Here is a 144,179-nt window from a genome sequence, read left to right as displayed (position 1 = left end):
AACCCGAAGAGCCACATCAAAAGTAGTATGGGCTGCTTCAAAAAGATGAGGGGGACAAGTGCGCATAACAAAGTAGAGTTTGGAAACCCCAATACACGCACGAAGAAGTAACAACTCACATTGGGGATCATCGAGCTTAGTAACAGCATCCATTAGCACAATGGTCTTTGACACACTCTGTGAAACAAGCTCACCACAAAAAGAGGTATCCGCACTGATAGGACCACCAAGCAACTTAACACCATGCACAGGACGAGCAATATCTGGAGGAAAGACACCTACGAGACGGCTACGAGGGTCCTCCAAGGGCTAGAAAACTTCCGTTTTCTCAACGTTGACATGGAGGCCGAGACGAGGTCCCTTCGTCAAAATCAACTCCATAACCTTACCTACTACTAAGGTGTCACCAATAATAGTGTCGTCATCCAAATACCAAGCCAGCAAACATCAGTCAAAAGTATCCCTGATGTGGCACACTAGCGGCTGAAGAACCAAAACAAAAAGCAAAGGGCCAAGAGGATTATGCTGCTGCACTCCTTTACATGACCATAAGGTATGCTCCCCATAAAACAACCTGACAGGAGAAAAGTAACAAAATTCAACCCAACGCGAGATAGCTGGACAACAGAGACGAACCTCACGCAACATAGCTGAACGGTCAACCAAATTAAAGGCATTCTGAAAATCCACCAGCAACATAGAAAGGCCAACATCACCACCACGAGCCTCAACCAAACGATTAACAGCATGAAGAATAGCCTCACCACCCGCCGGCACCCCAACACCAAACTGAAGGCCTTCTAAATAGCTTCCCAAATGTGGACCAATTAAAGCAGCGCCAACCTTTGAAACTAGACGCCTCCAAACAGTACCTACAGCAATAGGCCGAATACCACCACCAGGCTTAACTAGTGGCGTGAGAGGAGCACTAGCAATATATTCTCCCAACTCAGCAGGACATTTTCCAGCGAGAAAGAGATTAACCACCTGCGTAATAGAATCCACCAACTCATCAGAAATAGCAACTGCAGCACCACTCAAGCAATCCATAAGGTGTTGAGCACGCAAGTCGTCTCTACCGCATGACGTACCACGTAGAAAGATGATGATCAACAGGGATATTCGGTAATATAGGAGCCAGAAAGGAAGGATGCTTAGCTTGTAAATCTGGAAGAGTAGCATCATTGTACGGGGCAAGACTAGAAGACAAAAGAACCCTAACTGCAGCAGTGTAATGTCTGTCATGAATCTTTCTCTTACACTGCTTAATATTACGCTCAGACAAATCAAGATCCTCATCAGCATCCATTAAAGGTGGAGACACGTTAGCCAACGTATCCCGCATAAGCAGCACAGAACCACCAGGCTCACACCAAGAACGAATAGCAGCGGAGATACTCTCTTCCTGCCGTTGACGCCTGACACCGGAAGACCACTCACGATTACTCCGCGGAGAAAAGGTTTTAAGCACACAAAGAGGCAACACAAGCAATTGAATCCAGCAAGAGATGTCATCTGGCTTACATATCACCTTATCAAGCACTCCTTTGAGAACCCGAGAAAAACCCAAGCGACACTTTGGAGAGGTATAGATTTCACCGAACGAAACTTCTTAGATAGCAACCTATCAAGGAGAGCAACATCGAAAGCAAAATGAGGCACACAAGGCACACTAGGAACAAGTCCAGAAACCTCCGAAGAAAGACCATGTGGTTTAGGAAACCCATAAAGAACAAACCGAACAACACCATCCCCCGAATCAAGTGGGTCCACAATATCATCCGAACCACGACCATGTCGACACTTCGTACGAAAAGTATGAGTATTGAAACAATCCCCACAAAGCCAAATGCCCATACGACGAAAAGTTGACTCCGCCTCTAAGAAAATTGCCAAATTAGAAGTAAGAGTGCTTCGGGTCATATCCCGCGCATCCGCACAACAATGGCGGTCACAGAGATGAGTGATCAAGGAAGTTTTAGTGAGCCCATTACCCCTGCCATCTTGACACCCATTTAGACTCACTAATGGGCAATGAAAGAGAACACTAGGAGGCATAAAATCCACCGCAACTTGCCACAAGAGAACCGCAATACAACACACCGCAAACTACACCAAAAATGTCCCAAAAAATACCAAAACTACACACCTACACTGCACCAAAAACAGCACCAAACTCACACAGAAACTGCACCCAAAATAGCACCAAATTCACCCCAAAACTGCACCAAAACCACCTCAAAATTGCCCACAAAACTGACCCAATAACTACCAAAGGCTGCCTGAAAACAGACCCCCTTAAAACTAAAAACTGCAGCCTGAGAAAGCCGCCTGAATTCAACCCAAAAGTAGCTTGATAGACGACTAAAAACACGAGTAGAAACTCCCTGAAAACACGAGCAGAATCTCCCTGAAAATGGAAGCCTAAAACACGAGCAAAAAATCGACCAAAAACGCCTAAAAGCCGCCTGAAAATGCACCAAAACAGCCTAGAAACAACCGATCAAGAAGACGCCCTGAAACTGCACCAAATTATCGAGCAAATCCGCTTAAATTTAGCTTGAAAGTCGTCTGACCTCCTGAAAAATCGCCACGAAATAGCTGCTTGAGACCGCCTGATTCTGCCAGGAACCGCCGCTGCCGCCGTGGAAGTCGCCTGATCGTGGAAGTCGCCGGAACTTGGACGTGGAAGCAGCCCTAATCACCCATAAAGATCGCCGTTATTTGAGAGAATATTATTATTATTATTATTATTATTATTATTTATTTTTTTCGAAAAAAAATTAAAAAATTAGCAATGAGCACTGGTTCAAAGTGAACCGTTGCCCATAACAATATATGGGCAGCGGTTCAGACTTTGCCCGGTGCCCATTGCTGTTTTTTTTTTCTTTTTCTTTTTTGAAAAAAAATGTTAAAAACATGTAATGGACACTAGTTCAAAGACTCAACCACTACCCATAACAGCATATGGCCACCGGTTCAAGGTTAGAACCACTGCCCATAAGAGCTATTTTGGGTTGCGGTTCTAACCTTGAACCGTTGCCCAAAATCTAGGGAATGGGCAACCCCTTGACCACAAGCGGTTTAAAACCGCTGCCCGTTAGGGGTTTTGAACCGCTTCCCATTTGTAAATTTCTACAAGTGTATGATTGAGCATGCTAGGTTTAGTACGTAGTAGATTCTATGTACCACTAGCAGAAAAAAGCAATTGGGCTGCCCCAAATAGGAAGCGGTTATTGAATTTCGCTTCCAAAAACCCACAAAACCCACCCAAAAAATAAAAAAATTTGAAACAAGCAAATAGGGAACGGTTTTCGGATGAACCGCTCCCAAAATTGTAATGGGAAGCAGTTTGAACATTGATCTGCTTCCCGTTCTTAAAAAAAACCTAACAATTATTAAACCCCTCATCTCACGCCTCTTTCCTTTACTTCATTTCCCTTTCTCTCTCCTCCCGTCGTTCTCCCTCTTCATCTCTTTTCTCTCGCCACTCTAACTCTCTACTCTCTCGCTGCTCTATCTCTCTACTCTCTCGCTGCTCTATCTCTCTACTCTCTCGCTGCTCTTACATCTTCTCTTACTTCTTCTCTTCTTCTTCTTGTTGATCTCTCTCTTTTTCTCTTACTTCATCCCGACGTTTTTTTTTGTTTTATCTAATTAATGGTTTTAAGGTCAAGTTCGACCATAAAAACTCTAGATCTAGAGTTTTTATGGTCGAATATGGCCTTATATAACCAAATTTGAGGCTAAATGCGTGGATTTTGTTGAAATTTTAGGTATGTTATTGTTTTTGAATTTTTTCTTTTAATTTTGTTTTTGCATTTGTTGTTTTTTTTTTTAAAAAAAATTGGGTTCTTGTTAATCTAAAGGATATGGTTATAGTGTAGTAGATTTTTTTCTTTGTTTTCAATTTAGTTTTTTTTTTATATATTTATTTTATTTTTTGGTTTTCTGGTGGTGAATTTAGGTGGTTGTTAGTGGTTTTAGGGTTGTGGTGGTGGGCCGGTTTGGGTATTCGGTGATTAGGATGGGTTTGGATTGTGGGTTAGGGTGGGTGGGGATGGTGGGTTCAGGGTCTAGTTATGGGTGGGGGTGGCGTAGTGGTGGACAGGAGTGGAGGTGGGAAAGGGCATGTGCAGACATCTTCACGGACGTGCAACACTCTGCATGGACGTGCATGCTCAGGAAGAAAGTTCTGACTTGCTAAAGCACTCCTGCACGGACGTGCAAGGTCTGGCACGGACGTGCAAGGTCTTCTAAGCCCTTTTTTCACCCTTTCTTCGGTTTTGCTCATTTCCTTGGCTTCTTTCCATCATCTTATTAATTGCTTCTAACCTTGGTTTAATATCCATAGGCTTCATTTGGTCGTCTTTGGACCAGAAATCTCAACAAAAACACTAACAACCTGTGAAGCATAGGATACACAAAAATTGCATAATAATAGAGTAAAAGTGAACTCAAAACACAAATTTTTCAAGTAAACTAGGTTCAAAAACACCCTAAAATCATGTCAAATAGCAAGTTATCAGTGTGGATGCAGGCTGGGGGTGGCGTAGTGGTGGAGGTGGTTAGATCTGTAACACCATTGTTAATTGATGAATTTCCCTCCGTAGCTGATTGTTGGGTTGAACTTTTTTTTTAATTGCTCAAAATGAGCTAATATGATAATTGATAACTGGTTGTATATTCTAAAGCTAATAGGCTATATAATTAACAAAAAAATCATTTGATATAAAATCTATAGAATTTTTCATTTTAATTTTTTTTATATATTTTCATGATCGATTTATCAAGTATAACTAAATTAATTATGTGTGTAAATGCAGGCTACAAATTACATAGATATCAAGAGTTTGCTGGATTTAAGTTGCCAATGTGTTGCTGATATGATCAAGGGAAAAACATATGTTATTAATTGTAGTATTAATTTTTGGATAAAAATGTAATATTATAACAATTTATTAATAAAAATAGCGATGTTTATACATTTTTTTGATGTTTCTGTATAATTTTAGTGAAAAAAGCAAAAATAAAAAAATTATTATTTGTAGGCATAATGGGAAGCGGTTAGGCGCCAAAATCGCTTGTCATTCACTACAAATGGGAAGTGGTTTGAACCGCTTCCATTTAAATGGGCAATGGGAAGCCCCCCAAGTGGAAGCGGTTCAAAACCACTTCCCAATAGGGGGTTTGAACCGCTTTCCATTTACTTTTTTCTACTAGTGTACTCAGCTTTGCTGATTACGTGCTTTGTGTGTGTGTTTTCGTTTGGTCATGGCCTTCACCTTCAATGACCCAATGATGATAAAATTATAACACTTGTAATGTTGGGGAGTATTATTGCACAAATTAGCTTGATTATATGAAGTTCGGGGTTTGTCATACGCATTGTCAAGAGATTGGTGTGATTGAGAGTACTCGATTCTTGTGTTGAACTTATTTGTGTTTTGTTATTTCACTTATGTTTCGAATTTTAAATGTTGGTGTATTTTAATAAAGGCCTTATATGGTTCGAGTTTGTAAGATTAACTTATTGGTTTTATTTAATACATTATTCTAATTAAAGTTTGGTTATGTTGCTTAATTATTCTAATACAACCCTAATGTTTTAATACGTGGGGGTAACATGTCAATAGTTCTCCTCTATTTTATGAAAGGTGGGTGGTTTGGAAACAGGAGAATTATTGTGGTGTTATAGTTGGAACTTGATACTTAATACAATGTTGTTTGGTTCAATTCTAAAATGGAATCTCATCCCCTAACCTATTTTTTGGTTAGAAAATTATAGGAATCATGAATCAACTTCAATTTTTTCACTAATCTATATTTAAGTTAATAAAAGATTCAATTTTAAGGACGTACCATGTTTTATTTTAACTCTATCATAATATTTATATAGATTATGGTTGAAAATGTCAAACCATGTCTCAACAAAAACTACAACACCATAGTAAAATTTTAAACAAAAATATTCAAATTTATCACATTATTTGAAATAATTATTTAATATTAAAACTAACACTCAAAAACCCTATTAAAATTTCAAGTGAACATTGACTATTGTTATCAAGGTGAACAACCTCTTTTTCAAGGTTGTGAATAGAGTCCTTGGGCAACTCAGACGCAAGACCGTTAGCCCTGTCAACACCAAATATATCATTTGACTTGCTTAGATAAAGGAAAGGAGTATTCCATAATCCTTCAGCCTTAGGAGGAGTTTAAGAAAAATTTAGTTATATATTAGATTAAGTAAAATACAATATTGTTTTTAAAAAAAATTGAAATTGGTTACCTTGCAAAAATCATCATAAGCTTGTCTCTTACATTGTATTGTACTAGTTTGCTTATCCCACTAAAACCAGATGTCTTGGTCACTATTTTAGAAACTATTGCATACTTATCTTTGAACCCTTTGAACTTTGATTCAATATGAGGAATGACTTTTAAACTACATCCAGGAAACTTAGTGTTCAACATATAAGTTTCAACTAATTCAAGTATCCATTCTTAAACCCTCCTCCTTTCCATTGTTGGTCATAACTCAACTCCATCAAACAATCAATCAAAGCTTCTTTGAACCCTTTGAACTTTGATTCAATATGAGGAATGACTTTTAAACTACATCCAGGAAACTTAGTGTTCAACATAAGTTCCAACTAATTAAATTATCCATTCTTAAACCCTCCTCCTTTCCATTGTTGGCCACAACTCAACTCCATCAAACAATCAATCAAAGCTTCTTCCTCCTCTTTCTTCTAGAAGCGCTTATCTTTTCCTTTGCTACTATACCTTGAGAACATTGACTAATTACATCCATTCTAATTAACCAATTAAGTAAGAATGCATAACGAAATCGTTTATTTATTATATATAGGAAGCAATATTGTTTCACATAAAGAAAACAATTCAAAGTAAATATAAATACCATACTTAACATTAAACACAAAGACGAGAACACAAAAAAAAATCATAAAATACAAAGATCGTGTCACATAGCACCAAACACAAGGACAAGACTAAGAGTGCCATTCGTAACAAAGATTGATCATAGCTTAAATAATGTTTGCGCTAAATAATTCCTAAAATCGATCCAAACATCAGATGGTTGAACTTAAGTAATGTAATCAACATCATCACAAATATCCTCATTTTCATCCGCACTCTCATCTGATGACTCGTCAACCTCAAAATTTGTGGGCATGTGCTTTCAAATTAGATTGTGCAATATAGAAAATGCTATAACAATACAACCTTGAGTAAAAATTGAAAAAAAAAAAAAAAAAAAAAAAAAAAGAAGGGCTCCTATGAAATTCCCTCCTTCCCATCAACAAACCAAAAGTTCTCTCAATTACATACCTAGCTTTAGAGTGTTTCATGTTGAAGCACTCCTCAGCACTTACTGGTACTCGATCCCCCCATTCTTTCAAGAGATAGTGATGCCCTTTATATGGTGCAAGAAACCCCTCACAATTAGTGTAGCCAACACCTATCAAAAATTAACAAATTTGAAAATCATAGAATGGTACATAAAAAGTCATTACTAATTGTAATAAAGGAAGTCATTATATTTGGTTATTTTTAATCCCTTAATTTACCTTGAGGCACCTTTAAACCATTAGGCCTCAAAATTGCCTCATAATACACGACAATCATGTGTAGAGCCCTCCCATCCAGATAAGACAAAAACAAGTTCCATGTTAGGTGTACAAACACCTAAAACATTCATTTCAGGGTTTCCTTTTCTTGTTCAATACTTTCCTCTCTCCTCACTTGGAACATGAGCTCTAATAAATGTCTCATCTAGGGCTCCCAAGAAATTCTACAATTAGAAAAAAGAATACACAAGTGTATTTACATAGAATGTATGTGGAAAATTGCTTTTAATCAATTAAAGAATAAACGTTTTTTTAAATTTAATATTGTTAAATATACCTTGAAACATTTCCATCTACTATCGATCCTCACAATCTTCTGAAACAAGTGTAGGTTAGTTGTTTTTCTTCCTCCTTAATAGGGGTAATGTACATGACTCCATTTCTGTACAAAGCACAACACAGAAAGGATTACCTTACAAATTGATTATGAGTAATTCACTAGTACAAAAATGCTCATGTACAGAAAAGTCAATGCAAATAATGTAATTTGTGTTGGGTTTTTATTAGGTCTGACGCAAATGAGGGGATGCAAGTGAAATAGGCTATTTGCATCGGGTCAATTGCGTCGACAATTTAAAAAAAACCGATGCAAAAGGGTCAATTGCGTCAGTTTTTTAAAAGGCCGACGCATTTGGGTGAAGTATTTACGTCAGTTTTTTAAAACATCCGACGCAATTGGCTAAAAAAAATCAGCTCAGCAGATTCTTATCTTATCCTTTAGCATTTTCCTACGTTAGGGATATTTCCATAGCTACTCTCTCACTACGTACTACTCTCTCACTACTCTCATTGTCACTAAACCCATACTATTCCTAAGCTTTTTCCATCCATGTCGAGCAATTTCCGGCAAAAAAAACCCAGATTTCGAGCAATTTCCGACAAAAAAAAACCCAGATTTCGAGCAAGTTCAAGCTCTTTCCATCCATTTCAAGCAATTTTCCAGCAAAAAACCCCAGATTTCGAGCAATTTCCGGCAAAAAACCCAGATTTCGAGCAAATTCAGGCTCTTTCCATCCATTTCAAGCAAATTCGAAACACAAAACCCAGATTTCGAGCAAGTTCAAGCTCTTTCCATCCATTTCAAGCAAATTCGAAACACAAAACCCAGATTTCGAGTTTTAAAAACCTAAAAATTTTGAACATTCGAGCTTTAAAAACCCAGAAAATTTGAAACCCACAAAACCGAAACCCAGAAATTTCGAGTTTTCGAGCAGATTTAGAGAAGATTCGAGCTGTTTTTCAAGTTTCCAGCAAATTACATTATATTTTCGAGCATATTCGAGCGGTTTTTGAAGATAACATTATTTTTTCGAGCAGATGCTGAGGTACATTCTCTCTCCTATCTTGATTTTTGAAGATTATTTGGTTTTGCGCCTTTTTGATGTTGTTTTGGGTAAATTTAGGGTTTTGATTCGCTGAAATTGTTTTTGAAGTTGAAGTTATTTTGCATATTAGTTAAAGGTTTCAGATGCTACTTCTATGATTAGGATGCTACCTGAGCTCCTGTTGTTACCTGCTGATGCATATCTTCTGTTCTGCCTGCTCGCTGGTGCTGCATCTGCTGAGCTGAAGACCTGCTGCCACCTGCTGACCTCTGCTCGTGCCTGCTGTTTTTGTTGCTGTTTTGGTGCTGCTGGCTCCCCTGCTTGATCTTTTTTGCTCGTTGCTTGCTGCCTGCTGTGCTGCTGCGGCCCTCTGTTTATGCTGCTGCTGCCCTCTGCTTGTGCTGCTGCTGCCATTTGCTCTGCCTGCTGCTTTGTTGTGCTCCTGCTGCATGGTCTTTGATGACTAGCTGTTTTGCTTTTGGTGCTGCCCCTTTGTTCTTTTACTTGCTTTACTTGGTTAGTTACAGGGTCAATTTTATTAATGTTTGTGGTAGTTTCTTTACATCTTTAGTCACTCACAAGCTCCAACTCAAATCTCAGGTCATGCTGCACAAAGAACACTACTTCATCAACAACAATAGAGCTTGCTGTACTTGTAAACAAGTCAGCACCATGAAGCCTGATGTACCTATAAAAAAAACAAAAATTTGTTAATGAACATTCTTTTTCAATAAAAATAAAATCTATTTTTTAAAAGTTACATTTCTGAAAATAGAATGTTCATTCATTAGTTCATCTGTTGATTATTAAATCTATTTGTTCATTTTTTTAGCTGTGAAAGAGAATCAACTATTTGTTCATTTTTTTTTTTTTGCGTCGGACATTAACAAAAATCCGACGCAAATCGGCCTTTTTTCCAATTTTTTTGTTTTTTTGTTTTTTTTTTTTTATTTTTGGTTATTTGCGTCGGTGTTCAAGTAAACTCCGACGCAAATGACCCTTATTTGCGTCGAACAATTTGTTCGATGCAAATAAGTTTTTCTCATTTGCGTCTCCGCCGGTTGCGTCGGCTGGAAGTTCGACGCAAATGAGCATTTCTCTACTAGTGATTGTTGATATTATATGGCATGATTTATGTGTTTACAATGTCTATGTACCCGTCAAATAAGATGATTGTCTAATGGTCCTTGTGATATATGACGTATAAGGGTTTTAATTAGTTAATATTTTGGGCGCAGGGAACAGTACTTTACATGTAAAAATGACATTAAAAAACTTCTACAAAGGGCTTAATTTGTCTTTCATATCGCTTTATAAAATATGTTAGACGAAGAAAGTATATACCCAACAATTCCAACCAAACTACTAGCAACATCCACACTCCCATAAAACTCAATTTAATTATATACCCATGATTTTGGAATCACAAATTTATTGGAAATAGAACCCTATTTTCAAGAAATACACTACAACAACTTAAGCTTGCCCATTTAGTTTCAATCTAAACTTCAATATAACATTCAATGACTATATACTATTAATAAAACATGATGCGATTCCGGTGGGCTAGGACCGTGAGTCACGTTGGTAATGCGATAAGGATCGAAGTGGTTAAGCCTAAAAGTGAAAGTGCGCACTTTTTTTTTTTTTTATATGTTTTTATGCAAGTGACGTGACTTGCTTGTATGCGTGTATGATGGACGTGTGTTTGGTTGGAGTGATTGGTGCGTGAGATTGATGTGAAGAAATGGAAAGAGTGCATGGGAAAGTGGAATGTTTAAGAAAGATATTCCTCAATGATAAGGACTCCACCAACTATCGATTAAAGGATGGATGAACTAGACCGAGCACGAATCCATGCAACTCGGCCTAAGCTCAGTGATTTGAATCCACAAGTCAGAACAACTCGAATCCACGAGCCAACAATCTTGAATCCACAAGATCAAAATTTCACAAGGAAATCAATTTTATATCATTCAACAACGATTTTCAAATGATTACAACTTGCCAATTTTTAGTGATTAGAAGTCAAGTTCATTACTAAATGAACTCTACTTAATCACCTTGATTTATTCTAATTACACCTCACTTAAAACACTACTTAAACTCTAATTAATCTAATCATCAAAACCGTGCAAGATCAAGGTAAGTGGCGGTGTGTTGTAACGGTTCATAAAGAACCGCTACAAATGCTCATGTAATGGCTGCATTAATCAGTCGTTACATGGTGCCATTGCTGCCCCATTTGCTGCCCCTTATTTGCAGCGCTTATTGAAGAAACGAAGAAAATAAGCAAGGGATCCTAGGCAGCTGTTTAGTGCATCAAATAAAGCATCCAACAATGATCACTTGTAACGGTTCCTTTAGGGATCAAATGTCCTCGTGATTATCAGTTATTACAAGCCTTCTAGTGCTACTTATTACATCAATAATCTAGCTTTAAACAAGATCTTTAATACTACTAAATAATGCTCCAAAGTGACGGGTTCTATTTGCTTGATTCCCTCTCCAATGTGTCTTCAATGTATCGTTGTCTTGGGAGGAATCTTTCTCCCTTAGAACTCTCTTCATTGTCGTGTTTTAAGAGCATTAAATACATGAGTTACACCACAATTATTCTTTTCTTAAACATGATTAAAGAGATTAGTCTTAAAATCTTCAAATGACGGCTTGAACTATGATGAAGTCTTGATGTATTAGCTTCATTCTTCACCCACGAGTATGACGTGCATTTAGACATATTTTACTTGCTTGATCTCCTTATGAACTTGGACCAACTTGGGTGGCACAAAGTACTTCAAAGCACAAAGCTTGGACATTGCTTGAATCATGGACCAAATGTCTTTTTATCATGTGCATATAGATACACATCTTCATACGTGCTATTTTCCTCTTTTCTAAAGTATTGCATTCACTTGGACCATAAGACTGATGCACCTAATGAAGCTTGATGCAAACTCCCTTATTCGTACTTGACTTAGACACGTACCATTACTTGGACTAGTTGGACTCTTAACTTTATTTGAGATACTAGTTGTACGCCCGCACGCTACGCGAGCGACTTGCTTGATTTTTACTTCGGTAAATTCGGCTTTGGCAAAATAATATCCGTGAAGTTCCCTATAACCACCCGACTTGCTCATTTATTGTTTTGACGAAGCTTACATCTTGTTTGAGGAATATTGTATAAGTGCTGGATTAGATGGTCTGAGAAAACCAGAAGCTGAACAAATATTAGTGACTTGTTACAATATAAGGTTGGAGAAAAGTTGTTATTCATCACTAATTTCAATGATTAGAACATCTCATTCTTTAAAATTTTAATTCAACCATAGTTAAACAGTAATCCAAAAATAGTTGTAGCTTACACATGCACCTGTTCAATTTTCCCCTGTTTAAAAATGTATGGTAAATTACATGATTCAATAAGGAAACTAATGAGAATAAATTAAACAGATCTCCTCCGTTAATGAGAATAATGAGAATAAATGTATGCTCATTTTAGTTTAAGCAGACTTTCCGTTACATGCATGGTAGCCATTTAAGGAGAGAGTAACATGCAATTATAGTATTATTATACCAATCAAAATAATTTTGAGCCGTAAACTATGGGGGATATCTAAATACTTGTATATATCTTCAACAATGACTTTGTAGCTGTATGAAAGTGCACATTAATTTTTTAGAAACTTCATATAAGTGCTTAATTGAAATTGTTCCAGATATCTGCTCAGTATTTTCTTGTTTATAGTTTTGAGGAAGTTTACATTTTGTTCTAGGAATTTTGTTGAACTGTTGAATTGGAAGGTCTTAGACAACTTAGAAGCTAAAAAAGAAAGTGAACAAATATCAATAAGTTGTTTCAAAAAATCTAATAGAAAGCTTCCGAATTAAATTTAATAGCAATCTCACGTAGGAAAAGTTGATCCAAGAATTAATAAAGTTATCCAAAAAGTTAATTGGCTATTGGTCTTTATTGCTTATAGTTATTTGCCAAATTTATTTCTGTATGAAAAGTTTTTTTGGGAAATTTTTGGAAATAATAACAATATCCTTCTCTTAAAAAAATATCCTTCATCCTTAACTATTTAATCCACTAATTAAAATATTGAAACAACATGCATTACTGCATAAAATACATCTATTTCTCTAATACATCTGCAAGTTTCACAAACTACATTATCTTCACCATTTTCGTGATAATAATAAGTCCAAGTAGATATGCTTTTTTCGTGTTGTAGTTTTTACTGCAAAACATCTTTGGCTTATTCTTAGCAATGAACTTATTTCCGATGCAAGTCAATTTTGCCATCTCGCGTAAATTTTTTCTACATTGAACGATCCCTTATGCTCCGATCACCTTTTTGGTGTTCACCAATAGCTCAACACCTTTTTTTCATGTTTTCTACCTGTCCAATATATATATATATATATATATATATATATATATATATATATATATATATATATATATATATATATATATATATATAGGGGAAGGATCCGGTAAGAACCCCTCCTTATATAAGAACCCTAGTTATATAGGAACCAATCTCAGCCGTAGGATTAAGGTACATTGGACGGTTAAGATTAAAACACGTATCCTTCCTCAAACCCTCTACCAACCGTCTAAAATTTTCTCTCCTCTCTAACTTTCTCTCTCTTCGTGTTCATCACATTCTCTCTCCTTAAACCCCCAAAAATCTACATAAAAATTGCAATTTGAAGGATTTTCAAATCAAGTATGTTTAGGGTAAAAATTACCCTAAACATGTGGCCCAATGGCCTTGCGACACGTGGCAGCCAGCCATAGGTCAACAGGGCACCAATCCCCTGTTGACATGTGTCCTTTGAACCCTAGAAGGGGTACTGGTCTCCCCACTATAAATAGTGGGTCAGACCTCATTTATTGGGCATTCACAAACAACCATAAATACGAACACGAATCCCGAGCAATATTAATTGCAGAATCCTCCTGTATTAGCGAGGAGTATTTACTATTTCCGCACTTATTACCTCCTGTACGTTATTGACTTGATCGTCGGAGGCGGAGCTCCCACCAACCGGAGTCTTCGTGGTTTTGCAGGTACAGGCGTCGGTTACACATACTAGGGATTGTAACTCTCTTGCATGAAACATCAAAAACCCCCGAAACATTTGGCGCCGTCTGTGGGGAGAGTACTTCCTAGATGGATTCTGAAACTGTACTAACGAATGAAGGCAAACGGCCTACGGTCGAGCCTAAGGTCCATACAGACCAAGAAAGTGGTGACGATTACGAAATCGACACCTATGTGGCCCCAGACGGGTCCTTCTGGATAAAGCACATTCCCTCCAAAGAAATAAAGGAGCGGGGAAAAAGTCAGGCTGCTCCAGGCAGCCCAAACGACAGACCGACTGGGACAACCCAAGTGGCAGAAGGTGCTGCTCCCGTCACGAAGGACGAACTCATGAAATTCATGACAAGTTTCAAGGGCGAGATCAAGAGCCTTCTAAACAAGTCCAACGGCCCTCACAAGGGTCAGACGGCAAAGAAGCCTTCTCCCTCCAGGAAGAAGCAACTCAAAGACCGTGTGCCTACCCCTCACCCGAAACCAAAGGTGGCGGGTGGGTCCACGATCGACGTCTCAAAGCTTCGTTTCCCTGAGACAGGACAAAGGAAGCCCATCCGGCAAGTACAGCCGGATGGATCAAAGAAGACTTACTCTGATGCCCGGATGCTCATCCAGGAAAAGAGAGGTCTACAGCTGTCCGTGTCGGCTTCAACGTCGACCTACCCAGACAGCTTTCGAAATTCTTCCATAAAGCATTCGGAATCAAACGCAGGAACTCAGTCGTGCGGTCCGTCAACACGTTCTGGTCCCAAAATTATCCAGCCGGTACAGTACGGGTCACCGTACATACCATATGGATCTCCATACATGTAGCCGACCCTCTTCGGGGGTCAGGCGGCTCAACCGGTCCAGCCTATGGACTGGCAGCTCCGGCTGCTTAACCTTGGGGAACAACCAACGGCATTCTCCAGGGAAATTACCGAGGCGGCACAGTCGGCTAAGGTGAAAAACGTGTTGGTCGGTGGTCCGTGCCTATGACGCTACCGCCAACCCAGAAGATCACCTAATGGCCTATACCAACCTCATGTACTTACAGGGGTTGGACGATGTCGTCTGGTGTCGATGCTTCCCGGCCACATTAAAGGGCATAGCTCAATGATGGTTTGGCAACCTGCCAGCCGGATGCATCAACAACTTTAGAACTTTAGCGTACTTGTTTACGTCAAACTTCTCAATGAACATCCCTGCCAAGAAAACAAGCCTCGATCTTGGGGCCATACAGTAGGGAGAGAAGGAAGGACTTAGGTACTACTTTAGGCGGTTCAATCTGATGAGAATTCAGATTCAAGGGCTGTCTGACAACGTTGCCTACATAGACTTCTTCAAGGGTCTGAAGGACGGGTCGACCTTCAAGTTCGACTTAGTCAGAAAGAGGGTTGCCACCCTCCAAGAGGCATTAATGGAAGCTGAAGCCTATATACAAGCGACGGAGCTTTGTGCCGTGAGGCACCCGTCGAACTCCAAAAAGTCCGAACGGAGAGAGAGCCGGCCATCCCAGCCGACAAAGAAAGAAGAAAAGAAAAGAAAAGAAGTCTGGGCGGCAGACCGATCTGGCAGTCGGCCCAGAAGAACAAAAGAAAATCATAACCGTACGTCCCAAAGTACGAGTTCACCAAGGATTGCTCCTCCATTCTCATGGAGATCAAAGACCGGTTGTCTCATGAAAAACCGGCAACAATGAAAAGTCCCGTCAGCAGCCGGGACAAGAGCAAATACTGCCAATTCCATGAGGATGTTGGCCATGACACCAACGATTGCTATAGCCTCAGGCGGTTGTTGGACCGTCTGGCTGAGGAGGGGGCTCTGAAGTCCTACTTACCCAAGTCCAAGGGTACCCCCAAGACAAATAAGGGACACCCGTCCAAACCAACAGCTGCTAACTCTGAGACAGACGAAGAAACAGTCTTCACTATAGCAGGCGGTTTTGCGGGTGGAGGTCCTACTATCCGGGGTGCCAAGGACAATATTAGGAAGTTGGTCAACTCGGTAGATGAGGGCCAGGCGTCGAAAAACACCTTTCGTGAGGTCCTTATTGCTGAAAGGGACCGAGGCCAGGTCAGACGGCCTCACGATGACCCCATCGTCATCGAATGCAAGGTTGCCAACTAACGAGTTGGCCAGATCTTAATTGATACCGGGAGCTTGTTTGACCTGATAAGCTATCAGTGCTTGACAAAGCTCAAGCACAAGCCCAGTAACCTGCATGAGGCTCCTCACCCCTCAGTCGATTTTGGGGAGGGGTGGTGCATCCGGTGGGAAGGATTGACCTACCCATCCGGCTGGGAGAAAAGGGGCAAGGGCGGCACATGGTCGTCAAGTTCCTTGTTGTTTAGGAGCTGACCACCTACAATATAATTTTTGGTCGCCCCACCCTCAACAAGTCCAAGGCTATCATCATCCCGTCTCTCATGATGATTAAGTTTTAGAAGGGTGATAGGGCAGTCGGTGCCCTGAATGGGGACCAAAAGACGGCTGGAGAGTGTTACCTCTCAGACGTCAAACCAACTATGGATTCAGCCGGTCATGGCGAAGAGCCCATAGAATTGGATAACTGCGATCACGCGGCGCCGGCTCCAAGGGCAGCTGGTAAAAAGAGAAAGGCGGACCAACTGGCACCCGTCAAAAAAGAAAAACAATAGCAATCACTGACCGGCGAACAGTCGGATGACCTTTGACCTCAGCCGGCTGGTGAGAACGTTGATGTCGTCCTAGACGACAGCCGGCTCGACAGAACCGTGAAGGTTAGGACGATCGCCTTTGAGAAATTGGGAGCAGACTTGCTCCAACTGCTGAGAGAGTTCAAAGACATTTTTTCCTTTGACGTGGAAGAGATGCCAGGCGTCATCCTGGATCTTGCTGTCCACAAAATCGCCGTTGATCCCAAATAGAAGCCGATTAGGCAAAAGAAGAGGAATCACGAAGAGGAAAGATCTCAGGCGGCAGCCACCGAGGTCAAAAAGTTATTAGATGTTGGGTTCATCCGGCAATGCTACTACCCGGATTGGGTAGCAAACGTTGTCCTTGTTAAAAAGTCGAATGGCACCTGGCGGATGTGTGTAGACTACACAGATCTGAACAGGGCATGTCCGAAGGATAGCTATCCACTTCCAAAGATCGACAACCTAGTCGACTCTACAGCCGGTCATGCTCTGATGAGTTTCATGGATGCCTACTCAGGTTTCCATCAAATACCCCTGCAGAAAAAAGATCAAGAGAAGACGGTATTTGTCACTGATCAGGGGTTATATTGTTACACGGTGATGCCGTTTGGGTTGAAGAATGCGCCTGCTACTTTCCAACGAATGATAAAACACAATTTTCATCAATCAAATCGAAAGGAATGTAGAGGCGTATATTGATGACATGATAGTCAAATCCAAGCTACAGATGGGTCACCTGGCTGACCTCCGAGAAACCTTCACCAACCTCAGGCGGCACAAGGTCATGCTTAACCCCAAGAAGTGTGTCTTTGGTGTTGAGTCTGGGAAGTTTCTCGGATTTCTGATTGATCAAAGAGGCATAGAGGCTAATCCGGAAAAAGTACAGGCGGTTATTGACATGCAGTCACCCCGCACTGTCAGAGAATTCCAGAAACTTACCGGTTGCCTGGCGGCATTGGGGAGGTTCCTCAGCCGGTCAAGCGACAAATGCCTCTATTTCTTCCAAGCAATCAGGAAGAGGTCAAGATTCGAGTGGGGTGAAGAGGCTGAGGCGGCATTTCAGAGGCTAAAACAACATCTGCACTCTTTGCCAAGGCTAGTGAGCCCCTTGCCCCAGGAGGTTCTCTACATGTACCTAGCCATCTCAGATCACTCCCTTAGTGTTGTTCTCCTTGCTGAGAGAGATGGCAATCAGCTCCCGGTGTATTTCATCAGCCACGTTCTCAGAAATGCTGAACTTCGGTACCCAATGATTGAAAAATTTAGGCTGGCTCTTTACAAAGCAGTCAAGCGGTTCAAGCCCTACTTTTTGGCACATCCGGTGATTGTGTATACTGATCAGCCACTCAAGCGGCCAATGACTACAATAGAGTCATCCGGCAGAATGATCAAATGGGCTATTGAAATACAAAGCCTGGAAATAACTTTCAAACCCAGGCGGGCAGTGAAAGGTCAGACGTTTGCCGACTTCATAGTCGAAATGACTAGGCCGGTACAGCCGGCAAATCCGGATCAGGTTTGGAAGTTATTTGTAGACGGAAGCTCTACTATGAACGGTTGTGGTGCAGGCGTAATCTGTCATTCTACAAAAGGGGAAAAATATGAATATGCACTACGGTTTAAGTTCCAAGCCTCAAACAATGAGGTGGAGTACGAGGCATTGCTGGCTGGTATACGCATGTGTAAGGTGGCAGGGGCAAGAAAAGTTGATACCTGCTCTGATTCTCAATTGATCGTCAACCAATTCCATGGGGACTATGAAGCCACCCATCCGGCTATGATCAAATATCTACAAGCGGTCAAAGAAGAGGCTGCGGCACTTGACGAATTTAATCTACGTCAAGTGCCACGGTCCGAGAAAAATCAGGCGGATGCACTCTCCAAGTTGGCATCATCCGCCTCCTGTTATGCGCCTAGGTCAGTCTTTTAGGAGGTCATGAAAAAAAGAAGTATTGAAAATGACCCCATTGGAATTCTTGACCGAAGCTCTACTTGGATGGACCCCATCCGGGCTTATCTGACAAACGACACTCTACCGGATGTCCCTTCAGAAGCGATTTCTCTTAAGAAACGAGCTCTGAGCCTTGTAATGCATCAAGGGGAACTCCTCCAAAAGGGGTACCTACAACCGTTTTTGAAATGTGTTACCCCAGAGAAGGGGAGAGAAGTTCTAGAGGATCTGCATGCGGGTTTTTGTGCATCACATATAGGCGGCAGATCCCTAGCTAAGAGAGCCAGGCGGCAAGGCTACTTTTAGCCCACTCTTGAGGCAGATGCCATGAATTTGGTTAAGAGATGTGACAAATGTCAACGTTTTGGCCGGCTGATACACCGACCGGCCACAGACCTAAAAGCCATTCACAGTCCTGTTCCTTTTGCAAAGTGGGGCATGGAAATTCTTGGACCATACACGCCTGCTTCAGGCGGTCGTCGTTACATCTTGGTTGCTGTGGATTACTTCACCAAATGGGTTGAAGCAGAGGCGGTCAAAGGCATAAAGACTAAGGATGTGATTTCCTTCATCTGGAGAAACATAGTCACCCGGTTTGGGGTTCCTATGTCCATGGTCTTTGACAATGGTCCTCAGTTTGAAACGCCTGCCCTTAAGAGTTGGTTGGGGGATCAAGGGATCCCACACTGTTTTGCGTCCGTTGGCCGGCCCCAGGCAAACGGCCAAGTTGAAGCCTTCAACAAACTCATCTCAGATGGCATAAAAAAAAAAGTTGAGAGAGTTGGCGGTCTTTGGGCGGATGAGTTACCTCATGTCCTTTGGGCCATCAGAACAACTGAAAAGGGGGCAAACGGCGAAACTCCGTTTCTCATGACATACGGCACTGAAGCCGTCCTGCCCATTGAACTTTATGAGCCAACACTTCGAGTCATGCTCTATGATGAAGAGGCTAATTAGGAGGTCATGCGTCTAGCATTGGATTCACTCCCGGAGCGCAGGGGCGACGTCGCCTTGCGTCATAAGATATACCGTCTGAGAATGACGAGGGCCTACAACAAAAGAGTACACAAACGGCCCCACAAAGTGGGGGACTTTGTGTTGCGAAAAATGGAGGCAATCGATAGGGCAAATGAGCAAGGTAAGCTAACTCCTAATTGGGAGGGCCCCTACCGGATTTTTAAAGAAGTCAGAGGCGGCATCTACCGCCTGGAAACCCCAGACGGTAGGAAGCCAGCCAGAAATTGAAATGTAGACAACTTGAAAAAGTACTACTTCTGATAATTTGTAAATTTTTGTAAATAGAGTGTATTAATGAGAATGCTTTATTTTCAAATTTTCCCTTTTTGTATACATTCACCATGTCCTGTGCAATACGCAGGCGGCAGCTAGAAAATTAAGGGCCAACCGGCCAGCTAAAATACAACCGTCTGCTCCAACAGAGCAGACATCCGGCGACGCCCATTTGGGGTGAACTCGTCGGAGAGAACATCTCCCTTCCGGGTGGTACATTGTTCTAGCGATCACGAATCAAACGGCTCTAACCAGCTGTTTGCGTGATCCTTTGTATCCAAGATGCAACCGATCTTCACTACAAATAGTACAATCGGTCATTTCTGCAATGTGGTACCCGAGGGCTTTACTTCAAAGTAATACAGCTGGTACCCCAGTAGGAAAATACGGCCGCCCGTACTACCAAACAGTACAGACGGTATACGAAATCTTGGTCATGCCATAACCAGCTTATACAAAGGCACCTCAAACGGTTATGCCACTGAACCTAGCAAGGTCCAAACCTTGGCATTTAACAAATGACTGACCTACAGCCGGCCAAATAACCGGCTGCATACAAACATGGCAAAATAGGGTGCTTTACGAGCACACCCTAGCCGGTTAGTAATGCGCTGAGTTTCCTTCAAACAATCAAGCACCGTTCTCCTGTCTAACCGGGTGCACATGTGGACGTCTACCTATTAACCTTTTGAAGTTAACAACCAGCCAACCAGGGGCAAAATCAGTAACCCCACCCGGTATATATGGGAAGTCAGGCGTCATTATACTTAGCAAAAATTTGCGAAAAATAGAAAAATAGAAATTTGCGAAATAAACTAAGAATCGAATCAAGGCAAAGCCAACACAGTCGGTGAAATATATTCAAAAAAAATAAAATTGAAAATATTAAACATGTTAACCGGACCCCCGTCCGGTGAAAATAGATACAAATACAAAGATACACGGCACGCAGGCCAAAAATTACGCTTATTCTAGTTCGACAGTCAGCCGTGTTGTTGTGTTTGAGCACTGGGCACTTGAGTCTGCTACGGCTGGGCCTGGTTGGCATCAGCTACAGGGCCAGGGAGGTTGGCGGTTTCTTCAACTTCCGCATGATCCTCCTCCTCCTCTTCGGCCGCCTCAGCCCGCAGCTTCTCAATCTCTTTTTTGGCCCATTGCTCATAGGGCTCTGGTGCCGGCTGACCTTCCTCTTGTACCAGAATAGCAAGATCTGCGTATCGATAAGCGAGCTCCCAGGCGGTATAGTCTGCATCCGAATGAATAAGGGAGAACGCCATCCTCATGCGGTTCTCGCAGTCTTGCTCATTCTCCTCAATGAGTCGGCTCTACTCCTTCTTCAGGGAGGAGTTCTCCGTCTGTACCTTATTCAAGGTCTCGAGAGAATCCTCGTGGCTCTTCAGCTCCGTCTCAGCATTGTCCAGTGCCACCTGAAGGTTGTCAGCTTTGACCTTCGACTCATTGAGGGCCTTTTGAAGGGTCTTAATCTGGTCCGCCTTTTGCAGGATTATAGATTTAGTTTCTAAGTCATGCACAATCATTGAATACTGAGCTACATTATGGGCGTCATTGGCGTCCCGTTTAGCTCTCCTTACCTCCTCTTGTTTACGTCCATAGGCTCTCTTCAGCCCCTCCACACGAAGCAAGGACTGCGAAGACACAGCCGGTGTTAGAAAATACCGGATGAGTATGAGATTATAGTGTAAAGAAGAGACGGATGTATAAGAATACCTCAGCCAGGCTGACCATCACACAGTCAGCATTGAAGGCGTTGATCCCAGGGATCGCTTCCTTCTCGTCCTTAGGGACGGTTTTCAGCATATCCCGGGCGTATTGTGTCACGTCCGGCCAGCGAGGAGATTTATCTGCACCAGAAACAGACGGTGAGAAAGGAGCAAACGCCCCTCCAATAGAGTGCTGGCTAGATGACGAGTCCTCCGGCTGGAGTTGGGAGTAAGACTTGACCCGCATGGGCAAGCCAAGTAGAGTGAGATTGAAGGGTTCATCCGTACCTTGGGTCTCCTGTGTGCCGCGTGGGCCTTTTTCGGTGGATGTACCGCCTGTAGTTTGTAGGGAAGGATGGACATCTGTCTTTCCATGGGAAAGGTCGAACCCTATCCCGGTGTTCTTCACCGATTTGCCGTCGACAGTCAGTCGGTCGGCGTGAGAGGTCTTTTGGACCTTAGGAGCAGGCTCCTCCCCAACCGACTTTGGCCGGTGTTGTTGGAAAGAGAGCAAGGAACCTTGCTCTCATCCTGAATCAAGGCAAAAAGCGATCAGACAGATAGATCTGAAACAACTGGGAATAGAAGAGAAAGCAAGCAAGCAATAAGCAAAGAGGTCAGGCGGACTTACTTTCTTGGCCGCCTGGGTAGCCTTCTTCTCGGCATTCTCCTTTCGGATATCCAAGGTCTTCTTAGCAAGCGTCTTGTATGTTGGAAACATACCTTGGGCTTCAGCTACAAAATAACAAGAGACGCCTGGTTAGAAAAGGTTCAAAAACACATCTAAGCAAAGCAAAATTATACATCTGGCACAAGTTGGCCGGCTGAGGTTCCCAACCTACATTTATTTTTGAACATGGTGCTTAACCCGTAGGTGGACAAGAACGCCTCGTCCCTTAGGAACTCATGTTTAGGTACCCAATTCTTAGGTACACTAATAACTTCACCGGTTGAGATAGTGGAAGTGGTGAGCTCGAAGAATCCGGACTCTATGATTGCTTCGTAATCCCCATCCGGTATCGGGGGAATTTTACATTTTTGCCCAAGTAGCTCAGGATTCCGGTTATACCTCCAGAGCTCCCGATTTTCTTCATTAGCTGGAGCTTTGACCAAGTAGAAGAGGTTTTTCCAATCTGACCACTTCACTAGTAGAAAAAATGAAACAGGCACCCCCCTTTAGCACCAGTTCTTGAAAACCGGTGCCAAAAAAAATGGGCGGGATTAAAAAATTTGATTTTGGCACCAATTCGCCTTAAACCGGTGCCAACTATGGTAATTAGCACCGGTTCAAACCGGTGCCAATTAAAAAAGACATAAAAAAAATTAAAAAAATCGGGGTATGCGTTACTCTGCTTCTTCATTCTCTTTCCTGTTCTTTTTCCATTTCCATTCTCTCTCTTCTCTCTCCTCATATGCTCTCCTCTCTCACCTCAACTAAACCTTCAGCCGCAGCTGCAACCACCATGCACCGCTCACAGATTCTCTCTCCCCTTTTCTTTTCGTGCTCTCTCCTCTAGCCTCCTTTTACCCTATCAATCGTTTTCTAGGGTTTATCGCCCTTGTCATACCTCTAAATCTCAATCTCATATCCAATCACCTCTCTTGAATTTCGAGGGTTTCGAATTACACTGATGCTGCAATAATTGGAGGCTGGAGTTGGTGGTGATTAAATTGATGTTGTTGAACACAAAGAGGCGAACTAATATCAGCAGGCTACACTTCTTCTTTCTCGAGGTTTCTTCATCTTGCTCGATCTTTCACTCTATGTTACTCTCCTAATTAAAGTACTTATCGGTTTTTTAATTTCTGTAATTTCGATCAATTTCTGTCGTTTTCTAAGATATTAGGGTTTAGTACTCTTTTCTGGGTTTTCATTTCATTTTTTATCGGCCAATTTCTGAAGCATGCATATCATTTTATTTGTTATTCATATCATTTTTGATAATCTTGAAGCTGATTGATGGAAATGATTGATCTGGGTGTTTGTAATTCTTGTTAATTTTGTGTTTTTCTAGTGTTACTTTGATAATTATGAAGATCTGTCATGATCAGTTTTATGGGTTTTTTTTTATTGAATTAGTTTTGTGACTGATTTGAATTAGAGATCTATTCAATTAGTTATTTTATTTAAGTTCGGTGATTATTGGGGTTCTTTGTTTGTGCTTATGAATTAGAGAATTACTGAATTAATTTTGTGGGGTTGTTGAATTTGATAATTTACTGATAAATTTAGGTGTATTAATTTGATGCTTTATCAGGTTAAAGTTAGAATTTAATTTGCTGAAATTATTACAGTTGAGGCAGTGTTTTTATGCTTATTGTGTTACCTTGAATTTACAGATTAAAAGTTGTTGCTGCATTTTAGTTAGATTTGTAGATTTGAGGGATTGAAGTGGGTTATCAAAGAGGTTGAGCATTGGATGAATGGGTTGGAAGATACGTATTGATGAACTGCCCAGGTGTAAAGATCTGGGCTGAAGTTTCCTTTGTTTTCATGTTCGTTTTTCTGCTGCATTTTGCCTATGGGTCAACAAATCCCAGTGATGGTAAGTGTTATCCTAGCAATTTAGTTCATCTATCAATTTCAATGGTTTTCTTAAAGTTGATAGAGGATGTGCAAAATACTTCTAAACAATATGTCTTGTGGATGGCTTACTAGGGGATAAGTTGCAGCTTTGTGTTATTGTTTTTGCATTCAGGTTGCTTAAAGGCTTAAGTTCTATCTGTTGTTAGGTGACTAATTGGTGCTTTATACTTCTAGAGTATACTTAATGTGTACTCAAGTGATGCATCCCTGACTTGTTGCTGTTTTACTTATGGTTAATTTGTAACACAATTCCTTATTTGGATTTATTTAATTGATGGCTTAGATTGGTCTGTGTTGTTTAGTTAATCCGATTGATTAGCTTTGTAGTTTTCGAATCTTTTTGATACACACATAACATATTAGCTCCATGATGTCTGCTTAGATCAAACTGGAGCTTTAGAATTGGATAGTTTTACCTCTCTTACCCATGTCAATATTTATTGTGAATTATGACGAGTTTCACTAGCTGATTAATTTGTGTCTGTAGGACATTTGATGAGTCATGTGTAGTAAGCTTGTTGAATTTTGATGCTTGTAGTTCTCTTACCCGATTATGGAAGATGGATCGATTATTCTAACTGGATTTACTTAGTATTTTTATAGTTTTTGCTTTTTCCTTCTATCTTCAGGGTTAGGATGAAGTTAGCCTGCAACATCTTATATTAATTTACTTGGTAGGCCAGAGTTGTAGCCTTGTAGGTGTTGGATCTGTTTTATAATAGTGTCATTGCTGGACAATTGGACATTGTTCATTGTTCTCTTTTTTCCTTGGAGCCTAGAGAAATTACATGTCGTCATTTGATGCATCTCTTGGTGCATTTAGTGACGGAATCTGTCTATATAAAATTATTACTTTTCTTTTTCTTCCAAAACAGCAAATATTGGTTTAAACGTGAAAAAAATTGTGAATCTCTTAAATTACTCTTTTCTTTTCTTTGAAAGTCTATAGCAGTTCATCATTAGTTAACTAAACTAAGGAGCCATTTCCAGTCTAACCGATTAAAACAAACTATAAACCATAACCTCTCTCTTTCCTTAATTTCCATTTTTTAGCATCTTTAAAAATCAAACAAGATGTTAGTTATCAGAATAAGTCATCTCTTAATTTGTTTCATAGTTGCTGTGTAGCAGTTTTGTATTATTTTCTTCATATTATATTTCCTAACATTTTTTTAATCATTTTACTTTGGAAGAAATAACAAGATTATATGTTTTGTTTAATCCATTGTCCGTCTCATATCCATTAAATTTGTTTTGGAAAATAGTTTGGGAATTCGGTTTAATGGAAGGCTGTTATTTTGGAAATGATTTGCAGTTCAACAGATCCTGTAATCACTCTGTTCTTCCTAATTGTTCTTCCTGATTGCCTGCAACCTTAATATCTATTTTACATTTTGCTTCTAGTGTAGCTGCTGTTTCATTTAATCTGATTTTATAATTAGTTTTTAATTAGTTTAAAATTCTTTTTTCCTTGATGCGCTTTACTGAGTTCTCAAAGATAATATACATCTTAGAACTTCTATTTGATCATATTTATCGTCTTACAAAATATTTGTTTCAACAACAAGGAGATCATGTGGCCCTTTTGTCTGCATTTTCAGAAATGGGACTCAAGTTGCGCATGGACTTACCTGAGCAGGCAATGGAAGTGACAACAGTATTCTATACTAATTTGAAGGTCACTGTTTTTAATTAGTGAAGCTGCTGTGAGTGCCCAGTTTGGTTTCAAGGTCACTGTTTTTTAATATAATCTATACTAATTTCATGTTCTCTGTCCTAGAAACATTGAAGAATTTCTCAGAAGAAAGAGCAAAAAAAATGAAAGCCTTACAAGAAAAAATGAAGCTTGATGACAAAGAAGCTAAACGATTTAGTCCTGTAAGTACACTTGGTTTCAATGAATGATGCTACGATTGCTACACTATTTCTCCTGTCATATATGTTTGTAAACATGGTAATGGTTGCTTTTAGGTTGATGCCTTTCCTGGGGATATAGTGATTTTTGCACGGGTGCTAAATCTTTTAAGAGGTTAGGGCGTTAATGCTTTATAGATAATCTTTTTTTTTAATTCACCTTCATTAAACAATGTCTTGACTTTTGAGGTTAATATACATGGCTTGATATCAATTAAACGTCTGACTTTGAAATAGGTCTTTCTGCCACAATGGAAGTCCGCATAGTCTACTTTGATATCATGAGACCATTTGCCAAGTCTGTTTTGGGCGGGTGTGTTAATTTTCTACCATATGTGGATGTTTTAAATTGATTACCTGTCAGAATCATTAATATGGGGCCTATAACAAATACACAATGGCTCTGTGATACTCCTGTGCATTCAGATGTGGAAGGCAAGCTGCGGAAGCTCTTGATTGATCTGGGAAATGCTGGAAAGATACTTGGTATTCAGGTATGTTATTTATGTATATTATACTGTATGAGTCATGACTCTTTTCACGTTCCTTATAGTACTGAATCTAAGTTGCGACTTGTGTAAGCCCCCCCCCCCCCCCCCCCCCCCCCGCTTACCAGATGAAGCATGCTCACAAGTAAATAAGATATATGTATCTTAACTAAGTAAATTATTAGTTGTTTTATTCTGCTTTTTCACATCTTTCATCTGTATATTGTTTGTCTGCTCATCTTTCATCTTTTTCTCATTTTATCCTAATGAGGTGGGAAGGGTGTCTTTGAGGATTTAGAAGTTTAAAGACTGGACAAATCTCTATGTTTTATTTTATTGAAATATCTACTCAGCCTTCATAATATTAAATTTTACTGTCCTAATCTAGAACTTTTAGTTGAACTGTTTAATTGCTGATTTTAATCAAAAGTTCAATGGAATCTGAACAAGATAGTTACAGGTCTGTGGGCGGGGTGTTGTTGGATGTGGATGGGAGACAAAGGGCAGTTTTAGACCAATCATTAGGAACTGGGGTTGCTTTTGATCATCTACTTGGCCAATTTGAATGTATCACAGTTTCCTTTAATCTTTTTATGCATATGCAGTCAGCATTGATAAGCAATCATCACTTGTGCATATCACCAAGTTCACTCTGATTGTGTCGAGTTAATTAGCTACTTCATTCATTCAGTCTATGTATGTCCTTATTTGGAGCATAAAGGATGACCACTATCCTGCACAATCCTCTATGATTGCTTGCATGTAAATCAGGAGTGTTGTTTGTCCATGATTTTGTCAAAGATTTACTCTGTAATTGTTATACAAGTGACTGTTATCTTTTCCTTGCTTCTTTTGTGGCATTAAAACTTCAATACCTTTTTATTTAATTTAATAGACACTAAAGCCAATCGGTAGAACATTGAGGAGGTTCGGTACCCCATATACTGTAGGTTGTTAGTAATTTTCAGTGTGCTGTACTTGGATTAGGAGCAGAATTTGAGGACTTAAAATATTTATTCTCATCTACAATCCTGCTAGAATAGTTTTTTCTCCCCCTCTATACACTTGACCTTCATGCCAAATTGCAGAAACTTCCATCATATCCAGATGATTTAAAGTAATTAATTTTACTAGGTTGCCAGATTGCTGAACTACAAGTTTCACAAGTCTATGTTGCTGGCTTGCTGCTGATGAGGCTATGCTTTTGGTGCAGAACTGTCAAATGTGTTCAGAATGTTTCTGGAAACTGAATTTGTACGTTAAGAATGTCAATCTTGTGCATCAAATAGCTAGTTGTTAAAGCAGGCGACAAGACCATCCTAGTGTACAGCATCTACCTTCTTTCAAGTATGTACAAAAACCTGCAGCAGCAATGGCCACCCGTGCAAAGAAAGGCTGAATAAGAACAGTACTGAGGCTCCCCAAGATTGATCTTTTGCATTGTATGCAGAAACTCAGCCAGTGTATTCAAAGATTTTAATCTACTGTTACAAGGATATACAGATAGTCAGATACTGTGGGTATCAGGGTATGGTCAGTTCTGGAAAGTTTTTTTTTTGGACGAAAATTGTAATATTACGGCCTTTTTTTAATGAAAATATGTAACTTTATATAAATGTTAATGTTTCTATATCAATTTAAGTGAAAAAATGCAAAAAACAAAAAATTTATTTTTTATTTTTTTGGGGTATTTTTGGCACCGGTTTGGACCAGAACCGGTGCCAAAAGTTTTTTCAAAAAAAAATTTTGAGACTTTTGGCACCGGTTCAAAGCAAGAAACGGTGCCTAAAGTGGGGTTTTTGGCACCGGTTTTCACCCAGAACTGGTGCCAATAGTATTGAAATAAATAAAAAAAAAAAATCGCGCCATGGTAGTTGGCACCGGTTAACCGGTGCCAAAGCATGTAGTTGGCACCGGTTAACCGGTGCCAAAGCATGTAGTTGGCACCGGTTAACCGGTGCTAAATGCTTTAGTTGGCACCGGTTTTGAACTGGTGCCAAATTTTCATGGATTTGGCATCCCTTAAATCCCCAACGGTTCAAAACCAGTTCCAAAGGGGAGGTTTCAACCGGTGCCTTTTTACCTTTTTCGTCTAGTGCTTTGATGGCTTGTCAAGCGTCATTAAGTACTTGGGATATGTTGTTAACGTGTACCAGGCCCTCCAACCGCCTGGACTCTGGCTCAGATAGTGCATGTTGGCGAAAGCCTCCCAGCCGAGGTTTAGGTTCTGCATTTCGCAGGCGGCAATATACCCCAGAATATTTACCCAAGAATTGGGGGTAAGTTGCCAGACGCCTAGGCCATAACCCCTGAGTATGGCCTTTATTGTGTTATGAAGGGGGAAGCGGAGCCCCGCTAAAAAAGCCGCCTCATAGCAGCCAAAGAAGCCGTCTACATTGCGCTGGTTGTCTTCCCAGGCAATGGTCCCCATCTCAGGCAGGACGACTAACTTGTACCCCCCCTCCTAAGGGTCGTTTGAGTATGAAATCGGCTAAGTTTCTCTGCATATTAGCCTTGTCTTTTGCAGAGACGGAGATCATGAGAGGGTCGCCTTTACTGTTCCATGTAGGCCTTTCCTCCTCCTCGCTATCCACAGACGTCGTGAGATAGCTGCTGCTGTTGTCGCCCCCATTAGAGCCGGAACTGGAAGCGGGGTTCTCGTTTCTTGCTGAGGTTTCTTGATCCTTAGCTTTAGAAGCAGAGGTGGCTTCCTCACTGCCTCCACTGTAAGACCCTAGAATTCCATCGCTAGGGGTACTTGGGGTGCCTCTAGGAGATCCCCTTGTCATCTCATCCGGGATCCTCTCCTCAGGCGGCAACTCTTCTGAACCTCCGCCTCTATAATTGGGATACACAACCGTCTTCCTGGTTCTAGCCATTGTGTCCTGCACAGACACGGAGACGGTCGGATTGGGAGATGAACAAGAAAGATTCCAATGCCCAGAGGCGGCATCCCCAGTCCTAGACTCAACCGTACTGAAGGACCGGTTGGTCTCAAAGCTATGTTCCGGGTGTGGGTATAAAGGGTCCATCTACTTATGGAACTAATAAAGAAAGAAGCAAGAAAGAAGCACAAACGTAAATACATGGAAGAGCTAAAAAGAGCAGAGGCGGTACCTAAGTTAATTAAGAAGGAGAGAAAACCGCTTGACCACGCTGAAAAAACTTCAAATGGCTTGCAAAGACTCAGGCGTCCTCGTAGCCGGATGTGTTCTCTGAGTAGCAGCTGCAAATTTGCGATGCTGTTCACAACACCCTCAGACGGCAGAAAATTCTTTGAAGGAGGCGGAAAAATCCAGATGTACACTCGGAAGATTTCTGGAGAAGTTTGCTCTCAAAACCGGCTGCTCTCAAAATCTTTGAAAATTGCTCAAGGTTGTAAATGTGAACATGAGGGAGGAGTTTTGCTATTTATAGGAAATCCTCAAAAGGTGAACCCTCGCGCCTTTTCACCTTCTGCCCTTTGCACTTTCGAAATTCGAATTAAAAAGAAAAAAAAAAAACTTTCTCAGGCGCCACGTGGCACCGCCACATCAGCACCTGAGAGGGGCATATATTTAGGGTAAAAATTACCCTATAAACGTGGCCCAATGGCCTCGCAACACGTGGCAGCCAGCCATAGGTCAACATGGCACCAATCCCCTGTTGACACGTGTCCTTTGAACCCTAGAAGGGGTACTGGTCTCCCCACTATAAATAGTGGGTCAGACCTCATTTATTGGGCATTCACAAACATCCATAAATACGAACACGAATCCCGAACAATATTAATTGCAGAATCCTCCTGTATTAGCGAGGAGTATTTACTATTTCCGCACTTATTACCTCTTGTACGTTACTGACTTGATCATCGGAGGCGGAACTCCCACCAACCAGAGTATTCGTGGTTTTGCAGGTACAGGCGTTGGTTGCACATACTAGGGATTGTAACTCTCCCGCAGGACACATCAAAAACCCCCAAAAAAAAGTATGTTTTTGTTTTTCGATTTTGTTCAAATTTTCATGGAATTAGCATAATGTTCAATTAGATTTTGCGATTTTTCATTTGATTTTTGCGATTTTATGTTTTGCGATTTTTGTGATTTGATATTTGCGTTTTTTCTGTTTTGATTTTAATGAATTTCGCATGGAGTTTGATTTTTTTGAGTTCGATTTTTGCAAATTTAGTGTTCGAATTTAGGGTTCTTTTATTGCGGATTTAGGATTCGAATTTAGGGTTCGATTTTTTCTTATTTGTGCGGATCTATAGTTCGATTTTAGATTTTGAATTTCAGAGATTTAGTGTTCGAATTTAGGGTTCGAGTTTTACTGATTTTTGCGGATTTCGATTTCGAATTAATGGCTAGTAGAGGCCAGCACTGCTATCGGTGATGGTTGTGAAGCTGTTTTGCCGACTGACGGTGTAGCTACGGTTGTTGTGCCGTTGTAGTGCCGGTGAGGGGTTTTGGACTGGTGCGAGGTGGAGGTTATGGGCTGAAATTGGTGATGTTGGTGCGATTGCCCCTGTTTGTAAGGGTTGTGGTGCGGTGGTTGATTTATGCGGCAGCAACTAATTGGTTAGGGGTTGTTGGTTGTAATTGCAGGGCTGAAAAAAAACTTTAGACCACACGTAGAAAAAATTTAGAACGTAGGAAAAAAAATTAGAACATAGGTTGAAAAAATTTAGAACATGATGTTGATCTTTCCACGTTGTTCTTGTCGATATGTTTATAGAATGCCAATGTTATGATCTAAAATACACTTTTAAGATATGAGCAACTGACATAGCTTAGCATGTTCTAAACTCTTTTTAAGCATGTTCTAAACTCTTTTTAAGCATGTTCTAAACTCTTTTTCAGCATATTCTAAATTATTCCTATGTACAAAAATGTATTACTAATGTTGGAATGTTACTAATGTTTTTTATTTCTTAAAATTGCAGCAAAATGTAAGGCCAAAATGAAGAAAAATCAGAAGGAGTTACTAATATACAAGAAGAAGGAATTACTTATTTAAGAAAAAGGTAACTAAACTAATGTTCTAAAGTTTACCTATTATGTTTTAAAGTTTGTTCTAAAGTTTTCCATTATGTTCTAAAGTTTTCCCTTATATTCTAAAGATTTGTATTATGTTCTAAAGATTATCATATATGTTTGAAAGCTTATTTTGTAGTCTAATGTTTGTCCATTATATTTAAATTTCATCTTAACCCTTTATATTTGCACTACATGTAAGTTTTGATCAAAGCATAGATGAGTATTAAGTTTTCCTTTAGTGGTTTTATTTTATTATGTTTGAAATTGGTTAAGGTTCTGATGTTGAGGTTTGAATTGGTTAATTTTTTATTTATTTATTATTTTTTTTTATCATGTTCCAAATTTAATATTCTGTATTTTACTGAAGATCTCCTATGTTCTAAAATTTTCCCTTTATGTTCTAAAGTTTTTCCTTATGTTCTAAAGTTTACCCTATATGTTTGAAAGTTTATGCTATATATATGTTCAAAAGTTAATGCTAGATATTCTAATGAGTATCCATTATAGTTTATGTTCATCTTATCCTTTTATATTTGCACTATATTCAATATTAGTTATATTCTAATTATTTATGATTTTTTTAAAAAGGAAAGTTGAAAACGTTGAAGCGGAATCGACAAATCGGAATTCGAGAAGCACATTGCAAGTAAAAGTGTTGCAAAAAAACATAGCAAACTTCCAACAAGGCTTCAACCACCTCGAAAATTGCAAAAAAAATGAAGAAGGAGAAAAAGATCAAAAAGAAGAAGAGGATCATAATGTTGAGGATGATGATGAAAATAATGATGTTGAGGATGATAATAAGGGTGATGTAAAGAAGAAAGAGAAAGATGAAAAAGAGGAGGATATGGAAGATGATAGTGAGGAGGATAAAAAAACCAATTAAAAAAACAAACTCAAGTAATAGTACTCTTTAATCTATACAATCTTTCATTTATTCAGTCTCCTATTACTATCTTTGTTGTTAGGATCTTTCATTAGACCTTATGATCGTTCCGTGCAAATCAAAACAAATAAACCAACCGAATGCTAGCTCTTGACTTTGTATTGAAATAGTGAGGTTGGCTACTTGGCTATACAACTTTTCTGGTGTCATCAATCTAACCGATAGAGTTACTAGCAATGTCATCAGTTGAACTATTGTTGGTGATATTATGCAAATATCAATGTTAGGAACCGGCAATACTCTCTATTCCATTGCCTCTCCTTGATTCTTTCCTCTCACTGACTTTTAAAGTCTTAACTCGTGTGCTGCCCTACATAATAAAAAGATAAACTTGTTTAGATGTGGCTCATTATGAACTAATCTTTTTGCATGATGTACATATTCATGGAAACTGAAAATCTGAAGAAGAAGAAGAAGAAAAGAAAGATTGAAAAGGAAGAAGATGATGAGGATGTCCAAGTACTAGAAGCTAATGAGCAAGATAAACTAGTTAAGAGGCAACCTTATCAAAGAGTACCTCCTACCCAATTCATGAAGGATGTGTTGATAGATCTTTCGGAGAAACATAAGCAAGCTATTCGGAACATTGGTTTTGGAGGTTTTTTGGAATTGGATTTACCAATCCATATTAATTCTATGTAAGTAGTAGATCTTTCATATTCTACAATCATACGTATTATCAATGTTATGTTCTAGATTATTATCTCTCATGTTTTAATCGCTATAACTAATGCTCTAAATTAATTTTTGGTTATGTTCTAATGATTATTATGTTCTAATGTATGATTATTATGTTCTAAAATAGAACTTTTTTTATTCTATAATGTTCTAAATTATGTTCTAAAGTTTAAATATTATGCTAAATGTTTTAATCTTCTATGTTCTAAAGATTGACTATTATGTTCTAAATCTAGGTGTATTATGCTCTAAATCTTACATTTTTCATCATAATTTTAGGTTGACTGAAAACTTGGTTACAAATTTTGACACGGAGAGATGTTGTATGATGCTGCCTAAGAGAAAACAAGAAATCTTTTTAGAAGCAATTGATGTTCATTTGGCTTATGGGTTGCCATTGGGAGGCAAAAGGATTGAGCAATCAAATGATATGATGAATCAAATCTGAAATGGAGCAAGTTTCTAAAAGATTGGAGAAGCAAGTTTTCCCTTAAAAAGGTATGATGATATAATGTGGTTATATTTTAAATTTTATGTTCTAAAGTATGAATATTATGTTCTAAAATGCAGATCTTATATGTAGTTATTTGACTTGTAATGTTCTAAAGTATGAATATTATGATAATATATTGGTATAAGATGGTTATGTTCACTACAAGAAATAGGTCAGATTTCGACGAAAACGTTCCAACGGACTTAAATTCCGTCGAAAATTTCGAAATTTCCGATGGAATTTGGGTCTGTCAGAAAATTCCGTCGAAAAAGGTAAGTTACGATGGAAAATCCCTCGAAAATATTCCGACGGATTTTTTTTTCCGTCAGAATCTGTAAATTCCGAGCGAAAAAAATCCGTCGGAACAAATAAAACAAAAAAAAATAAACTAAACCCTAACTCTAACCCTTTTCTCTTCCGCCCTTTTCTTTTTTTCCCTCTCTTCTCTTCTCTTTCTCTCTCCTGCGCCTCTTCTTTCATCTCTTTCTCTTGCTCTCTCCTCCTGGTCGCCTTTTTTCAACTCCTTCTTCCTCAGCTTTCTTCTCCTTCTTTCCTCTCTTCTCTGTCCGCCTCTTTATTCTCCTTCTTTCCTCTATTTTCTTCTCCTTCTTTCCTCTCTTCTCTTTCTCGCTGTTCTTCTTCTCTTTCTCTCTCTCGCACCGTCAACAACAACGAATTACATCAACCGCAACCGTCAACAACAACTCTGACAATGAAACGTTTGTGATGGTTAAAACAAAGGTTTTCGGGTCAAATTCGACCATGAAAACCCTAGATCTAAAGTTTTCATGGTCGAATTTGGCCTTGTAAACCCAATTTTGAGGTTTTGTGCGGTGGAATCAAAGTATGAATCTTCTTTTATATTATATTAATTTGTTGGTTGTTTTTCGGATTTTTTTTTGCTAAATTCTTTGTTTTCAGATTTTCTGGATATTTATGGGTTGTTTTTTCGATTTTTTTCCGGATATTTTTGCATTTGTGGGTTGGTTTGGTGGTGAATGGGATTAGGGTAAGGGTTTGACGTGGTGGGTGGTGTGGGAAAAGTGGTTGGACGTGGTGGTGGTGGGTGGTGTAGGAAAAGTGGTTGGACTTGGTTGCGTGGGGGTTGTGGGTGCTTAGGATGGGTGGTAGATCTAGATTGGGTGGGTTTGGGTTGGTGGGGAATCTGGTGGGTTGGGGTGGTTGGTTACGGTGGTGGGGTGGGTTAGGGGGTGGTCGGGGTTACGGTGGTACGTTCTGGTGGGTGGGGGTGGTTAGTTAGGGGGTGGTGGTGGGGTGGGTTGGGGTGGTGAGCAGTAGTACGTACTGGTGGTTTAAGCTGTAGGCAGTGGGTTAGGGGTGGGGCTTTTTTTTTTATTATTAAATTTTTCGACGGAAATTCCGTCGGAAGTATGTAACAACGACGGAATTCAGTCCGTCGGAATGTTGCGACGGATTTCCCATTTAAGTCAATCTTGAGTCCGACAACAATAATTCCGTCGGAAAATCCGACGGAATGGACCTTTCCGATGGAAATTCCGTCGGAATATAGCGAAATTCCTACAAAATGTAATACGATGGTGTGTTCTGACGGAATTCCGTCAGAAACCGGCATTTCTGACGGAATTTCAGGCTATTCCGAGGGATTATTTCCGTCGTTGATTAGTTGTTTTCTAGTAGTGGTTATAAATTGTATGTTCTAAAGTATTTTGCTTATGATCTAAAGTGTTTTCTGCTTATAATCTAAAGTACAATAATTATATTCTAAAATAGATCTATTATATTCTAGATTATAAATATAATGCTTATTATGTTCTAAATTAAAATCTCCTATGTTATAGATATTGACTATTATCTCCATATATGTTCTAATTTATATGTTTTTATTTTTATTTTTTTTATTTTACCTCTAAAAGGGTAGTCCAACCAACAAAAGATTGTTCGACAGAATTCAAGAATTGAAGAAGGAAAAACAGTTTATTATGAATTCCTTTTAAACTTTGTGGTATGTGTTGTCAATTGTTGCATCTGATCAACAAACAACACACAACTATACATTAAATTCTTGTATAGTTGTATGGATGTAAAGAAAATTGTTGAATTGGATTGGTGCACATTTGTGATTAAGCACTTAAAAGATTCTGTTACTATATGGAAGAAGGAAAATTCTTACTTTACAGGTCCTTTACCTTTTCTAATAGTTTTAATTTCTTACCATTATGTATATATGTTATTCTTGTTATGTTGAATATGTGTGAAAAATATTCTAACTAATTCTTAACATGTACTAAATAGGTATTCTATTTTGATCGTCTACAAAGAGGAGGGTTAGAAAAACCAAGAAAAAATCCACTAATATCGGTGTGGACAAAGGAAAGGATTCAAGTGAGATATAAGTTTGATAAAGATCATGGATTTGGATATGGAAAAATCTTGGAAAGAATGGAATCAAATGTGGTAAGATATTTGTATATGCTTATGTTTAAACACTACACTTTATATTCTATCTATATTTGCTTACGTTCTGAATTTTACCCTTTATTTTCAAACTATATATATACTTTATGTTATAAACTGTTTTAGTATTTACCCCTATATATTCTAAACTTTATATTCAACTTACTTTTGCCTATGTTCTAAAGTTTACCCTGTATGTTCTAAAGTTTATTCTTTATGTTGTAAAGTTTATCCTTTATGTTCTAAGCATTCAATTTACTTTTGCCTATGTTCTAAATTTTACCCTGTATGTTCTATTTACCCTATATATTCTAAAGTTTACTCTTTACGCTCTAAAATTTATCCTTTATATTCTAAATTTTGTAATTTATATATTATAATGTGTAGGAAGAAAACAAGAAACAATCAAGACAAGAGAACAAGGAGAAGAGAAAGGAAGAGTCATCAATGGTAACTATACCTTTTAAATTATTACTACATATGCTTATCTTTTAAAAATTGTAGACACTTTATTCTAACCTTTATATTCTAATCTTTAAAATTTATGTTGTTGTTTTCTAAATTTTATAATTTATATACTAGAAGGCACCAAAAGAAAAAAAGAAACAACCAAAACAAAAGGAGAAGGAGAAGAGAATGGAAAAATCATCAATGGTATCTATACCTTTTTAATTATAACTACATATGCTTAATTAACATCTTAATATTGTAGATACTTTATACTTTATACTTTATGCCCTTATAATTTTCTAACTTTTTATGCATATGTTCTAAGATTTGTATTTTATATTTTGGAAGGCACACAAAGAAAAGCAAACAAAAAACAAAGGCAAGGAGGGAAGAATAGAACAGCGATCAATGGGTTCTAGTTCTACAACTTCTCGAAATGACATGATGGTATGATGTTTAAATGTTTTATTTATTTATTTACTTATTTCTATTCTCTTCTTATTATGTTCTAAATTATCATCTATGTTCTAAATAATTCTTCAAGTTCTAAATAATCATTTACTTTATGTTCTAAATTATATTTTATGCTCCATTTAATCCTTTATGTTATAAGTTTTCCTTTATGTTCTAAATATTTTTGTGTTCTAATGAAGGGCTTTTTGAACAAATTCGGAGATTTGGCAAAAACACTTGCCTCGAATGTTAAAGAGATGTATGGCATGTTAGAACAAGCAAAAGATCTTTTTGTTGAGGAAGAAACAACGAGAAAAATGCAACATCTCATAGACAACATATGGTGCAAGTACACAACAAAGGTATTATAATTATGTTCTAAAGTATTTTCTGGTTGTGTTTTAAAGTATTTTCAGCTTATGTTCTAAAGTATAATAAATTTTTTAAATAGTTCTATTAAATTCATATAAATATTATGCTTATTATGTTCTAAATTATAATTTCTTATTTTATAGACATTCGTGAACCAAGAAGAAGAGAAAGAAACAAATAAGAGCCCTTCTATACTTAGTCAAGATCAACATTTCTTCGATGAACCGACATTTATTGAAGAATTGGATGTGGTTATGGATAAGGCATGGAAGAAATTCGAGGAAAAAAGGTCACCAAAGACACCGACAGTTGGTAATTTCACATGTTCAAACTACATGCTTAATTTCCAAATTATATTTATGTTCTAAATCAGATGCTTATGTTTTAAACTACTTTCTATGTTCTAAAAGATGCGCTTAAATCAGATGCTTATGTTCTAAATTATATGATTATGTTCTAAAGTAGTTGTTCTAAAGTAACTTCTTATTTTCTAATTATTTTTTGTTATGCTATAATACTTAATTTTTATGATCTAATTGTTATGAAGATTTGAGATCAAAGGAAGAGGAAAAAGATAAGAACAAAGAAGAGAGAAATGAGCAGAAAAACAAGGAGAAAAAAAATGATCAAAACAGTGTGCAAAATGAGGAGAATAAAGACAAAAACTTGTTGATCCCCTCACCAGTAGTTGGTAATTTCCCATTATTTTCAAATTCATTTTTTATGTACTAATATTTACTAGATATGTTCTAATGTTACTTCTTATGTTCTAAATTTTTTCTGGTTATATTCTAAAGTTAATTCTTAATTCTTATATTATAACTATTTCTAGGTTGTCTCCTAATTGTTTCTACTTATGGTCTAATATTTATGTTCTAACTATTTCTAGGTTGTCTAATAATTGTTTATATTTCTTATGTTCTAAAGTTAGTTTTTATTTTCTAATTATATCTTGTTATATGCTATAATACTTAATTTTTATGCTCTAATTGCTATGAAGATATGGGAGCAAAAGAAGAAGAAAAAGAAAAGGACAAAAAAAAAGAGAAACGAGGAGTGAAAAATTGAGAAGAAAGATGATCAAAACTGTGTGCAAAATGTGGAAAAGAAAGAGAAAAGGAATGAGGAGACACCAAAAACCCCAATTCCTCCAAAAAGAAGCAACCTTTTGATATAACTCCTCCAAGCTTCAACTTGTTGACCCCCTCACCAGCAGTTGGTGATTTTACATTATTTTCAAACTCATTTCTTATAAACTAATATTACTAGATTTGATCTAAAGTTACTTCTTATGTTATAAATTTTTTTCTGGATATGTTCTAAAGTTATTTCTGATGTTCTAAATTTTTTCTAAATCAGATGCTTATGTTTTAAACTACTTTCTTATGTTCTAAAAGATGTGCTTAATCGATGCTTATGTTCTAAATTATGTGCATATGCTCTAAATTATATGATTATGTTCTAAATTATGTGCATATGTTCTAAATAATATGATTATGTTCTAAATTAGTTATGTTCTAAATTATGTGCATATGCTCTAAATTATATGATTATGTTCAAAATTATGTGCATATGTTCTAAATAATATGATTATATTCTAAATTAGTTATGTTCTAAAGTTACTTCTTATGTTCTAAATTTTTTCTGGTTGTGTTCTAAAGTTACTTTTTATATTTTAACTATTTCTAGGTTGTGTCCTAATTGTTTCCACTTATGCTTTTATTGTTACTTCTTATATTTTAATAATTACATTTTATGGTCTAATTGTTACTTATGTTCTAAATTTTTTTGTTTATGATCTAAAAGTTACTTCTTATGTCCCCTTAAATTATAGATATCCCAAAAAATCAAGAAGATAATGAAGCAAAACTCACTTACGAAGAAGTGACAACATGTGTTCTTAATTGTTCTTTTTAGAATCCAGATCATCCACCTACATTAGATGAAGAGAAGAAGGAAAAAGAGGAGAAGCAAGAAGAGAAAAAAGAGGAGAAGAAAGAAGAGGAAAAAGAGAAGCAAAAGGAGAAAAAAGAGGAGAAGAAAGAAGAGAAAAAAGAGGAGAAGAAAGAAGAGGAAAAAGAGAAGCAAAAGGAGAAAAAAGAGGAGAAGAAAGAAGAAAAGGAGAAGAAGAAAGAAGAGCAAAAAGAGGAGAAGAAAGAAGATGAAGAAAGCAAGAATGAAGAGAAGAACAAAGAGGAAAAAAAAATAACAAGAAACGGTAATAATTTTGTAAACATTAGACCAAATGAAAAAATTAAGAGTGGAGTATTGTGGGAAGATAATAATAGCTAAAGTAAATGAAGAACGGAATAGAGTGATCGGGAGATAAAAAAAGTGGTCAAAGGAGAACAAAATTGATATATGATTGTTAAGATCTTAATTTTATATTTGTAGACAGATATTTGCAAAGAATATAATAGCACATTTGTTTATTGTTTTATAGAAGTTACTTTGATAGAAATTTGTTAATATAACAAGTTAAAATTTACCCTAATACTAATTTTATCTTCTTATGTTCTAATTCTTATAAAAAAAAAATTATGTTCTATGTATTTACCTATGTTACAAGAAATATATTGTTGATTCATATTAAATGAAAAAATTTAATATAAATATATTATACAATTGTTGTAAAATTTGTATTTACTTATTTTATAATATCCTTTCATATCATATATTATAAATAAAAATATGTCATGGTTATGCTTATTTTGTAATATCATTACAATGCCATATATATTAGTTTAGAACACAAGAGATTATGGTTTTTATTAATAATAAAAACAAATAGACTCATTAGAATATAAAGTGGAGTTAGGTGGTAGTACAAGTCATGTTTAAATGTAATTAGTTTAGAACACAAGACATATGGTGTTGATAAGTAATCATACAAATAACAAATTATAAATATAAGCAACTTAGAACATAGAGGTTAAAATTTAGAACATAAAGGAATACTATAGAACCTATTAATTAGATTAGAACATACAATAAACTTTAGAATATATAGAATAATTGGACAAAAAGTAATATGATATTAAATTTACACGAATTTTTTTCCATATGCAAGTAAATGAGATTATTTCTAATAATAAAACGTCTCATGCGATTATACTAATTGCATATCCATCAAACCTGGAAAAAAAAAATTATTAGAACATAAACACATAAAAATATTAATAGAATATATATATGATAAACTTTAGAATATATTAGATGCATTTTGGAACATATACAAAATTACATTAGAACATAATAAAATGATATGAAAAGACATTTATTAAATTAAAACTCAAAGTAAAAACTTAAGACATTATTGATAACCTTTAACACATTATTATATAATAATTAAGTTATAACTAATTAGAAAATAAGAAAATTAAAAAATGTTTACTTACAATATTATTTGACTTTCCCGGGACAATTGTGACTATCATGATGGCCAAGCTTTCCACATGCTCTACATAAAATTTTCTTCTTTTGACTTTGTTTAACAGTTTTTTCTCTGTCACTCTTCATTCTCTTATCAGTATTTGGAATATGGATATCATTTGGAACATAAACCTAATTTGGAACATGGACATCATTTGGAACATTGACCTGATTTGGAACATGAACCCCCATGCCTTTATTCTTTGAAATTTTAGGAGGTTTGATTAAAACTTTAGAAGGTAGACTAGCTCCAATAAGCATTTCAATATCTTTTTCTTTGGTAGAAAGAGTGTTGCTTGCATTAGTGGTTTTCTTATGTTCCAAATCCATCCTCAAAGCTTGAAGTTTGTTGACAAGATCACTGAGGTCATCTCATTGTTTTGCACTAAACTCACACAAGCATGAATTTCGGACCACAAATCATTGAATAACATCTTCTTATCTACTGCATTGATACATTCCTCCAACACATTACCTTCTACATCAAAAATTGGCTTCTTACAAGCAATTGTAGTCCATCTGTTTAGAACATAGGCCTTGGGAATTTTTTCTAACATCCTTGTCTTCCATACCCAAATCATATGCCTACAAGGAATGCCTTCACGTTCAAACATTTTAAAAAACACTTGGTTTCTAATGTAGTTTGATAAAATACAACATCAAAAGTCCTCCTCCTAGATCCTTCCCTCAATTTGAAAATGTAAAGCTCATTGTTCTTCTTTATCTCCTCAACACCACAATTAAAACATTCAATTTCAAGCTCATATTGAAATTCATAGAAAATTGTTATTGTAAACAACTCGGAAGCATCTTTCTCTAAAGGAATTGGAGTCTTACACTCCGGACGCTTATTCTTCAAATCATTATCCATTTTATTTTGAGTGTGCCTTTGAGCATCCAATGCACATTCAAACCTATAGAAAATAGAAATTAACTTTAAAACATAGAAGATAACTTTAGAACATAGAGTGAATTACATTAGAACATATAAAAATAATATACATGACATGCTTATTATGATCTAAATACTATTAAAACATAAAGAAAATACTTTTCAACTTGTAAGACAAAATTTAGAACATAAAAAAGAGAACATAAAAGAGAATTATAAAATAAATAGTAAAACTATAAAACATAAAAAGAAAACTTTAGAACATAGAGAGTAACTTTAAAACATAGAGAGTAACTTTAGAACATATTTAGACAATTACATATTACCTCATGTAGAACTCAATCAAAGTCAGATGAGGATTTGTGAACATAGTGAAAAAATTATTTTCAATTTATGATCTAGATGTGGTCCTCATGACGCCACCCAAAAATAAATCTCTGAAATACGCTGGAATCCACATATCACGTATATTGTACATATGTGCCAACCATTCATGATCGTTCAAATGGAATTCAGAAATAACTTTGTTCCACTTTTCTTCAAATTCTGCCGGCTCAATCTCTAAATACCACACACATGTACAAAGTTTTTTCAAAAAATCAGTGTCTTGGGCAATTGCCCGACCTACTTTTTCAGGCATCTTTTTCATAATATGCCACATACAAAACCTATGTTCTGCAGTTTGAAAAACATTACGAACATCAACTTTCATTGCAGGGTCTTGATCGGTAATCAAACACACAGGCTCGTGATTTCCCATTGCTTTAAGAAAAGTTTTGAAAACCCATTCAAAAGATGATATATCCTCATGAGCTACAAAAGAAGCTGCAAAAGTAACACATTTCTTATGATGATCAACTCCAGTAAATGGACCAAAGATCATATTATATCTATAACATACACAAATTATATATGCAGAAATTATTAGAACATAGAGGTAAACTTTAGAACATAAAGGTAAATTGTAGAACATAGAGGTATACTTTAGATCATTAAGGATAAAAAATAAACTCGTTGTGAATATAAACTGAGCCAATGAACTCCCACTGAGCTAAGAACCCTAGACATATACTTGAAAAGACGCTTAGAAACTATTTCTATCCATAACTTAATATGGTGTCCTTTCTTAGCTTTGACAATTTTGTTTAGTGTAACACTAGTCATTTGTGCAAATCTTTAAGAACTTTATAGGAAGGGATGTGATTCATCATCATTAGAGTCATTTCCAAATGGTATCGAGGTCTCCGTCAAGACATACTATATTCTTTGTAGAGCTCATTATGAAATTTCAATTTCATAACTTTGATATGATCACTCTTGGCTCAAGCAAACATCGCTCGATCTAATCTAGATGTTTTGATATCTTGCCAAGTTGATTCTATACTTCACTGAACTTTTGAGCTACTCAAGGTCCAATTTATTCACATTTGATGAATATAGCCATATTCTTTCAAATTCTTGTGAGACGTTGAAGTAATGGAATCCTCTTTAGCTTTCGGAGTCAATTGTCTACACCAAGCACAATAGCTCCTTTCTTTTTCGATTTCAACAAGTAAGACTTGCTTGTCTTAGAACGATTCAGAATCGATCAACTATCAAGAGCCTATCTAATAGAGCCTTGAGTATGTTCTTGTTGATGTGACATTGCTAAAGATGTTTGGAACACAAATTACATCCATGACTTGAACCTTGTGATTTTTCATGTTAGGGAAATGTTTGTTTATAATCAAGCATCCTTGACTCATGGCTTAGACAACCACGCCATTCAAATAAAACCCACAACTATTGCTCTTTTACTTTGAATGTGAGTCTTTCCGTGTGTAAACAGATCGTTTGCTTATTATGGAACATAGTAACCATTATTTGTTCCAGCCTTGGATTAGAAGGACTTTAAACAAAACAAATGACCTTACAACTGATGTAGCACTACTTGCTTCATTCTAAGCATGTAAGTCAATAACTTAGCTTGACTTCAATGGTATGAGGTCACTTTCAAAGTGGAACACTCAAGCAGTATCCGATACTTATTAAGGTTACGAGTTGCTAAGTTAACTACAATAATATGAACTCGTGGGTAAAAAAAGGAATCTTATTCCTTTCCTTTTTTCCTTGTTTCCTATATTTCTTATCATACATTTTCTCATAAATTTAAGAACCATTTCTTTAAGTGCCTTGACTTTTACACTTTGTTAGGCATAATTAAGCATCTAATTCGTCGTTAAACAAAGTTCCATCTTTTCCTTCAATTCGTACTTGAATTACTACATCAATGAGTCCTACTCATTAGTGTATGAAGCGAAAAGATATGTTGGTTGTCAACTATTGACAATTTGAGTTTTTCAACTCACTATTTTGAATACATGATATCCAACCGTCCTTTCAGACTTAAGTCATAAAAGTCTATGAGAAGTTGTATTATAGAAATGCCTTTCTTTTCTTTGAGAACCATCCTCAAAGATTTCCTTTACCAATCATTGAAAACAATATAATTTGATTTAGAATTCAACAAATATAAGGGCAAAGTGTAACCATTTATCAAGATACATAATAAGTTTGAAATTTAAAGCGTTCATGCAAATTTTCAATCTTATTAAGCGTCTTATCCACGCATTAAAAATTGTCCCTTTTAGGCGAGAATAAAACGATTCCAAGATCCCAAAAATCAGAAAGTGATTAAGCATGCTTTGGCTTGTCTTAACACTTAATATTTTAGGGTAAGAAATCCAATTGCTTATAGCTCTAAGCTACTCTTGGTTCGATAAAACGTCGCATCTAATGCTTCCATTATATTTTATCTACATTTCCACGACATCTAAGGATTCGTTACTGATATCGTTGGGCTTAACCAAGACCAACTTGTATACCTAGTATACCTTACGCTCCTAGGGAAGTAGTGATGCCTCGCTTTAGCGTAGCCCATCACTACGCGCATTAGTTCGGTAAGTGTTGTTCTTGGAATGGAAAATTTTAGCTCAATTTTATAGGGACCTAGGGTTTCTATGTTGGTTGATTTAAGTGAACTTAATTAATCATCGCAAAATTTGAAATCCTAAACATGCATCTATCATACCATTCATTCATATATAAACAAAATTATATGAAACAGTAAAAGATGCATTTGGCAACTAGCATGACCCCTTGATTCTTCAAGTCTCCAAGGGTCTCCGATGCAACTTCTTGGCTTGTCTTCTTAGAAACGCCGTCTTCGAGACATCTCCACCAAATATGAAACTACTAGTTACTATGACTAGGATTAATATAAATATTAAGGTAGAAAAATACGCAACGGTACGCAGACCATATTTAGATTTACAAAAATACATAACGGATCGCAGTCCGAATTTACTATCCTAGTCGGGCCCCACTAGTTGTCATTTTTACAAAACCTATGATACAATAAACATTCCATTCATCCATTCACTATGTGTAAATGGCCCATGCATTTTACAACGAAAAACAAGTAACAATGCATAACACGCATAAACTAGTAACTAGCTTAGGTGGTTAATCCAATTAACACACCTAATTAAAACTAGTCAAATTTGTTAACCGATTATGTGATTAAGCCCAATAAATTAGCTCAAGTAATTAACGAAGCTCCCACTAAATTCCGCATCCAACTTAATTAATCCAATTAATTAAGCTGGTTCACCCAAATTTTGCCAAAAATATTTTGCAAATGCCGGCAAAATCGAGGCCTAGCCTCGTTAAAATAATGAAATGATTAAAACGACAAAATAGCAAACACATAGCCTAATGATGCATTACGATCCCCAAGTGCTTAGCACTAAGGCTTGAGGTGCCTTGCGTCGTCGCACCCGCACAACCGCTTGTGGCCCAAGCACGTCGAGTGATCTCAATGTCGCATACACGTTACACCGACCACATTAGCGCACTTGCACACAAACAAGACATGGCCTCAAAGGTTCTAAATCATGCGAGCTTATGTTGCCTAGCAACACATTGCTGCATCAAGGCACCCTTATCGTAGCACCTTGTGCGCATCACCCTTGCATCCTCGATGCACCAAACATGCACACACCGCACTATGTGTGTAGCAACATGCGTGCACCAAGCCCAAAACCGCCACACATTAGCATCACTATGAGGCATAAGCAGCCCCATGCACACCACAGCAGCCACATGTGGGTTGCGAGAGCAGCCCGGCTAGCCATGTGGTGTGCTTTGGCGGTCGTTGCCTCGATTTGTGTACTTTTATCTCAGGATTTTAATCCCGATATGTGTGTGACATAAAATCGATTCTAAATTTATTTTAGATCCAACATTTGAGCAAGAATGAAAATATAACAAGCCTAACTTAAATAAATTCAACTTTTATAGTGCACAAACCAAAATTATTCAAGAACCATTCTTTAATTAATTTTCGGTTCATCATGATGCTACAAAATTGAAGGGCTATACTCACAATTAATTTAACCATACATAAATTAATAATGAGATTTGACAAAATAAAAGAGGTTGGAAAAATAAACCCATTCATCTAATGAAAAATTTCCAACACTAACTTGTGTATGATTGAAAAATTACATCTTCCAATATGAAGATTAATTGAATTTCAATCACAAGCTTTGAACTTTTAGGACTTTAATCAACTCAAAAATGATTAAATCCAAAAATTAGTTCAACATGGAATTTAGAAATCAAAGTTCCAACCAAATAAACAATTAAAGATTGGATCTTTAACATATTAGGGACTTCAAATTACACATTCACCATAAACATTCACACTTGAAGCAATTAATTTGCAAAATTGTGAAATTTCAAGTTTATGTGAAAAATGAACTCACCAAATTAAGCACCCATTATGACTTCATAAACATGCTTAATAAGGTTAATTATTGCAATAGATTAGTGATGCAATTAACCATACATTTAATCTACTTTTAACATGCCATAATCAATCAAGGTTTAAAGATTTAAAAATTTTCATCAAAAACGAAAAACCCCTCGAAAAACATGTTTTCGGGTGGATTTTGGCTTCTAGACAGTCCTCAGTAAGGGTCAAAAACGACTTAGCACATCGATTCCACCCAAAATTCACTACTTTTGGGTCGAAATCTGGGTTCGGGAGCCAAAATTAGTATAAATACGAGATTAAAACTAATTAAAATGAGTTTCTAATCTAATTAGAAAACAAAACCAGACATTTAAATCCATTTTAAATCACCTCAATTAATTATTGGTTACAATAATTAAAGTGAGCGCGGCTCCGATACCACTGTTGGGTTTCGTAGTGTCCTAAACTATGCGGAATGAAACCTACCCAAGACCCGCACACTAATTAATATAACTAAACATGCAATCACATAATTAAACAACAAAAAAGAGAAAAAGTGAAAAGACAATTTTACCCTCGACGCGTGCTTCGCTCTTACTTCAAAGCCTTAGCTCAGCAAACGCGTGAGCCTCCGACGGAGTCCACCCTCGAGACCCGACCCGAACGGTCCCTACCCCAAAGTTTAGTCGGGGCTAGACCAAGAAAATACTAGAGTATTACGAACTTAAAGGTTTTCTCACTTTCAAGGAGATGCCTTATTGAGTTCAACTCAAGTGCTTTTTCCCAAACCCAAAACTTGGGTATTTATAGGGAAGGAAGCCTTGAATTCCCATTTCCCATCAATTTGGGAGAATAGCATTTTCCCCAATTTATTTTAATCTAAAAACAAATTAAAATTCAAAATGAATCAACAAGCGCCAAGTGGCAAATGGTGAGCAAGGGTAGGTGAGGACCATTAGAGGGGGGACAAAAATCCCCTTGCTCCTCAAGCAACCTTCAAGAATCAGTCCCCACCCAAAACCGCATAGTTGTACCTTTTTGCATGGCTGGCTGGCAGCCCTCCTTGGCTGCCAAGGCTGCCCAACTGGCGCTTAGCACCAAGGCCGGGCTTGCTGACCAGCCTGACTTCGCATGCATTCCGGGCTGCTAGTTGGTGCTATGTTGCGTGTGCTAGCGTAGCCCAGCTACTGCTGCGTGTGGTTGGTGCTGCTGTGCTAGCAAGCACGCAAAGCCATAGCACGCGCAGAGCATGATGCTTGCGATGCTCGCATGCCAAGCGCAACCTAGTTGCGGCTATGCGTGTGGTTGGGTGCGATGCCCACCACGCTAGCACACATGCGGTTTGTGACCTCTCCTAGCCTAGCACTCGCATGGCTAGGCCAATGCGATGCTACGGCTTGGCTAGTACTTGTCGCTTGCTTGATTCCACTTCTCGTCAAATTCTAAATTCGACTTGACTTGTGACGCTCGGTTTCGACGCTCCAAGCTCGATATCCGACGTCTTTGTTCGTAATACTCTAATGCCTCATCTAGTCCTTCGGATTGATTCGTCGTCTCGGATCGGTTACTCGATTGGGGTGTGCCCCGAAGGGTTTAGTTAAGATTAAGCCGTAATATTAATTATACATTAATATTACTGATCGGAAGCGGCCTCCACCTAGGCATCCCGACCACTTAATCTCACTGAAGAATTAGCTTTCTAATAATTCTGAACCCTCTATCGGAATAATATACTTGTTGGAAGGACACCATTTTGACCGGCGGTGTCGTACCCGTTTGTTAAAATGTCGCGCAATGCGTTGTTGGTAGACTTGCACATGATGAAAAGCTTTTGACCGTCGTTCATCGAGGAATAAAATTTCTTCATACCTAGCTCGCACCCATTCAGCTTCCGGTAGCTTACTTTCGAGTACGATGCGTAGGGATGGTATTTCCAGCTCAATTGGTTGAACTGCGTCCATGCCGAAAACTAAGGAGTATGGGGTTACCCCTATTAATGTTCGTATGGACATTCTATAACCCCAAAGAGAAAAGTGTAGTTTATTCGACCAGTCTTTATAATGTTCTGCCATTTTCTTAATGATGATTGTTATGTTCTTGTTTGCCAATTCTACTACTCCATTAATTTGAGGTCGGTATGGGGAAGAATGGTGATGTTTTACTTTGTAACGAGCCAAGAGGGATTCAACTTCTGCTTTGAATTGAGATCCCTGGCCACTAATTAGTTCGTATGGAACTCCATATCTACAAAATATGTTTCGTTCGAGAAACTTTGCGACATGTTTAGAAATGATATTAACATATGAGGCGGCCTCAATCCACTTAGTGAAGTAGTCGATGGCTACTAATACGTACTCGTGTCCTCCCATTCATGTTGGAGAAATTTTTACCAATAATGTCAATTCCCCAAGTTGAGAATGGCCAAGGGGAAGTGAGATTATGTAGTTCGGATGGTGGAAGGTGTTGTAAGTTAGCAAACATTTGGCACTCTGGACATTTCATGACATATTGGATACAATCATGTTCCATTGTGGACCAAAAGTACCCTAAACGTGATATTATTTTGGTGAGCATTTTTCCATTCATGTGAGGTCCACAAACACCTTTGTGAGTATCCTCCATAAGGCGTATGGTCTCAGGTTGGTCTATACATAATAATCATCCCATAATGGGTTGCGAGCGTTCTTAAGGCGCGCTGGTCTTTAGATGAAGTATTTTCAGGATATGTGCCATGCGTAATATATTGGAGGATATGATCATACCAGGGGATTTCCCCTTCGATGTCATTTAATTACTCTATTGCGTTGCAATAAGCTGGTTCATATCTTCTTTCAACGCATAATGGCATCATATTTAAATGATCAGGAATCTTGATCATTAAGGCTAATTTTGCTAGCGCATCGGCAAATTAATTTTCGTCCCTTGGGTAATTAAAATCGATATGCTTCGTATAATATCTTTATGGAGTTTTTGATTTTCCATTTTTTGAGTATATGATTTATTATTAAACTAAAATCTCCATATACCTCTAATTTTTGCACACCTATGCTAGCTGCTGCTTCTAATCCAACAATGCACGCTTCACATTCCGCGGCATTATTAGTAGCCTCAAAGTCTAATTTGGCAGAGATTGGAGTATGTGCTCCCCTTGGACTTATGAGTAACACTCCTACGCCACCCCCTTTTTGGTTGGATGCGCCATCAAAGTACATTACCCACTTGTTGTCTTGTGTCATGAGAATTTCTTCATCCAGAACATGAGTGGTTTCTTCACGACTTGTTTGAATGGGATGTTGGGCCAGAAAATCGGATATTACCTTTCCTTTTACTGATTTTTCAAGAATATATTTGAGGTCGAATTCGGCCAACATCACCAACCACTTGGATATTCTTCCTTGTATGGGTGGTTGTTCAAACAAATACTTTATTGGATTGTGTTGAGAAATCACATGAGTGACGTAATTTTTTAGTTGCCCACACTAATGCTAAACACGTTTTTTCTAAAGTGCTATATCTTATTTCATATTGAATACTTTTTACTTATATAGTATATTGCACGTTCTATTTTATCTACTTCTTGTGCGAGCATGGCTCCTGTGGTCGTGTCCGTGACAGTGATATAAAGTCTAAGAGGTAGTTTGGGTACTGGTGGTGCTAAAACAGGAGGACTTTTGAGATAGTTTTTTACTTTCTCAAAGGCCTCTTAGCATTGGTCGTCCCATTCATGTTTTTCTTCTTTTTTCAATTTTTAAATATTGCCTCACAAGTCATTGTCAACTTACTAATGAATCGACTAATGTACTGTAATTTGCCAAGAGACCCCATAATTTGTTTTTTTGTTTGTGTGGGAGGCATGTCAATAATTGCCTTTATTTTTGAGAGATCGATCTCAATGCCACATGTGCTTACTACGTATTCGAGTAACTTGTCATAAGTTACTCTGAAAGCGCATTGTTGTGGGTTCAATCTCATCTTTTACTCTATTATTCGAGTAAAGAATTTGCGTAAAGCTCTTACATGACCCATTCTATCTTTGGATTTTACGATTATATCATCCACATATACCTCTATTTCTTTGTGCATCATATCATGTAAGAGAGCCATAGCCGTTCTTTGATACGTAGCTCCAGCGTTTTTAAGACCAAATGGCATGACTGTGTAGCAATAAGTACCCCAAGGGGTAATAAATCATGTCTTTTCTTCATCTTCTTTTGCCATTAGAATTTGGTTGTAACCTGCGTATCCATCAATGAAGGATAACATCGCATGTTCAGCCGTATTATCCACCAATATATCAATATGTGGTAGAGGGAAATCGTCTTTGAAACTAGCTTTGTTAAGGGGGAGAACTAGTGATTCTGGAAAGTCATAGCATGGGTAGTTCTCCCCCTCCCTAATAAATTGCCCATTAAGGGTTTGATTGTAAGATGGAAGTAAGGAAATTATCCCTTTCTTATTGGTGCTCCTACGTGCCCTTACTTTGGCATCGTGAGCTTCGAGTTCTTCCTTGGTTGGTTTATATCCCAATCCAAAGGAGAAGCTTTTGTTTGGGATAGGAAGTAAAATAGATTTCTTTATTCTTATTCCCAAAGACATCCCAGGAAAGTAACTACTCTTGCATAAGATGTTGTTTACTATTGGGGTGGAATATAGATTAAATTTGAAAAATACTTCAAGATCTTCATCCATTTCTAGTGTGCAGATAGCCTCTACGGCGAATCCCCACATATCTTCTTCATCATTGTCATGATTTATCTCTAAAGAGATTGATCGTTTATTACGACTTTTAGAGGAGAAGCATGTATAGTCATAGGAAGACCTTGATAGTTCAACCTAATCATTTGATGGAGCGAAGACGGTATTTCTCCAAGTTCAAGTATCCAAGGACATCCAAGAAGAAGGTTTAATGTAGGATTTATGTCCATGACATGAAATTCAACCATCATTTGTATTGGGCATGTGGTAATCGGTAGCTTAACAGCTCCACACACCGATCTCCTTGAATTATCGTAGGCCCTAATGCTTTGTGTTGTTGCATGAAAATCGTTTTCTGGGTCTAGGCCTAGATATTTTGCGGTTCGTAATGGGAACACATTGACAACGGACCAAGTGTCAACTAAAGTAAGAGGGATGTTATATACCTTTCACCCCACAGTTAGATATAATGCATTATTGTGAGGGGTGTCTTTTGATGACAAATCATCACTAGTAAAGATGATTGATTTGTCGGATTTTTTGCTAGTAAGCAGGCTAATGAGATACTAGGGAGTTGTGTCCGTACTTACAGACAAAGAAGTTAGAGCATTCATTAGAGAATTCCTATGTTCCTTAGAGGTACTTAAGAGTTCCCAAATGCTAACATTCGCCTTAGATTGACAAAGTTGTTTGACCAATGGATCATCTACCTCAGGTGGAGGCGATATTGGATTTTGAGTTTGACCTTGATTGGTTGAAGATCCATTTGGTTGTGTTTGATAGACTCGCACAGAACGAGTTAGGTGATCAATCTCATTTGGATTAGTCTTAGTACTCGTGAACCAATTTTCTTCTAGAGGCTTTGAATGTGCCTCCATTTCTGAATTTCCATGAGTTGTGCTTGATGTCATTGTTCATCTAGGGAAAGAATGGACAAATCTTGCGATTTTCCCAAAAAATGAACCCAATCAAGCGCTCCACTTGTTTCAATTTGGAGAAAAGGTGGAGGTGGGACGGCGGCATATTTGAGACATATAGGTCTTTAAAGTCGTCGTCCCATAATCCACACACTTCATTAGTTTTCCCTATGAGTGTTGTGGTTAGAGGTTTCCCCATGGGAGTGATGTAATCCAAAGGATTGAACTCATCACTCCTCACGTGGTCCTCATCGATATGAAATATTCCCAATGGGGAAACATTATTATTAGGCTTAGGCTTGGGAATTTTCCCATCGTTTACTATATCTTGAATCTTGTGTTTCAAAACAAAGCAGCGTTCAGTATCATTTCCAACACCCCTATGATAAGTACAATAAGCATTGCTATCCCATTGAGGATTTCTTCTTTCTATGGGAGGAGGAGGCGTTGGCCCAGTTGGTGAGAGTAATCCTTTTTCATTTATTTTTTCTAACAATTCATTATAAGCTAAAGGGAATTGCGTGAATTTTCTTTCTCTTGTCCATCTTTTTCGAGGATCGTTATTATTATATTGTGTGGACGTTGCAAACATCAATAGAGGATGAAGTGTTATCATTCCCCTTCCTGTAGTTGTTCTTAGGTTGATGATGATGAGGCTTGCTAGCCTTTTCTTTGGCAAGATCATCTTTAATCCTAGTGGCCACAGAATAGACTTTTTGAAAAGTGTCTAGACCAAGGTAGCGTAGATGCTTGTTGTACTTTTCATGACAATTGTGAATGAATTTTTGTACTAACTCGAGTTCGGGCGGCCTTTGGGCAAGGTGAGCCGCTTTTTCTCGCCATATACCATAGAAAACAAGGAAACCTTCATCATCGCCTTGCTTAAGCATTTCAAGTTCACGCAAAGTTGATTTGAACTCTACGTTACTCTCATATTGGGTGATGAAAGCCGAAAACTACATCTTCCCATGTGTTTTTGAATTTGGCATCTAGCCTATAGTACCACTCTCTTGCGGCTGGGTCTAGAGATAAAGGGAATGTCAAAGCATAGAGCTTAGGATCAACTCCATTTAGAGCCATGGTGCCAGTAAGACTCATTAAATGATTTTTTGGGTTATTGGTCACCTTAAATATTGGTAAGTCTGTAGCTACAAACTTTTCAGGTAAAGTAAGTCCCACAGGAGGAGCAAACTTTTCTGCGTCAAAGTACTTGTTCCCCATAGTAGAGCGAAGGACAAGTTTCTCTAATGTCTTCTCTTGTTCGGCTAAAGCATCCATTTTTTGTTTTATGGCTAAAGCCTCGACCTCTTTCCTTTCATCCATTTTCAATTTTCTTGATTCTTATAGCCTTGGCTTCTTGAGCCTTTTCCTCTCTCATGCGAATAATCTCTTCGTGGAGTTGTTCGATGGTTGACATTATTGGACTAGGATGAGTTGACAAAGGGAGATGGTTCGAAAGGGGTGGATTGTTTGATGGTAAACGTAGAATAAGAGTGCCCGGGTGTCTCCGTTCCCAAGCTTGGTAACCAGCCCTAAAGGAAGTAGGAGAAGTTAAGAAAACTGACACGCTTGCTTTGAGAAAAGAAAAGAAAAGAAAGTGAAAGGAACAAAAAGACGCAAATTACGTTCAAATAGACATCATCGCCTTTCAACAATTCATAAATCACGATATTGTTTGGACTATCCAATAGTTCACGAAGAATCAAAATGGTATTACAGCAGAAGGCGCGCGCAAGCTACTGGGTTGCGCGGTAAGCGCGGCGCAGCCCCAGAACTTGCACTGGACGTGGTCGCGCAACTCGATGAGTTGCGCACGCCACCTGTTCGAGCAGGATTTTTTTTCGAACGATGGTTTGGTTTTTTTTATTATGTTTTTTTTTAAACATATGATATCTCTTGAACGTGACTCAAAACTACGAAGGGACAACGTCCCTTCGTAGTTGGGAACCTAAGTTAAGACTAAAAATGAAGAAAAACAATCCTATACACGTCGCAAATAGTCATGTAATCACATAAGCATACGAGAAAACCATTAAATCACATAATGTCATTCTAAGGTCAAGGTTTCGGGTGTCCAAGGGTACCATATCTTAAGAAACGATGCACGAATCAATCACTCAACGTGTTGACCCATGACATAGCTCTCCCAACATTTTGTTAGCGATATGGGTGGGATGATTGTTATTGATTTTGGGATAGAAGCCTGGTGTTGGCGACCCCTAGTCAATGAGCCAATCCCCAATGGTTAAAAGGTGCTTATGATTATGCATGATGCAATGTTGCTTGTTTGGCTTTTACTTTCGTGAAGAAGGAAGATATTATGCGTTCAAGTCACGCTCTTTAACTAGAGATTATCCAAATTAGCCCTCGTTGCAACTCATAGGTAACCTAAGTTGGAAACCTTGAACCATAACTAAGAACTAATCTTGTAACCTCTAATTCCCCAATGGAGTCGCCACTGTGAGGAGGGTGTGCCCATCGTAGGGGATCCTTCTCCTCTATGCCCATGGCCCTTTAAAAGCGCATGACTTTACACTTTTTAAGGTGTGTAGGATTTGAATTCCTAACTGTTTGGGAGACCTTGACTTAGAGTTGATCCTATCATTTCGGTTTTTTGTAAGAAACTAATAGGGAGTCGTCAATAAGTTTAGAAAAACTCATAAACCTCATTTATGTCTTTCTCCCAATCAGTAGGGTTCAAAGGATATTTAGCATGAATCATAAGTTTACCCATGCCCAAATTGGTCTACTTGTACCAGAAATGAGTTCGGGAGCGAGGGTACTAAAATAACGTTCCTTTTAAGGAGGAATCACTTATCTAGCCCAAGTGCAGCCTCTACTAGCTCTTCCTTTTTCACAATTTCATTACCAAACAATATATGCAACATGATACCTAAAACTAAGTTAGTTGATTTTATTTACACGCGTCAAATACATAAAGATTACATTACAACGAATGTCGTTATTCTTTGTTATTCAAATTCGTGAAAACAACAAAATAAACAAGATTCGCCTTGACTTAAGTGATAAAGAAACAATTAATTATTTCAATTATAGTCTTTAATTAACGCAAGATACTATGTGAAATTTATTAATTAAAGTTTATTTTAGGTGATCAAGCAACACTAATTAGTTGATCAAAAGTTGTTTAAGCAAGAAAAGAAAGGTGGTTTATCTAAGTGCTCAGGATTTTACCACTTTTCCTTGCTAGATCTTCGTTTAAAACACTTATGGATTCCTTCTTGTTCGGGAACCTCCACCGTAAGAACAAATAATAAAAAGGGTGAGTGTTTGGGACAAGGGGATGATTAATGCATAAGCTCACAAGTTTCTGCTGACTTCTTAGGTTAATTTTTGTGTCTTTCAAAGCTTGTATTGAACCCCAATTTTTAGGAAATGGGTGAGTTTAGGGTTTTGAACTCAACAGGTTGCACGCGACTGCTGCGCACAAGTGATTAAGCTACGTTGATCAAGGCAGGGCAACCTATGGTCTTGCACGCAGCTTTATGTTAAGATTCGATTCAGTATATTTATGAAATTTTTAATCTTCCGCAAGCGCACCACTAAAGGTTGCGTTGGGTGTCACGCCAACTCCTTGAGTTGCACGTGGTTTTTCCTGCGGCAGCCCTAGCTTTTAACCTAGGCACTTCTAAATCCGTCAAAATTAGGTTTAATCTCGGGATTAGGCCTAATTGCTAATCGGGCTTAGTATTAACAAGCTTTAGTTCATTTAGTTTTGGGTCAAGCTAGTTGGGTTATGTGTTTAGCTTTTAATAAGTGGTCAATAAGTATTCTTCACTCCAATCCAACACAAAGATGGAATTATTTATCGTCAAAGCACTTCCGGTCGGGACAGGGGACCAAAAGTAGATGTCTACACTCATTACCTTATTGCTTATATAAACTATAGTCAATATATATCTATGAACACATCTCAAACACAAAATCAAAATATACAAGCAGCTCAGACTGTATAATTCCAACTCAAACTTACACTTACCAACTATTTTGCAACAACAAACTTCTTCAAAGGCTCAATTGAATACCAGCTAAGTTAACAACTGAAGCAATTCCCTGGGAAAATCAAAATGGCAACAACAATAAAAAAAAACACAGAATAAACACTCTGGAACATAATTCAAATTATGTAAAGCACAACAAATACAGAAGCAAAACGTGACAAAGAACATCGATACATGCACAGTATAACTATAAACAAAGGAGGAGTAAACACAGAGCTAACCTTATGAAATGCAGAGGACAAGAAGAGCGCACAATCTTCCGTAAAGCTAAGAAAATTGTTCTCCTTCTCTATATGTATAAATCCTTTCCTTTTGTAGCTCCCTTAATTTCTGTGACAAGTAAGATAAATAATATATTGTAATAATAAATGATGAAATCAGTAAGATTGCGAACCATATAGAGCAAACAATCACAAGGGTAAGGAAAACCAACTTTAAAGTACAACCTCCACCAACTCTACCTAATCACCCATACCCTACTCTACATGTTATAGCATATTGTACCAGAATGTGGAGCTCTTTGAATAAGTGAAATATCCAAGCAATCTAATTAGACCGTAGAGCAGGGGCAAAGCAGTAAACACATTGTGCTTATGAATAGTAGCAACAATTACTGTTCATTTGAATAGTGCCCAACTTCTCATATTTATAGAAAGGGTTTTAGATTATGCATAGCCTAGCGGAGCAGTATTCCATTGAAGATTTTTTCTTGCTATTACCATATAAGTGGGAAAAATGATAATATCTAGCATATCTTTTGATTTTATATTATGTAATTTAGGGGAACCTTTGTACTCTATATATGATGGTATGAATGAGAAGAAGGACTCAAGCTTTGAGCCTTTATCAATTTCTACATGGTATCAGTCGCTCAGGTTAATTACAAACTCTAACAATGGCCGATGATAAAAAAAATCGTCACCACCTAAAATTGTTTTAGCTACCACAGATCGTGGAGCAAGGGCTGTAAGCACCCATATTGACAATTATTCTCACGTTTTTTCTGCCGATCAATGGCAGGCTATTGAAAATCTCATTGACAACAACAAATATCAAGATGATCGATCGATTGATAATTTTGATACAAAGAAGTGGATTGTTGACACCGGGGCATCTAGACATGTCACTTGTCATGATTCATGCTGGCCACAGGGGGGGTGCGGAGCTCACTGCCCAGCCGTAGGTTACTCCCGCAGCAACATTAGTAGAACCCGCAGCAAATACAGCAGAACCCGCAGCAAATGTTGAGCCCCAAACAGCCTTCAATCAGTGTCTTGATGAGTCTCAAACCACAGAAATGGGTCGTGGCATGCGAGAAAAGTATAGGTCAGTCAAGCTTAGGGATTATGTCACTCACACGATTATCACAAATAGTCCATCTTCCTCATCTCCTAACACATCGTCTCCAAAGCATCCCTCAGGTACTCCTTATCCTATAGCACATTACATAAATTGTGATAATTTTTCTTTGCATAACCAAAAGTTTATTGCTGCTTTAACTTCGGGCAAAGAACCCAGGTCTTTTAAGGAAGCCATGAAAGATGCAGGTTGGCGAGAATCCATGAAAAAGGAAATTCAAGCATTGGAAAATTATGGCACGTAGACTATGGAAGATCTTCCTCCCGAAAAACGAGCTATTGGTAGTCAATGGGTTTATCGGATCAAATACAACTCCGATGGGAGTATTGAACGTCTAAAATCCAAATTAGTAATGTTTGGCAATCATCAAAAGGAAGGCATTGACTACACTGAAACATTTGCTCCCGTGGCTAAAATGGTCACAGTTCGGGCTTTTCTTGCAATTGCGGCTTCTAAAAATTGGGAGTTACATCAAATGGATATCCACAATGCTTTTCTCCATGGAGATCTTGATGAGGAGGTGTACATGAAACTTCCTTCGGGTTTTGAGTCCTCCAATCCTAATAAGGTATGCCGTCTTCACAAATTCTATACAGCCTCAAACAAGCATCAAGATGTTGGTTTGCTATACTTGTATCAGCTTTGAAAAATTATGGTTTCTTGCAATCTTATTCTGATTACTCATTATTTACATACACCAGAGGCAATATTCAAATAAATGTTCTTGTGTATGTTGATGACCTCATAATATCTGGGAATGATTCCGCTTCTTTAAGGGTTTTCAAAGCTTATCTTAGTGATTGTTTTCATATGAAAGATCTTGGCCCTTTGAAATATTTTTTGGGCATTGAGGTTGCTCGCAGCTCTGCAGGTTTGTTCCTTTGTTAAAGGAAGTATACTCTTGAGATCATCTCTGAAACTGGTTTGTTAGGTTCTAAACCTGTTGGATTTCTAATTGAACAAAACCACAAGCTTGGTTTAGCTAGTGGTGAAGTACTTTTCAATCCTGAAACCTATCCAAGACTAGTAGGTAGGTTGATTTATCTAGCCGTTACACGGCCTGATTTGGCATACTCGGTTCACATCTTATCTCAGTTTATGCAAGAACCAAGAGCCGAGCATTGGGAAGCAGCCTTAAGGGTTGTGCGTTATTTGAAGGGTACTCCATGTCAAGGTATTCTGTTACGATCTGACAGTGATCTAATCTTGCAAGGCTGGTGTGATTTAGATTGGGCCGCGTGTCCCATGACACGTAGATCTCTGACAGGGTGGCTTGTTTTTCTTGGTCACTCTCCTATCTCTTGGAATACCAAAAAGCAACCTACAGTCTCTACAAGTTCTGTAGAAGTGGAATAACGTTCTATGGCCGCTATTACATGTGAGTTGAAGTGGTTAAAAGGACTCCTTTTGAGCTTGGGAGTGCAACATCCTAAAGTTATCAGGCTATTTTGTGATAGTCAGTCTTGCACATTGCAAAGAATCCGGTTTTCCATGAACGAACGAAACATATTGAAGTTGACTGGCATTTTATTCGTGATGCTATTTCAGAAGGTTTGATTGATCCGGCCTATGTTTCTACCTATGAACAATTAGCCGATTTCTTTACCAAAGCCCTTGGTAAATCGCAATTTGGTATATTGCTTAGCAAGTTGGGCATCTTCAATCCATTAGCTCCAACTTGGGGGGGGGGGGGTGTTAGGAATATTAGGAGGATCATTAGCATAATTATCATATATTATCATATATTTTGGTTAGAGTAGTTTCCTCGATTATAGGCTGCGATTGATAGAAGATAATATCTAGCATATCTTTTGATTTTATCATATGTAATTTAGGGAAACTTTTGTACTCTATATATATGATGGTATGAATGAGAAGAAAGACTCAAGCTTTGAGCCTTTATCAATTTCTACAATGAGGCTACCATTGAGAATTTCCCAATAAAAAAACTAACTTAAAAATTTTAATTAAAATTTATCATTAATGTCATGGCTAAAAGAATTTTTTTTTTTTTTTTTTTTTTTTTTTTGCATTTCACCAAAAATTAAAGTGTCGTTTGGTTGACAAATAAAAACATGGAAACTTCAAATTCCTAGGAATCGAAATTATTTGGAGTTGTTTGGTTGACAAATTCATGGGATGTATGATTAACCAAATTCAATCTAGCATTTCGAATTCTTATTGCATGGGAATATAAATTTTCAAGGAATTTGCATTTCCAACCTCCTAAAAAATACAAGAGTACCAAACAGAATTACAAAAAAAAAAAAAAAATTAAAATACTAAACTATATTCTTTCTCCATTGAAAGCTGCTTCTAAGCTTTCTCTCCTCCATTGCAGCAGTTTCTGAGGTAACTTTTTTTTTTTTAACTCATCGAATATCAATTTCAAAATCTAGGGTTTATCGTTAATTTAATTGACAATGTAATCCAATTTAGGTTTCTTCTAAGGTAGATTATTCAACTATTACTTATAATCACTCAAGCTCTGAAAGTTTATTCGTTGCTAGAATTTTGCTATTCATGTTCTAAAGGCAAAAAGAATTTGAATAGATAATTGACTCAAATTTGATTGCTAAAGTTGCAGGCTTTTTGTTTACATAACTCTTGAATGTTAGAACGGAACTATGAAAATGAACAATTTAGGAGTGTTGCTAGTTGTTTTGAATGTTATGTTATTCGCCCAAATAATCCTAACTTTTGATTATTTTTTAATTTTCTCAACTTTATATCCTATTAATTTTAAACGGTCCCTAGTGACTTGAAATCGGCTAAACAGGTTAACATTTGTAAATTAGAATTATTTGCACATGTGTCACCGCGTGATTGGTAAACAAATTTTAAAAAAAAATTAAAGAAAAATTATATCAATAAATAAAAAAAATTGAAATAAATTGGCAGCCCCTGCCAGTTAGCCACCCCCTCCCCTCCCCTCCTCACCTGCTTACCCCAACCCCGCCAGCTCCCGGCGAACCTCACTCCGCTCGTCGATTTTTGAATTTGAGTAGTATACAAATTAGATAGATGTTCCAGCTTGCAATGATGATTGAAGAAATTAAAAAACTTCAGAATTACAATTGTAGAACATCCTGTGAAAGTTAATCAATTTGTGTACTTGTCAAATGTATTTACTCGCTTTCATAAACCCCCTAAAAAAATTCAATTAGAGGGAAAAAAATAATACCCCAAGGAGCAAAGAGAGGGAAAACTATGTTTCCTAATGGAAAGCTGAAGACATGTTTGATGGAAAAAATTATGTTTACATCTTGAGATCTCGGCAAATACAAGTAGATTGTGATTTTGATTATGGTGTAGGCTGACTGAATATGGAGGGGGTGGTCGGAATCGGGGAAGGGAAGGGTGGGAGTGGCCGAATTCCGGGATGGAAGGGTATAGGTGGCAGGGCCTGATAGGATGGGTTTGGGTTTTGGTATTTTTATTTTTGGTTTGATTTTCTTTTTTTTTAATTTTTTTTTAAGACCAATCATAGGCTGACACGTGTTTAGTAACTTGTTATAACAAGATGGATGACCGATTGGGACCATTGGAAGCAAATTCATATCAAAGTTCGGTTTATTAAAAAATAATCCAAAATTGGGATTATTTTAAGCGAATGAGGCAAAGTTAAGATTATTTTAGTCAATTTATCCTAATAATAATAATAATAGTATACAAGGTAGACATTACTCAAATTACTGCTGAATAACCCTTATCACTCCTAAGAACAAGGTTTCCTTGAACAATTGACAAATAGCATTCGGGGTGTAACTGAGCCAATCAAGCATTGTAAGCCCTCAATTTGATTCAAGCTAAGCCAGGCAGCCTAACCTATTGGGGGTAGGCCCGTAGGCTTAATTCAGTTATCAAAAATCATGCAAAGTTCATAAAATCAACAGCGTTAATAAAATTTTCTCCATAATAATGCTTTTTTTTTTTTTGGCAATACATAATAATGCTTTATATCTGGTTTAAGTGCCTCCCTAGAAACATGTTTTCACAGAAAGAAGCTCATTATTTTTACTATTGCTGGCATACAATCAGAACTGTATAACAAGCTATAATGCACCGTCATACAACCCGTATAAGGAACACAAAGAAGCTCAGCTACAACAGCTTGGCCCGGTTCGACAAGGCTAAACTCCAGCTTCGATCTGCTGCACCAATATTTAGCTAACTTGATCACATAACAACCATTACACCTATCAAGACCGACAAGTAAATGAACAGAACACAATCTTTGAGAAGATGGCCCATCCTTAAATATGACAAAATCTAATTGAACAAAAATTACCAGAAAGTAGCTTTTTAAAATTACCAACCTTAGTGCACAATACTAGTTTAAAGCCCTTGCACTTGAAAACATGTCTAACAAGGTTCATATACTATCATAAATCTTTGTCTAATTATTGCTCGGATAATCGGGACTTGGTCCAAAAATTTTCCTGAATTTGGTCACTTTATTCTAATTTGGAGACATTTGTATCAATATCAAAAATGAATGCCTGTGGTTTCACTACTTACTTTCTAGCAAAAATCTTCTTAATTCTGCACTGCTTCTTTCTCTCTCTCCATAGCAAGAGACTTAGCAGCCTCATATCTTGCATTGACAGCATCCCAGGAAACAAGATTTTCCATGAAAATTGAGATGTAATCAGGCCTTCGATTCTGCAAAACAGAGATATATGAGGTCGGCTTGTGTTTAACATATTCTGAGAAGGAAAACAGAAAAAAGAGGCTTTCCTATTCAATCAAATCCATTTGCAGTTTTATCTTTTTCATAGGGGGTGAAAAAAAGGGGGAGGGGGAGGTTGAAGCATTTGCAAGTATTCTGAGACTTTTGGAAGTTAGCCTAACCTGGAAGTCCAAGTAATATGCATGCTCCCAAACATCGATAGTAAGAAGCGGCTGCAACATAAGACATGCCATACATCAAAATTGGGACTTAAGTAAACAAGGTCTTAGCAAAGCATTATGTCACTTTATCAGCTCACTACAACATTGCTAGTCATGAGCCTAAAGATATATTACTCACATAATAATCCCAAACAAGAGGGTTCACAGCATTTGGGCTCTTAACAACCACAAGCTTCTTGTCATCTTCAGATGGTTTTGGGTTTACTGCATTTCCGACATCCAATTTATTTGCTTTGTCTGCGTTCAAAGGGAAATTAGTAGATTAGCATACATCAAATACCAGAAGCTGATTATTATTTTTTCCTTTTTCTTTATCAAGGTGAAAATGGGTAGGGTCATCCTGTAAAATTTATCTATAAAACCAAAGATGTTAGTAATCTGGGATACTCACAAACAAGCCAAGCCCAGCCAGAACCAAATTGTGTGGCAGCAGCAGTCTTGAATTCATTAGTAAATGCTTCAAATGAACCAAAATCCTTTTCAATCTGTGCCAAAAGCTCGCCAGAAGGCTTTCCCCCACCACCAGGCTTCATGGACTCCCAAAAGAACTCATGGTTCCAGGCCTAAATTAAAAGTGCAACTGTGAAGACATTGAGATTCTAACAATGGTAGTCTGCACTTGAAGAAAGTTACAAACGCATACCTGTGCTGCATTATTAAAAGAAGGAAGCATGTCCCCTTTGTTATATGTGATTCGTACGACTTCTTCAAGTGGCAATCCATCTAATTCTGTTCCAACTATTTGCTTGTTTAAGTTATCCACATATGCTCTATGATGCTTCCCCCAATGATACTCAAACGTCTGTTTGCTCATATGCGGCTCCAAGGCATCCTATCAACAATTAACATAGAGGTGCTAAGAGATTAGCAAACTTGAGATTCATAGGATACTGCTTTCCAGCCATACATCACGTAGCTTAAGTAACGACAAGTAGAATAATTTTAAGCAAGAATTATCATATAAAGAGCTTTCAAGTAATGTGAATCTTACAAATGGATAAGGTGGGGGCTTCAAGTCAAACTTGGCTGTAACAACACCAGCACCGGCTCTTCTTACTCTTGTCTGCAGCATAATATTGTCAGAGAAAAAAAAATGTAAGTATTCTTCACGAAATAAAATCAAATTAGAGGGGTTCAAAATCAATTACTAGACCTTTGGTATTTAAAAAAGATTGAGCTTCATGATGACAATTTACTTAAAGCTCTTAAAAGTTTCAAATACAATAAATGAAAAGAAGAGGTACATCATAAGTCATAACCGACAAACTAGTCTTCGTGTTTAGCAATGCTACTTCACCTAGCGAGGCAAGCTCACATTTGAAACTTACATGATTTAAGACAAGCTTATCCCTCCCCTTACGAAGATTTTGTACATGTAGCCTCATATAACAACTAAATAAAATACCTTGAAGTTATACATTAATTCATTTTCATGAATCATTGCTAGCTTCTGTTACTCATAATGGTTGGTTACTTTATAGAACTAATGTAAGTCATACACATATAACTTTAGCATAACTTGACCTTTTATTTGTAAGCTTCATCTAGGAATCTGCTGCTTAGAGACTATCTACTGCAGAAAGCCTTATTAAGTCACTCGATTAAACCAAGTCCGCTAATTTCATATCTTAAACAATGTACAACGCAAGATATTACACCAAATATCCCATCCACATTTTTTAAAAAAAATTTCAAGCTCTATAACTAGCCAGCTAGCCTCTTGATTCATATGGCTTATCGCCAGCTTATATCCGGCTTCTTGCTTATCCATGTCGTTAATCTCGTCATACAGCCAAAAAAATATGTTTGGTTATTTGACTTTCCAAGTTGAGAATCCTCCTTTAATTGTTCGGCCTCACAACTAATCTTACCAAACATCTCTATAAGCTAATTGTCGAATAAAAAAATTGATGTTATCTGTAATTAGTTTTTGTTTTTGTGCAAATGTTATCTGTAATTAGTAAATTACACATAAATTTTTTTTATGACAACATGAATTTCAATTCTAGCAATTACACATAAATTTCAATCCTAGAAATTACAATAAAAACATGAAAGTTCCACTTTCAACAATTCCAAAAGTGTACACTTGAAAACTTTAAACCCACATATAAATTAATCAAGCAGCTTAAAACCCATTATCAATAAACATATCCACAATCAATTTCCCCAATTATATAATAACATAAAATTTAGACAAAATAGTATTAAGAATTTTTTAAAAAAAATAAAAAATTAAGAATACCCACTTCCTTAAGCTTCCAAGGTGAGAAGCGAAAAGTGTTTAGGCCCCCTTTAAACCCTGTAAAAATCATCAAGTATATTTAATTAAACAAAATTCAATCTAATTTTATCCAAAAAACAAAGAAATGATTTAATGAAGAGGGTGAAACAAACCTTCATGAGTGAAAATTGAGGAAGATGGTGAAATTGAGGAAGTTGCAGCAATTGCGGACATTGTTTTTCCTGAGCTAGAAATGTTCCAAATTGTTCTAGAAATGTGCCAGACACACTCTTGTATAGCAACGTGGTATATAGATATAGATACTTGGGTGTTTAGTTACTAAAGGACAAAGAGTAATTTCACAATTTGATGAATACTATTGGAGAGAACATAAAAGTTGAAATTAATTATTTAAATTGATTAATTTCTCTGTTTATATAAATTAAGTATTGAAAATAAAAAGTGTACTACTAATATATCAATACTCCCGATACATGGTGTGAAAAATCTTCAAAATCCTAAATTTTTTTTAATACCTTCATGGTACGTTGGATTTCATCGGTTGGTAAATTTTTTGCTTGATCTGTGTTAAGTGGGACTCATAGACTGCCGTTTTTATGGAGCTTTACTAGGGAAAAATAATTTTTGAACCCAAGTAAAGGAAATGATTTTCATTTTAATACTCGTAGTATTCATGGAATCACATAGTTTTATTACGAGTGTATACATAATAGTTGGTCAAGATGTAGTTTGTTACGAGTGCATACATAATAGTTGGTCAAGATGTAATTTGAACTAAGATTTATGAAAAACTAAGATTATTATACTTGTGAGCATATATACTTGAACACTTCATAAGTAAACGTTTTTTATTTTTCTGTAAATTTTATATGGAGAAGGATAAGCCTAGACCTCATTCCCTCACTTATGATTGACACATTTATTTATTTTGGTGGAAATTTTTTGTGACAAGGATAATATGATAATCAATCGATAAAGCCAGAAGGAAAAAGCCAGAAAGATGGTGACATGATGAGCACATAGGAGGTGTTATATCTAGTACAGATGTAGAATGGAGATGTGTTTTTTCTAGTACATTGTCTACTACTGTACTACATATGAGCCAAGGATGACATCTTTTTTATCAAAAATATTGGTTCATTTTAACCTAGAAATAGTTAAGAGGATTGGATTAATCAAATTTGGATTTTGTACTTTGTCCTAGATTTATCTTTAAATATAACCATTACTCCATCCGTTTTTTAAAAGTATTCCAGCCTTCACATACAATTTAACAAGAGACATATGAATTGATAGCGTTAAAGTAGAGAGATTGTAGGGACCATGTTAACTAATAAGAAATTGATGCAAACTCAAAAAAAACAAACCATATAGAAATTCAGACAATAGCTATGCAATTGAGGAAGTAATTATAGATCACTGCACATGAAATACAGAGTATTAATTAAGTGGACAGGAGAGTTGTACACTTGTACCAAGCAAATTTAATGGAGTTCCTTTAACTTTAAGGTCATAAGTTCGAGCCCCACCAACTACAAATGTTTGGGAGTAGGGGGTTTCGCTCACCTTTCTCCTCTACTCTCAAGCGTTGATTTACATAGTTGAATGTCTTAGTCTATGAGAGGTACTTATATTCTACGTAGATTGATTTCCTTGATAGTACTCGGGTCGGAAATATCAGGTTTGATAAATGAATATGACTGCGGTTCCTCAGTCTACAATGAGAAATAGCTTTTCATACCAATTATAGGACTTGAAAAAATCAAAATGGCTACATGTATTCTCCATAGTAGTAAAAAATTAATACTATATCTCAAGTTTTCCATCCCATCTCATCTACTACGTATTATTAAAAAAAAAAATTGTAAAGCAGAATCTTTCTCATCCAACATGCATACATGAACCTTCTATGAATTTTATGATAATTGAAAAATAATGTGTAAAACTCAAGAAAATCTTTCAATAAAAGAATAAAAATTAAAAAAAAAAAAAAAAAATTACTAATTAGGGCAAAATGGCCTCTCTGACCCATCCCTATGACTTGGTATATTGAAGTGCCTCAACCTTCCCTCTTGCTTCTTCATATACCCTTCACATAAAAATGCCTTAGAAAATTTATCCTCAACTTCTCTATTCACATCATGAACAAATACATCAGTATCTCCATCCTCCCTATTCCTAGCAATCATCCCGGCTGTGTAAATCGCGGTCATCCTACCGGGAGCCTCATCGTAGTACCCGGTAGGTGCATCCACCATGATCACATCCCACTTAGTTTCATACACTTCCTTAGGTAAACCTTTCAATGCAAGTTGACACATTGAGTGCCTAGCATCACCTATTGAAGTACACTCTTCTCCCTTGGCCATTTCCATCAAAGTATCTGCTTGATTAACCTTACTATCATAGACAACATGATAAGAGTCTAACATAGGAAATCGACGTTTAATTTGTTGAATCCATGATTCGTCTTCTTCTAAGAAAACAGTTCGTCCTCCATAGTTTAACGCGCTCCACATTAGACTATCATGGCCTAGGCCGAAAACTAGGAAGTTACAAGGGGACTTCTGTTGTAGCACTTTGGCACTAACTGAGATTTCTTTTTGTGTTTGTTGTGGTGTGATGCTTGAGGTTGTGTAGTGAATGAGGGCATGAGATAGCGAGGATGGGAGTTTCGTGCAAGATGATGAACAATCCGAATCTCTACTTCTTACGGTTTGTGAAGTACTTTGATCAGAAGATGATGACAAATTTGATCTCAAGATAAAGAGGAGGAGAAAAGCAAGGGTAACTCCTAAAATGAGGAGCTTAATATTAAGAGGGCCTTGAGGTTTAGGCCTCATGGTAATTTTTCAATGAAAGTAGAGATCAAATGACTGGTGTTTTTCGCTCTCTAAATTCGAGGATATGATGTTTGTAAGAAGCTAATGTTGGTTTTGCATAGACAAGGAAACGGGTTTTTATGAGATGAGCATATTGGTTATGTGATGAAGACTACCGAGCAACTATTGAGTTAAGATGAAGCAAAACTACACATAATATTTGGTAGATCTGCATGTTTGGTATGTGATCTTCATTAACATATCTTAGTTTATAATAATAATATTAGTTTAGAGATTAAGTAATTGATTTGATTGTTAATAACCTAGGAAATGAAAGAGAGAGTTGTGTTTCTGTCAAGTAGTAGCTTGAAAGGAACCTAACAAGAAATCTTCACAAAGGAGCAAATCAAGGGGTCATGATTTATATGAGTCAACTTTTTAGTGGTAGTTCAGTAGTTGTTGAGCTTGTATTTTATTGGTCATCATGCTTTTCGTACAGTTTTAAATTTCTACTTACATAAACAACCAACAAGCTTAATAATAAAAAAATGATAAGGAAGTACAGCAGATTTTTTAAAAAATGTCATGTAATGCCTTTAAATTATTGTGGACAAACCTATCCCATTTTAGTAAATTTCCCCCAACCTGGCATTCTATGTAAAACCACCAACAGACAAAAAATACGACTCCATGCTTTCAGATGAACCAACTCTTAAAATTGAGCGAAAAGGTACGGAAAATCTTAGTGGAGTGAAGGAAATACATACTATCTAATCAAGAAAAAGTGATGAAAAAAAAAACAAAGACCAAGAAACAGGTAACATCAGAAGATTCAGCACATTAGATGAACAGAACTTTAACCAAATTATCTACATGAGAGGTAAGATGAGATTTTTTACTGTACAACAGCAAAGTCAGGGCACTGAATGCACCAACAGAACAAATTATTATATATCAGCCTATCAGCTTTCTAAACATAGAAACATGATCCAAAAAAGGAGACAGCAGCATTATGCTTCTCAATGTGATTAATCAGACTCGAGATACAGAATATAACATAAGTGTGTTTAGCGTCCTAAATAGATACGACATTTTCTCCTTTCGCCAGCTTCTTTGCACTCCCATTTTCACAGCTTGTTCATACCGAAGAAAACTAATAAACATATCATATCCGAATTGAGTATATATCGGTTTTCATCACTTCTCTTCAAATTCAACGTCTATAATGTCAGGGTTAGAATTTGACCGGGTTACCTTGTCACCCCCCTTTGAGAAAAAATCACTCTTTGGCTGCCAGACGATGTTACCACAACCTTGACAGCGTATTACGCTGTTCTTGACACCTATAAATTGTCTTTTGCATGCTGGGCAAGCACCCTGTGATATAATTTGGTTTAAAACACATAAAAAGTGCATGAGAACATTTGATGCACGAAGAAGATTGATAGCTATATTACACTTGAGCATAACTTTTGCAAGGTATGTCAGCAACAAGATCTGGATTTTCCCAACATATTACAGCAGCTGTCAATAACTCAATATTTTACATTGTTATTTATTCTGCCAGCATATTTGCAGCAACTGACTACATTTTCCATTCTAATTTATAAGTAGGCAGCTGAAAGGCATGTTTCCTTTCTCCGTTTCTATTTTACCGGCAATGTTTTGACTTTTACATCAACCACATACTCTACTTTGACTATCCTTGATGATTAATAATTACGGTAAAACATAGTCATGTGTGATCATCTTAGATTATTCCCATTATACTTTGTATATTTTCAAAATATCAACTTTTTACAATTTTACTTATTGACAATTGAAGATATTAATAATTGAAATCATGTTAGCAAGCATTGCAAGTGAAATAAAAAATCCGAGGCAGTATTATCCAATATACTTGGCATTACAGCAACAGACAAGATAACCAAACCCCATTCAGAAGGAGAACAGAAATATTTCAGTAACATACGATATAGTATCTGGGATTATAACAGCCTGCTGTTCATGGAGTTATAACTGAGATCAATTATGCCTCCAATATATATATATATATATATATATATATATATATATATATATATATATATATATGGTTACTACATCTGCCTTTTCAAATCATTTATCACCAAAGACATTTCTCAACTGGCCTCACCAAGTCACCAGAGAACAACGATCCACCAGAAAAAAAACCTCTCACCCCAACAATAAATTTCTGATATTTCTTTTACCACACCACAGAGATCACCCAGTAACTCAGACTTCACATGCCTCAGTATATAAGGTGATAAAGGATCAAGAAGGGGAAATAGAGTTGTATTCATTTTTTTGCAATACTTCTCCCTACGGTTATTTTATCCCCGGCTTCTAAAACCCTTGAGATCAAGCCATCTTATCATCTCCCTTATACATAGTTTTTAAAGGATAAGATCATATACCACACTACCCACCAAAAGAATGAAGTTCAGTGACATATCTATATTACTTCTGTTGTCGACTGTAAACTGCAAGTTCAAATCTAACACACACCAAAAGAAAAGCATTTTTCAACTAGATTACTCAGTCATATAAAGTTCAAAGCACCCTTTCCTTCCACCTATCACCAGACTCACACTAACTCCAAGCTAAACAAAATCGGAAAGCACTGAGACCCCAATACCATGTTTACCATCAATACTTTTTGGACAAACCATTGGATTCTAACCCAGGTGCAGCTGTGTGTATATAAAACCATTACATATGGTCTCTTCACAGACATACTCATGGACTTTAATGTTATAATTAATGGAAAGAACTAGCCAGCCATCAATAAAGGGGACTAAATTCAATATGCTAGACTATTATCAGAATAAGGTGTCTCTTTACTCGCAGACAATGTTGAAGAAAATATTGATGTTTTGATCACAAAAAAATTAGGAAAACAACTAATACAAGCAGATGCAATTACCTTTACGGTCATGTTATTAGCAACAGCAGTGATCAGAAGAGGACCAGCAATTGGCAGTACCCAAGTGGCAATTATTAAACACCGAAATAGCCATCCAGACAAAGCAAACCATAAGAAGAAGATTGTCTGAAATGGAAATGAACATATAAAGTAAGCACAACCAAAACCTAGCATTGACCCAACTATTGAACTATGTCAATATGGACATGAAATTTATTTTTAAAAAATTCTGGAGTGAATAGAACTAAAGATCACTAACACAGAAATCGCATAGATATATTTCCATTTTCAGTCTTCATGGTGAAATGGTGGATAACAACGGATCCACCGCAAGAAAATGAAGATGAAAGGAAGATGGCTTCACATACAGATAAAGGAGACAATAAGAACATGGCAAGACAAGAACAAGATAAAAGTCAAAATGCAGACACAGAGTAGGGGAACAATACAGACATTAGAAGAATTCTCCTGCAGTAAAGATCCATTGATACTGATGGCTTCTTGCCAACAGTCACAAAGTTTGAAAGCATCTACGGATCTTCCATCACTTTAATTAAAATGGCAAAAAACAAAAAAAGGCACCTGAATGTAAGTTATGGTAGAGTAGCCTTTAGATCTAATGAATTACTTTTTGGTCCTACAAGAATATCTTCGTTCTCTTTGTGCAAAGTTTAAGGTGAATTAATTGGCTTAGCTCTTTCGATATGTTATACTAATAATGCCACTCACTTCAATTTTGGAAATTACGTTATTGAATGAATTTAGAAACCTGTGGTAAACTCCTTGTGTAGTATAATATAAAGGGTATGGGAAGTTTAACAAAAAGAAGTTCTCATTTCAGTTTGCAGACGTCAGTCAAGAAGATCTCCTTTAACGAAACAACGGATATCCTTACGGGGCTGAGGGGTACTTCTTTAGACATACAAAATAATGTCATCTGGTGATATGCTTAAAAATATAACCTCCCATTCACATTCAAAATGAAAGTTCAGCTAAGGAGGGCTATTAAAAGAGAAAAACGCAATTTTACCACACTCATGTCTTCCATGTTTATCTATAAAGCTATGTGAATCCCAAATTCCCAAGTATTAACCAACAAGAGCCTACTGAGCTAGTCAATTCACCAAATCAGTCTTATTTCTTCACCTTGAGGCTCCATTGACTTGTTATCAACAACTTCAAAATGATAAGGTCTGATACCAATAAATAAGATTAGTTTGTATGAATAGTGGACTAGTGGTAGCCCACCCACTAAAAAGTTGACAAAGCTCAAATTTCAGTTCGAAAAATTGAAGGCAGGCACATTGAAATTATAACCTTCATAGAGAAGAACAGATGCAAAAAGGTGCATAAACTTATACATACCGCAGAACTCCTTCCAAGGGGAGTATCCATAAAACTATTGAACTGCTTCCTGTACTGCAAGAAGCAATTAATAAACAGCATTAACCATTATGTCAACTTCCACAAAAAAGAATGAAGAAGTACAATAGAAATTACACAACACACGATAAAGTCATAAAACTACATCATTATTATCATCACATACTTCCAACTAAAATTATCATCTATACTTGCACTGGATCATGTTATGATTTTCCAAACAGCACGACATAGCAACTTTAAAAGGCAAACAACACCCACATGTTCCAATGATTATCACAATTTTCATGAACAAGAATTTCAAGTAAAAGGGCTGTGTTTGCATTCGTTCTCATCATCATGAGTCTTAAAACCCAAATTAAGTCAGCAACTTACTCAAATGCAATGAATAAAATGTTCCCAATTTGATAAATTGAAATTGCAAATTTTAACTTCTAAAGGCAAACAATATCCATATCTTCCAAAGTTCCAATGATTACACCCATTCACGAACTGGAATTTTGAGTAAACGGACCGTGTTAGTATTTGTTCTCGACATTAAGGGCCTTAAACCCTAATTTAGTCAGCAACTCACTCATGCAATGGATAAAAAATTCCCAAATTTTACAAATCGAAATCACAACACCACCCTACTCCCCAAATTCCATGATTTTAACCAAATTGCAAACAATAATCAAACAACAAAACTCCTACCATTCAATCAAATTGCAGAAATAACAAAACAAAAGCCGAAATAGATAACGCGGGAAATACAAACCCTAGGCAAATTACGAGAGAAATCAAGAGAAAAACTCCGCCATTTTTGCGTAACTTCAAACTCACGGTCCAATTCACGAACACGAACAGAAGCAGCTTCAGCGGCAGAAGAAAGACGACGGGAGACAGAGTAGCGACGGTCGAACCGCTCAGCGGCCTTCCTAGCGTCGAAAACAAGCTGCTCAAAGCCGTCGTTAGCGGAGTGCCAAACCTCCTTCCAAGCTTCGCCGGATAATACGCGCCTTTTTAGGGACTCGAAGTCTCCGCGCTGAAACGCCGCCACGTGCAGCGGAAGACGGCGAGAAGGCGGCTGAGGAGGGAGAAAATAGGGGTGTTGATGATGGTGGTTGAGCTTGAGTTTTCCGTTGATGGAAGTTGAAGGAAGGAAAGAAATCGCCATTGATGAAAATATCAAGCTTTTTGGAGTTGAGTTTGAGTCTCTCTTCTGTTCTGTCTCTTCTCTTCTCTTCTATGAGTTGAGCTGTTTCTGTGTTCGAATAGATTTTTGCTGTTGCTAAGCCTCTAGCTTTGCACGTGAATATCACGTGGATTTGATTTTTCATTTTCCTATTTTTTATTTAAGTTTTTTTTATGGCTAGTAAATGGAGTTACACTGTTACAGTATATATTTATACAGTGCGAAAGTGCAGAATTTTTATTTTTTTTTATGATAAAATGCAAAATAGAAAAAAAATAATAATTCAAATGTATGTAGGAGTTTTATATATAAGAAATTTAGAAAGATTAATGAGATGATACACTCGTGAATAACTTGTTAATAAGTACAATCAAATGTCATTCACAAAAGTAAATAAACAAGCTTGAACAAAATATTTAGGGATCAATTGATAAACAAGTTTAACTTGAACAACAATGTGTTCAACTTGTTTAGGCTCGAAAACAAATGGTTTAAAGTTGTTCATCTTGGGTTTTCTTTTTTTTGGGTGCAAATGAGGGTCAAGTCCAGAAAACAACAAAGAAACTAAGCAATAAAACGTGGCGTAGCCACACCTATGATATGCTCACAAAAAAGGTTCTTTATTTCGATAGGTGGAACCTCGAAATGGATAACCTTCTCCGCTTGAATGACACCTAAATTAACTAACTTATCCACTACGGAGGACTCTATTACCTTCACGACAACAATGAAAAATACACAAACTATTACCAAAAGATCAAATCATCCTACAACACTCATTCAACACATGCACACATTCACCTCCATGAATCTTTGATCATTTTGAAGAGCCTCAATACATGCTTTGTTAACCATCTGAACTACCAGCTTGTCAATGGCCATGTTAACTACCATTTGAAGACCCAACTCCACAGCCAATAGTTCTGCTTTGTTAGCATGGCAAGTACCAAAATTAGCTACAAAAGCTCTAATAAAATTTGTTTAAAGATGTTCTTGTTTGTTAACAAGTTTATATAAATCCCATTCAATCTATGATTTGTTAAAGTGCTTAGTTGAGTAGATTTAAACTGCTGTATCGATTAAACTTTTCAAAAGCACTACATATGCTTCATAGAAATTCCTCTTGTATATATAGATAAATTGTATGGCATATAGCTCAGTGAGTGCTTTTAAAGGATATTGAACTCACCGAGCTAAATCTGAAGAATACCCTCCATTTCACTAACTTGGTTGTTGTGTATACTCTCATTTTGCTCGTATAAAGTCTGCTAGCTGGTGGATCATATGTAGATTCAGTAGGCTTTGGCCGCACAGGCTTGTCGTCGGCTTCTCAGTTCACAGTTTTAGTCTGATATGATATGATATGCTCTAAATTGGTTCTTGCTTGTTCGGGTGTATGTTATGCTATTTCATACTCCGTATGTCGAAAACCATGTCCACAAATCTTGTGTTCTTACGAGTAGCATCCGGTGACCCGTGCCAAGAAGACCAAATTTACCAAAACTTGGGGTTTTCCTCAAGGATCACTCATTTAGTCATATTGAAGAAAGTGGTCATAACATTCATAAGCAGGACTGTTGGCAGTTAGATTATTTCCATCAACATGTTCCTGTTGTTACCATTGATGTTGTGAAGATTAAATTTTATCATTTTAAGCGTACATTATAGTATTAAGAATATTCACAGTAGTAATAACAATGGAGATCTGATCTATTCTAATATGATACGAGCATATGGCTTGAATAGATCTAATCAACCACCACCATCAAAAATGAGGAATAACGGTGCAACAGACTACAAGGAGATTTCGTTTAATATGCTTGTCCTTCCATTCCAGCTTCAGAAGTCACTAGTCAGCTCTAAATCATCTCAAGGACTAACCGAACAATTCCATAAAAATGCAATTGCAAAAAACGATCACAATTGATGAAGTAGACATGAATATAACATATCATCTTCGCACTTATCCACTGAATCGATTCTATTTGATACATCTAAATGGTCATATGGGTTGAATAGGTGAGCTCGTACGCTTGAACTGTAGACTTGATCGTTCCAAATTTTCGTTTTATGCTGAAGAGTCCAAGGAGACTAACAGTTAAATATATGTACACAAATCAAAGGGCAGTCAATTGACCTGCATGTCCCAAAGATTTCCAGGATGACTCTAGACGCATAAGGTGAAGTCTCTCGACAAATGGTTCCAAGAGAGCTGCCTCTTCCTCTGGTGCAAAGGCCATACAAATACTCAACTCTTGGACTGCTTCTCCATATTGCCTGCCAATTGAAGTCAGTATTATGAATCTTGCATGATAAGCGACAAATTTAACACAACAAAATAAAATATAAGAAGTACCTATTATAGTACAACATCAGCCCATGGTCTCTCCTTAAAGACCAGTTATGAGGTTGTAAGATTAATAGCCTTTCTGAAGCCGCAATTGCCAACCTGCCGAAAAAGATGGTGTTAGTAATGGAGAAAAAAGGTGGGATCGGGAAGAAAAAGAACAATTTTGGAAAAGGTTAAACTGCTGAATCAATAAAAACAGAACCATATAACAAGAACGAAAAACGAGATAAAAGTTTAAAATATCACACTAGTCACATTTTCCAGTAAGAATATACGACACAAATAAGTCTTGCACAATATTGCAACAATCTTCTTGACAAAGACCTCACCACAGCCAAGTAATGAATGTGAGATGATCGGTATTCATCATCCAAGATTATGTGAATGCGTATTGCAATTTCAAAAAAAGGATATAGATAAAACGATAGCTGGCATGAGACTTTTTCAAGCCTTATTAAACCAATTTCAAGCAACTCTAAGTTGCCCAACAGGCGGAGAAAGATTCCAGTTTTCAGAGATATAGACTAAACTGGTCAGAAACAACTGCATCAGCAGATCAAGTCCATAGAGGAACGGCACCACCAGCAAAAGTTACATAGTTAAAGTCAAGTTAGGAGTAACTATTCAGAAGGGTTAATGCCTGAATGGTGCCAAAAACCTCTATGGCATTATCCAGAAGTCTAATTCTAATTGAGCACAGTAATGCCAAGGATAGAATATCCCGAACACATAAATTGGTATTGCAAGCTGTGCAACATGGGAAGGACCAAGGCATCCAGAGGTCAGCATTTTATGATGCTTATCTATTATCAACAACAAACTAACAGCTAATAATATTAAGAATTCAAGATGATATAAAACCTCAAATCTCGAGGACGCAACAACGGATGATTTGATCCATCTATCTTCGCAAACCTCCTGTCAGCATCATGAACAAGCCTTAAAGCTGATGTTAGCATCAACCCATGACTTGATCTTGAAGCACGTTTCCAATGCAGCCTCTACACCCAACAATGTTTCCAGATTAAACATCATGGACAAGTGTATGTCAAATAAGAAATGTTCCCTTAGAAAAGACTTCTATAAGAATGGAATTTTCCGATTGTAACATTACAAATCAGATGTTTTGGAAATTTTGCTTACAATCAAATTTGCCAAAGCAATCCCAATAACATCACGGTTCGTAACAACATCAAGACTTAGAAGTGAATTGCTGTTTAGGTCTGAGGCCATTGATCTTGGATCTTCCACACACCTCCCATTAACTATGGCAAACAAACTATGCCCCGAAGTTACTTTGAAGAGCTCCTATTCAGAAAATATATCAAGACAACTTGACCAATTGGCCTAAAGATAAACAAAAAAGGAGTAGATGAGGCACAACATTAATATACCTCTGGGTTTTCGGTTTGGGGCCATATTAAAAAGTCCTCTCCAACACGAGATCCCAACATGGTCAAACCAAGTCTCTTACAGACTTCTATGTATATAATGCTCAGCAATATAGCTGTTCATAGAAGAATTCATATCCTAAGCATCACTGAACATCAGCTCAAAATATATGGGATAAAGAGATATATCCTGAGACTCCAGGATGAATGCAGGGAAAAAATGACATCTCAGCATCTCACTTTAAGGGAAAAAGTATTGCAAAAACTAAAGAGCAGAGGACAGATTTGGATAGGGAAATGAAATGAAAAGCTATACCACTGCCATTTCCAGAACTCAGAACCCCATGCAAGTAAGAACACTTCGGCTCCACAGCTATTGATACCCTCTTGAAGCATCTAGATTCAAACAGGACTACATTTACAGCCTCTATAACTTCAACCAAATGGCAGCCTATATCTCTTGAAACTAACTCGGCCTCAACTTCTCTAGCAATAGCATCCAATTCATTCAGCCACTCTGTTAAACTCTTTCCAGCAAGAGGCATAAGCTCCAAACAATCCCCTTCATGGTCATTGGCTGCTATTGGAACATCTTTCCTTTCATTCAAAACAGAACGAGCATCCATCTCTCTGTTAAATGCCATAAATGCTTCATCTTCAGCAGCAACATACAGAAGAGCCTGAACATTGTTGACAAACACAAAGACGCACGTCAAAATTATTTCCGATACTAGACATGATGGGGAAAAAGGCATAAAATAGAGAATAACTAGAATTTTGAAATTGCTTATCCAAGGAAAAAACATGAGTATATAGCTTCCAATTGGATAAACTATTATAGGCATTGGTTTATATAGCAACCCCATTCAGCAAAGAAAGGTAGAAATTACTCTACTTGGGAAAATATCTATGGCAGAGACTATATATACCATCAGCTTCTCACCTCAAAGGATGAGCAGCGAGTAAGCCAAATTGCTCATCAGAATTTACCTTTGCAAGGGAGATATCTTTGTCCTTTGACTGAAAAGATATCTCCTCAGTAAACTTCTCTCTTGCAGCCTTGAGAGCCTGGAAATTACAATAGCAGTTAAACCATGCGCTCAAAAAGCTGAGATAAGTAAACCTTCTACTACCTACTACTAGATCGAAATGCATGTTCATCAGAATCACCTAGTTTCCAGAAGTTCACATAACCACACAAATCATAAGAGTAAGGTCAGACACAACAGTATCAAGCACAAGCACAGTAGGAAAGAAATATAATGCTTCACACAATCATCTTCAGACTTGTTCAATTATCAGCACCATTTTTCCAATAAAGATTTATGATAAATAAAATAAATAGTTACTACCTCTGTTTCATATTAGGTGCAACAAATGAGTTTGCATGGACTCCTAGGAAAAATTTGTTTGCGAGTGTTGAATGAAGAGAGAAAGATAGAGATACATGTGACGAGGAGAGAGATAGATATAAATGACAACTTAAAAAGGAAAGAAAACATTTGTTGCACATAATGTGTAGAATCGTTTGTAGTGAATGTTGCACGTAATATGAAACAGAGGTAGTATATAGAAAAATAAATAAATCAAAATTACCCTTCATGGAAAATGATGCTAACTTAAGACAATAATTAAGAAATGTGATCAGACTAGCACATCAATGCAGGAATAAAGTGCAGGAAGGTTATGATTCACCGTAATTAGATCAGAACTTATAAAGATTGGCAATATGACTGTATTGCAGCATGGAAGTTGGATTCCATAAAGTCATACTACCGAAAGAGAGAATTACATACATCCTTATAAAAATTAGGTCCATAAGAATCGCTCGTCACTTGACCATTGAAAAGTGGAGAAGCCGAAGCAGCTGCTATGGTATTAGGACAATTGGTGCTAAACCTCCTGTTTCTTGGGTGCCGGGCTGTTGCCATCATCAGTGATGTCAAGAATGATATCTTCATCCCATTTACATTCGAAAGATAGCCAGCCTTATCATCAGAGCACCTAATCATAATTTTGAGTACTTAAAACAAGGATCCTAAACAGGTATGTTATTATATAAACTACCAGCTACCACGTCAGTATAGCTACAACTAAAATTATGCCTCTCAAATAGTTTCAAAAAACAAGTATGTCCCTCCTATCTAGAACATCTTTAACAGTGTAAAACTTTATTCCTATATGGTACCATATCTTATCGACGCATTGTTCCTCTGATTTTTCTGATGCAAGGAACTCAGAAAAATCAAGCAATCACTGAACTTCATGTCACAATTTAATGCACTCATTCTCAAATCCTCAACAGTCAGCACCCATCCTTAACCGAACGTTTAGGACTTAATCGTGTTATCTAGTCCATATTTTTACATGAAAAACTATCTATGATAATTAACACAAGTAATAGAATCAAATGGACTAACAAACAAAATTTTTTACTTCTATCTCATAATATAGGCTCCAATTAGACCACTTCAACAAATTTGTTGGGGTCAATTATAATACAAATAGTGATAGAAATTCATTGTCAATTTTTAATCCAAAAGTCAGCTGTAAACCTTAAATAAATAATTATCCTTTCCAGCAAGCAAACAATCTTTTGTAATTTCCTTAAGTCATTCCCAATAATCCCATTCCAAGTGTAATATTTCATCCTTTCCATATACTTGTATAATTTTTTAAGCATATACCTTTAAAGGTCTAATCAAATGTATTTTTATAACGTGTTACAGCTTACAAGGATTGTTATTCTTCATTTTCCGTTCAGTGCATCACACGGGTTTAAAGGCTAGTACAACTAATACTCGTAAAACTTAGCTAGACGTGACAAACTAAGAAGATCTCTCAGGAGATTGGCCATAAAATGGTCTAAAAAGTGAGTGATCCATTTTAATAAATAATTTAACATAAAATGTGGAATAATTGAGCACAAAGTAACATCAAAATGAACAAAAAAAAAAAATCACAAAAAAGTAAGTGATCCATTTTATTTAATAATTTAACATAAAATATGGAATAATTGAGCACAAATAAGCATCAAAATGAACAAAAACATCACAAACACATCAATAAATAGGACAAAAATGCGGAATAATTGAGGACAAATAAGCATAAAAAAAAAAATCACAAACAAATCATCGAATTCAAATTTCAAAGCAAAGTACAAAAAGTAAGAAAAATCAACAAAAAGTTGAAATAAAGGTACACTTACAAATTAAAGTAAGAGAGATAAGCAGAAAATTACCTAAAATTCCAAAAATCATTGAAACAACTCCTTGATGAAATCGCAGCCATGGAAGATGAGACAGTAGCAGCAGTAAACAACGGCAAAGATGCACTCATCATCATCATTTCTACTGATTTTTGTTATTTTTTGAATTATTAGTACAATTAATCCCCCGATTTACAGGCACAATTAAAAAAACATAAAAAATAATCACACTAATCTTCAGTCATCAATTATCAGTTAGAGAATCACGCGATTTCGGCGAAGATTCTGGAATTGAAGAAGAAGAACAAGAACAAGAGTGAGAAATTCTAGGAGAAGAATCAGCAACAAATAACAAAGAGTGTGAACAATTTACGGAAAAATCAGGTGATGAAAAGCTGAATTCCATTATACAATCAACTCAACTCAAACATTCAAAAATTTAGGAGAGAGAAAGTGTGAGAGAGAGAAAGAGAGAGGATTTGGCGATGGCGAGTTAGAAGCTTTCTCTCTCTAAAAAAATGGTGACACTGGTTTTAGACAGAGAGTGAGATGATGATGATATTTGTAGAGCAAGAAGAAAGGAGAGAGAATTTATAGGGGATGAGATAAATTTTTCTTGTCCATGTTTGGGCGTGTTCTCCTCAATTTATTTTAAATACTAAATGGAAGCCCAGACAAAATTACAAAAATTTAATTTTTTTTTTTACTATAATATATAATGAATTTATTAAATATAAATAAATTGTAAATATGATATTTTTTCCGTTATATAAAATCTTTAATGTAAAATGATAAATTTTTAATAATTTAAATCCTAAATCATTATTCATTGTTTTACCATATCTTTTATTTCGATGGAATCACCAACCTCGTCCACAACCAACCTACCACATCAATGGATAAATTGAACCGTGAAATGTTAGCCAAACTGAAATTGATATAAATTAAATCTTTAAATTTATATAAATAAATCAATATATTTACCAATAAATGAAAAAATTCTTGCGATATAAAATCACATCAATGCATTGGAATTTTTTCATCATGTCCAAAAATAAAGTATACAACATCTAATCGTATGCCATTACATAAACGAATAATCGTTATCCTAAATAAATACAATGTAACTAATAATTACAAATATAAATTTAAACCTAATATTTTAAAAATTACCCGGACATTGATGACCTAAAACTAACACAAAATTCGCTTGATGGGGTTTTGTATTGATGCGAAATTTTATTTGTGTCGTATGATGTGTTAGATCTCCATGTAAAAAAATATTTTGTAAATAAAATATAAAAATATAATCGTTGAGTATCCCAAATTAATACAATATAAGTAATAATTAGAAATATTAATTTAAATATAGGATTTAAAAATTAAGCTAAAAATTACCCGCAAAAATTAACACAAAATTACTAACATAAAATTCGCTTGATGGGGGTTTTTTAATTTAATTATAATTAACGAACAATTTGTATTTCTTATCATAAATACTATCAAAATTTATCTTATAATGATATGTATCAAACTTTATTATAAGCGTTTATCATTTAAATATTTCTTAGCATATTTTTTTTGGATTTCTTATACTCATAGTATTGAATTAATAAATTTATCTTTTCCTATATTTTTACTTTATTTTTTTCATTAAAAAAATTTTATTCGTGGATTATAATCTACGTGGCATTAAAATTTTAGATATATCAAATCTAATTTGTTACTTTTACCTAGGTGGCGACATAATTTTTTAATTCAAAAATAAAATACAAATCTTTCTTCTTATTGGTCGAAATAAGTATATTTCTTACGTGGCGCTCCGAATTCTCTCCAAAAATGCCTACTTTATTTATATAATATATATCAGAATAGATTGTACGAGTTATTACAGAATATAGTACTAAATACTTCCTCTGCTCTAATAATATTTTGGACTTTTGCATTATTCATTACTCTTTGACCACATAATATGATTTATACGTTGAGTAAAATATAGTCATGTTGATCTTGTTAGATTCGTCTCATAAAATATTTTCACATTATCAACTTTTTATAATTTTTACTCTTATACGGAGTATAATTATAGATATTTGACATATAAAATATGTTTTGAGATGCGTAATTTGTCTCGATTTAAACATTCCATAAATAAAAGTTTTTGTGATTTTTTTTAGAGATGATTGAAGATTTTAATGTTCATTTAAAATTATACCTTGGCAAATGTGGCAGAATTGTGACAAATTAATACTAGTCAATCAATAACAAAATACTAAAACAGACACCAGGAATGACACGTGTCACTTCTTGGTGTAGTTTTTTTTTCCTCCAAAGCTTATTTCCAAAAAAAAAAATAGTAATGAAAGATATTCTTAATCATTCTATATATTTTTTTTCTCACTGTATATTTATGGAAATAACTAAAAATAAAATATTATAATAAACTTAAATAACTAGACTTTATAGTAATAGATTATATTATAATATAATAATAAAAGGAACTAATCTATCGCATATATTATTTATCGCATTAACGTAGAATGATTTTTTAAATCAATCAACCATAAAAACTTTGATAACTCAATATTATATTTAAAATTGATATATCAAATGTATACATATTTTTCCATCTATATATTTTTGACATTAATCATACATAAAAGTTGAATGAATATGTAACTATCTTTTTTTTTTTTTTTTTTAGATCAAAACTACACTTTTATGAGTAAGCTATAAGCACATATTTAATTCAACTAACTGATACTCTAATAGAAAAATTATCTTAATAATGTACTATTAATATATTTTTTTGAGTATATGAGTCATATTTTGGTGAATTTTAGTCAAATTTTACACAAGTCTTCTGAAATAATTAATCATTTTCCATAGCCTTATATAATTGATTTATTTTTTTATTTTATTTTTTTTTAAAACCTATATATAGAGTTTTTTTTAGTAAGGCCGTTACTAATTTGAGATGTTTACGATAAATTTGATCCGACTCCTTCTAAAATTAACTCCGTCTATATAATGTTAATTGAAAATTCATTCCATAATTTTTGTGTTGGCCATTATTACAAATTATATATATAACATGTAATAAAGCATTTATTAATATACTAGAGTCCAATAATACTTAATATTTAAATTATCAACAATATAAATATTTTTTTAAATCGTGCATCACACGGGCACACTGTACTAGTATGAACTAAAAGTGTATTCCTTTTGTATATAATAGTTCAAATGGACGTGTTAAAAGATTCCATTAATTGATTGAGATTGGGACACTCGTTAAGGATGGAAAGAAAGTGAAACTTCTACGAAGTACCAGTACTCTCTGTTATGAATTATTAGGAGATTGTGCTAATTAAAAAAAATATTTTAAAAAAACAAAATAAATTATTGGAGGATTTCGTTCATAAAAAATGAATACTTGGGAGATTGTATTGGATGAAGCATGACAATGATGAGTGATGACGACAAAAGAGAGAGTGACAAAAACGGGGTGGAGATAAGTTGGAGATTAGGTCCGGCAACTTGGAAATTGAGTGATGTTAGATGTTACTTCTATACATCAATAATAATAATAAATATAAATAATATATATATATATATGATTATAATACTCCATATTTAACATCATATATTTTGTTATAGCTCGATTATCTAATATGATCACACGATTTATTATATTTTTCTTAAATACGTATCACATACAAATAAGCAAAAAAATTATTGTTTAAATCATGCATCGCACGGAATTAACCTAGTATTGGAATATGCTCACATTACTTTGTGGAAATCAATCATTAAAAATTAATTTTGATGTTTAAAGGAAGACATCCACCCTAATCACCCCCTTTGTAAGGTTTATTTCTTTTGGAAAATGAACGGAATTAAATTGAAATAAACTATAACTAATATTAAAAGATAATAAAAATAATACTTTGCCTCAAAAATAATAATAATAACAACAATAATTATTATAGTCTTCCTCTAGAAAAACAATAATTATAATAGTAATAATAATTGTAACAGCATGTTTTATGTGTGGCCGCTTGTTAAAAAAAAAAAAGAAGGGAGTAACTCTTATAACACTAATCGAGTGATTCCTGTAATACTAATTAAGTAACCCTTAAAACACTGACCGGGTAATCCTTATAACACTGACAAAGTAACTCATGTAACGCTGATCGAGTAGCCCATAGCACTCACAAAATTATCCCCATGATGGCTGGTCACACAGCCGCATATTAAAATTTGTGGGTAAACTATTTTCACTGCTAACTTCTTTAGAAGCTTTCTTAGTTTCTCCTATAAAAATTTGTGGGTAAACTATTGCCTACTTTAGCTCTTTTGGATTCTAAGCTTGGCCAAACACTCTAAGGGACTTAAAATTTTTGGGTAAACTATTGCCTACTTTAGCTCTTTTGGATTCTAAGCTTGGCCAAACACTCTTAGGGACTTTTTAAGAGAATTGATATACTACGTATACGTAAATGGGGTAGATTGAATTAGACTCCTTGCAAGTCAAAGCAACGTTTATTGCAAGCCGAACCTTTGGGTATGGTCGTAGAAGGGGGAACGACATTAGAAAGACTACCCCAACAATAATCATACTTGTATCTAGGTCAGTGATAAAACTCAAACCTATAACCTCAAAAAGATGGAAGTAACAATAATTGGAAGGGGATTGGAACTTAACCACTCAAAATTGAGCTTCGAATCCGGATTAACTAAAAAGGTAAAACGGATGGAACACCAAACAAAAAAAAAATGGAAGTCACACAATAAGATTTTTACTAGTTAGTGCATGCACACTTTATCTTTGGCATATTCATATACTTTTTTTCGTTTCTTTTTAACTTGCAACGTTTAGACTTTTATGCTTAAAAACAAAACAATAACAACAACTAAAAGTTAAAGTTATTAAAATTAGATATTTTGATACTAATATATATTGAGATGGAAATTATAGATAAACGAATCGATCAATGATAATGTAATTTTAATAAACCGGAGAAAATATTGTACAGTAAAGCAAATGAAGGTCTTATCTTTAACACGCAGACACGCAATTAAAATAATTACATAAAAACATTAGTAAAGACAAATTTCAACTTGGAAAATATTACATAACCCAAAAAAAAAGTAACAATAAGGAAACAAAACACATAAAAACTTATTACTACTAGGTAGTTGTTGATTAATTCATCCCTAATTAGCATCAATAATTCATCAGTAAAAAAGTAACAATAAGGAAACAAAACACATATAATTAGCATCAATAATTCATCCCTATAAGGCTAAATGCTTATATAAGGGCTATAACTCTATATATAAGCTTCTAGTGCATGAAAGAGTACAAGGAGTACGACAATTATGCAAATATATTAATGTAATAATGTGGTTGATGAGTCATCAGTAATTAAAAAATGGGATTAATTATCAATTAATTAAGATTAAGGAAGACGACCACCCGTCCACCCAATCAGCTGGCAGCATGATTCAGGGTACAATGCCAAGTGGTATATCCGGATGATGTTTGCTTAAATGCTTAATCAAGATTCTGAATCAGCATGCAATGCAACTCAACTGTACCTTGTACGTATGTCTGTATATTATACTTCATATTAAAAAAATAAATAAAAAAATTATACTATGATATAAATATTGCACCTTTCAACCTGTAAATAAGATGGACTCGAAACTATGTAATTTAATTGTATTGTCATTTGAGCTTCATACGGGTTGGGAGACTGAAGATAGCGTTTGTAGTTGAAGATGGACTCGAATCTGAGTACTCAGTATTGCCTCTATCTATCTGAGGATCAAGTCTCAAGTCTCAACTATGTAAAATGGCTTATGACCATTAAGACCAAACTTAACATGCTAACATTCTTTTTATTCATTTACATCAAGGTATTGTTTGTTTGATGTGGGAATTTAATTCCCATAGGAATTTATACTTTATGGGAAGTTTATTTCTAGGAATTTCTTAAATGTGTTTGGTTGGCAATAAGGGAAATTAAAATTCCTATTAATTTTGGTTTATTAAGGGGGGCTTGGGAATTTACTTCTCGTTTTTTGTGGGAAGTTGAAATTTCCAATTCTCACTTTCCCCATTTTTTTTTATGTCAACCAAACAATTACCCACTTTAATTATCAATTTCCATAAATTTTTAATTCCTCCATTTTATAATGTCAACCAAACCTTGACTGTAAAACTTGCCAGGGAAGTGGTTGAGATTTGAGGCAAAACTATTTGGGAAATGTCTATAATGTACGGACTACTGTAATTCAATTACTTGTAGAGATTTATTAGTCAACTTTATAAATTGGTCATTTTTAGTTAGGCTCAACTCTGACAATATATGATAATACTTAGCCGCTTGGGTTATGAATTATAATTAGGACATATGTAGTTTATTTTGAGTTAGGTCAAACATGAGATTTAAGATAAGATTGATGGTTATATATTATAGAGGACTAATTATTTTATTATTTGTACTCCTATTGCTATGTGTACTACATTCAGGCCAATAGCTACTATCTCCCCAGAATCAAAACTTGAGTCTCTTGGTCTGGTGGTGGATTGCCCTGCTGTGTATGGGAACTCGAAAGCTTAACCACCAAGTGCATAAGCGCGTCCTCTTGGTTTTTGATGATGAAATTCGGGATGCAATCCTGGCCCGGCCTATGTGACCGAACATACATTTGAGACTGATTACCTTTCAGTTTTGGTGTATTGGGACGCAGAGAGCTATCTGCTCCTCAGAAAGCTTGCCCAGTCCGTGACTGGCTTGACCTTTATTGCCGTGACGGACTTAGACCATCACCATCTTGACCGCCTGACCTTCCTCGCTGCTTCTCCTAAAGAGCTCCTTACTCACTACAGTTGGGATCTATCCAAGGAATGCAGACTTACATACGTGAACGAAGATGCCACTCTCGAGTCTTAGGCCTTCGGACATTGATACTCATGTTGCTTGTGTAAGAAATTTATGGACCTAAATACAATAACGTATGTGGACAATATAGTTATGATTGTATTTATACGTTGTCATATAGTTTAGCCCAAATAAAGGGATTCATTTACGTAATTGTTATTGTTTGGCTTATTTACGTCTTTTATAGAGTATGGGTTGAGTTTTATGTGTAGAGACCGTTAGACCTTTTCTAATGCATAATGGATGGATTAGAAAAGGGGTCTATATAAATAGACATCTAGGGTTATGGTCTCTAGTAGTACATACAATAGACTCTCAATAATATCCCATCAATAGAGAGAAAACCCTAGATTGTGTATCTATTAGAAGACACATAACCAAGAAATCACTCGATTAATCATCATGGAATCAGGTACGCTTCCGCGATCAATTATCATGGAATCAGTTACGCTTCCGTAATTATGATTTACCGATTAATTTGATATGAAGATTAAAGTATAATAGTAGGAATTAATCCTAACAAGTGGTATTATGAGCCTCCTTCATATTAGATTAGTCCGGTTTTATGGTTCAATTGTTTAATCGTATGCGATTTATCCTGATATCCTAATGATCTAGTTGTCTACGCTGCTTCTGCTAGATGAAATTAAAACCATGTAGCTCGGTGTTACTATTTAATCCGATTTATTAAAACGTTGTTCTAAACATAGTCTAGGTGTTACTTGGCACTCTCTTTTTGGCTAGGTGTTCTATTCCATGTCATACAATTAAAAAATAAAAAACAAAAACTATAAACTACGTATAAGATTTTATGACCTCGAATTTATAAATTAAAGTCTTAACCACTTAATTATGTAATATTCGATGTCATTCCTCTATAGTAAATTAATAAATGAATATAAATTGATTCGGACATCCATTGAGCCTAAAAACTATTTATAATTATTATTATTAGCTTAGCACACACAATTTTGGTTAACCCGGCCCGATTTAGTGGGCTAGACATTTGGAGAGTGGGGGGAGAGGTAAGGGTAAAGGGATTCCCACCCTCAAAGTGCGTTTAATGAGGATTGAACTTCAAAACTTTAGATTCAAAGGTGTTCTCCTTCCCACTAGGCTAAACTATTGCTTGGTATGCTCGTGTGCAATATGTTTGCGTTAGACCTAGTTATTGGGCGGGTCGGGTCAGGGTCGGTGCGGTCAATTGTGGGTTGGGTCAAAGAGGGTCATATTTTATAGGGTCAATAGCGGGTCTGGACCATGCGGGTCGCGGGTCAATAGCGGGTCGATAATGGGTGGGCCAACAAAATATCAATTAAAATAAATATTGAACAAAGCCATTATTAAGTATATATGAATATAAATTCATCTATGTAATTGTTTTTACATTATCTATTTTGTTTGTCTATTCGATTGGAAAAATATTTTGGCCCTATATTAACCCTACCCAATAAGGGTCCTATCCGTTAAAGGCCCTATCCATTAAAAGCCCTTTATGTTTACCCTAACCCTATTATCATTGGGTTACCCTACCCAATAACCAGCTCTAGTGTGCGTTATAAATAGAGGTGAGCAAATGGGCGGGTCAGGTCGGGCTGTGTGTGGCCCTAAAACTGGGCTTTTTGGGTTAGAAGAACCATACCAGGCCAGGTTCGTGCCAGGCATTTTTTGGGTTTTCGGACTTTTCACTATACTCATCATGATGAGTGATATTTGTGTCACTCAAGTTCCCTCCCCTTACCTAATTTATATTACAGCTTATAACCTTATTGTGTATTGGCTTTTGTCTTTCATTATTTGGTTATTGTTAACGATTTACAATTAAATTATGTAAATTTTCTATTAATTTTTTTTTTTTTTTTTAGTTTTCTACATTATTATTGTGTAAACACTAAAATTATATTCATTTTTAGGTGTCAAAATTATGTAAATAAGAGAGTAAAGAATTATTGAGTTAGTTAGAGCTTCTCTCCGATTTCAGAGGATTATATGATCGATTCTCATCATCCTCTCATAATATTTAAAGATACATATTAATATCTTCGAGATCTCATAGAACATTTAATATTATATTATATATTCTTTAACCTATGATTTTCTATATATAGAGTGTCATTTCAAGGGTTTCAATAATTTTCAAATACCCCATCATCTTCCTACAACTAAAAATTGTAAGTACTCCCGTACTATATTTAAAAAATATAATAATAATAATAATAATAATAATAATAATAATAATAATAATAATAATAATAATAATAATAAGAACACAGTACACATAAGGTGAACATATCAAGACCTTAAATTGGGGATTTCACGCTTGCTAATGCTCATCTTGTAATTTAAATATCTTAAGTTGTATTGTAGTTAAAATTATAAAAAAAAGTGATGAAAGTTTATTTCTTAACAAGTTTTTTTTTATTTCGAGACGAATCTAACAAGATCACACGTGGCTATATTTCAACGTATAAATCACAAAAGACGGTAAAATAGTGTAAAATTCCGAACGTTAGTGCTTTTCCAGTATCCATCGATAATTAGACCTGGCAAATGGGTCGTGTCGTGTTCATATTCGGGTCATATATAAACAAATTGGAGACCCCCTAACACTGACACGAACCGTTTAATAAACAGGTCAAGAAGGCTAAACACAAACATGACCCGTTTAATAAACGGTTAACACGAAATTAACACGTGTAACCCGTTTGGTTAAACGAGTCGTGTTCGTGTAAAAAAACTTGACCTGTTTAGTAATTAACCATTTAAGCCATGAACTTGGTCCATATGTTTTCAACATGAATAAACAGACCACAAAATAGCATAATCAATGAAGTTCACACTGTTTTAACCACCTAAGTTTGCCCAAAGACCGTCTAAGTTATAATTGTTCAAAAATTACTTGTCACTTAATAATTGATGTTAAAAAAAAATGGCAGAAATAACAATAAAGAAAAAAGAAGATTAGAACAATCGAAAATAATAATGAAATAATTGAAAGGAAGAAAAGTAATTAAAGATATTAAGGTGAGCTCTTTTCCAAAATAATGTTGGGAAAAACTCCAATTCTTTAAGTACAACTTCTTTTTCTTTTATTCCTTAAATACCGTACATGTAATCAAGTTAGAAAAACCCGATTTTTTTTTAAATACCGGTTCAGGGAGAAATCGCTACTTAAAGTGGCGATTTTCAAAACTAAAGACCGCTACTTCAAGTAGCAGTTTTTAGAAGTGAAAACCGCTACTTCAAGTAGCGGTTTTCTGCTATAATTTTTTTTAAAAAAAATATAAAGCTAGCAGAAAACCGTTGCTTCAAGTAGCGGTTTTCTACTATAATTTTTTTTAAAAAAATATAAAGCTAGCAACATAAATCTTTCAACAAACAAATAATCAAAATACAAAAACAAAGTTTACATAATTATAATACTCCAAGATTGATAGTAATACTTAGAAGAAAACAAAACAGCGCCAATTATGATTGATAATACTCCAAATCAAACAAAAACAAAACTTGCAAAAAAATAATAATTAAAACTTAGTATGTTTAGATCTGGATTACACAATTACAAAAATTGAATAAATTGAATAAATTAACAAGTGAATTGAAAAAAAAGAAACGAAATTAGGCCTAAATTAACAATTGAATTGAAAAAATAAAAACGAAATTAGGCATAAACTATACTAACCCTCCATTATCCCTAATTTAAACATCAACCATCTCTAGCGTCAAGCGCCGCTCCGATGGCGGAAGCGGGTGGGTTGAATAATTTTTCTCCATGTTTGAGTGTGAGAAGTCTGAGAATGAATGTCGTTGTTGAGGAATTTTTTTTGCTTTTACTGGAAGCCAAAAGTGAGAAGGTGAGAGAATAAAGTTAACGTTTTTTTTTTTATTTTTTTTTTTAATACTCAAAGCCCTAAAACCGCTAATTTAAGTAGCGGTTTTCACATAAAACCGTAAAAATTAAAAAATAACTTGAACCGGTGACGTGGACGGTATTGTGGGAATTTATAAAAAAAAGTGATTTTTTTTTTTTTTTGATCCGAGAGAGGAGAGGCTAAGCTCCAAAAAGAAAACAAACTAAGAGCTAAAAAAGAAAAATAACGCAAAAAGGAAAACAGAATCTCATTTGAGAGTGCAAGTTTAACGCGTAACTAGACGAGGCCTAGCTACTCCTCTTGCGTCCTCATCCAAGATTCTCCCTAGTTCTAAAGGAATGAAATTAACAATACTAAAGCTAGAGTCTTGCAAAACTCCACAGTTGGCCAACCAATCCGCCACTCTATTTCCTTCTCTAAAGATATGAGCCACTTTCACAGTCCAATTGTCATTTTGAAGCATATTCAAACACTCTTTGATCTCCTGTATATTCTCCCCTCCACTAGCTTCTCCCTTTTGCAGAATTTGAACACAAGTCAAATTATCTAATTGCACCTCCAATTTCTTTATTTGCAAATTTTGTGCAAGTTTTAACCCCTTGACAAGAGCTAGATCGTGTTGATGTACACCTGCCAAAGTTTGCTGTAAAGCCAGAGATAAAGCGGCCCTCATGGTTGCGAATTACACCACCCCCTCCTGCTGGCCCAGGGCAACCCTTGGCTGCTCCATCACAATTAAGGACATATTCGTCCAAAGCAGGGGGGAGCCAAGAAATATTTGCAGTGGCTTATTGTCTTGGTGAATGATTTGAGATCAGCCCACCTTGATTGAGGCTGCATTTGGTCTCCTCCACCCTGATTCTAAGAAATGCACCAAGATCCACTGGTATTTCATCCTTTCTGTTGTAAACTTGACAATTTCGCCACCTCCATATCCACCAAACAGCAGTTCCGAAAATAGTAGGCCAATCTTCTGCCATATGGTTCTCTGCCCCAGCCAAGTTTTCTTCCAGCCAATCCTTAATGGAGCCTCGGAAGAATTGGTCAAAGTACCTAGGTTGGATTAATTTGCGCCATACCATTTTAGCAGCAGGACAGTCACGAAGCGTGTGAAGGGTAGATTCTTCATAGTTACCACATATGTAACAAACTGGGGAGTTAGTGAGGTTGCGTTTGAACAGATTATGGTTGCAAAGTACACGATTATGACAAGCAAGCCATATAAACGCTCGAGCTCGTTGTTGCACAGGCGCCTTCCAGATTAAATCCCAACATTTCTCATCCAAGGAGTCAGTCTCTTGTCTCATGATTCTAAGTGCAGACTTAATTGAAAATCTACCTTTTGCTTCGCCTTTCCAGTACACCAGATCGCCTACATTAGGGTCAACTCTAAGCTCATGATTCTATATTGACTTGAGTGTATCTTGTGATAAAAAAGGTGCAAACACGTTCCATCTCCAGCCGTCATTCTCTTCCCACATTTCAGCTACTGTCACTTCCATTAATTCCGGAGGGATGGGATTTGTGACCAAATTACTTAGAGGATTGTCTCCTACCCATCTATGCTTCCAGAAGAGGGTATTGTGCCCATTTCCAACAGCTACTTGCATACCCTCTCCTAGTAATTTAGCGTTGGCCGTAATTCCACCCCAAACATTCGACATATCTTTCTTTGGCACAAACATGTCAATGTCGCATCTCCCTTTACAGTACTTGGCACGCAGAACTCTTGACCATAACGAATTTGGTTCAGTCAGAACTCTCCAACCCAATTTTGTAAGGAATGCTGCGTTTGCCTGGGTAGCAGAGTAGATACCAATGCCTCCTTGTTCCTTCGGCTTTTGGAGTGTATCCCATGCTAGAATATGAATTTTTCGCTTTTCTTCATTACCACCCCAAATGAATCTCCGTACTTTTTTGTCTATATTGTCACTGATTGTACGAGGAATCTTGGCAGTTTGCATTGAATAGAACGACATCGTAGATAAGGTTGACTTCGCCAAAGTGATACGCCCAGCCAACGATAAGTATTTGGATTTCCACCCAGCTACCCGTCTGTCTATCTTTTCACATAGGTGGTTGTAAGTATCCTTAGTCACCCTACTTGTAAGAGTAGGCATGCCTAAATATAATCCAAGGTCTTTCGTAGCTTCCATACCCAGAGTAGTAGCAATGTCCTGCTGTAGCTCATGATCGACATTGTTTGAAAAGAAGACTCGTGACTTCGGCAAGCTGATCTTCTGTCCAGATGCTTGGCAAAATCTTTCCAGGCATGCTTGAATTAACATTGCTTGATCCACAGATGCTTCTTCAAATAGAACAGTATCATCCGCAAAAAAACAGGTTTGGGAGTAAAGGGCCATCCCTGCTTGCCCGTATCGGTTTCCAGTAGCCATTGACGATGGCTGCCTCTATAGTTTGGTATAGGCGCTCCATACACATCACGAATATATACGGAGATAATGGGTCTCCTTGGTGAACTCCCCTGCTTGGTTTGAAACTACTCGAGGGCTCTCCATTCCAAAGTACCTGAAGAGTTGATGTGGTGATGCATTCCATTACTACCTCTATCATAGTTAAAGGGAGGTTCATTTGCACAAGAGTATCTCTTATAAATGACCATCGGAGCCTATCATAGGCCTTTTCAAAATCGATCTTGATCGCCATATATCCTTTTTTTCCTTGCTTTCGTCTCATAGTGTGCAAAACTTCTTGCATAATCACTATATTATCTGTGATTTGTCTACCCGGGACAAAACTTGATTGAGTGTTCGAGATTAAAGTAGGCAGGATTGGCTTGATTCGATTAACTATGACCTTCGTGGCAATCTTGTAAGCAACGTTACATAGCCCTATAGGTCGAAATTGGGAAGCAAGTTCTGATTTTTCAATTTTCGGGATTAGAGCAATGAACGTGGCATTAAAGTTCTCAGGCATGCCCTTCCCTTCCAGGATAGGAATGATGGTATTGTACACTGATTCTGCTACCAAGTCCCAATTCTTTTGATAGAAGAGCGCCTGAAATCCATCCGGTCCCGGAGCTTTGAGTGGGGCCATCTCTTTGATGACCATGTCAATTTCAGCTCGAGTGTATTGTCGAGTGAGAAATCTCCATTGATCCAATGGGAGCTCCGGAAAGACGTCCTGAGGCACATCAAATCGAATAGGTTCCCCTTCTTTAGTAAAAAGCTGTGAAAAATAGTTCACTATATGCTCTTTAATTAGCTCTTTGTCTTGTATCCAATCCCCATTGTTCCCCTTTATGGCTACTATACGGTTCTTCCACCTTCGTATGATAGTACTAAGATAGAAAAAGGTCGTATTCTTGTCTCCATCCTTTAGCCAATCCACATGTGACTTTTGGTACCATAAAGATTCTTCCCTTGATAAAACTTCATCCAAATCTCGACGAAGCTTATTCTCAAGTTTGATTGGTCCTCTTTCTTGACGAATTGAGAGTCGTTTTTGAATGCCTCCAATTCGTGCCATGAGGACTCTTTTCTGCTTGAATATATTACCAAAGGTGTCACGGTTCCAGTCTTGTAAATCTTTCGAAAGCTTTGGGAGAGCTGGTAATAAGGGGCTATTGTTATCCTATTTTTGGGCAATGAAATCTTTGAAGTTCTCATGTGTCATCCAAGTTGCTTGGAAGCGGAACGGCCTGTGAAGCGCCTGCAACGGAGCAAAACCATTAGGTGATATTAGGATTGGACAGTGGTCGGAATGGATGGCTGGTAGGTGTTTCATGGCTGCTTTATCAAATCGGGTTGCCCATTGTTCATTGTACAGGGCTCGACCAAGTCTAGCACTATGTCTAGTTTCCAATGAGTGTCCACGCGCCCATGTATGGGCCGCTCCCGAAAACTCAACCTCTATGAGATCCATATCCTCAATCCAATTATTAAACAATCTTGATCTTCTATCTGTCTCTCTACAAGATGAATTTCTTTCCGAAGGAAATCTTGTGTCGTTAAAATCCCCTGCTATCATCCATGGTTTGTTGTTAAGCCTAGCAAATTCTTGTAGATCCTTCCATAGTTCTTTCCTCTTCATAGGGTCAGGACTAGCATATACTGCCGAAAAATACCACGGAGTGTCTCCTCTTCTCGTGATCTCCATGGTGATGTGTTGAGTATGTTTAAGTAAAGGACTAACTATAACATCCTCAGATTTCCAGAACACCCATATTCCACCACTAAAGCCCACAGCATCTACTCTTTCATGGCCATCATAATTGATGATTTTTATTGCTTGGTCTCCTCCCATATGTGTTTCTACAAGTACCAACACATTCGGTTTGTTGGCATGAATTAAATCTTTCAAAGAACTAATAAAGTTCGAACTCCCCGCACCTTGCACATTCCACACCATGCATGAAATTGGTGGTAAAGCCAGAGCTAACATAGGTAAACTTTCTTCCATAGACAGTGGAGTTGAGGGAAGGCTTGACATATAAGCTTGGCTAATGAGACTTAACAATCTCTTAAATTCACTTGGAATTTTCATTGTAGCCACCAGTTCCTTCGGATTCGAGATTGGTGGAAGGTAAGAATCCAGGTTCAACTCCAACTTGTGCGCCATTGGTGTTGAGATCAACAAGTAGGGGTGTTCCATAGGGTATCCCACAAACAGATTTTTCTCCGGGGGGATGTTCAGAATGATCGGGTAACGTATTGGACACATGACTGATGGAGGTGTCTTGCGTCAAGTAGGCTTGGTTTGGCTCCTCAGATCCTTGAATAGCTTGTGAGTTGGCTTGGTGATTAGCCTCAAAAGAAAGAACTAGATTTTCCTTGCCTTGTCTCGTGCTCCAATTTTTTACAGTAGCATGTTCAGTTATGTTGACTTCTTTTTCTTTGAGTGGAATAATTGGGCCATCCAAGGTATGATTTCCTTTTTCTACTTGATGGGTTTTTGAAACAAAATCCCCTATTCTTAGCTTATGTTGGCTAGACTTGGAAAATCTTGTCTTATCTTTGGGAACAAATTTATCCTTAAACTTAGTTTGTTGAGAATTTTCTCCGAAATTAATTGGGGAGAATATATTCCCTTCTTTATCTTTTGGGTACACATTTATATCTTCTAGCTCCATATCCTGATCCTTATCATAAATATTGGTTTCTATCCCCAGTGCAGAAAATCTTGAGCCTATCCCGTGATTTTCGCCAGGAGCTATATTCTGGGAGATATTTCCTTGTTTATCTCTGGGTAGTCCACCACCAGCATCACCCTTTTCCGAACCTTTAGCACCACCATGTACGACGTTAGTAGCCCCATCTGAGTTGTGAGTATTTTTCAATGGTTTCTTACGAGTCGGTTTTTTGACTAACATCCAAGACCCAAAATCTTCCCTTTCCTCTGGTTTTTGACCTTGATCATGTAGAGGATTGTCATGAACTGTCATCTCCTTCATTTGATCTTTAGCAGCATTATGTGTGTCGCATTCATCCGCAACATGTCCTAATTTTCCACACTTGAAGCAGACCATCTTGATACCCTCATATTGAATCCGCCATATTCTACCCTTTAACCAGAATTTTGATAGCAGGGGTTTGGACAAGTCGATCTCCACACTTAGCCTAGTGAATTGCCCACGTTCAGCTTGAGCGGTGGTCTTATCAACACGTAAGACCTTGCCAATTTTAGACCCAATTTTGTTAAGAAAATTGATATCAAAGTATTCAACTGGTAAGTTAGGGATACGGACCCAAGCTGTGAGAATTTTGATGGGAGATTCATCTGGCACGAAGTTGGGTACCCATTTCCTGATGGTTAGGTAGTTATCATCCAGCATCCATGGTCCTTGTGTGAGCACATAATTATAATCAGCCTCATTGGAGAATCTGGCTATATAATAGTCACATCCAATGTCAGTGAGTGCTAACTCCCCCTTGATGTTCCATTTTTTCTTTAATCTTCTCATCAAGCCCATGTAACCTAGCCTTCCACTGAAAAGTTTAATAATTAAGGAATTCAGCCATGGATGCCTGAGTCTTGCTTTCTCTTCTTTGGACAGTTGAATCACCGGGCAACGTTCATCTTTGAGAATGTCTTCCGGTATTTCTTCATCATCCGACACCTCTTCCATATCGATTTCAAATACCTCAGTCTCGGTATTGTTTTGGGGTATGTTCCTATTGTCACCCTGGAGCATATCCCTAAAAGAATGCGAACTATTGACATTTCTGGGCAAGGGAACATTCTTCTGAATATTCATGTTATTTCCTTCATCAGTCTCATCAGCCTCAGGCATCTCCTCATCGATTCGCTCATTGAAAATTAAATGATTAATTTTTCGTTTAGGCTTTTTAGTTGAACGAACAATTTGATCATGTTCTTCAGCAGATTTGTTACTCGTATCCGAGTTGTTATGAGCGTCCATGGAGAGAAATTTTTTTTCTAAAAAAGTGATTGTATTTGTGGAATCGTGTTTTTTGGCAGCATTATTTAGGAAAAGGGCTCTGTTAAAGTATGGTTAGATAGGAATTTGGGAATCATGAGAGAAGTGAGGTAAGAGGAAAGCTTACCTCTTGTGCGTGAGAGTGAAAGAGTGAATAAGAGAAAAAGTAAATCAGAGGAGCTCATATCCTTATATATGATGGCTGAGGTTAGTGAGATATTAGGTTAAATTAGGTTTTTTCATTTATTGGGTTATTCTTAAATTTTTGGGTCACTATTAATTTTTTGGGCCACAGTAGAATATAAGATTTTTAATCTTTTTATATATCTTAAACAGGTTAGCGAGTAAACGGGTTGACCTGAACACGACCCGCCTATTAAGCGGGTTGGGTCGTGTTACTTTCGTGTTACAATTTTCAACACTAACCTAACCCGTTTAATTAATCGTGACGTGTTGTGTTGACCCGTTTAACTAAACGAGTCTTTTTTCGTATCCGGTTCGTGCCGTGTAATCGTGTCGTGTCAACTTTTGCTAGCTCTATTGATAATGATGACACTATGCATGACCTGTCTTAGAACGAAAAAACCACAATATAACGTGTTGCTGTGCATGATGCTTTTATTTTAGTGAACCATGACAAAAGTCACAAAACATGCCCCGAATAACACAACAAAACATGTTAAAATCAATGAAATTTAGCCTAGGCAAATCATGGCACGGATTGGCACAATGGCATGTGGGCTTAGGTGGTGCATATGCCGACCTTTTGTAAATTTGGCGGGCTAGCCTAGCCAACCCCGAAATACATGAGCCCCGCACGGCTAACAGTCATATTTATCTGTTGACATTAATCTTCTGAGCTTTTCACTTCTTACGCTGCACACCTCTCTCTATTTCCTCCATTGAAGCGTACTCTGAGTTCTCCATTGAAACACCTTCCGAGCATTCTCTATTTACATCGAAGCAGCTTTTGAGTAAGTTGTTTGTTTTTTTATTTCTTAATCATTGAATTTCAATTTCATAATCTAGGGTTTCACTTCACATTATCATTAATTTTGTTGTCAGTATAGTCAATTTATGCAAGGTAGATTATTGAACTATAGTTTATATTATTACTCAAATTATGAAATCTTATAGCGAGCGATTATATTGCAAGAATTTTGATATGTGCATTTTTGGCAATTTACATTGATATTCTTAAGCTAGAAGAAGATTATATGTGATTTTTCGAGCTCAATTTGATAGTTGAATCAAATTTTGTTGCCAATGTGTTGCGTATTTCGAGCCTAATCGGACCGAGTTGAGCTGAAAAGTTTTGAGGCTATTAGAGCCCGAATAGTGGCAGCTCGGCTCAATGCCTTGATGGTTTAGCATCCTTTATGAACCTTGAATTGTTAGGCTGGGTACCTCTCTTGCCAATGTCTGACCTCGTCTTTCGGAAATTGAAAGTAATAAGAGTTTCTAATTGTCAGGTTTCTTTGTACATATCAGAAGGACTTGAGTCTGTGCAGTATGCAACTCATGGGTCTATTACGTTTGAAGATATTGGATTTGTAGGATTACATTTGTCGTTGTGGATATATATAAGCTGCACAAGTGACCCATGGGCTGCACTTGCACTTCTACGGCATTGCTTTTGGATAATTTGTCAAAATTTTCATTTCAACCCAAAAGCGTCTCTCAACATAGAAATCTGAAGGCTCGGTTGGAAGCACATGAATTTTCTTTTACGAATAAAGTTAGTTATTTGCAGCGTGCGGTTGCAACTAAAGCATTTGAGTTGAGACATGTCCTCCCTTCATTAGGACCTGATTTTTTATTAGATAATGGCAATTATGGGAATCATGGCAATAACAATAATAACAACAATGGCAAAGGAAAAAACAACGATAAGAATGATAACGATGGTGATAGTAACCATGAGGAAAGTCATGGTGGGATTCTGCGTACCTTTGCATTGTTTTGGACCTATCAGTTGACTTCCTTTCTCAGTGGCCACATATGGGATGATAACCTCAAAATGGGAGAGATAATATTTTCTTCTCGGCAGATTCTGCTATGCTTGGTGTCAGTTTTAGGTTTCCTTCGCCTGTTCCATTTAGATCCTGCAGGTGCCTTAGGGAGTATTGAGAAGGAAGGGGACATAAAGGAAAAGGAGGTTGTATGGGAGATCAAAGGAAGTCAGAGAAAAAAACTAGTTCCTGATTATTCAAAAGACGAATTTGTAACGGTTCCGTCATCATCAGGAAAGGGGAATATGGATGATGGAATCCTAAATCTCTCAGCGAGACTTCCTAGTTTATGGTTGCTGTGCAAAGATTTAGTATTTCGTTTGATGCTACCAGAAGGTTTTCCTGACAGCGTGACCAGCGATTATTTGGACTACTCTTTGTGGAGAGGGGTCCAGGGTATTGCTAGTCAGATCAGTGGGGTACTTGCCACACAGGTTAGCTTGAGTAAAACTTTTTCTTAATTGCTTGCAAAAATGTTATGTTGATGGGTTCAGACTTCAGAAAATGTTTTTGTTTGTCATGTTCTCTTTTATGAGTAGTTTTTGGTTGCCTATCTTTGTAGTCTTTGCTTCTTGCTGTTGGACTGGGAAAGGGGGCGATTCCTACTGCTGCGGCAATAAATTGGGTGCTTAAGGATGGAATTGGATATCTTAGCAAGATCATGCTGTCAAAATATGGGCGACACTTTGATGTTCATCCAAAAGGATGGAGGTTGTTTGCTGATCTTTTGGAGAATAGTGCTTTTGGATTGGAGATATTAACACCTGCTTTTCCTCATCTTTTCGTCTTCATTGGTGCTGCTGCTGGAGCTGGACGATCTGCTGCTACCTTGATCCAGGTAGGATAAAACTTTCTGTGCTTTCTAACTTCTGAGTTAGTTTTGGTCAAAAAGAATGCTTTAGGACCAAGATACTGCACTCTGGCGGCTAAAGAGCAAAAAAGAAAATTCAGACCTTTTAATTAATGCTGGTGGTGGCTACATTAGCCCAACTATCCCATGTGCTCAAACAATCTCTTACGCATAACACATTCAACATATTTGATGCGTCTGAAAGTTGCCTTGAAGTTAATTGTTCCATCATACTTCATACACATAGATATATATATTTATCTTTTATGTCACTTGAATGGATAAGGAATTGTTGTGTTCAATTTGTTTCAGACCATAGCTTTCCAAGTAGATGTTTGTCCATTATAATACTAATTGATTGGTTTTACTGATTACATTACCTTTTGTAGAGTACTAGAGTCTGTATCTTGCTTGAATTTTTATCTTTTTTTGTGTTGTATAGTGAAAAACTGCTCTTACCCTTCTGCCCTTAAATACATGGGTATCTTACAGGCTAAGAAGATACTGGGATCTGGGTATTGGTAATTTAAGAAAATATCAGTTTGCATTGATGTTGAATTGTTCATTTTTAGCTAATGCTTTTTTTTGTTTTTGACACCTCTCAGTCTCTGTCTCTATCTTGCGTCATAGTCTATTTTGAAAAACCTGTTTTCACATTTTCTTCTATGGTGCTTCTATTAAACTCTTCAATTTCTCACATGTTGACAAGTGTTTGCATGTATTTCTTGTTGAGTTAAATAAAGACGTACCTCTTAGAATTAGCTGTTACTCCTTCAAATTCTTTTGGTATTGTTGAGAAATGGGCAGTCAATATGGATTCTGGCTATAATCTGTTCAGTTTTCATCTTTATGACAATTATAATCATTACAAAAAATTAAAAAAATCTGTGATGTCTGGAGATCAGACTTTGGAGTTTGGACTGGCCATTTCATCAGTCATCACTTCCATCTCATTACAGGTTTATATAGAATTTTTTCAATATTTTAATTCTTCAATTGGTTTACAGTGATACTCACCACATCCTTTTAAAAGTTCCATCTGTTCATTATGTGCTAACACTTAATATAATGGTTTTGTAGGCTGCCACAAGAAGCTGTTTCTATGCAGGCTTTGCTGCAAAGAGGAATTTTGCAGAGGTAGATATGGGTTTTACACGTAATTAATTGTCAAAGTGGAGGAGTCTCCTCTTTCCTTTAGCTACTAGGATGGTATTACGACATTGTGTGATTTTTTTAAATATATTGTGTCAGGTAATTGCAAAGGGTGAAGCACAAGGAATGGTGAGCAAGTCAATTGGCATCATGCTTGGGATAGCTTTAGCTAATCGCATAGGCTCCTCTACACAACTTGCCCTTGCTTGTTTTGGTATAATAACTTGCGTTCACATGTACTGCAATCTGAAGTCTTATCAATCCATTCAGCTGAGGACTTTGAATCCATATCGAGCAAGTACTTCTTTTCCCTAGAAGTAATCATTTTCTCAAGTTAGAATCACAAAAATTATCTGCAAAGAATATACTTTGAAATGATGTGTCAATAATTGTCTTAAGGCCACATTTTTTATTGATTCTTGTTAGTTACTAATATTTGGAGGTCTCAGCTAATAACTAGGGGCCGCATTCTCTTTTAAGCTTTAGTCTACTTGGAGATAACCTCATACTAAGTATTAATCATGGTAATAGTCTAATTACTTGCTGAAACATGTTGTTACAGGCTTACTGTTCAGTGAATATTTGTTGAGTGGTCAGGTGCCTTCTGTTAATGACGTCAATGCTGAGGAACCTCTTTTTCCAGCATTACCAAATCTGAATTTGAGGCCGGCTGATAAAGTGAGTTTCTTTATTCTCATTTCTGATTTTCTGCATGAAACATGGCTTGTACAGGACCCAATATGGGGTTTCCTTCCCATCCTTTTCCTTTTCCCCTAATTATAAAAATATACAATAGTTTGCTGCGCATGGTTGGTTATGTATGTAGAATGAACAATATTCTAGAGTTAATCCCATATTCGATTAATCCTAGGTTATCCAAATGTACATAGCCATATCCTTTTCCATTTGAAGACTGTTAAAAGTTGTTTCCGAGAGGTGTGTTACTTTACAAGCATTGTGTTACTTTGACAAAGGGAAAGTATCGAAAGAAGTTATTCATTTATTTTTTGATAGAAATCACCTTTGAATCTGTCACATCCAGTCCGTATGGAAACACGCCTAACTCTCCATGACATTACAAGGAAAAACATGTATTGAAGGTATTAGGCGTGTTTCCACACTGAGGCTAGGATGATTGTAGTTTTTTGTGTGTGTGTGTGTGTGTTTGGGGGGGGGGGGGGATGTCTTGTATTCCCTTGGATTGCTGACTAGTGACTGGCTAATTGAATTTTTGATGGTTCTGTAAGATCTTTTTGTAATACAAAATCTTATATGTTCTGCAAAAACATGGCATTGTATGTTATGAACTTATGCCTAATTGTTCAAATGTATCTTCATGCAGCCAAATTCTTCAAATCTGTCAATTGAAGCCAAGAATGCCGCTGCAGAAATTGAGAAGCGGCTTGAGCTAGGATCCACACTGAGTGATGTAATTCAGAGAAGAGAGGATGTAGTTGCACTTCTTGATCTCTATAGAAATGAAGGCTACATCTTAGCTGAGCACAAGGGAAAGTTTTGTGTAAGTAACTCTTGCATGTTTATATGAAACTGAGTTCTTAACCACCCCCCTTCCCCCCCCCCCTTCCTTTTTTCTCATATGTGTCTCTGCTTCTTGTGTAATTCAAGTAGCCTTTGTTGAATGTACATAGGATGAACTCTTTTCTTGTTAGCTTTAGATTCTTGACTGTGGAATGAAGGGTTCAGAATTTGCAGCCTCTAACTTGACAGCTTCTTGTAGATAGAACCGCTCTGTCTGATCTATTCTGATTTGAGTGTTGTATATTGCATTTACATTATTACTTATAATTATACTGCTGACGCACTGCCTTTAGCCACTAGCAAGAAATATTACATACAAATACATTTTTATTTAACACTCTTGAAAGTGAAAGATGGTGGGAAAAATGATGCACATTAAGGGGGCGTTTGGTTAGAACAATGGAAATGAATGGAAAGGAAACAATTAAGAGGAGGAAAAGGAATCATGTAACTATTACCTTTTTATTTATTTGGTTTAACTATGGAAAGGAATCCCTTTGTATCTGAGGGGGGTAAGGGTATTTGTTGCCTTAGGTTTTAGAGTGGTAACAAATGGGTGGAATCCCTTACCCTTAGGTAAAGGTAATTGTTACCAAATCTCTTAACCAAACATTCGATAACGGTAATAATTTAACTGAATCCGTTTCCAATAAAAAAGGTACACTAACCAAACATGCTCTAAAGGGGTTATTAGAGTAGATAGTAACAAGTTTAGGGTAAGTTCAGTTCACTTGATGTGAAATCATCAAATGAGATGTCGTTAGATTTGCATTAATGTGTACTTTCAAATTTTGAAATTTTCATAATTATTTTGATAACGGTACTAAAATTAATTAGCAATAACCACGTGCAGATAAAAATTTATGGTCTGACGTGGTCTGATTTGAACATTTCTGAAATAGAAGTACCTCATAAGCAATTATTTGCTTAAATAAATTGAATGGTGAACATAGCCTTAGTTGCTGAATGAAGAAGATTAGGGTGGTGTAAGGAGAGGGGTGAGCTGATGAAATTTTATATGATTTGATTGCTTTCTCATAAGTGTAGTTTAATCAAGACTTGAAGATAGGTGTAAGCTGAAAAGAATACAACAGAAATTTGGGAACGAGAGTAATCATTGTACTTTCTTTGTTCCTCACTAAAATAGTAAATTATTATGAACCATGATCTAAATTTTTTGTTGCCAACCCCAAGTCAATATAAGTACTACTAGAATTGTTTAATCTCCTTGTTACTCAATTTTCGGTATTCCCATGTTTTATTAATAGTTCCTGTAAAAATATACGGAGTACTTAATTTGATAAAGTTGTACACTTAGTGTTCTGTCCTTTTATCATAGTCTCAATTTGTTTTATTGCTTCTTATTAATTTGGACTTGATTGGTGCAGGTTATACTCAAAGAAAGTGCTTCACCGCAAGACATGCTAAGATCTGTGTACCAGGTCAACTTCCTTTATTGGCTTGAGACCAACGCAGGAATACCATCGAAAAATGCTTCTGATGACTGTAGACCTGGTGGGAAGTTACAGATATCTCTTGATTATGTGCGGAGGGAATTTGACCATGCAAAGCATGATAGTGAATTAGCAGGTTGGGTCACTGATGGTCTTATTGCTAGGCCTTTGCTTCATAGGATTTGTCTCAACAATAATGTCTCTACTGCATCTAGTAGCTGATGCCAGCATAAGTTCTTGACAGCTCTAACTGCGCAATGAACCAAAAGAAAAAAGAAGGTGACCTAGCTGTCAGATACAATAGTGATTTTGCATTTTGAGCTAACAGAGAAAAAGAAAACATTTGGCTACTAAACATCTTAGGTCAGTCATATGTTGTGTGCTTCTCTGAGTTCAGAAGCTTTTGCTGACAATGCCAAGTGTTAAAGAAGCTTGGCATCCAGGTAGTAGCTTAGCCTTATAATATTGAGAAATTGGTAGTCAGTGGTTTTTGAAAATTTGTATTGTGTAATGTAAGTTACGTAACCTCATTCATCTGCAAATTTTCCATTCTTTGCTGATATATACGAATTATATCCTCTAGTCTAGTTCTTCAGTTCGATCTTCTACATTTGCTCTACTTTTTTGTTTTGTCGTGTTATTTTGATAGGTCTGGTGAGTCATTACCTATGTTACTTCGACATCTGATGTACGTCGGGTGTCGGATCCTCTGACACGGTATGACACCCAAATATATAATGACCTTATACAAGAATTTATCCGACAATGTGTCAAACTGACCCCAAGTCTGAGTCCGTGCAACATAGGTCATTACTGCAAAAGCTATTAATCCCTCGGTCTCTTTTAATTGCACCATAGACCTACTTTTGGTGGGAGTTTTTGGGGCAAATGGTGCAAAAATTAAGGGACAGGGAGTATGAATTTACCATGCCAATAGTCCTCTGATGTATATGCCTTGGGTCATTTCTGTTTCTTATGAATCATGATACTGATGGATATAGAACAGGTATGCATAGCATAGATAAAACCTCTCAGAAAAGACCTTTGTTTTTGTCCTTACAAAGAGAATCATATAACTTGGCTACAACAAATGATCTTGAACTTAATTATGCAAATTGAAAATCTCGGTTTCAATGGGAAGCTTGCTCTAAATTCCACGTGGAAAAAGCCAAATCCTGAGATAGATTTGGCCAATATAGCTAGCAGTATATACAACCACCATCGTGCTGTCTCTTTGAAATACACATTTTCCATAACGCTATCTGCAGAAGTCGTGAGCCCTGGATCTTGATATACACAATATCAACCACTGTTCCTGGTGATAGTTCCTTTTGGAACCATTATGTTTGCTGTACATTTGTATAGCTCTTCACCTGTATCATGAGCAATTAGTTGCACTGGTAGAAGCAAGTAATCTGGCATAATAAAAGTTCATATCAAAGACAGACAATTTTCAGCTGGCATAGCATAACAACATAATGGACTATAAAATTTCCTTTATATCATTTCTGAGTAAAACAATTAAATTTTGTAATCAAGATTTTAAGTCTACAAAATGATGTCAACTAAAAACTAAGGAATACTCAATCATCTTCCCTTGACTTTTCTAACTCCGTAAATCTGCAACATGTGCCCAACACATCTTGTGAAGGCAGCGCACTTAAAAGGTTGTAGGTGTAAGACGCTCATTTCTGAGGCAAGAACATCTACAGATTCATTTGAGAAATGTATAGCGTTTTACACAGTTAAGGAGGCAAGTTAGTGATTATGACTCCCTAAGCCATTCCAATGGTACGATTCAAACTGGATCCAAGATAACTAAACAAACAAGATAGGTTTTGTAGCTTAACATACAAGATACGAAATAAAAGCAATTTACAATATAGTTCTAAAAATATAAATTTTTATTTGCTCAGTCTTTTGAAATATGGCCACCTTTCCTTCTTGAATTGTCCCTCACTCCCACCACAACAACCGCTTACTAGACGAAGTTTAAACATCCAGGCTACCCATCCTTGCCTTCTTTAATAAGTGACTGATTTGACAAAACTAGATCAAAACTATACGTATCAAAATTAAATGGCGGCGCTTTTGGCATGGCACATTAGCACATAATAACTGAAAGGGATAACAATTGTTGAAATAACAAGATGGACATTTCACTAGGATGAAGAGAGTATATATTTGTAACACATATTTTGGAAGAAGATAATGGCCAAAGCTCATCATAAATAGTGGGTACAGAGTGAGACTTCCTGAACTTTAAAACGAAGGGATTTTATTTTCTACGTTCAAGGGTCAGAGTGGGTACAGCACTACAGTAACATAAATAGTATGAAATATTAGACATGAAACTAACATGAATGGACAAAGAAACACTCAGGCAAGATTATGATTGTATCTGCTTTAATAGAGTTCAATGAAACTGTTAATGCAGTCTGAGATCAATATCTTGAGGTAAAGGACTATGCTGCATAGATATTGTTTTGTCTAAGCAGTAAAAAACATCAGCTGCTGTTGAACAAGAACTGCACATTATCATCATTTTATGTTGGTAGCAAACTAGCAATGCATAAATGGAATTGATGAAAATGTAAACAAATAGAGATACCTTAATTGCAATGGCCACAGAAATTGGAAATAAGACAGTTAAGGATAAGCTCCATGTTGTGCATATTACCTAATCCAAAACCTTGTATAATGAAGATGATGATCTAGCAAAAATGAGTCCTTGCTGGTGCATCTTGCTGAGTGAAGAATCTTTTTGAATTAGAGGTTCAGAAGGTATACCTGCAGCAGCTTGCTTTTCTTTGTAGGATGCCCAGGTGACCAAGTATAAGCCAGCAATAATTAAAGAGCCTCCCAGCACACTGCAGAGAGGATCCGCCATTTAAGGTACACTTAGTGCTTAATTTTATTCAGGACAATTGACACTAATAACTTGTAAAGTGAATGCAAATGAAGCAAATAAATTTTAACATAGAAAGCAAAATATAGCATTAACCATGAAAATCAATATCTTTTATTTCTGCCAAACCATACCTTCCTAGGTATAGGGTGCTTCCTAGAAAGATAAGTGACAAAAAGGTAGATGCTGCAGGTTGAAGTGGATTGTAAAGAGCGACCAATGCAGGCCCCAATATTTTATTGGACCATGTGATAAGTCCATAGTTGAGGGCAGATGCAATGATTCCCTGAAAAGATAAAGTGACATTCACTGTTTTTATTGCAGATAAGATAAATACTTGTATAAAACAATGAAACAGCAATCTGCAGATGCCAAAACAATAATATACACCATCAAAAAGCAGTCACACACTGACACACACCTCTTCCCTGATTCCAAATATTAATCAAATTATATTTATTAGCAAGCATCATGTATCTGAATGAATCAAAGCAGCCTAATTTCTTCCTTCTTTTGGATTGGTTAGAAGCAAACCTATCAGGAGCCCTACCGACAATTAGATCAGGTTAGGTCAGATTCATGTTCGGGATAGCTCTAACCAGGTTAACTTACCACCAACCCGAACAATATGCAGGTTCAATTTCTAAACCCCAACCTAATCTGTCTTTCTTTTTTTGTTCCCAAGTCGGGTTCGAGTTGACCTATTTAACTTGAATTTTAAATTTTTTGTTTTTATGTATTATTATTTATTAATGGATCAACCTGAACCCATTTGACCTACCATTTTCGTATTGAGCTAAACCCATGGAGTAGCGGGGCCGATGAAGGTGGTAAAAAAAAGCAAAAGGACTAAAAAGCCTCCATTGAATAAATGAAGATAGAAAGAAAGGCTGTAAAAAGGGTAGCCGCTAGCTGGTTATAAACCTAAGATTAGCCAAAAGGACACTTGTTGGTTTCCCCTTAGTCCGGGTTATAAATTTGGGTTCGGATAGAACCAATTTGATTCTAAATCATTTGTTATTTCGAGTCTTAACCTAACCCATATGATTTCAGGTTGGGTTCGGGTTAATCCATTTTATAAATCAGATCAAAAACTCAACCCAAACCCGCTATATATAGGTTGATTTCGGGTTGGAATATTAAGTAGGGTCAGCTTTTGCTAGCCCTAAGCCATAAGCATTGAGGAGGATGAAGATTCCAAATATCGTAAGCACACTAGAACACGAACACAATTCACAGATGCCTTAACACTTGCCACATCCTCACAAATTTAAACTCTTGCCATATTCCTACTCCCTATATAAAAGCCTCATATCTCCTAAGCAAGGGTATTTTTAAAGAAATTGTAGTAGAGGTATTGTTAATTATAGCAGAGTTAAATAAGAAGGTAATGGAAATAGTTAATTGTTTTTAAAGGAAAGTGAGACGAATTAATGGAGGGGTTTTGTTAGTTTGCGAGTAAAAAAGAAGCAGATAATGGACCCACCCAAATGAGAGAAATAGAGCTCTTCTTTAAGGACAAGGTTTTTGGGAGACAGGGCTTTAATTTTGGGACAAAGGGAGTCAATGGGAATTCTGATGAGATGCGTGTGAATCACCACGATTATAGCAATTGCTATATACAAAGTTAGGATAGTGATGAAGAGTTATGAATTTGGAGTTTAATTTGGATTTGATGGCAACAGAAATCAACTAGCTAAGATACCAAGTCAATGGGAAATTTATATGTACTTGTAATAAAGTAATATGCCACTAATGTACCTCTAATACAATAGTAATGTATCTAAAAAGGAACTTGTGATTACAATTGTAATTCATGTAGTCAACTTCAAATTAAGTGCCGGAGTGGAATGTGATCTTGACGCTTTGTAGCTAACTAAGGTTGACATCATAAAAAGGGTAAAAAAAAAAAAACAAAAAAAACAAAAAAAACAAAAACAAAAACAAAAACAAAAAAAAACTTACAGCATAGAAAACGGCAAACAGTTCATCATGGTTCATACTCCAGCTTGTCGGGTCATTGGCCATAAAAAACGAAGAAGTAACGATAAGAAGAGCACCAAAAAAATATGAATACGCTGTCACCGAGAGGCTTGCTGGATATTTCTTCAGAACTGGAGCCTGCAAAATATGTTACAAAGATAAGTTTTTAATCCATAAGACAAGCTACAATCCTGAATTTTTTTTCCACTTTTATTTACAATCATATGCAAAACTCAGCAAGCACTAGATAAACATGTCACTTCATGACATTAAGGTCACAAGTTCAACCTTCAATATCCCAAACACACACACACAATAATCTCAACTCCCTTATGCTTTGGAAGAAGCTTTGCACCATGCACACAAAAATATTATGCAGAAAATGACAGTGCATTATAAGCATTTTGTTATTCTAATAGCAAAAGTTTACTACGTCCTTCATTATCTTTTTTACTTACACTAGTTAGACTTTCACGCTAACCAAAGCATAATTTGACTGTAAATATCTGTAATTTGTTTTTAGTAATAAAAATTGATATTTTTGAAGATAGATCGGGATGAATCTACAAGGATCCACGTGACTATAATTTTCCATAAGTTTAAATCACAAAATATTGTCAAAATACAGTATGCGAGTAGTGTTAAAGTACAAATAGTATGAGTAAAAAAGAATGGAGAAAGTATAAATTACTCATATAACAATTTTATACTTGGCTAAATTATATTAAAACGTACTACCTTGTTTGTAAAAAGTGGTAACACTTCTTTTTCATGGTCTTCAATGCGCACTTTTGACCATTTACATTTTTTAATTATGAATCGTAAAAGTTATAAATAGTTAAAAATATAAATTGCATAGACTTGAATCTAACAATACCCCACCAAAAACATTTTCGTATACTTCGACCTTTTTTTTATACTTGCAACATTTCAATAGTGTATACTATTCACATACACAACTACAATTACAATTCAAGATTTATACTTAAGAAATACATAGTCATATGGAATCTTGTTACATTTGTCTCAATGTGTACTTTATTAAAATTTAATCCTTATAATTTTTACAAATACATAATTAAAAATAAAAACAGTTGAAGTAATGCATTGGCAAACATGAAAAATAGAAGGGAATTCTCAATGGTAGCCATGTACTATTGCTTATTTCCAATGGTAGCCAATTTTTTTTTTTTTTCGATTCTTAATGGTAGACTTCTACTTTTTAAAAGTTCCAACCATAATAACCTTATTTATGTTTTTCCGTTAAATTTCTGTAAAATCTAACCTTATTTCAAACCAAGGTTAACTTTTTAAAGAAAAAATAATAAATAAAATAAAAATAATAGTAAAAATAAAACAACGCTCCACACCAGCCACCAACCCTCTCCCCCTCCCCCTCCACCGTCAGCGCCCGGCTAACCTCCACTGGCAACTCTACCCCAGCCCTTACCCGAGACCCCACTCATCCCCTTCCCCGACACCCACCCTTTCCCCCATCCCCTCTGATTTTCAAGCTCGAGCTAAGGCAACAATGGCGATACTCATGACTGAAGTAACCGCCGAAATTGTCTCACGCTTACCTGTTAAATCACTTCTATGCTTCCAATGCGTCTGCAGATTGTAGAATTCCTTAATCAATTCCCCCACTTTCATCAAACTTCAACTCAATCAAGCCCTAATTTCAAACTCCGAATAGTCGCTAAAGACGAAGACAACCTTATTGGGCTGCTATCCAACGACTTCGTTTAGACGATAACTTTTGCTGATTATTCGTCAAGTCGATGACTGTGGTGGTGCGCAAGTTTCTGCCATTAATGTCACCAAGCTTGATCGGAATCATCACGAGTGCATTTGGGGGTGGGTGAAGGGGGATGGGTTTGAAAGGAGGTGGGGGCTAGGTGTCGGGGAGAATTGGCAGTGGGTAGTGGGTAGTGGGTAGGGGTTGGCCGGTGCCGGTGGGCTATCACGGAGGAAGGAGTTAGGGATGGCAGCCATGAAGATGAAGGGAGGAAGAAGATGAAGAAGAATGGGGATGGGTGGCAGCCATGAAGATGAAGGGAAGGAAAGAGAAAATGTTTAACTGTAGTTAACTTTAACAATTATTTTGCTTAACTTTAGTTAACAGCTATTTAACGTTATTCAGTAAATGAGGTTACGTTTGGAACTTTTAAAAAGTAGAAGGCTACTATTGAGAATCGAAAAAAAAAAATTGGCTACCATTGGAAATAAGCAATAGTACATGGCTACCATTGAGAATTTCCCAAAATAGAATTCTTGCAACTAAATAAAAACATAGGAAGTACTTACTAATTAGTAAAAAAAATATAGTCAAAGTTTACAAGTTTTGACCTAAAATAAGAAGCATTACAACTTTTAAACACCAGAAGGATTATAGAATATTCAATACTACCTCTGTTTTCCTAAGTCTTACTCACTTTCGTTTTTCTAAGTGTTACTCACTTTTACTTTATTCCTTTTATGACAACTTTTTATTCAGTTTTTGTCATCTAAAACCCTACTTTGTAGGGCCCAATTGTATTTAATAATTTTTTTACTCTCTATCTCTCTTCTCTTTAATACAAAAGAACCCACATGAATGGTTCCCATTTTTACTTTCCTGGGTTTACGTAGCTACAGTAACTGAAGACTCAGCAAAACGGAGGTAGTATGTTGTACAGAGTATATTTCAGATATCTCAGCAAATCTGTAAAGTATTAATAATGAAAATTCCAAAAAACAGCATGAAAATATCAGAATTGACCTATGCTTTCTTCTAAGAGACTAAAAAGAAAATTTAAGGTGGCCCTGCTCAAATTAAGCCCACTGTGCCATGCCTAGCCAACCCGCCGTCACGACCTAGTCCATCTTTGGTTCAGCAGGCACCTTGAGCTCATGATCCCTTCCTTAGTCTCTAAGTCTCCACTAAAGCAGAGCATGACAGTATGAGTGAAGTCAGATTTGCTCCAGGTTTGCAGGAGACTTCTGATTTGCACCACCCAATTTCATCTTCAATATCTCAAACCTAAATCGTCTAGTCTATGCAGCTACAAATCAATGTATTAATGTCATTGCATTGATTATGGTTTAATAACACTTTTTTCGAGTTAGCAGGAGGAAATGAACTAGTAAGAAATAAAAAAAATAGGCACTGGTGGCATCTTGTAGAAGCTGCTGAAGCAGTAGAAGGAAGCAGCATCGGTTTTTTAAAGGGAAGAAAGTGGCTATGCCTTTCCCCTCTGGCCCCTTTCCCCAACCCCCAACCCCCAACCTTCTTCTCCTCAAAAACTTCTCTGACTACTGAAAAGCAACAGTGAAAGTTACAAGAATTTGGTAGGAATGAACACTGAGACTAAACAGACAACTTTTGGTAATTGTTTCTGCAATAAACTAAATTTGAAACTTATTTTCTAGTTCAGAAACTAATATTGTACATTCCCTTATAAATAATTAGCTCTCTCTATCTAGGGTTTTTTTTTTTTTTTAGTACAAAGAAAAAGAGAAGGGGAAAAAAAAACCCTCAATATTCAGCCCCGTTAGAATTATGAGAGAAGTAATGTCCCTATAATGATCATAGCTCAATTGCTGCAATCATAATCTTGACAAGACTGAAGCTCCATGCATCTCATGCCCATTAATTTCTTTCATAAGAGAAAAGTTAAATCAAATGGTCTAACTTTTCAACTAGAGAAGTTCCTACTCCCAACCTACGACTTTGAAGTTATGTATGTATCATTAATCCCAACCTACTAATTCCTAGATACTCAATAGTTTAGCAGTATCATGATTTACTTCAAAGAATTATAAAAGCAGTAATACCTGAATTGCAAGATAAGTTGCCATGCACACACAGTTCCCAATAAGACATAGTACACCAAGGTGAAATGTGTCAAACCCAAATTCCATGGTCCTAGCAACAAGCCATCCAACTGGTTCTGGCTGTCCTTTGGCACTGATTTCACCATGCAGTTCCATCTCTTCTTTTTGTCCAAGAATAGACGGCCCTTTATATACAACCATCAAAACAGCACCAGAAACACACAAAAATGTGCCTGCAACCTTCATTTTCCCTTCAGCTCTATATAAATTCACAGTTTCTGTGCTGCATGGAAAAGATTAATATAAGCAAATTAATAAGTAACAGCAAAGAATAGATAAAAGATACAGAATTAACCAAATTTGATCAAACTGACCCCATTATTGTGGCCAAGAGGAAAGTAAATACTGGAATTGAAGGTTGTATAGCTGCAGCATATGTTGGATTTGTATACTTCAGACCAATAAGAAACAGAAGTTGGTTTCCAAAGATCCTAGTCAAGTAATTAACATAGCACCTCAGATAATAATCAGGAGATTGCTCAACAACAAAACCAGCAATATCTTCTCACATACCCGGTAAGCCCAAGGAAGAAAAATCCAACAAGAAGATTTTTAGTGATTGGTGGTCGAACTCGCCTGCAGAAATCAAATACAAAACATCAGATTCTTTTAAGGACCAAAGACATCAGGTTTCTGGGGATTAGGTAGCCCTTTTGTTTCATTTTCATTTGTTGTAAAGAAGAAAATCGTGCTCTCTTTTTTCATATGCATCCTGACTGCTACTAGATAAATTTAAGTATCAATGTCATACAGGTATCCTCAGGTATATAAAGTGTAATCATATATTATTTTTGAACTAGTTCTAACTAAAACGACCCACATTTAGAAAGAAAGATATTTTTGAATTAGTTCTATCTAAAACGACCCACATTGAGAAAGAGAAATACAGATGTTCATTTTTGGACATTAAAAACCTATGTATAACAATGTCTTCTATAAGATGTTTTTTTAAAAAATGCAAAGCAACAGATTTTCAAGGGATAAAAAAGACTAATTGATTATTCCCCTCGAAATGGGGCTAATTAAGTGATTTAGGGTATAGGGTAACAAGGTTTAGGCTATCGCCAAACGGGGTTTTGCTATAATGTTAACCTTACACGTATGGGTTAAGACAAAGGACTTAAGGAGTCACAATGCCCACTTAAGTCACTTTCAAAGAAATAAAAAAAGTTTATGAAGTCTATTGTAATGATAATATAGGTTGAAGGTTCTATGAAGAAAATAACTGAATAAAAAAAGCTTCAAGTCAGCAAACTTCTTTTCACATCAAAACAGATGTGCCCCCAATTATCTCCTACATTTCCCTCTCTGAGTTTTCATTTTCCTTTCAAACTTTTTACAATATAAATCTTCTCCAAGACTCTGACCATTATATGAAGATCAAATACAATTTTCTATCATTTTTCCAAGATCTAAATAAGAAGTAAGTGGTTCAAGGCTTCTATAATTATAAAATAAAAATATTCTAATTGACGATGAGATGATCTGCATGTACAATATGTAGAAGAATTAAAGCATAAGTGGCTAAAGTTACTAAATTCTCCTGATTCATTGGGAGTAATTCAAGTCCTTTCTAGAATTTTAGAATCAGTCCCAATCAATTCTGGGTCCAATTCCTAAAATTTTGACCGGATACGTAGTTTGCTCACCCCTACTCCTAGTTGAGTCTAGGTAAAATAGACAAAATCATTGTTTACAAATGTTCCTCATACAAATACTTGTTCAACTAAGGAAAAACTATAAAGTTACCTTCTTTATCTAGTTTACAATCACAAAGAAAAAGTGACATTAATAAGGTATTACACATATACTACCTCAACAATCAGTTGGGTACCAATCACAAATGTACTACCTCAAGTCCTCAACAATCAGTTGGGTACCAAATTGGTCTCAGTTGGGTACCAAATTGGTCTGTAGAATTCATCAGCACACACTAATAGCAACTTCTGCAAGACTGCAATTCACTCAAACATGCTTCTCTTAAAGCCTTTTTCTCCATTCAATCTGGGCCGACCAATACCATCTTATTAAGCATGCAGTCAATGAATACATATACACATGTTAGTGCACAGAGTTGATATAAGCAGGGAACTGAAACAAAATGACTTAACTGATTTGTAATAAAGATTTGTAGTTACCTAGTTCCATTCTATACTTGTTCCAAATGGCCCCAGTGAAACATTATTACGCAGGCACTATAATGCTGTAATTCTTTTCTCAATGCTCATAAAGTCGTAAGTGGCTAAAGTCGCTAAATTCTCCTGTTTTATTGGGAGCGATTCAAGTCCTTTCTAGTACTTTTCAAGTTTCCAAATTGAACAAAAATTCCATTTCCCTCAATCAACCAAATGAATTATATTCATTCCCTTCTTCCATTTTAGGCAACAAAAACAATTCCCCTTTACTAATCAACCATTTTAAAAATCTCCAAAAACTCCCAAATCTTATACCTTAAACAGTACAAACAATCAGATTCCCTGTGTCCTCTAATAAAGCCTCAATAATCGTCGTGTATACTATTTCAACTATCGGCAACCAAATTTTCTAATATATCAAAATTTCCACTGATTCAGACTCAACACAAGCAACATTTATACATCAATTTCTCAAACCAATAACCAAAACCCCAAATCCTATAGCTTAAACTATACTAAAACTCACAGTCGCTCCGTCCTCAAATAATCATCCTCCACACTATTCCAGTCACTCCCAATCTCAATCCCTCTCAAATTAATCCAAAGAATCAAAACATTCCAAAGCAGCAGCAATAATTCAAACACAATACAAACAAAATCAACCAAAATTTCAAATCAAAAACCAAAATGTAACCATTCAAAACTATAAATTAGCAATTGAAAGAGAGAGAAAAATTGACTAACTTTTCACGAACATAAGCAAGAGGAGCAAGGATTGAGAGAGCAATAAGGTCGCGAAAAACGCAGAAAACGATCTGATTAACACCTTCATTAAGAACAAGTTTAGTAATAACATGGTATCCGCCATTACAGAGCTGAACCAAAACCAAGGCACCATGAGCTTTCCATAACTCGCCGCCATTGACGATCATGGAGCTCATACCAGCACCACCTACATTCGCCATTAATGATGCTTCAGAAGCTCCTCTTTCTCGGTATCTCATGCACACGAATTTGGGGTTTTAGGGTTCTTGTGTGAATTTTGGTGGGTGTGAAGATTGAATGTCGTGATCAAGAACAGTTGAATTAGCTTTGAAGGGAAGAATGGAGTGTTTTACTGGAAATCATCAGTACAGTCTGTTCAAACATCATCCAGTGACTATAAAAAATTAAAATTTGAAGAAATGAAAGGTATCCTCGACGACTTTTATTTTTCGTGAGGGGTAGAGTAATGTTGACGAAATTTGATCGTTTTTTTTTTTTTTTTTTTTTTTTTTTTTTTTCTCGGATTGATCGTTTTTGTTAAGAGTATACGGAGTAGCTAATGAATGACCCAATAATTGTTTTTTTTTTTTTTTTTTTTTTGAAAATCAATTTCAAGATCACATGGGATCAAAAGGGAAGGTTTAACCACTTGATCTAACCCTCACTCTCACCCTAATAATTGTTGATCATGGGTAGGGATTAGGGAGAGTGATTTTATGTTATGTTTTGGGTATCCTTATTTCAAAACATTGTCTTGTTATTAAGTTAATATTTAGATTTATAAATCATGCAACTACTTTTTTTAGGCAATAAATCATGCAACTACTTGTTGATCATAATTAGAGCTGTAAATTCGGGTAAATGGGTCGGGTTTGGGTCGGGTGAATTCGGGTCAGGTCAATTCGGGTTAATGTCGTAACCTATGCGGGTCAGGTTCGGGTCACGTCGAGTCATACATCTTATCGGGTTTGGGTCGGATTTAGGTCGGGTCAATAACAGGTCGGGTTACATTCGGGTCGGGTGAATAATAGGTCGGGTTTAATTCGAGTTTTCACGGGTTAAAACGAGTTAGGGTCATTCTCGGGCTCGAGTCGGGTTCGGTTCAAATCAATAATTTGCGGGTTATAATTAGGTCGGGTCATTCTCGAGTTCGAGTCAGGTTCGGTTCAAGTCAATAATTTGCGGGTTATAATCAGGTCGGGTCATTTCCAAGTCGGGTCCTTCTCGGGTTCGATTCAAGTCAATAATTTGCGGGTTACAATCAGGTCGGGTCATGTTCGGGTTCGGGTCTAAAATATTGGGTTAATTTGGGTTTCGGGTTGATTTCAAGTCGGGTCATATCGGGTTCGGGTACATTTTTTTGGGTCGGTTTGTTAACAGTTCATGTAATGACGTTCACGTTTAATCATCATCAATTTCTTTATTTATTTTAAGAGAAATAATTTCAGATAAGTTTAAATTCGAGCTAATTAGTTCAAATAAGTTTAGATAAGATATACATAATAAGTGACAACACAACTATATAACTATACTTTGATTAATATTAATAAGGTGGTCTAAATTGAATTTAAGGTGAGTTGAAATCGGGTCAAGTCAATAACTAGAGCTGACAAAAACTGACACGACACGAACCAAACACGAAAAAAACGGGTTAGTATCAAGGGTTTTCAACACGTTTCATTAAGTGAAACAGGTCAACACGACATGACACGTTTAATTAAACAGGTTGGGTTAGTGTTAAGATTCTTAACACGAAATTAACACGACTCAACCCGCCTAATATAAAAACCAATAATTTATGGAATTATTGATAAATCTATTGAACAAGACCAATATTTTTCAATTCAACACGACAACACGACATGAACCGAACACGAAGAAAGTGGGTTAGTGTTAAGGGTTTCCGACACGATTAATTAATTGGGTCAACACGACACGACACGTTTATTAAATGGGTCGGGTTAGTGTTGACCTTGCCCAACCCGTTTAATTTTCGACACGAAAACGAACACGACATGACACGACACGATTGCCAGGTCTATCAATAACAGGTTAGGTTGAGTTCGAAATGGGTCTGGAACAAGCCGGGTTGAATTTGGGTTGGGTCAATAACAAGTCGTGTTAATTTCAGGTCGGGTTAGTAATAGATCGGGTTGAATTTCGGGTCGGGTTAGTAATAGGTCTGGTAAAATTCGGGTTGGTTTAATAACAGGTCGAGTTAAATTCGGGTCGGGTTAAACTCGGGTTTTGACGGGTCAAAACGGGTTTGGGTCAATCTCGGTTCAGGTCGGGTTCAGTTCAGGTCAATAATTTACGGGTTATATTCAGGTCGGGTCATCTCCAGGTCGGTTCATGTTTGGGTTCGGATCTCAAATACTCGGGTTAACTTGGGTCTAGGGTTGGTTTCTGGTCGAGTCATATTGGGTTCGGGTCACCATTTTCGGGTTCAAACAGGTCGGTTAATAATTGAGTTCAGGTCGAGTTAGCTTTTGACAGCTCTAATCATAATCTACATTTATATTGTGCTAGCTTTATTACCATAAGTAAATTAACTCGTCAATATTACAATCTTGTATGCTAATTGTACTTCCTACATGGTCATAAATATATAATCCACATACTTTTTTTTTAACATCATTGATATAATTTCCACAAACGAATTATTTATTACTCAATATATATTTTTTTTAATTACCAAAAATGAATGGAAAAATTAAGTAAAAGAAAAGATTCTTACATTTATTTCCAAGAAATCTATCTTTACTAAATTATTGCTTTAGCAAGGTTTTGGAATATAAAAGTTGAAAATATAAAATCCCTTTATTATTAGTTTTTTCTTTTAAAAGTTGTCTATTACTCATACAATTCGATTGTCACCTCTAATTGACAATTTGACATCTATCATGTCTTCAACTTATTAAAATGAACAAAATCCGATATTAGAACTCGCGAAGTTGAAGAAAAGAAGAGGGAGGATAAACAAGAAAAAGAAGAGTGTGTGCCTTGTTGGATGTCCTTGTACATGGAGGCTGGTGGGTGCAGGGATGAATTCATACAACTTGAAGAACATTGCGGCGTAGAAAACAACTATGACAAGTGCAATGAGGTTCGTAATAAAAATTGTCAAGTGTATGGAAGCGAATCCTAAATACTTTCAACTATTTCTCCAAGCAAATAAACAAGCCGAAGAGGTCAAGGAGAATGATGACAAGCATATTAATCATGGAAGTTCAATCGAGGCAAAAGTTGATGGCTAGAGAATGAAGGATTCAGATGGGGAATTGAAATTTAAAAAGTTAAAAGTGTTAGTTTGGATTTGTATTATGAGAATTTTAAAAGAAATTTGGGAAGAGAGGAGATTAGTAAAGGTTTTTTTTTTTTTTTTTTTTTTTTTTTTTTTTTTTTTTTTTTTTTTTTAATTTTTTGAAAATTATAGAAAAGGGTGATAAACAAACATGCATGAAACATCTCTATGCTCATAAGCTTATGTGAGTTTATAAATCCACCTTTGATTTATCGCAAATGACATACGAAGTAATTCTTTTCAAAGAAGACTAATTTTTTTTTATTTTTTTAATTCATGTTGACATTGCTTTACGTAATATGTGAAAATTAATTAGTAAATAAACCATATGCGACGTCTAAGATCTAAGTTGTCCCATGACATTAGTCATGTCCTAATATCATCATGAAATAAGATCAAAAGACGGGTAATTCCATGTTTCTCTTCTTGATAAACATGGAATGTATCTCATGGGGCTAAATTGTCTTTTTGACTAATAAAATAAGGACAAATATGTAATTTTCAATTTTTCTTTCTTTTTCACAATTCAGAATTCAGTACTCCATTGAAGCAGGCAAGTAGCTACTGTTTTCTCTCCCCACCATGGAAGCAACGAACTTCTGAGTTAAGATGATTATACTAGTAATTATTTTGATCGAAAATCAATTTCAATGTTTTTTATCGAATTTTTTGATGGAAATTCTATAAGTTATCGAAATTCAATTACACAAGTGTCAATCGAGAATCATCATATTTCAATTTCTTAATGTAGTATGTGCAATTTCAATGGAGGAGGAAAAGCTCACAAGAAAACGAAAAACACTTACCCTTTAGGGTTAACAATGCCCTTAATTTCTCAACCTTTTCCTTAGGTTTTTCATAGAATTCGGCGGCAAAGCCGCCATTCCCGCCGAAATGGTGGATTCCGCCATGGCGTTGGGTTGTTGTCTGAGATCTTGGTAAAGATTCCACCATTGTTATGTTGTGAAAGACAATAATAGAAGGAAGGATGAGAAAGAATGGAAGGGGGGGAGGGGAAGAAAGGAAGGAGGTAGAGAGGTGAGTCATCAACCAAAAAATAATAAAATATTAATAAAGTTGTCTTTATTTACAATCCTTGCCATTAGAAAAACATTATATGTTTCTCAAGATGAGAAATCCGGACTCGCCCTCAAAGACAACATAAATATAAAAATCAATACTACATACTATGATTAAATAGAAAGGAAAGAAAACATAAAGCATATATATTAACTTGATTTACAAAGGATTGTATAAATCCACATGAATCAAAGTATACTATGTTCATCATACATAAGATATATTATTCTCTTCAACTCCTAATATTTATAGGAGAACATTACTACGGAGTAATTTATTATAGAGTACATTATTAGTATCATGTCATTCATGTGTGATATATACAAGGTGCGATTTTGTCTAACATTCATATAGTGATATAGGAAAGCATTTTTTGCACCCAAAATAAAAATATATAGGAAAGCATATCTCTCAATAATGGGCGTGTTTTACATTTGTAACGCTAGTTTTATATTTGTATAGTATATTACCAATTTACCAGTAATATACCCTGTAATTAGGGGCGAGCGCCACTAAGTAGAGATGACAATAGATTAGATTTGGATCGGGTGGAGCTTCACCCGCATCCATCCATCATTTCAATCGCTTCATCCACATCCATCCATCACCTGCTTCACCCATCATCCGAGGGTGAAACGGGTGAATTGGGTGACTAATGGATGAACATTATAGGAAAAAAAATTCACGTAAAATTTAATTTATGATTATTTCTACCATAAGTTATTATTATTTTTTAAATAAAAAGGATGCACAAACTACATATTCTTTGAAAAAATTAATTTGCTACAAATAAAGTATTTTTATTGTATATTTTAAATGTTTTTAATTAAAATTCTTAGATTAAAAATCTTTATATATGTTAAACGGGTGGATGGATGGTTAGCGGGTGAAAAAATCATCATTCATATCTGATCCGATCCATCATCCACCTCATTTGTCACCCGCTTTTCATCCATTTATTTCAGGTTTTCGTCTATTTATTTTAACCGAGTGGATCGGATTAGCGGATATCCATGTAATATTGCTATCCCTACCACTAAGTTACAAGTAGTATTTTCTTAATGGTAAACTTTGTTCTATGTATACTTTTACTGTTTTACGAGTTTTATAACATGAGTTATCGATTAAAAGATTTTATTGTCTTCACATACTTTTTTCTCGATCTACTTTTTTATAGTACAATGATAAATGAAAAGATTGATTTTTTTTTTTTGAAAAAATTTGTATTGCTTTTTAGTGATTAAGATGATTAATGAGAATATGTGGCTGTAATTGTAATATTATATTACATTTTGGAGACCATTTTGTATACACGTGAATATAACATCCCTTTTATAAATTAAATTATGATTGACCTAATATTTGATTGAGCTTTGGAGCTCATACTTCCCCTATATTAAGATAAAAGTCATAGCTCACTCTAAAACCTTGTCCCTCAATTAAAAACCTCTAACTTTTTTTTTCTTTTTCCCTTAAATATATACATTCTTAATCAATTTAATCTATCTATCATTTTGTTTTTTCACCACATGTGCAAAAAAGACAGGTAAGACTTTTATTTGAGTATGAAGATAGGGAACGAAGAAGTATATACGTATTAATGTTTCCTAAGTGATCGACAGGACCAAGGTCAACTGTACTCGAGCTAAAATAAGTAAAAACAAAATTGTTCACGAGCCTAGCTTGAACACACAATCTATAATTTTGGTTAAGAATCAAGCTTGAATAAGGGCTTGTTCAAATAAATTTCAGGTCTAATAAGTTCTAATAAGTTAGAATAAGGTCCAATAAGTTTAATAAGATCCAATAAGTTTAATAAGATCTAATCTAATAAGTTCAATAAGATCTAATAAGTTCCAATAAGTTAAATAAGGTCTAATGAGTTTCAATAAGTTAAATAAGGTCTAATAAGTTAAAATAAGTTCTAATCAAGTCTTATAATAAGGTCTAATAACGGCCAATATAAGTTTCAATAAAGTCCAATAAGTTCTAATAAGTTCAATTAGGTCTAATAAGTTTCAATAAGTTTAATAAGGTCTATCTAATAACTTCAATAAGTTCTAATAAATTTAATAAGTTGAGATAAGTTCAGTTCAGATAAATTCAGGTCCAATAAGATGAAGAAAACACACCCGAAGAGTGTATAAATATTTTTTAATTTTTTTCATCAATAACTTACTTTTTATCAAGCTTAACTCGAACATGTTAATATTTAACTCGATTGATTCATTTACACCTCTAGTTATTTGTCCGATTGATTATACTTGACTACTTGAGTTGTGGTCAAGTTATGAACCCATTTTATACTATATGAATATGATTATAATGTCTACTACTATAACTAATTCACTTGTACAGCTCTGTATAACACCTACATATACTTTAAATGTGTGACTAGAGTTAATAACGTATATTAGAAAAAGACTTCCATTCTTTCAACTAGCTAATACGCGTTATTTCGTTAATGATGAGTAATGAGAAACCAACGCCAATTTTCTGTAATAAACTTTGATTAACTTTCAATTATGTAAATTAATTAAACAAATAACTAATTAGTTAGCTAGCCAGTTTGCACAGATCTGAAAGTTTGACAATTCTATCCAAGTCTTTCTTTATTTAAAGTTGAGGATGAGTTACATGCTGTTGATTTTTTATTTTATTTTATTTTATTTATTTTTTAAGAAACATGCCATTGAACTTAATTATTGTTTAAATCTGTGTCAAAAATAAATAAATAAATAAATAAATTATTGGTTAAATCATTAATGTCATGATGAAATTATTGTCATCCATGAGATGCAATTATATGAATGGTAATAAACTAATCATATAATATAATTTAATAAATGAAGAGGTATTGTGTGTGTGTGACGTGTTACACCATTATGTTTTCTTGATGTTTAGATAGCCACAAGATTAGCTATATTTAATGTATAATCTTGAAGACTTGAGATCAAATTTTGCAAAAATCATGACATGGATTATATTATAGTAAAAGTACATTGAGAAGTAAAACACATACAAATAATTAAGATAATTAATCAACAATGATGCGACAAACTTTAATATCAAACCAAAGAAAATTTTGCGTATCATGCATGAGTATGTGGATCCACATAAAGCATGAAAAATGCCAACATCAAACGCTCTTTGCGATTCTTTCTACACAAAAAGTAAACCGATTTTCTCTCATCAGTGTTATTAACTAGGCAAAGCTCCTCCACTAATAAAGATGACCCAAAAATACAATAAAATATAATTAAAATGAGCACCACTTTGGGTAATTGAAAAAGACAAGTAACTAAAAAGCAAATTAAGGTGACAACAGTAGAAATTTGTATGGGTGTTAAATAAAATTGAGGAATCATACATCAGATGTCATTCTTCCTAATCCCTCCACTCCCAATCCTATATATTTGTAATTATTTTATGTGCTAACAAAGAGATTCCCTCCTTCAAATTCTTGGATGATTTTCCAAACTAAGCTTAACTACGAAATTAATTACGAAAGTAGACGCGTGGCAAAACTATTTACCAAACTAAGCTTCTAGGGTAAAGCGCTGTCTCGGACAGCGTTTTACCCCTGAATTTATTTAAAAAAAAAAAAATCAAAGTGTAAAACACTGCCTCAGTCAGCGTTTTACATGTTGACTTTTTATTTTTTAATTTTTTAATTCTTAATTTCTGATTTAAAATAAATAAAAAAAAAAACTTTACACTAAAAACGCTGACTGAGTCAGCGTTTTAAGTGTAGATTATTTTTTTTTTTTTAAATTATTACCAAGGGTTTAACATTTGCAGAGAAAAATGGCGTCTTCGATGCTCAAATCCCTGAGAAAATCAGCGGCAGCAATTAGCTCGTCATCATTTCTGAATCATCAGATTTCTTCAACTTCAACAGTACCTTCTCTTCTCAAACCCAGATTTCTTCAATTTCAACAGTAACCTAATGCAGCAAATGAAGATAGAAAAAAAAAACTAAAGAAGAAGAGTATGGTGAAATACCCACTGAAGGAATTAGCAGACCCATGTCTCAAATTCTTAAACAACTCAACAAAAAAGTTACTGATTCTCTTATTAGTAATTGGGTATTGAAAAACTTTTGTTGCAGGGAGATTATGGCAGGAGGAGGAGGTACAAATTAAAATTAAAAAAAAAAAAAATTTACACTAAAAACGCTGACTCAATCAGCGTTTTTAGTGTAATTTAAATAAGAAATTAAGAATTTTTTTTAAAAAAGTCAACATGTAAAACGCTGACTGAGACAGCGTTTTACACTTTGATTTTTTTTTTTTAAAAAAAAATCAGGGGTATAACGTTGTTCGAGACAGCGCTTTACCCTGGAAGCTTAGTTTGGTAAATAGTTTTGTCACGCGTCTACTTTCGTAATTAATTTCGTAGTTAAGCTTAGTTTAGAGAATCATCCCAAATTCTTATAAATACTCTTTCCTCTTTACCCTTAGTTTGTGTATTCTTTCAAACTTTTCTTGCTTGATTAACATTTAGGTAATTGTTATAAATTCTCTTGCTTTAATTAGTTTATTATTAATACTTGTTTCGTCTTTTAAAGTTTTGCCTGTTTGGACGGGTAATTGACTAATTATCACAAGATAAAAAGAAGTCAAAATAGGAAGAACTATTTGAGACGGAGTATTTAATTACGTTTTTTTTACCTTAATTCATGTTATTAATAATTTTGGTGTATTTATATGTGGTAGATTTATTGCTATCTACCCTCCAAATTAAAGAAAATGGATGCTGTTGTGAGCTACAATGGAGCCAAGTATGATTGCCTACTTTTTGGTAAGTTGCAAAAACTAAAGAATAAAATTATTATCTATGGAATAAACTTAATGAATTATTCTAATAAACTTTAGGACTTGATAATTTTTGTGCTAATATAATTATGTTTTACATAATTTTTAGATTTGGATGATACTTTGTACCCATTGAGTTCAGGGGTCAACTTAGCTTGCAGAAAGAATATAGAAGGTATGTTCCCAAATTTAAGGAAAGGAGTAGTATTATTATTAACTATAATCCTGCAATAATATGGATATTTTGTGACAGATTACATGCTAAAATTCTTGCATATGGAGGAAAGTGAGGTGCCATTGATGTGTCTAGAGTTGTATAGGGAATATGGTACCACTATGGCAGGTCTTAAGGTAACTATCCCACATCTGAACTTCCGAGGCTCGAATTCGAGACCTTACATCCTTACATGTTACATACCCCTGTTAGGAGCCCCTGAGCTTGAATAAGATGTTAATGATAAAATTTCAGGCACTTGGATATGAATTTGACAACGACGAATTTCATGAGTATGTTCATGGAAGTTTGCCTTATGAAACCCTGAAGCCTGATCCTGTGTTGAGAAACCTTCTGCTCTCGACTCCCCAACGTAAAATTGTATGTACACTTACTGTCTTAATTTAAGTTGATATAGTATGGTACTATGGTTAGCTTGTTTTATGATCATATTAATTATATGTTTGATTTTTATGGTGTGCTGCAGGTATTCACCAACTCTGATAAGGCACACACAGCTCGTGTGCTCAATAAGCTCGGTTTAGGAGATTGCTTCGAGGGAATAATATGCTTCGAGACACTTAATCACCAAGACAATAATGAACCAATCTCTAAGTCACATATTTTGTGTAAACCATCTGTTGAAGCTATTGAAGCTGCTATTAGTATCGCGAACTTAGATCCTAAAAGAACAGTAAGAATCCTTAATCACCTCGCTTGATCCTGTAGTCTGTAATTGGATTAATCAATCTCATGAATATAAATTTCCTAGACTATAACAATTCTCGAAACAAAATATTCTTACTGTCCAATTATCTGTCAGTTCAACTTACACTGCTAACGTGATTATTATTGATTATCTTCAGATTTTCTTCGATGACAGCGCTAGAAATATTGCAAGTGGAAAAGCGGCTGGACTTCACACCGTTGTTGTAAGCATTATATTCTTTACTTCAATAATCTATAAGATGAAAGAAAGGGCAAATTTTTTATCAGTATCTATCTTTGCTTTATTACTATTAATGTTGTTTGTAGCTATGTGAAAGGGGATAATAAAAGAGTGTAATACAATGACTATACCTACCATTTTTCAGAAATCTAATCAGATAGCACTAAAAACATGTATATAAGGCTAAAATTTACCCATAACTGTCTACAAGTAGCAGAAGTTTGGTACTAGTGCATTATGAGTATTCTTTTAGCGCGAAAACTCCTAGACTTATAAGACCAGAATTTTACTTACTTTTAAATGGCTTACTAATTCTACACTCAACTTGTCTTAACGTATTTATTATCTCTTAATAATTGTATTGTTAGACATAAAACTTTGATGTGAATTTATTATCCAAACTTGTTAGACATAAAACTTTGATTTAGTGAATCTTATGATATAAGGATCAACTAAAAGATGGAATTTTATTATGTAGGTGGGGAGGTCAGATCTTGTTCCGGGGGCTGATTATGCATTAAGGAGTATCCACAACATGAAAGAAGCACTTCCTGAAATCTGGGAAGCTAAGTCAAAGGAGCACCATGAGCAAGTCCTTCAGGCAGCAGCTGCAGAGACCGTTGTTCGAGCATAATAATCCACCGGTCCACCCTACCATCCAAGTCCCCCGTCCCCACCCAAAAAAAAAAAAGAAAAAAAAAAAAGGAGCAAAAACGTCCCAATATAATGGTAAAGCTGTTGATTACTGTAAAAGGCTTTATCAGGGGACAGGGGTGACAGAAAAGAAGGGTGAGTTTAGAACTCTTCTGATGTAATTTGTGATCTAGTATATGCAAATTATTAACTTATCGATCCACTGTAATTGCTTGTGTAAGCTTACCAAGAATAATAAATGTCAAGATATGCAGCATTATTGCAGTTTTTGATAGACTATAAAACATATTCCTGGGCCTCAGCCATTAATTTAAACTTTTGGTTGACTTGGTCCTCTAACATGGTATCAAGAGCCAGCGTAACACAAAAGTCACGGATTCAAATCTCATCCACCCCCACTTTCAAGTGGAATATTTCACGTTGGGTATAAGGAGGGCCCATGCTGCATCCACATTTAGGGGGCGTGATAGAGTATAAAATAATTGCTATGAACCTTCTTCTCATAATTAACTTCACACTTGCGATTCCCATATAGATCAAAAAAAAAAAAATGGAAAAATGTGAAGTGTAAATTCTTCTTGGGATTATCTAATATGAAAATAATGAAGTTAGTTTTGGAATGGAAGAATATATTTTTCTGCTATTTGAAGAAACCATATGTATCATAGTAATAGAATGCATAACATATATCATGAGGCAATTAAAATGAATAAAAAGTTACTCTGAAATTACACTACTGACTGTAGCGCTGACTCCAAATTCATGAGAAAATTAACAATGAGGTGATGGTATCTGAATAAAAGTATTTACCAATGTTTGGATGGCAATTACATCATGCATCCACACTGTGGAAAAGGGTGGCGCATGTAAGATCAAGGTGGACATCTTTGGGGCATCTGATCACACGCGCAACTTTCTAGTACAGAGCATAATTTGAGAAGAACACGCGCCACTCCAAAGTATAAGCGCCACCCCTTGCATTTGTGAGACTATGTTTATGATCATAATCTTCCATGATATGCAGGTGCATAATATTAGGACTGATCAAAGACTTTCACTAACTCTGAGGATTAAGCTTGCTCTTAACCTGAGTTAATAACAATAAGGCTAAAAATGATAGTTTCTTACTTTATTGTGGGACTGAGTCTGTGATACATTATCAAGAAACTTAAGCATTCATGGAGTACTCCCTCTGTCCCTTTTTTTATTGCCCCATCTCACAAATCTGCTTTATTAAGAATTGGTAAGGGAAGAAAAGGAAGTGTGGTCCCAAGTCAATAGTAGTGGGTTTAATTAAATGAATTGGAGAGAGAGGGAAGTACTTAAAATTAGATTAACTCTTCACGTGGGGAGAGGTTGACAATAAAGCAAACTCATTTCTCACCAACTTTACAACTATACAAACTTAAAAATAGGGTTTTTACTTTTATAAGGGTGGTGAGAAAATAGAGGTAGTTGGGGGAGATGAGAGTGAAATTAATGGTGGAAGAAAATTACAGAAAAAGATAGATGGAGAGGACATTATTTTGAATGAGGAGAGAGAAAACATTGACCAGAAGAGAGAGAAAAAGTGAAGTGATAGAGGAGAGAGAGTAATTAGTGGGTTGGAGGGAGCTCTTAGGAGAAATAATACCGTGACATGGCTGAGTTATAAAAATTAAATAGAGGTTAAGAAGATGGGGACCATGGCCCAAAATGGAATGGGGCAATTAATAAGGGACATCCATTTATGGAAAATGGAGCAATAAAAAAGGGACAGAGGGAGTAAAAGATAGGAAAATTTGTAAGGAAGGTCCTTTTAATTAGTCGACTTTGTGAGAAAAGTTCTTTTATATAAAAGGTGGCATAAAAAGTCCTTTTATCGTTTTTGAGTTGTAGGGAGAGTCCTTTGACCAAACTCCAGCATTGACCAATTTTTTCCAACCAAAATTAGTCACGTGCACAGCACGTGACCACTTAAATGAACATTTTTTTCTTTTTTTTTCCCTTTCTTTCTTTTCCCTCGATTTCCCTTTTTCCCCCCTTATTTTATTTTTTCCTCCCTTATTTCCCTTCAACTCTCCTCTGACCTAACTAGTAACTACCCATTAATGGCGATTCACTGTAGAAGAAATTAATGGCGAAATGCAGTCTGGCAGTAGATTAACACCACAATTTGAGAGGTACTTGGATGATTGGGTTCCATTATTCGTACCATTGCTCGATTTATCAGAAATTACCTCAATTGGGTTTGAAATTGAATCCATTTTCGCCGAACCCATTTATAAATTTTTCAGGGATATTGATTTGAAACAAGAAGAAACCCGAAAATCAATGGAAATTGCGGGAAAAATGCAGGATCAATTGAAATGGGAAAATCAAGAAAAGGTCTAAATTTATGGGGGAAGAGAGAGAAAGAGAGGATTACTAGGAGAATGGAGCACCGACAGATCCCGAAGGGATGAAGAGATGAAGAGAGGAGAGAGAATTTTGGGGTATAAATAGAGTGAGTAAAGAAGAAGGAAAGCAGGGGAGAGTGTGAGCTGTGAAAGGGGGGAAAAGGGAAATCGAGGGAAAATATGGAAAGAGGGAAAAAGGGAAATCGAGGGAAAATATGGAATGGGGAAAAAAAAGAAAAAAAGCTCATTTAAGTGGTCACGTGCACAACACGTGACTATATTTGGCCAGAAAAAATTGGTCAACGTCGTAGTTTGGTCAAAGGACCATCCCCACAACCCAAACACGATAAAAGGACCTTTTGTGCTACCTTTTTCATAAAAGGACCTTCCTCACAAAGTCGACCATTTAAAAGGACCTTCCTCACAAATTTTCCTAAAAGATAAAATAATTTTTGAAACTCTAGGGTAATTTTTTCTTGTTAGATGGCTAAGGCCCTGTTTGTTTGAGCTGCTTTGCTTTGCTCTGCACTCCTCTGCTCTACTCTGTTGAAATCTTCTATGCTCTGCTTTGCCCTGCTCTGCTTAAAAATAATAATAATAATAATTAATATTTAATAAAAGTAATAATAATTATTATTAATATTTAGTAATAATAACTAACATTTATAGATAATAATAATTAATATTTAATATAATAATTAATATATAATATTAATTGATAATAATAGCTAATATTTAATGATAATAATTAATATTTTATATTATTTAACACATTTTCTAATGTTATAAACAGAGTAAAAAATTCTCAAAAAAAATAATAATAATAATAATAATTATAATAATAATAATGATAATAATAATAAAATAATATTTAAAATAATAATAACAATAATAATTAATATTTAATGATAATAATGCAATAATAATAATAATAGTAAAAATACTTATAATAATATTAATAATAATGATAATAATAATAATATTAAGAAAGATAATAATAGTAGTAGTAGTAGTAGTAGTAGTAGTAGTAATAGTAATAATAATAATAATAATAATAATAATAATAATAATAATAATAATAGTAAAAGATAATAATAGTAATAACAATAATAATAATAATAATAATAATAATAATTGTTTAGAGTAAAATTACCTTATGCCACATGGCCCAATGGCCTGCTGACACGTGTCAGCCTAAGAGAGGCTCAAAGGGATCCAATCCTCTATTGACACGTGGCATCTTAACCCTAAAAGGGGAATTGATCCCCTTCCACTATAAATAGAGGAAAATCCTCATTTATTATACATTCATAAATACAAACACAAAACTCGAGCAATATTTATTGCAGAATTCACCCGGAACCCGAGAGGAGAATCTCTTACATTCCGCACTTTATTACATCCGGACACGTTCTAACTTGATCGTCGGAGGCGGAACTCCACCCAACCAGAGTTTCCGTGGTTTTGCAGGTACAGACGGTCGACGCGCATTCTTGGAATTGTAATTCTCCTGAGGGACTCCAAAAACCACGAAACATTTGGCGTCGTTAGTGGGGAGAGTACTTCCTAGATGACATTGGACTCTGTACCGCCTTTTGAGGGCAAACGGCCTATGGCCGAAACCGAGGTCCACACGGACCAAGATAGTGGTGAGAAACTTTGAGGTCAACACCTACGTGGCCCCAGACGGGTCACTCAGAACAAGACGCTCCCATTCCAAAGAAACAAGGGAACGGGGCAACGGCAAAGCTGGTCCAAACAACCCAGCCGGCAGACCGTCTGGACAACCCCAGGCGGCGGAAGTTGCTACCCCCGTAACAAGAGACGAACTCATGAAACTCATGACGAGTTTCAAAGGGGAAATTAAGGACCTAATAAACAAGTCAACTGGCACCAACAAGGGCCAGTCGGCCAAGAAACCTTCTCCCTTCGGGAAGAAGCATGTGAAAGATCGTGTGCCTACTCCTCACCCTAAACCAAAGGGGGCGGACGGGCCCATGATCGACCTTTCCAAACTTCGTTTCCCTGAATTAGGGCAAAGGAAGGCCATCCGGCAAGTTCACCCGGATGGGTAAAAAAAGACTTACTCAGACGCCCGAATGTTCATCCAGGAGAAGAGAAGTCAACAAATGTCTGAGTCGACCTCAACGTCGACATACCCAGACAGTTTCCGGAGCACTTCAGTGAAGTATTCGGAAACAAACCGAGAGAGTCAGTCGCGCGGCATGTCCGCAAGTACTGGCACTCAGATTATCCAGCCGACTTCGTATGTGCCCCAACAGCCATACATGCCGTATGGATCTCCATACATGCAGCCGGCCCTCTTTGGGGGTCAGGCGGCACAGCAGGTGCAGCCCATGGACTGGCAGCTCCGGCTGCTGAACCTAGGGGAACAGCCGTCGGCGTTCTCCCGGGAGATAACTAAGGCGACTCAGCCGACCAAGGTTAAGAACGTGTTGGTTGGTACCTATGACGGTACCACCAACCCGGAAGACCACCTAATGGCTTACACCAACCTCATGTACTTACAGGGATTGGATGATGCCGCCTGGTGTCGATGCTTCCCGGCAACATTAAAGGGCATAGCCCAACGATGGTTTGGCAATCTGCTAGCCGGGTGCATCAACAACTTTAAGACGCTTGCATACTTGTTCGCGTCAAACTTCTCTATGAACATCCCTGCCAAAAAGACAAGTCTCAATTTGGGGGCTATAAAGCAGGGAGACAGAGAAGGATTGAGGTCCTATGTCAGGCGGTTCAATCTGATGAGAATTCAGATTCAAGGGTTGTCTGACGAAGTTGCCTACACAGACTTCTTCAAGGGTCTAAAAGACGGGTCGACCTTTAAGTTCGACTTGGTCAGAAAGAGGGTTGCTACCCTCCAGGAGGCATTGATGGAAGCCGAAGCCTACATACAGGCGACGGAGCTCTGTGCCATCAAACAGCCGTCGGACCCTAAAAAGTCCGACAAAAAAAAGAACCGGTCTGCTCAGCCGGTTAAAAAAGAAGAGAGCAAGAAAAGAAAAAAGGTCTGGGTGGCGGACCAATCTGGTCAGCCGTCCCAGAAGAAAAAGAAAGAGTTGAGGTCGTACGTCCCCAAGTATGAATTCAACAAGGACTGCTCCTCCATCCTTATGGAGATCAAAGACTGGTTGTCCATTGAGAAACCGACTACAATGAAAAGTCCCATCAAAAGCCGGGATACGAGCAAGTACTACCACTTCTATGAGGATATAGGCCATGACACCAATGGCTGCTATAGCCTCAGGCGGTTACTAGACCGTCTGGCTGGTGAGGGGGCTTTGAAGTCCTATATGCTGAAGTCCAAGGGTAACCCCAAAGTAAACAGTGGATAACCGTCCAAGAAGCCGGATAACAATGCTATAAGCTCTGACACTGATGAAGAGCAGATCTTCACTATAGCAGGCGGCTTCGCGGGAGGGGGTCCTACCATCCGGGGTACCAAGGACAACATCCGGAAGCTTGTCAAGTCAGTGGAGGAGGGCTAGGCATCGAAAGATGCCTTCCCTGAGGTCCTCATCTCTGAGAAGGATCGGGGCAAGGTTAGGCGGCCTCACGATGAGCCTATAGTCATCGAATGCAAGGTCGCCAACCAACGTGTGGGCCGGATTCTTATTGATACTGGCCTTATAAGCTACCAGTGCTTAGCGAAGCTCAAGTACAAGCCTAGCAGTATGCACAAGGCCTCTCACCCCTTAGTTGGCTTTGGGGGAGGGGTAGTGCATCCGGTGGGGAGGATTGACTTACCCATCCGGCTAGGAGAAAAGGGGGAGGGACGGCACATGGTCGTCAAGTTCTTGGTGGTTGAGGAATTGACCGCCTATAATCTGATTTTGCTTGGGCCGTCCAACTCTCAACGAGTCCAAGGCAGTCATCATCCCATCCCTCATGCTGATCAAATTTGAGAGGGATGATGGGTCAGTGGGTTCCCTGAATGGGGATCAGAAGACGGCAAGGGAGTGTTATCTCTCAGACGTCAAGCCTACTGTGGCCGCAGCCGGCCAAGGCGAAGAACCCTCTGACCTTGATGACACTAAGGAAGTCGCGCCTGCTCCTAAGGCAGCCGGCAAGAAAAGGAAGGCGGACCACCTGGTGGCTTTAAAAAAAGACAAGAAATAGCAATCACTGATTGGGGAACGATCAGATGATCTCCGTCCCAGCCGGCTGGTGAAAATATTGACATTGTTCTAGATGACAGCCGTCCGGAACGAACCGTTAAAATGGGGACGGTTGCTTTTGCAAAGTTGGGTGCAAATCTGCACCAACTGCTGAAGGAGTTCAAAGACATTTTTGCCTTTGAAGTGGAAGAGATGCCAGGCGTCAGCCCGGATCTTGGTGTCCAAAAACTCGCCGTGGATCCAAAAAATAAGACGGTTAGGCAAAAGAAAAGGAACCACAGCGAGGAGAGATCTCAGGCGGCTGCCGCCGAGGTCAAGAAGCTGCTTGATGCCGGGTTCATTCGGCAATGCTACTACCCAGATTGGGTAGCAAACGTTGTCCTTGTTAAAAAGTCGAATGGTACCTGGCGAATGTGTGTGGATTACATAGATCTGAACAAGGCATGTCCAAAGGATAGCTATCCACTTCCAAAGATCGATAGTCTGGTCGACTCTACAGCTGGTCATGCCTTGATGAGCTTCATGGACGCCTACTCAGGCTTCCATCAGATACCCTTGTGGAAAAAAGATCAAGAAAAGACGGCATTCCTCACTGATCAAGGGTTATTCTGTTATACGGTGATGCCGTTTGGGTTGAAGAATGCGCCTGCTACTTTCCAACGAATGATTAATACGGTCTTCATTAATCAGATTGGGAGGAATGCAGAGGCGTACATTGATGACATGATAGTCAAATCCAAGCTACAAGTGGATGACCTTGCTGACCTCCGAGAAACCTTCACCACCCTCAGGCAGCACCAGGTCATGCTTAACCCCAAGAAGTGTCTTTTTGGTGTTGAGTCTGGGAAGTTTCTCGGATTTTTTATTGATCAAAGGGGGATAGAGGCCAACCCGGAAAAGGTACAGGCGGTAATTGACATGAAGTCACCCCGCGCTGTCAAGGAAGTCCAAAAACTTACCGGTTGTCTGGCGGCTTTATGAAGATTTCTCAGCCGGTCAGGCGACAAGTGCCTCTACTTCTTCCAAGCAATAAAAAAGAAGACTAGATTTGAATGGGGGGAAAATGTTGAGGCGGCATTCCAAAAATTGAAAGAGCACCTCCACTCATTGCCACGGCTGGTCAGTCCTCTGCCAGGAGAGGTTCTCTACATGTACTTAGCCGTCTCAGATCATGCCCTCAGTGTCGTTCTCCTAGCTGAGAGAGACGACATTCAGCTCTCGGTCTATTTCATTAGCCATGTCCTTCGAAATGTTGAGTTGCGGTACCCCTTGGTTGAAAATTTTGGCCTTACCTTGTTCATGGCAATCAAGAAGTTGAAACCATACTTTTTGGCATATCCGGTGGTGGTCTACACTGACCAACCACTCAAGCGGCCTATGACCACCTTGGAGTCATCCGGCAGAATGCTCAAGTGGGCTATTGAAATGCAAAGTCTGGAAATTACCTTCGAACCAAGAAAGGGCAGTGAAGGGTCAGGCGTTCGCCGACTTCATTGTGGAAATGACAAGGCCGGCTCAGCCGGACAATGTTGATCAGGTCTGGAAGGTTTATGTAGACGGGAGCTCTACTATGAATGGTTGTGGTGCGGGCGTAATCTGCAAGTCTCCGGAAGGAGACCAATATGAATATGCACTACGGTTCAAGTTCCAAGCCTCGAATAAAGAGGCAGAGTATGAGGCCCTACTAGCCGGTATCTGCATGTGTAAGGCGGTAGGGGCAAGGAAAGTCGACGCCTGCTCAGATTCTCAGTTGATCGTTAGCCAATACCATGGTGACTACGAGGCCACCCATCCGGCTATGATCAAATACCTGTAGGCGATCAAAGACGAGGCCGGGATACTTGACAAATTTCATCTAAGTCAGGTGCCCAGGTCAGAAAATAATCAGGCGGATGCACTGTCTAAGTTGGCATCATCCGCCTCTTGTCATGCGCCTAGGTCAGTCTTTTGGGAAGTCATGGAAAAAAGAAGCATTTAACTTGATCCCATTGGAGTTCTTGACCGAAGCTCTACCTGGATGGATGCCATCCGGGCTTATTTGGCAGACGGCGCTTTGCCGGATGCCCCTTCAGAAGCGGCTACATTAAAGAAGCGAGCCTCAAGTTTTGAGATATAAAAAGGGGAACTCTTCAGGAAAGGTTACCTCCAGCCGCTGCTAAAATGTGTTACCCTAGAAACGGGGAAAGAAGTTCTAGAGGATCTACACTCGGGCTTTTGTGCATCACATATAGGTGGCAGAACTCTAGCAAAGCGGGCCAGGCGGCAAGGCTACTTTTAGCCCACTCTTGAGGCAGACGCCATGGAAATGGTGAAGAAGTGTGACAAGTGTCAAAGATTTGGCCGGCTCATACACCGTTCGGCTACTGATTTGACGGCTATCTACAGCTCGGTTTCATTTGCAAAATGGGGCATGGACATCCTGGGTCCATATACGCTTGCTACAAGCAGACGGAGGTACATCCTGGTTGTTGTAGATTACTTCACCAAATGGGTTGAGGCAGAGGCAGTCAAGGGCATTAAGACAAAGGATGTCATCTCTTTCATCTAGAGAAACATCATCACCCGGTTTGGGGTACCTATGTCTATGGTCTTTGACAATGGTCCTCAGTTTGAAACGCCTACCCTCAAGAGCTGGTTGGGAGATCAAGGGATCTCACATTGTTTTGCATCAGTCGACCGTCCCCAAGCAAACAGCCAAGTTGAAGCCTTCAACAAGCTCATCTCAGATGGCATTAAGAAGAAAATTGAAAGGGCCGGCGGTCTATGGCCGGATGAGTTGCCTCATGTCCTATGGGCCATCAGAACAATTGAAGAAGGGGCAACCGGTGAAACCCCGTTTCTCATGACATACGGCACTAAACCCGTCCTGCTTATTGAACTTTATGAGCCAACACTTCGAATCATGCTCTATGATGAAGAGGCAAATTGGGAGGCCATGCGTCTAGCATTGGATTCACTCCCGGAGCGTAGGGGCAATGCCGCCTTACGTCATGAGATTTACCGTCTGAGAATGACAAGGGCTACAACAAAAGAGTACACAAACGGCCTCTAAAAGTGGGGGAATTTGTGTTACGGAAGATGGAGGCAACCGGTAGGGCAAATGAACAAGGAAAGTTAACCCCTAACTGGGAGGGCCCCTACCGGATTTTTGAAGAAGTTAGAGGCGGCACCTACCGCTTGGAAACTCCAGACGGCAGGCAACTAGCCAGAACTTGGAATGTAGATAACTTGAAAAGGTACTACTTCTAAAGACTTGTAAATTTTTGTAAATAGAGTATATTAATGAAAAAATGCTTTATTTTCATTTTGTTTCTTGTACAAGTCCCGTCTGTGCAATGCACAACCGGGAAAATCTCTGCTCTAACTTGAGTAATTAAAAGCTAAGTCCAACACTTAGCCGATATCTCGAGGCCAATGGCCGGATAACATTAAAAACAACCGCCTGCACCAACATAGGCAGGCAACCGGCGACGCCCATTCGGGTGAATTCGCCGAAGAGAACATCTCCCATTTGTGTGGTACATTGTTCTATAAATCATAATTCAAGCGGCTTTGACCGACCGTCTAGGTTGAAGATAACTCATATCCGTTTGAATGATCACTTGAAACCTAGATACAACCGGTCGTTGCTCCAAAGCAACACAGACGGTTATTAAAATCTTGGTCGAATGTAGCCGACCTTTGCTCAAAAGCCTTACAGCCGGTTACAAACTCAAACTAAGCAAGGTCAAAACCTTAGCGTTTAATCCATAACCTAGTTATGATACATACGTACGGCTAATGGCCGCCTGCATACCAACAAGCGGCAATGACGGATGACCAAAGGTTAATCCGCAGCCGGTTTGAAGTATAGTCTAAGATTGGCCCTAGCCGGCTCCGTCTGCTAATCCAACTTAGAATAATCTTGCGTTGAATGCGGTCAAGGACTGCCCATCCATTCGTCCGGATGCTTGTATGGACGGCTGCCTGCTTAAAGTTGGATTAACTATAAGCAAACAACCGTCCAGGGGCAGGTAGAGCCAATGCATCCGGCATACTGCATGTATCGATTCAAATTGCAAAAAAAAAAATTGAAGCAAAAATTGAGGCAAATAATATCAAGGCAAAACCGACTCAATCGGCAAATATATAAAAAGAAAGATTGTCAGCCGGACCTATGTCCGGGGAAATGGATACATCTTAAATACACGGCTTGTAGGCCGGATGAAGAAAAGAAGCAGAAAATAAATTAAGCTACTGCTGCGGCTGTTGCTGTTGCTGTGACGGCTAGCTTTGGCCGGCAGGAGGAGCTTCTTGAGTTTACTAGGCTTGGGTTCCGTCAGCCCCATTCGGCATCTGATCTTCCGCCTGCTCCTCTTCCTCTGGAATGCTGGCCCACTTATCAAAGAACGCCGGTTTCTCGGTTCCGAGAACCTGGGCATCAAATACTTCGGTGGCGTATTTGTACCGCAGTTCGAAGAAAGCATAGTCGGTGTCTGGATGGATCATGGTCCAGGCCATCTTCATGTGCTCTTCACAATCGCACTCATTCTAAGAAACCAACCGGTCTTGCTCAGCCGCCAGCTATGCCTTATGGTCCGCCTGGGTCTGGGCCAACTCATTTTTCAGCCGGTTGACCTCTGCCCGCAGCTCGGTATTCTCCTTGTCAGCCTCCCCCAAGGCTTTGACATCAGCCTTGAGTTTGTTGACCTGAGCTTTAAAGTCGGCTACTTTCTTGTTAGCCTCCTCAGCAGTAGCCGTGAGCTGCTTGATTAGCTCCTCCTGTTTCATCTCCCGGCATTTAGTTTTGAGTTCATACATAATCGTTTTATATTGGGTGACATCAATAAGGTCGACTGCCCTTCTCTAGGCATCCCTTACCTCCTCTTGCTTCTTCCGCAAGGGGACCTTCATGCCATCCACCCTTATCAGCACCTGCAAAGTGAGCCGGTAAAGGGGTTAGACTTTCAACTACGTGACAACCGGCAAAAGAATAAAGTGGCACAAAAGCACCCCAACCGGTCAATTACCTCAGCGAGCAGTGAATTAATGCGGTCTATGTTGGCCTGGTGCACACCCGGCACCGCGTCCTTCTTGGACCGGGTGAGGGTCCTCAGCATTCTCTTAGCATAATTTTGGAGATCCGGCCAACGAGAAGAAGCATCTGCATCAACATATTCAACTGTTAAGTATTGAGCATAAGCAGCACCTATACATTCTGCCGGCTGCTAGAAGAATTTCCTGATTGAGCAGGTTGGGACTTGACTCGTATAGGCCCAAGCGACCAGAGGGGATCAAAGCTGAGAGCCGTACCTTGATTTTCAGGCTGAGGGGTCACACCACCCCCAGCCGCATTGGAGCCGGATGCTACAGCAAGCACCCGGTTTGAGGGAACCTCGGGCTCCCTAGTGTTGACCTTAGCCGGCCCTGAGCCCAGGGCAAGATCTTTCAGGCTTTTGCCTGCAGAAGTAGGCCTTTTAGGCACAGGCGGCCTTCCGGTTTAGGTTAGGGCACCCGGGACCCGCCTTGTCTTAGAAGCAGGCTGGGAGGGCTCCTCCCCCGGCCTCTTCAGCATCTGTCTTAAGGAACGAGGAACGTTCTTGCTCCCTGTCTGCAAAGAAAACAACATAACCAGTTAGTATCAAAGTGAGCTACAAATAATACAAATGGTAAAGAGGTCAGCCGGCGCTTACCTCATCATCTTTGCCCGCCAGCTGGGCCCTTTTCTTCTCCAGTTGCTCCTTCTGGATCTCAGCGGCGGACTTAGCTGGTGTTTTTTCTGGAGGCACCATCTCTAGTCCTTTCTCTGCAAAGAAGAATAAAAAATCAAAAACCATTCAAGCATCATACAGACGGCATAAAGTGCCGGTTAACAATCAACATACGTTTGCTCCAAAATGTGCTAAGGCCGTAGGCGGAAAGGAACGCCTCGTCCTTAAGCCAATCCGGATGAGGGACCCAGTATTTGGGGACAATGACTTCTGTCCCATCATCCAGAGGCAAGGTGGTCTTTTTGAAAAGACCCGTCTCCATTATTTGGTCCCAAGCCCTCTCCGGTACTTTAGGAAGGGCGCACTTTTTTGCCAGGAGAGCCAGGTGTTTGTTGTAGCGAGGCAGCCAGTGGTTAACAAACGGAGAAGGGGAAGAGACCATGTAAAACTTGCTCTTCCAGCTGCTCCACTTAGACGGCTTGTCAAGCGTCATCATAAATTCCGGGTGCGTGGTCAAAGTATACCATGCAATCCATCCGCCTGGGGCATGGCTGAGGTAGTGCATATGTGCAAACGCCTCCCAGCTAGGTGTTATTTCCTGCATCTCGCAGGCGGCGATATATCCTAGTATATTCACCCAAGAGTTGGGTGTTAGCTGCCAGACACCGAGGTTGTAACCCCTTAGAATGGCCTTTATTGTATTATGGAGAGGGAACCGGAGGCCGACTTTGAATGCTGCCTCATAACACTTGAAATAATTATTGGCATGGTCAAGGTCGTCATCCCAGACGACGGATGCGTCAACAGGCGGCACAATGACTTCCCATCCTTCCCCAACCGGGCGCTTTTCCAAAAAGGTGAGAAGGGTAGCATTTAGGGTGACCACATCCCGGGCGGTCATGTGCACCTCTGTTGGATTGTTGATAGAGGGCCACTTGTATGCCTCCTCATCCTCTTGAGGGGCATCCGGTTCCATAGTTGACTCAGTGGAGTCTGATTGCTAGACAGTCTCTTCGCCGTCTATATCCTCGGATTCATCCAAGATATCATCTCCGGGCGTGCTAGGTACGCCCGACTGGTCATAATGTACATCGTCAGCCGGAGTTTCGGCGGAGCCGTCTGACTGATAATCGGGGTCTACAGCCGTCCGCCTCGTCCGAGCCATTCTGTCCTGCACATGAATAGAGACTGTCGGATTCGCAGAAGAGTAAGGTTGGTCCAAACACCCCCAGACGGCATCCCCAGTCCTAGACCGTGCCATGTGTTTGTTGGGTAAGTCCATTATTCTGTACAAAGTATACAACCGGAAAAAGCGCAAAAAAGTTGCAAGGGGCAGAGACGGTACCTTTGAAGTTGTAAGAAATTTGAAGAAAGTTGACTCCTTGAAGTCAGCAGCCGGAAATCTGATTTGTTGCTTGGAGATACCCCAGACGGTAGCCCGGATGTACCCTCTTCAAAGAGAAACTGAAATTCTGAAGCTACCCAACCGTTTCTCTGAAAAGTGGCTTGGAGATACCTCAGACGGTAGTGACCGGATGTGGGTGTATTGAGAGCTAGGGAAAATAAACGGGTGGTCAGGCGGTTTTGAAGAAAATGGCTTGAAGATGCCCCAGACGGTAAAGACCGGCTGTGGGTATATTGAAAGCAAGAGAAGGAAATCTGACTATGGTCAGGCGGTTTCTGAAAGTTTTGATCAAAAGACACTCAGGCGGAAGCCGGATGAGTGAAAGATGGGAAGTTTTTGCAAATAAGAGCAGCTGGTATCAGAGCTTTACTCTTGGGAGGTTTTGTGAAAAATTTGCAAAGTGTTTGAAATGAGGGGGAGGGTTTCTATTTATAAAAGAACCCAAAAGGCGAAACGTCACTTCCCACAAGTGCGCATAGCAAAGTAGAAAGATAATAATAATAATAATAATAATAATAATAATAATAATAATAATAATAATAATAATAATAATAATAATAATAATAATAATAATAATAATAATAATAATAATAATAATAATAATAATAAGACCATTGTGCTAATGGATGCTGTTGCTAAGCTCGATGATCCCCAATGTGAGTTGTTACTTCTTCGTGCGTGTACTGGGGTTTCCAAACTCTACTTTGCTATGCGCACTTGTCTCCCTCGTCTTTTTAAAGCGGCCAAACTTCTTTTGATGTGGCTCTTCGTATTGGGTTTTGTAGTGTCGAATGCTACGCGAAAGAGAAACCCGCCCAAGACCCGCTCACTAATTAAAGCAACTAAATATTTAATCACATAATTAACAACATAAAAGAGAGAAAGAGAAAAAACATTCTTACCCTTGATGCGTGCTTCGCTCGATTCACGAGCTCTTACTTCAAAGCCCGAGCCTCGCAAGTGCGACGGCCTCCTACGGCTCGCACCCTTGACTCGACCCGACCCGAACGGTCTTAGTCCCGAAGGTTAGTCGGGACTTGACCAATAAAAACTAGAGTATTACGAACTTAAGGTTTTCTCACTTTTCTAAGGAGATGCCTTTTTAGTTCCACTCAAGTGTTCTTCCCAAAACCCAAAACTTGGGTATTTATAGGGAATGGAGACTTGATCTCCATTCTCCCATCAATGTGGGAGATTTGCATTTTTCTCTATTTTATTTTAATCAAAAACAAAATAAAATGCAATTCAATCAACAAGTTACAAGTGGCACAAGGAGGGAGAGAGAGTAGGTGAGGACCATCCAAAGGAGGGACCAACTCACCTTGCTCCCCAAGCCAAACACCAACCCTTGGTCCCCACATAAAAACCGGACCACCTCGCCACTTGGCTGGCTGGCAGCCTGCCTTGGCTACCATATGGCGCCTAGCACCAAGGATGGGCTGCTGGCCAGCCTGCCCACGCTCATGCGCAGCCAGCTAGCACACGCAACCAGCCAGCACACGCATGCGCTGCTGCCTAGTACGTGCTACTGTGCGAGTGGCGTGGTGCTGCTTGCTAGCACACACGCACAGCCCAGCATGCCTAGCACGCCGCTGTCTGGTGCGTGATGCTGCGCGATAGGCGAGGCCTTGGGTGCTTGGTGCGTGCCATTTCCTAGCACGCATAGCCCATAGCACAAGCATGCATAGCGAGCTGCGGTGCGTGTGCTATGTGCTGCCTGCTTGCGGTAGCGAGGCCCATCAAGCACATGCGTGCTGCTGACCTTGCGATGCTTGCGAGCTGTGCTTGGCCATGCCTAGCATGTTGCGATGGCTGGTGCTGCTATGCTAGCAAGCACGCCCAGCCATGCTTGCATAGCCACAACACGCACACATGCATGGCACGCATCTTACGATGCTAGGGCCGTGCGATGTGCGTATGCTAGGCGATGCTAGGCACGCATAGGATAGTGACCTCGTCTAGCCTAGCACTCGCATGGCTAGGCCAATGCGAGGCTATGGCTTGGCTTGAACTTGTCGCTTGCTTGATTCTACGTCTCGTCGAATTCTAAATTCGACTCGACTTGCGACGCTCGGTCTCGACGCTCTAAGCTCAATATTCGATGTCTTTGTTCGTAATACTCTAACAACTCATCTAATCCTTCGGGTTAATTCGTCGATTCGGTCGGATATTCGATTGGGGTGCGACCCGAAGGGTTCAGTCAAGATTAAGCCGTATTATCAATAATGCATTAATATTACTGATCGGAAGCGGCCTCCACCTAGGCATTCCGATCACTTGACCTCACTGAAGAATTAGCTTTCTAATAATTCCGAACCCTCTATCGGAATAATACACTTGTTGGAAGGACACCATTCCTTTCACTTCGGACTTCTTTGGAGCGCATTGTAACTGCTTCGGGGCCTGGTTTTGGTGATTGGCAATGGCGACTTGCCACCTTACCGTTTGCTTATGGCCTGGTGAACTGGGTGTCTATTCTGCAGGTGAAGTACGACACTATGCTTTCCTTGCGTCGCGTTTGCAGTCTTCTGGTCTTCAGGCTACGCTTCTTCGCAATTCTGGTATTGTTAGTCCAAGATCGGCCTTCGATGATGCTCTTTGTCTTTTTAGTAAGACTGTGGAGACTGATCTTATGTGTAACCCTAGTAAGATCGCTGCCCCAAATTCATGAAGAAATTTGCAGATATATATTTCACGAAGGTCACTGCATCTGCAGAATCCACTTTCTCCTTATCTCCGCGTCAGGTTGCCTTATGGAGTTCCCATCATGGGGATCACATTTCGGCCTGGTTGCGAGCGGTCCCGATATTAGGTTTGGGTCAGACTATGAATGGTAAGACTTACCGTTGTGTTCTTTGCTACCGGTTAGGTGTTCCTTTGTTCTCCGTTTCGGCACCGTGTTCTGCTTGCTCAAGGGTTTTTGATGGGGATATTTATGGGGATCATGCAGTGTCTTGTGCTGGGATGGTGGGTATTAAACATCGGCACAATGTTGTTCGTGACACCCTTGTTGATATTTGTTTTTGGTCTGGGATTTCTGCAAGAAAGGAGGTTAACGTTGGGTTGACTGGAAGGAACGACGAGGCTCTTCGACCAGCAGATGTGTTGCTTTATTTCTGGGATAGAGGCCTTGATGTATGTGTTGACTTGAGGGGTCTTCTCCTTTGACACAATCTAGGTGGTCTGACTTCGTTCCTGGTCGTGTTGTGTCGGCTGCGGCTCAGCGGAAGCGAGACAAGTATGGGGCGCGTTGCAGGTCTATTGGCTATGGTTTTCTTCCTTTCTCCTTTTCTTCATTGGGGGAATTAGAGAAGGATAGTGTTATGTTGTTGAAGCGGGTTAAGACATTCGCTAGGACTCAGGATATTGGTGCTCGTGCAGCTGCTCACATCTTCAACAGCATCGGGTTCGCTATAGCTAGAGGTGTGGGGGCCCAGATTGTATCTCGGCTCCCCAGTAATTTCTTGTAAATCAATTTACTTTGTAGGTTTTTGCTATATAATAATAATAATAATAATAATAATAATAATAATAATAATAATAATAATAATAA

The 144,179-nt window shown here is 37.2% G+C and overlaps 8 protein-coding genes and 1 long non-coding RNA gene across 17 annotated transcripts; 3 read left to right on the top strand and 6 right to left on the bottom strand.

Moving 5' to 3' along the window:
* The first annotated feature begins 8,259 nt into the window (after positions 1 to 8,259).
* LOC110719334 lies at positions 8,260 to 10,091 on the top strand. The gene is made up of 3 exons (XR_002511068.1): positions 8,260 to 8,980; positions 9,143 to 9,496; positions 9,581 to 10,091. It is a non-coding gene; the product is annotated as an uncharacterized LOC110719334 (long non-coding RNA).
* Positions 10,092 to 61,549: 51,458 nt separating this feature from the next.
* LOC110719333 (superoxide dismutase [Fe], chloroplastic-like) lies at positions 61,550 to 65,132 on the bottom strand. Of its 3 annotated transcripts, none has more exons than XM_021898243.1 (9): positions 64,975 to 65,132; positions 64,827 to 64,879; positions 63,569 to 63,640; positions 63,221 to 63,409; positions 62,969 to 63,140; positions 62,696 to 62,814; positions 62,518 to 62,568; positions 62,185 to 62,328; positions 61,550 to 61,862 (listed from the first exon to the last, which is right to left on the bottom strand). In XM_021898243.1, exons 1-8 carry the CDS (start codon positions 65,033 to 65,035, stop codon positions 62,203 to 62,205), a joined length of 843 nt encoding a protein of 280 aa, XP_021753935.1. In that variant the 5' UTR covers positions 65,036 to 65,132; the 3' UTR covers positions 61,550 to 61,862; positions 62,185 to 62,202. The 3 variants fall into 3 exon arrangements, with proteins under 3 accessions (XP_021753935.1, XP_021753937.1, XP_021753936.1); XM_021898245.1 differs by having other exon boundaries at positions 61,550 to 61,817; XM_021898244.1 differs by having other exon boundaries at positions 61,550 to 61,814.
* A 1,387-nt stretch (positions 65,133 to 66,519) lies between these two features.
* Positions 66,520 to 67,866, bottom strand: LOC110719332 (glucuronoxylan 4-O-methyltransferase 1-like). The gene has a single exon (XM_021898241.1). The coding sequence runs from the start codon at positions 67,663 to 67,665 to the stop codon at positions 66,823 to 66,825; it is 843 nt and encodes a 280-aa protein (XP_021753933.1). The 5' UTR covers positions 67,666 to 67,866; the 3' UTR covers positions 66,520 to 66,822.
* A 596-nt stretch (positions 67,867 to 68,462) lies between these two features.
* LOC110719331 lies at positions 68,463 to 73,341 on the bottom strand. The gene is made up of 4 exons (XM_021898240.1): positions 72,732 to 73,341; positions 71,957 to 72,010; positions 70,592 to 70,717; positions 68,463 to 69,021 (listed from the first exon to the last, which is right to left on the bottom strand). Exons 1-4 carry the CDS (start codon positions 73,128 to 73,130, stop codon positions 68,842 to 68,844), a joined length of 759 nt encoding a protein of 252 aa, XP_021753932.1. The 5' UTR covers positions 73,131 to 73,341; the 3' UTR covers positions 68,463 to 68,841.
* Positions 73,342 to 74,775: 1,434 nt separating this feature from the next.
* LOC110719330 lies at positions 74,776 to 80,675 on the bottom strand. Of its 4 annotated transcripts, XM_021898236.1 has the most exons (9): positions 80,131 to 80,675; positions 78,686 to 78,893; positions 77,880 to 77,957; positions 77,206 to 77,569; positions 76,893 to 77,005; positions 76,642 to 76,806; positions 76,360 to 76,499; positions 75,505 to 75,597; positions 74,776 to 75,425 (listed from the first exon to the last, which is right to left on the bottom strand). In XM_021898236.1, the coding sequence occupies exons 1-9, from the start codon at positions 80,235 to 80,237 to the stop codon at positions 75,266 to 75,268; spliced, it is 1,428 nt and encodes a 475-aa protein (XP_021753928.1). In that variant the 5' UTR covers positions 80,238 to 80,675; the 3' UTR covers positions 74,776 to 75,265. The 4 variants fall into 4 exon arrangements, with proteins under 4 accessions (XP_021753928.1, XP_021753931.1, XP_021753930.1 ...); XM_021898239.1 differs by lacking the exon at positions 78,686 to 78,893 and having other exon boundaries at positions 77,833 to 77,957; positions 80,131 to 80,229; XM_021898238.1 differs by lacking the exon at positions 78,686 to 78,893 and having other exon boundaries at positions 80,131 to 80,229.
* Positions 80,676 to 94,516: 13,841 nt separating this feature from the next.
* Positions 94,517 to 95,374, bottom strand: LOC110719729. Its single transcript, XM_021898719.1, has one exon. It carries the CDS (start codon positions 95,372 to 95,374, stop codon positions 94,517 to 94,519), a length of 858 nt encoding a protein of 285 aa, XP_021754411.1.
* Positions 95,375 to 98,161: 2,787 nt separating this feature from the next.
* Positions 98,162 to 104,924, top strand: LOC110719328 (protein root UVB sensitive 1, chloroplastic-like). The gene is made up of 8 exons (XM_021898231.1): positions 98,162 to 98,296; positions 98,795 to 99,768; positions 99,897 to 100,172; positions 101,265 to 101,321; positions 101,436 to 101,634; positions 101,899 to 102,014; positions 102,679 to 102,855; positions 104,264 to 104,924. Exons 2-8 carry the CDS (start codon positions 98,926 to 98,928, stop codon positions 104,549 to 104,551), a joined length of 1,956 nt encoding a protein of 651 aa, XP_021753923.1. The 5' UTR covers positions 98,162 to 98,296; positions 98,795 to 98,925; the 3' UTR covers positions 104,552 to 104,924.
* A 394-nt stretch (positions 104,925 to 105,318) lies between these two features.
* Positions 105,319 to 116,806, bottom strand: LOC110719329 (WAT1-related protein At3g45870-like). 4 transcript variants are annotated; one of them, XM_021898235.1, is made up of 9 exons: positions 115,976 to 116,806; positions 113,610 to 113,672; positions 113,411 to 113,527; positions 113,037 to 113,319; positions 109,203 to 109,358; positions 107,372 to 107,523; positions 107,120 to 107,199; positions 106,941 to 107,021; positions 105,319 to 105,702 (listed from the first exon to the last, which is right to left on the bottom strand). In XM_021898235.1, exons 1-8 carry the CDS (start codon positions 116,233 to 116,235, stop codon positions 106,942 to 106,944), a joined length of 1,191 nt encoding a protein of 396 aa, XP_021753927.1. In that variant the 5' UTR covers positions 116,236 to 116,806; the 3' UTR covers positions 105,319 to 105,702; position 106,941. The 4 variants fall into 4 exon arrangements, 3 of the variants coding, with proteins under 3 accessions (XP_021753927.1, XP_021753926.1, XP_021753924.1); XM_021898234.1 differs by having other exon boundaries at positions 107,010 to 107,021; positions 115,976 to 116,804; XR_002511067.1 differs by having other exon boundaries at positions 106,941 to 107,199; positions 115,976 to 116,804.
* A 7,973-nt stretch (positions 116,807 to 124,779) lies between these two features.
* LOC110719327 (suppressor of disruption of TFIIS-like) lies at positions 124,780 to 127,298 on the top strand. Its single transcript, XM_021898230.1, has 8 exons — positions 124,780 to 124,886; positions 125,099 to 125,183; positions 125,307 to 125,372; positions 125,451 to 125,548; positions 125,667 to 125,792; positions 125,899 to 126,105; positions 126,278 to 126,343; positions 126,839 to 127,298. The coding sequence occupies exons 2-8, from the start codon at positions 125,132 to 125,134 to the stop codon at positions 126,992 to 126,994; spliced, it is 771 nt and encodes a 256-aa protein (XP_021753922.1). The 5' UTR covers positions 124,780 to 124,886; positions 125,099 to 125,131; the 3' UTR covers positions 126,995 to 127,298.
* Positions 127,299 to 144,179: the final 16,881 nt, after the last annotated feature.

The sequence above is a fragment of the Chenopodium quinoa genome, unplaced genomic scaffold (genome assembly GCF_001683475.1).
Source record: "Chenopodium quinoa cultivar QQ74 unplaced genomic scaffold, ASM168347v1, whole genome shotgun sequence".
In the NCBI taxonomy this organism is placed as follows: Eukaryota; Viridiplantae; Streptophyta; class Magnoliopsida; order Caryophyllales; family Amaranthaceae; genus Chenopodium; species Chenopodium quinoa.
Note: the sequence above shows the minus strand (reverse complement) of the source record. Positions and strands in the feature narration are given on the sequence as shown.

Excerpts from the sequence above, each read along its gene's own strand:
- LOC110719331 (XM_021898240.1), bottom strand. The coding sequence starts at position 73,130 with ATGGCGATTTCTTTCCTTCCTTCAACTTCCATCAACGGAAAACTCAAG. Across the intron at positions 70,718-71,956 it reads CCCTTGGAAGGAGTTCTGCG|ACAATCTTCTTCTTATGGTT; the intron begins GTATGTATAAGT and ends TTTCCATTTCAG. Across the intron at positions 69,022-70,591 it reads CTAATAACATGACCGTAAAG|GGTGCTTGCCCAGCATGCAA; the intron begins GTAATTGCATCT and ends ATTATATCACAG.
- LOC110719329 (XM_021898232.1), bottom strand. The coding sequence starts at position 116,235 with ATGAGATACCGAGAAAGAGGAGCTTCTGAAGCATCATTAATGGCGAAT. Across the intron at positions 113,528-113,609 it reads TTCTTCCTTGGGCTTACCGG|GATCTTTGGAAACCAACTTC; the intron begins GTATGTGAGAAG and ends TTACTTGACTAG. Across the intron at positions 109,359-113,036 it reads CAACTTATCTTGCAATTCAG|GCTCCAGTTCTGAAGAAATA; the intron begins GTATTACTGCTT and ends CATATTTTGCAG.
- LOC110719328 (XM_021898231.1), top strand. The coding sequence starts at position 98,926 with ATGGGCTGCACTTGCACTTCTACGGCATTGCTTTTGGATAATTTGTCA. Across the intron at positions 99,769-99,896 it reads GTGGGGTACTTGCCACACAG|TCTTTGCTTCTTGCTGTTGG; the intron begins GTTAGCTTGAGT and ends CTATCTTTGTAG. Across the intron at positions 102,015-102,678 it reads ATTTGAGGCCGGCTGATAAA|CCAAATTCTTCAAATCTGTC; the intron begins GTGAGTTTCTTT and ends ATCTTCATGCAG.
- LOC110719327 (XM_021898230.1), top strand. The coding sequence starts at position 125,132 with ATGGATGCTGTTGTGAGCTACAATGGAGCCAAGTATGATTGCCTACTT. Across the intron at positions 125,184-125,306 it reads GTATGATTGCCTACTTTTTG|ATTTGGATGATACTTTGTAC; the intron begins GTAAGTTGCAAA and ends CATAATTTTTAG. Across the intron at positions 125,793-125,898 it reads CGACTCCCCAACGTAAAATT|GTATTCACCAACTCTGATAA; the intron begins GTATGTACACTT and ends GGTGTGCTGCAG.
- LOC110719729 (XM_021898719.1), bottom strand. The coding sequence starts at position 95,374 with ATGTCAAGCCTTCCCTCAACTCCACTGTCTATGGAAGAAAGTTTACCT.
- LOC110719333 (XM_021898243.1), bottom strand. The coding sequence starts at position 65,035 with ATGTCCGCAATTGCTGCAACTTCCTCAATTTCACCATCTTCCTCAATT. Across the intron at positions 63,141-63,220 it reads CTTTTAATAATGCAGCACAG|GCCTGGAACCATGAGTTCTT; the intron begins GTATGCGTTTGT and ends CTTTTAATTTAG. Across the intron at positions 62,569-62,695 it reads CTCTTGTTTGGGATTATTAT|CCGCTTCTTACTATCGATGT; the intron begins GTGAGTAATATA and ends CTTATGTTGCAG.
- LOC110719330 (XM_021898236.1), bottom strand. The coding sequence starts at position 80,237 with ATGATGATGATGAGTGCATCTTTGCCGTTGTTTACTGCTGCTACTGTC. Across the intron at positions 78,894-80,130 it reads AATGATTTTTGGAATTTTAG|GTGCTCTGATGATAAGGCTG; the intron begins GTAATTTTCTGC and ends AATTATGATTAG. Across the intron at positions 76,807-76,892 it reads CCCAAACCGAAAACCCAGAG|GAGCTCTTCAAAGTAACTTC; the intron begins GTATATTAATGT and ends TTTTCTGAATAG.
- LOC110719332 (XM_021898241.1), bottom strand. The coding sequence starts at position 67,665 with ATGAGGCCTAAACCTCAAGGCCCTCTTAATATTAAGCTCCTCATTTTA.